The sequence below is a fragment of the Pangasianodon hypophthalmus genome, chromosome 8, assembly GCF_027358585.1.
Source record: "Pangasianodon hypophthalmus isolate fPanHyp1 chromosome 8, fPanHyp1.pri, whole genome shotgun sequence".
Taxonomy (NCBI): domain Eukaryota; kingdom Metazoa; phylum Chordata; class Actinopteri; order Siluriformes; family Pangasiidae; genus Pangasianodon; species Pangasianodon hypophthalmus.
Window position 1 is genome coordinate 19853260 of NC_069717.1, and position 144179 is coordinate 19997438.

The window sequence follows — 144179 nt, forward strand, 5'->3', positions numbered from 1 at the left end:
GCTTTTTTGTGCCTATTATTATTATTATTATTATTAGTAGTAGTAGTAGTAGTAGTATAAAAATAACATGTTCTGTTCTCCTTAATCTCATTATTCTATAGGAACATTTTAAACCTCACACACAGCTTTTCTTTTAACATAGAGCCACCAAACTATACAGAAATAGCAACATTTGTGTATCATCAATTGAAAGTACATTTTTTAACCATTATCAGTTAATGATGCGCATTAAGAACAAATCTAAATGGCTCAACATAGAATATTATATTACACACTCTACAGCCGTCCACCATCAGTTTAACCTAAATTCCCAGGACTTTGTCCAGACTTATGTTTTCTATTAGTAACATTATCGTTACCGGCTAATTTAAAGTTATCCAGATCCTCTTGCTTTTCCTTACTGTATGCATTCCTAATGATTATAGGATGTCTTTGCAAATTATCAATGCAAAATAATACAAAATTGTAAATTCAGCCAATTTGAGGGATACAATGCTGAATATTATGTAAATAACCTATTAAAGACTTTTTAAAGAGTTTTATACATTTTCATGTAAACCTTATTTGTAAATCAGGCCCCTGGTCCATAAAACTACAACATACTCAAGATTTGATTAGGTTCACAACATTTATTTCACATCCACATGCTGATGAGTGGTGGTCCTAAAGCTGAATATTATTCTGTCACGGATAATAACAAATAACATCAGTAACTGATCTGTTGCTGGAGGCTCATTGAGATGCACATGAAAATGCATTACAGCATCCTGGCAGGAGAAATGAGTACTCACTAAATCAGACTTAAAAAGACTTGAAAAATTCAGCTGAGTCTGATCAGCTACCAGCTGCCAGAAGGCTGAACCGGTCAAGCTGGTGCACCATCTTCACCAGCTATTTATTTTCCAACTTCCCTACTTGACTAAGACGATCAATAAAGGTTTGAGATTTTCTAGTTACCTTACGGTTATGTTATTTTCTTACAAACATCTTGCTTATGATGTATTATTATACATTATAATATAATAACGCATTAATAGAATTATTAGCAATTCAGAACCTACTTATACCAGCACTCACCAGCTCAGTCTGTGTTTTGGCAGCCTGTAGTTGGTCAGAAATATTCATAGGATTATGCAAAAGTTGTAATTACGAAATGTAAACAAAATATGCTAATGGACTGAAAGAAATATCCTTATCACCTCAAGCTCACTTCGAAGAATGTTTCTGTTTATGAAAGCCCATTTTCTACACAAGCCCAGATGGATAATGTAAACACAACATAGTGATTCTCTTTAAACACAGGTCTATCGTGAGAGGATCTTCATTGTGTAATGTTATCACATTGTGTGTCATTGAATTTGGCCAAGGTTTTATTGGAATCACACACAGTGTGACAAATAAAAATCTTAAAGGACTGCTGAAATTGCATAGTGTAAAAGTGGCTGAAGCTGGATTTATTATTATTATTATTTATTATTATAATAATAATATTTTAGCAAGGTAACTGTTAAAATTCAAAACTAAAAGTACAGATAATTAAATTGTGTAAATAATTGTTAAGATGCCTTTTTTTTAAATGTTACACTTCATTTTGTGTAGAAATGTTATACAGCCTCATTAAATAGCTTCTAAAATACAGTGTTTATTATTATTATTATTATTATTATTATTATTATTATTATTATCTCTTATGCTATAACAATTGCCTTCACCAGCATCTCTTTTCATCTTTCTCTTGAAGTTAATAAGAAAAGAAACAAACAAAACAAACAAACAAACAAAAAACCTGAAAGACTGTAAACTTTGTTCTGGTGGAAAACTGACTTCCATAAATGTTAAATAAATGGCTCTGTACCTTCACCATATCAGCAATTATTCATCTTTGTTAAATAGCACACTTAAAAACATTTATTATATTAGATTATGTGGAGCGCCTGCGTCATACAACTAACTGTGAATGAGCTGTTACTAAAGAAACTGTATTAGAACCAGCACTTTCATTGTTGTTGTTGTTATTGTTGTTGTGGTTGTTGTTGTGATTGTTGTGGTCGTTATTGTTGTTGTTGTTGTTGTAGTAGTGGTTGTTGTGGTGGTGGTTGTGATTGTTGTGGTCGTTATTGTTGTTGTTGTTGTTGTAGTAGTGGTTGTTGTGGTGGTGGTTGCTGTTGCTTTGCAAATCCATTTTACTGTGATCATTTCCAAAACCTGGGCGCCATTTTCTCGGAACGCTTGAGACGCTCCAGTTAAAACACTCGTGGATCGATTGCTCAGGACTGCCGCATCCTTTCCCCCAAAAAGGCTGGCATCTTCAATAGACTCTCTCCCCTCCTCGCTCTTAACAGGCAAAATGGATTACTGAGGAAGGTAAAAGAAGCTGAAGGCTCAGATAATATGATGTAAGTATATATTTTTGGTTATTGTCGTCTTCAGGTAGTCTTCTAGGCTATCTCTTTCTAGACCGGAATTCATGGGTGTTCTTTTCTCCTGTAGGAGCAGGTGCGTGTTGATGATGTGATTTTTTCCTCCGGTGATTGTTCATTAACAGTGTACTGCTGTAGCATAGAGTCCCACAGCCATGTTTATCCATCAAGTAAATACATTCATGTTTCTCATATTTATATCATATTTATTCCTAAACTCAACCCATTGCTCAAACAGACATTTGGGCCTTTATGCAGCAGCGGCCCTTTTTACTCAAACTTGACTTGGATTTGAAAATAACTGTTTTATTTAATATGTATATAATGTGTATGTGTGTGTAATATATTTTATATTTTTAACATATATATATATATATATAATTTTAGGTCTCAAATAATGTTTAGTTTTGTGTTGCTGGGACTAGAGCTGTTTACTGAGCTTTAGAAATTCATGATATTCAGGTAATGCTGTTTTGGCCTGAAGTTTAATTTTACAGTAAGGACACTGCATGTCCTGCTGCACTAATGATATTGCACCCTTCCTCTAATACAGCATTTCAGTACTTGTGTAATATTTATATTAATTATTATCTCTGGCTGAACACAAGTGTTCAGTTCCTGTATGTCTACATTTTGAGTTAATCCTCCTATACAGGCCTTTCAAGGGGTATAATACTGATTTTAAGCTCATGATCATATAGGTGATCACGTGACTAATCATCCTACCAGTTCATCTCAGCACTGAATCTCTGTAAGACCATATTTAATGATTAAACAGCAATCCTGTGACTAAACATATAACACCACAATTAGGTCTGAAGAACAGAAACGTGTTTCACATGCAAGAAAATGATTGCAAGGAATTCTTTATTATAATGATATGAGAGTCTGGATTTTTTAACAGATGCACATCTGTTTCTTCTGTCAAATTATACAGGATGTCAGGATGCTTATTGTAGACAGAACAACTGTAAAATATAGTATTTAATAAACTAAATTAACTCAATATTTTTATATGGTCAGGTAAGTAACTAACACCATTAACTTCATCTGAAATATCTATGGTTTGTTGGAATGCTTATTTTCTCAGAGTCACTGTTACGATTGCTGAACGCACCAGCCATGCTACTGATAATGGGAAATTATCGTTGTCTTTTAGGGAAGTCATATTGCAGAGTCCTACACTGCATAAACAGATATAAGTAAGAAATAAAACACAACAGGGCATGCTGTTATTAAAAAAAAAATCAGCGTCGGGGTGGAGAGGTGGAGATTGTGAAGCGGAAACAGTTATTAATTTATTAAAGAACAATACATCATACTTTTAACTGTTTATATATATATATATATATATATATATATATATATATATATATATATATATATAATCTTGTAGAATGTCCCCCGAGACAGGTTAGATCATGTTATCTCTTATGCTAGAACAGTTCCCTTCACCAGTGTCTCTTTTCTTTTCTTTCTTGAAGTTAATAAGAAAAGAAAAAAACAAAAAAAAAAAGGAAAGAATGTAAAATTTCCTCCGGTGGAAAACTGACTGTTAGAAACACTAAGACCAGATACTGCTTCCAAAAATGTTAAATAAATGGCTCTGTACAGAAACCTCCATCATATCAGCAATTATACGTCTTTGTTAAATAGCACACTTAAAAACGTTTATTATATAAGATTATGTGGAGCGCCTGCGTCATACAACTAACTGTGAATGAGCTGTTACTATAGAAACTGTATTAGAACCAGCACCTTTAATATAAAGGTGTTTTAAATTGCAGCTGGAACTATTGTTAGAGCTGCTGTTATAGAAAATTAATCAACACCTTCTGAGAAATTCAACAGCGCTGTGGTATATGGATTGTTAGAGGGGGAACACGTCTTGGACGGAAATCAAAGGAGATATTAATGAGGAAGAGAAAATCAGACACCAGTGCACAACAGGCATTTTCACACCTTGTGCAGTTAGATGCTGCTCTATCCATCACAACAATGTGATTAAGAAGTACCTAAAATGTTAAAAGTGATGTAAATAAACTCTGCAGCTTTTTTTTTTTTTTTTTTTTGGCCCTACAATAACAATTCAGTTGTTGTTGTTGATGCAACCCTTTCATTTTATCCGGGCTTGGGACCAGTACACTCCCAATGGCTGGGTTGTTTCCCCCCCTGGGTATCAAACCCGGGTCATAGCAGTTGTGAAAAAAACAGACAAATCCAGATGTAAATGTTTCAACTAAATAACTCAGTTAATTTTGTTTAGTAAGTGGAAAAAGTTAATCTGTTGTGCTGAAAAGGAAACGCTTAATGTTGTGGCTCTCCAGGATCAGAGATGAAAAAATGATCTTCAGTGAAGACCATGATATCTTCGATGACATGCCTTTCCTCTCATCTTCGCAGGATTCTATGCTCATGCAACATCAGGACCCCCTCATACTATGAGGACTGGATGAGGAATCAAGGACAGAGGAAAGAGAGCTGAGTTGATGGAAGGGAGACGGAACCGAGCCTTCCTTTAGCCTAAGTGCTAAAAGGGTCAAGAGGATGAGCCATCAGGTTTGCATAATGCAAAGTGTATGGGGGCTTCTACTGTTGTGTCCCATGTCGTGGGCATCAGAGCCGATAGTCATGGAACTGGAAGCCTCCATGCACTCCACTCTGCTCTCGGACATGCAGGCATCTGTATCCAGAGTGTCAACAGTGTCAGACTCTGTTGCAGTGGTGGGCCAGATGTTCAGGATGAGGATCCCACTGGTGTCAGAAGACTGCCGTGCCATAGACATTGTGAGTTTTTGATGGCAATATGGCAGGATGCAGCTCATTGAAAAGTTTATTATGATGTCTATGCAGTCCATTAACCATCAATGGCCCAAGGTCTATGAGAATACAGCTTTATCTTTTTTTTTTTCATAAGTGGGCAGGATTTTCTGTCCCTTTTAAAAATCATTTACAAAATTACCTTTTTCATTAAAGCTGTTGTGGCTGGTGGGTTTAAAAAATGTGGTCATATGTTTCACGGGTTTCAGTAGAAGGTGTGTACCTAAATCATTTAAAATGTAACATAGAGAATAACCTGGTAAAGAAAAAAAAGTAATAAAAAAAGGTAAGTTACATTTTTTTGTGACTCTAATACAAAATTTAGCATCAAGTAAACTGGCAAGGAAAATAAAATAAACAGGGAAAGCAATGATCATTGAGAGTCCAAGCACTAGTTCACAAATAGCTTCCAAGTTGCAGTTTATTATTTGTTTGTTTTATGTGGTGTTTCTATTATTTTGTCCACTCCATGTATTTTTATAGTATCCCTGTGTACTATTGTAGCCCCCAGGGACTGGTATTTATGGGCTATTTTACTTTACTGTGGACCCTAAGGGATTGCCACTTTGGTCCATATTTATTATTCAGTTTCTCTGCTAAAAGGAAGGACATCTAAGAGTAAATAAAGAAGAGGAGGGAGGTGTAAAAACACAAAATAATCTTACTCCTACTGTATGGAGACCTGCACTGGCATGGCGATGCCAATGGACAGCAGCATTTAATATTTAATATTAATATATCTCCTGAAACATTCACAATTTTAGAGTCAGTATTTCCAAATTATCCCCCACCCACCTCCTGCTTAAAATCTGCAAGTCTGCAAGAGAAATATAATGATGATCATGTCACTGCAGGGCACTGTGCACACTTACTTTTTTAAAAGTTATGAGAGGAATTGATTTGACTGGATACTGCCAAAGGCTGCCTAACCATAGGCAACCTCTTGAAGGTTTCTGAAAATACAGAGAATATATAATGCTCTATCTTTTGCTTTTTTTTAACTTGGGCAATGATCATGGAAAAAAGAGCCATATATCGGTTCATTGCTTCGACAAAAAAAAAAAACAGAAAATGTGGCAAATCACATAAAAAGTCAGAGTCACAAAAAGCATTATAGAAAAGTATGTGTTCATTTTAAAATCTTAATATGTTAAAAAAAAAAAAAAAAAAAAAAAAAAAAAATTGGGACTGCTAATAGGTCTTTAGTCTACTACCAAGTGGCTATGACTAAGTTTGGAAAAAAATCTGAGAAACAAAAATATGTATTTGAAGGACAACATACTGAATGTATATGAATTTATGCTTTTCTTTTTGTCCTCTTTTCTTTCTCTTAACAGTTGTCTGGGATTGGCAGTGCAGCATTCCCTGAGTGGCTTTATTGGGACAGTCAGCTATGTCTTCTTCAAGGTCTACCACTAGAGGGGGATAAAGGTCTGTATCGTTTCAGCTTGTCTTCTGAAGCCTTACAAAGTCATGACGGCAGTATACATAGTCACCTACTTCTCAGTGGAACCAAATTGAGTAGTAGCTCTTACACTAACGCCCGGCAGCCAGATGTCTTTGTTATCACAGTAAACCCAGAAGATCAACAGGACATAGAATCTGCTCCAGTGGCACTGCAGACACAGTCTAATGCAACAAATGCATGTATTTGTTCAAGTGGCCAATCAGCCACTGTGTTAACTATAATCCTGGATGCTGACCTCACAAAGATGAACTCCAGGGAGCGACTGGTGTTGCTGCAGAAAATGACTCACTTTGCTAATGAGCCACCAGAGTTAATGCGGGTCATGCCAGTTATTAACAACCGTTTTTTTGATATGACTGCTTTTATGGCTGGACCAGGTAATGCAAAGAAGGTGGTGGAGAATGGCGCACTGTTATCATGGAAACTGGGTTGTGCACTTGACCAAAGCAACCTGCCTGATATTAGCGGGGTCCAGGTGCCAGCAAAAGATGGTACTATGTCAACTCTACTGGGTTACCCAGTGGTCGGCTGGTACATTGTCAATAAGAAACCTCAGGTGGTTAAGCGAGTCAGAAGACAGATCCACAACACTCCAACACCTGTGCCTTCCCAGTTTCCTCCAACCACTCACTTAGTACCTGCAGAGCGTATTGTGCCTGCTCCAGCATCCCCTTTCATTGCTCCCTCTACAAATCTGATGGTAAATCCTGCTCGTGGCCCTTTGCCCTTACCAGTTAAACCTACTATCCGTGTGCGGGATCAGATAGCTTACACACCTGTCCTGAACCAGCCTCTACCCACTCAAGTCCTAGGCAGTACCAGCACTCTCCCCTTGCAACCGACACTGACTCGCCCTGGTTATGTGGAGCCTACTGCCTCTGTTGCTCCTCCAACCACTCGCAGACCCAAGACCTCCACCTCGAAAAAGGGTAAGAAATCAAAGATCACTCCAGTACCCAGAGAGCCAAAAACTACAGATACACCTTCCAGGAGTCCACTGACTAACCAAAAGCCTCAGTTACATAACTCTCTTGGTGAAGTGCATGTGTGGGTTGGGACGTACTTTGAGGTGAAAATTCCAGCCGATACATTCTTTGATCAGGAAGATGGAAACACAGAAAAGTTACGGCTATTATTGCAACAGAATCTCTACCAGGCACTGGATCAGGGCTCTTGGATACAATTTAACAGCAGCAGTCAGCTCCTGTATGGCCTTCCTGACCAGAGCCATGTTGGCAAACATGAATTTCTAATGATAGCAATAGATAAAGAAAATTCAAGCGCCATGGATGCTTTTGAGGTTCATGTAAATCAGTGGCCAACTGATGACCAATCACCAGTTGTGTTTACTGCTCGCTTTCAAGGAGAACCTGAAATGTTGATCAACGATATCCACAAGAAAATCCTATTTTGCAAGAAACTTGCCTTTGCACTGGGTGATCGCAACAGCAGTTCTGTCACTCTAAGAAATATCTCAAGGGGTTCTATTCTGGTGGAATGGACCAATACCAGCTTGCCTAAGGATCCTTGTCCAGCAGAACAGATTCAGGAGATGTGTCGCAGGATTTCAGATGCTCAAGGTCATCCCACATCCGTCTTTCACAGTGCAATGGAGCCAGAGTTCAAACCCATTAACGTTGGGGCTCGTGGTGCCAACAAATGCCAAAGGTTCTCATTTTTGCCACTAGCAGAGGTCCCCATTCCTGTATCACCAGAGAATATTTCTGTTCCTGTGCCATCCGCAGTCACACCTTCATCCAGCTCAGGCTGGCATAACAGCGATGATGTCTACTTACACACAGTTATCCCATCTGTGGTGGTGGCTGCCCTGCTGCTTACAGCTGGTTTCATTGCAATGGTTTGCTACCGAAAGAAACGGCGTGGAAAAATGACTACAGAGGAACAGGCCACCTTCATCAAAAAGGGTGTTCCCATCATTTTTGCAGATGAGTTAGATGATGCTAAATCCCCACCCTCTTCCAGCATGCCATTAATCTTGCGTGAAGAGAAGCCACCTATGCCTCCTCCCCATTACCCCAGTTCAGCCTGTGGAGAAATCCATCAAATCCTAGAGGAATACATCTCCTTCAATGATGATGATGACCCCAGTGCTCCTCCTTATCAACCTCCCCCTCCTTTTACAGTTCCTATAGAAGGCAGGGGTTCTAGACCGAAGAACATGTCAGCCTACAGGTGTCCACCACCCTATGTGCCCCCTTAATAGAAAAGTAGACATCTCTCAACTGGTTCATAGTAGACATTTTAATAAAAGACATCATAATCCAAATATGGAATAGATGAAGTGACTGGTTTTGTGTGTATGGACAAAGCCCTTGATGTCAAGGCATGCTGGATTATTGTTACTCTGAATGACTGAGCAGTGCACTCAAATCTACAAAACATGGTATTCTACAGGTCCAAACTTTACAAGACCTTACATCATTCTCTGAATCATTTGGAATATCTGACGCAGTTACTACAGAGCAGTAACTAGGGTCTACAGGTTCAGAAAGAAGTTAAATCCTATACTTGCTAACCGTATTTGAAAATGACAGACTGAAATGCTCTGAAACATCTACTGCCCTGGAATGTCACGCAATCAGACGGTAAGCTCCTGAGCAGAGATGAGGCACTGCCTAAATACATTTTGTGTCTGTATAGTTGATGTTTCTGATTTTTTATAATGATATTTTTTAATGTCTTTACTTGCCTGGAAGCAACATTTATATGGAGTATTATGTTTCTATGTTATGTAAAATAAAAGCAAATCCCCGGTTATATCAATTTGATCATGAGCAGCGTTATAAGCAGATAGAGACATTTGTGTAAATGATTATTTCAGCCTGATATAGTAGAATCTCTTTAACCTTTGTATCATTGCAGATCAAAACCTACCTTGTCATTAAATTTGTTTATCAAAGCACTGTATAAATTAATTTGCAGATTGAAGTGCCAGACTCTGTGAAATCCTATAACCACCAGAATCTTTAATCACAGGTTTTAGACAATAGGTGAGTAATTAACAAGCCTGCCGGCTCATTGTAGCTGATAAATTATCCAAACATTTTTATAACAGTGAATTCTTTTGTTGATCTATCACCACTGTTAAAGATGTTTCAGTTGCATCCCATTCTAGTATGACCCTTTATCTGCACTTAAGTTTTTTTTTTTTTTTTTTTTTTTTCCCCCCCTTCTTTGTTGTATTGTGGCACTGCATTTTGTGTTTGTATATAATTGTGTGCTGGCTCCACTTGTGGGCTAAAAATACTAGAACACTAGAAGTAGTAGAACAAAAAAGGGTTTTATGTTACAAGCATTTCTACGAAGTATGATTATTATATTGTGAAACCAAAAATGCAGTACTTTAGTGAATCTGATTTAACTGGAATGTGCATTAGCCTTGTGTTCTGGATGTTTTAGAAAGACTGACAGCAGAAGGTGATGTGTGTTAGCTAAAAATACAAGAATGACCACATCAAACAACTGAAATAATTCAGTCTAATGTTTTTGCTACTTTTTTAATACCACTGAAAAAATATATATACAAAGTTATAAATGTGTGAGAACTGATATTGTGGTGAAATAACAATCGTGGCAGGCAAGGCTCTCCAGTAACTTGATTTCTGCAGAATAACACTGCATCAACATTGTTCATGAACATAAATCACAATGAATATTCATTTAGTATTCTAAACAAGTTGCAGGTGGTGCCAAAAGCTTTGGTTTACAACAATGATACCAGATGCAGAGTACAACTCAGGATGAACATATGAACTATCAAACTACAAACAATAATCCTACCACGAGGATGTAGAGAGTGGGGGATTCCTTCAGCTGCAACTGCTAATATAATAGTAAAAAAAACAAAGTTTTAAGAATTGAGTCGAAGATATTATTCCTCTTATACCCCAGCGATTTGCCACCGATTATCATTTTAATTTATTAATGAAGGACGCATTGCATTTTTTAACAGTTACATTTAATGGGCCTCATTTATCGAGCTGGATACAAACTGTATCCAGGAAATTGTTCGGAAATTGGAAATTGTTCGTACGGGAAATTGTTCGTATGGGCATTTACACAAGAAATTTGGTATTCATGAAAATCCTGTAAATTTGTAAAAATGTTTATATCCTACTTGTGCTACTGAGTGTGTAAATTTATGCATAATAAGACTAACTAATGTAAACCTCAAATTGATCAACTTTAAATCATATAATGTGCATGGATTACTGCACTTTTATATATGGAATATACTACAAGATTTAATCGCTTATTTTTATTACATTTAAAGCATTTAGCTGACGCCCTTATGCAGAGCGACTTACAGAAGTGCTTTGTAGTCTTTATAAAAAACGTACCCTCATGCTAGTTCACTAGGGGACTAAGAATACCATTGTTTTATTTTATTGGCATTAATTAAAGAATATAAAAAAAAATTAAGAAAACGAGCCAACACAAACCCATGAGTTAAGACAAATAAAACTAATCATTCAATTACAAACAAATGCCACAGCTGAATGAAGATTTAGTGCTTGCATATTATTATTAATCTGATATAATATTAAATATTTTTATTGGCAAAGAAGTGAATCAAAATAATTTCCACTTCTTTTTTTTCCAGGCTTTACCCTGATCGATCGTTTCGTGCTCACAGCTGTCGTTGCACTTTTACAGAGTTTTGGGGTTGTCACTAAGTGCAAATCAGCTGTGCCCTGCATGCACTTGGTAATATACAGGTTATTGGCATTCCGCAACATACATACACACACGTGTACGGCGTTTCCAAAACTTAAATACGTAAATCCGGCGGAAATTTTTAGTTGGGTTTGGTTTATGCAAACATTTTCACACAACTTTACTAAACATCCATGAGACTTGAGATTCAGAGATTTTGCGGTTTCTGGTTTCTCGCAAACGTAACAAGCTGCATTCTTCTTTGTATTAACTTAAAGAGAGAGAAAAAATACAGGCTGGTAAATGATTGTACATAGCTGCTATAGTGTAACAGATAACAGGAACTAACTCCTGAGTCACGATGTTTACTGAGTGGTACAAAGCACTGACACTCGAGACTCCTACCATAAATGTTAAATAAACGTCTAAATAACAGAAAACCTCACCATATCAACCATGATAAGCTTTTCTTTGTTAAATAACACATTTTAAATAACACATATACACATTGTTTATTATTAGGCTTAGGTTATATGGAGAGTCTGCCATATAAGTCCCTGTGAATGAGCTGTTAGAACAGGAACGAGAGTGTATTAAGATGAGGGCATTAATATAAACCTGTCATTTATGTTGCAGTCGTAAATGCTATCAGAGCCGTGTTATTGAAAATTACACCTTCTGATTCAAGAATTTAGTCTCGCTGTGGTATGATTATTGTAATCAACATACATTCTCTGTTAAAAGACTTGACTATCATCCGGGTATGACATCATAGTGCACATCTCATAAAATTCCAGCACACCCCCCCCCCCCCCCCCCAATATAAAACACCTTCCTGCGTTCCTGTTCTACAACAATCAGCATGCCTTGTCTACACCAGTATCAAATCTTCCTAGCAATACCTGTTTCTCACAAATTAGCACAGGTCTACATTTTCAAATTATTTTACCCATAGAGCTGTTTTAAAATTAATATTGTTGAAATGGTCATTTGGTGAATGTAATCTTTTCATATTGCAGTTGGCTTCCTGCATTTTGTCTTTATAATCTGTGTGAAACAACGTATATGGGATGGCACAGAATAAGCAGTCTGTCATTACCTGTTATAAAAATGTTATGAAATATAATCAGATTATTATTATTATTATTATTATTATTATCTGACAGTATATGAATGAGACATTGAACATCATATTTCTACTAGAGAAAAATGCTGCAGATACATTGTGAGGTTACATAAACAGAAAGGACAAAACACAAACCATGACAACAGAAGCAAGAAAATGAATCAGGAAGGACAGAATGAAAAGATCCTCAATAGTCTAAACGCCACCTTAAAACAGTGGTGTTAAGAGACGGACTATAAGAAGATCTAAAATAAGCTATTGAAATGTCTTGTGGTGATGCATCTAGGTATGAATGAACACAGGAATGACTGATACACTCTTCAGTGAATAAGCAGTGTATTTGTTATGGGGTTCCTGGCATGAGGTACTCTAGAACAGTCAATTGTGCCTGTTTAAAGACAAAGAAAAATGTAAACTATTACTTTCTCAAGTTCTGTTTTTAAGTTTAATTTTTTTTTTCTGTTTTCCTTATTACAATAATTAGAATAATAGACAAATAAACATTTTATTCACACTACTCTGTGCTTTGCGTTTCTGCCAAATAAAGTAACAGCTTACTACATTCTACCATTGTCCATTAACCCATTTCCTGCAGTCCAGCTGATTAAGGGGCTTTCTATATTTAATCATAAGTTGTGGGAAAAAAAAAACATGGAAAGAGTTTTCACTTATCACACCATATGGTTCAACTGAGGTTAAAGGTTTTCCAACTGGTTCTTTTGTTAGAAATCATGTATTTTCAAAAGTAACAGTTTGTAAGTTAGTAGGAATATTTTTTTTATTTATAAAACACATTTAAAACAATGAAAGTTGACCAAAGTGCTGTGCACAGTTGTAATTATATAAAACATAGGTATAAAGAAAATTACCGAACATATAAACCACTGATAGGAGAAACATATTTGATACAGCTAACACAGATTAAAATGCTTATTTGTAAAAGTGTGTCTTTAGTCAATGGGGGGCTGTGGAGGTGTGGTCACTCTTAGCTAACAGCCAATAGTAACTGATCTGAAGACCTCAGAGTCCTGGAAGCAGAGTAGTGGCACCGTAAATCAGATACAGTCCCCTATGAAAGTACTGGAAGGGCAAGGCCAGTTCTTTTGTTTTGGCTATATGCTGAAGACATTTGGGTTTGAGGAAAAAAAGAATACGAGACGATAGGTCAGAATATCAGCTATCATTTCCTGATTTTTACATCTAGATGTATTAAACAACTTAGAGCATGGCACCTTTGTTGGCAGACCACCCAATTTTTGGTGAACAAAAATATTGGATCAGATAGTCTTAAAGTAAATAGCACTTAATATTTGCTTGCAATAACAACCCACTGACATCACCAAACTGTTGCATTCTTCTTGTGTGATGCTTGTCCGGGGTTGTACAGCACAGCTTATTTTAGTTGTTGCTTGTTTTGGAGGGTTTCTCCCTTCAGTCTGATCTTCAGGAGGTGAAATGCATGCTCAGTTATGTTAAGGTCAGGTGATTGACTTGGCCAGTCTAAAACCTTTCACTTTTTTCCCCTGATGAAGTTCTCTGTTGTGTTGGCAGTGTGTTTTGGGTCATTGTCTTTGCTGCATGATGAAGTTCCTCCCAATTTCAGAACTTTTGTGGCTCATCTCTGTATTTCTTTGTGAATTCCAATCTGGCTTTCCAGTTCTTACTGCTGATGAGTGGTTTGCATCTTGTGGTATGGCCTCTATATTTCTGCTCTCGAAGTCTTCTTCGAACGGTGGGTTGTGATCCCTTCTCCCTGCCCTGGGAAGGTTGTTCTAAGGTTGTTGGTCACTGACTGCTCTTTTTTAGGTTTTTCTTCACAGTTCTCACAATGTTTCTGTGATCAACTGCTGCTGTTTTTCTTGGCTGACCTGTTTGTGCAATGGCTCTGATCGATTTTCCCTCTTTTCTCAGCTTCAGAATAGCTTGCTTTTCTCCATAGACAGCTCTCTTGTCTTCATGTTGGTTTATCCTTTTTAACAAATGCAGTCTTCATAGGTGAAACCCAGGGCTCAAACCAGACATTCAGAGCTATTCATTGTTTAAACAGTCATTCTAAAAGGGCACACCTGGGCAACAAAAACACCTGTCAGTCACATATTCCAATATTTTTTGACCATTTGTAAAATGGGTGGATTCAAACAAAAGGTACCATGTTCTAATTTGTTTAACACATCTAGATGTAAATATCAGGAAATAAAAGCTGAAATTCTTATCTATCGTCTTTACATTCATCTTTCGATCTCAAACCCAAATGTCTTCAGTGTATAGCAAAACAAAAGAATTGTCCTTGCTGTTTCAATACTTTCAGAGGGGACTGTATGTAGGTGGGAGTTAAACCATTAAGAGCTTTAAAAACAAAAAGTAAAACTCCCATTAAAAACTGAATCCCATAATGGCTATGGTAAATTGCCCATAGGTGTCAATGAGTGTGTGAAAGTGTGCGTGCATGGTGTCCTGTGAGCCAGGATGTATTCTAATGCCTTGTACCCAGTATTCATGGGATTGTTTCCTTTTCATCTTGCTGAGATTTAAAAATACTGAAATACACTCCCTGTCCACTTTGTTGTTAATACCTGTACACGTGCACATTCATGCAGTCATCTAATCAATCATGAGGCAGCAGCGCAATGCAAAAAAATCATGTAGATTCAGGTCAAGAGCTTCAGAGTTTCGCACCATTCTGTGTAAAACCTAGAGACTGTTGCGTGTGAAATCCCCAGGACATCAGCAGTTTCTGAAATACTCAAACCACGCCACCAACATCCATGCCACGATCAAAGATCACACCTTTTCTTCATTCTGATGTTTGATGTGAACATGAACTGAAGCTCTTGACCTGTAGCTGCATGATCTTTTGCACTGTGCTGCTGCCACCTGATTGGCTGATTAGATAACTGCATGAATGTGCAGGTGTACAGGTGTTCATAAAAAAGTGGACAGTGAATCACCTTTATCTTTTGTTTTCTTACTAATAAGACAAATTTTGTCATTGATAATCTGCAATATCAGATGACTGCATTGATACGCACCTTAGGCAATGGTACTGCTAGTGTGTTTTTTTGCTACTGTCGTCATTTTTTCTGGTGTCATTAAAACAGACTTGTGCTCTATTGTGTGTGTCGCTGTGTAGCAGAAGTGGCACTGAGGCCTCGGTAAGATGCACGTAACTGATTTAATAATTTCGTAACACCCATATTCAGCTTTCTCAGCCTCTTGTACTTCAGGACAGCATTGCGAGCTGTTTGTTCTGCCAGCCCCTGATGGATGACATGATGAATTCTCAGATTGTTTGGTATTTTGACTGACACTTACAGAGCCTGGCCCTAAGTGCAGAATAATCTGAAGTGTAAACCATGCCTCACAGGCTATGGGAATACTGCTGATTCATTGATGCTGCTTTGTCACAACAACATAATGAAGAGCTGAACTTGATGGAGCTTTGTACAGCCACCTGATTCTGACAATCAGAACAACGCTGGAGTACAGCTTGACAGCAGACTAGAATTAACGCTGGCTTAACAAAGCTGAAGCTTTCGATTCAATTCAATTTTATTTTTATAGCGCTTTTAACAATGGACATTGTCACAAAGCAGCTTTACAGAAATAAATACATTGAGGATATAAATTGTACATGTATGAATTTATCCCTAATGAGTAAGCCAGAGGCAAGGGTGGCAAGGAAAAACTCCCTGAGACGATATGAGGAAGGTTAAGCTTTATCCTTTACCTGACACACCTGATCAAATGCCTGACACACTGTTCGACAATGTACCAATGTCATTAAAACGCTTTTAATATTATCAGACCTGATTAGGGGGCAGTTTTTTGTAGCTTGCTGGCTGTGGGTAGTGCAATTATTGCAACACTGGTTTCAAAATTATGAGCAGCCTTACAATTAAGTTTGTGTGATACCTGCGCTAGAGAGAATAACCGCACTCTTCCTAATAAGAGTCTCTATTAGTGGTGCTTGCATCTTCTATTCAGAGCACAGGTTTTCAGCAGAGACTGAAATGGTCATTCATAAACACTAATTGTGTTGATTCGGAAGTAACTTTGGTTCAAACTTTGGTTTGGTAACATCATCAAAGCATCAATGATCCACCACCATATTTTCCAGTGGGTATCAGGTGATTTTCCTTGTATGGAGTCCCCTTTTGTCTCCATGCTGATGGTGTGAATGACCAATAAGTTTGATTTTGGATTTTTCTGTGATACTTATATCTGTGACACCCAAAATGTCTTCCTTAGTGTTACTTAGTATCTGTGATACTTTTTATGGTTCTAAACACACTTAATATTATTCTTAACTGCTTTGTGTGTGTGTGTGTGTGTGTGATTATATATATACACACGTTCACTGATTTGAGCAGGTCAGCAACCATGTCATGTTTGTTTTGTTTTGAAAGTTCCTTTTGTTCCCATGGTAATGGATGACAGATTTTACGTGTGTGCAACCTCATATTTATACGTCAGGGAAACAGGACCTGGTTAAAAGCATCAACAGAATTCCTGGGGCCAGTGATAACATCCTTAAGAGTGTCAGTAAATTTGACCTATATTTTTGTGAGACAATATTATTATTTTTAAAAAGTAGTTCTAATGAGAATAATTTCAATGTAAACAGAAACGACTAAGATAAATAATTTCTTCTATTAGGAAATATGAATAACTGAGTAATGGTTATTTGACAAAATCATATTTGCTCATTTTTTAAACTTTGCCAAAAAGGGAACACACTGTATGTATAACTTTTTTCCTTTCATAATTTCCAGAGTACGCAAATGAACATAAAGGCTTTATTAATGATTCGTGAGATACAAACATCACAAAGCTGGGTAATTTTAATGGTGTTTATAGTAAAAATACTTTGATACATACTGTACAGTGGATCTATACATTTAGGAAGGTATCATCTAAAATAAAATTGCAGAAATTATGGCCAAAAGAAATAATGCAATGAAATGCTGGTAAAGGACCATTGGTGCAAATGGCACTTGGATTGATTCTGCTTCATCACAATTCAGTCCTCATTGATGTTTCAGATTGTACCCATACCGAAGTATGCAAATAGGGAGGTCTTTTTTTTTTTTATAATTTCTTCTAATCTGAGCAAATTTTAATGAAAACAATAAGGGAGATTACCAGAAAGGCATTTGTACCTGTGGGTGACTCTGAATAACAAATATACTGGGAGCAATATGCCTGGCAAAAAAAAAAAAAAAAAAAAAAATGTAATGTTGAAGATGAAATCAAGCAAACAAGATTTGCATCAAATTGACTGACACACACACACACACACACACACACACACACACACACACACGCATGCACTCAGACCATCCACACAGCACCCGGTAAGGGTTCGGCGGAACCTCAAAAGACATTGAGACGATTTTAACAAACACCACCAGCTCTTTTCTATGGTCAAACCCATTAAAAGAGACAAATGTCTAATACACATCATCTTAAAATGAGTGTCTACTTTTTGTTCTCTTAAAAAAAGGGATACTTTCAAAAATGGGGACTTTAGAAACAGCTTTTTCCATGAAAACTAATTTGTTTACATTTTTATTTATAAACTATAACACTTGATTCATCAAGCAACCCTCGAAACTATATGATCCTTTATCATCCAATTCCAGTAATATCAGCATTTTTAAAGAGCCCTTCAGTCTAGGACACAAGGAGAGCCTCCTCAGTACAGGAGTCCTTGATTTAACCAGTCGAGTGCTTTTCTTCCTGCTTTGACAACATAATTGAGATTTGTCATCTTTTCTCTCTCTCAGTGGTGTTCACCTCTGAGGTATGAATGAGATTGTGCTTCCTGTTTTCTCTGCATCCTCCATGGCTCACTCATTCAAGGAAAGGATGATGTCATCTTCCAGGTCTGAGTTATCGGAGCTATCTGCTGGAATACGAGAGCAGAGAAAGAAAGAGTAAGAGCATTAGAGAAAGGATGAAAGGAGCAAGCAGACATTCTACACTCCAGTGCCAAATTCATTAAAAAAGCCATTAACTCACTATTATCCATCACTAGCTCTACATCTCCCTCATTGTCCTCTGAATCATCCTCTTCATCATCGTCGTCGTCATCATCGTCGTCGTCGTCGTCGTCATCTTCGCCCTCTTCCTCCAGGAGACGAGCCACCTCTTCATCATCAGATGGGGAAAAATCCTGCTCACCATCTTCCTCCTCCTCCTCCTCCTCTCCATTATTTTCATTCTCCAGCTCAGCCATCAGGGGGTCTGTGTCAATATCATCCATGTCGTCGTCTGAGTCGTCATCATCCTCATCCTCCTGATCTTCATCCTCCTGAAAGAGCACAGACCAATCAAGCCAATCAGGTGGTTTTATCATTATATTGTTATTTTGCCATTACCTCAGTGTGATTAGTCAGTTCACTACCCCAAAAATTACTCTTTGAAACACTGAAGCAGAAGTCAGAGCAATAACATGGAATAGTCTTGCTATTGGACAAGACAGTAATTAGTTTAAGAATTAAGACTTTATTTTTAACAACTTCAAGATGGCTTTATGCAGCTAGGCAAAAAAAACATTATAATATTTGTTTTATTTTACATTTTTTTAAAGTCAAGTTTAAAAAAAAAGGTACAGCAATTAATTTTAAAAAGCAGTATCTAACTTTTGGGGATTTGCAGACCTCCAAGGTGGAAATGGTCACACAATATCAGCCGTGCTGCATATCTCCCTTTGTACAGAGAGACTGCAGCTTGCAACTATCAGGTGCAATATAGTATATGCAAAGGCCATTTCTGATGCTCTCACCATCTGCACTGATATACACTCCCCATGTAGCATATACCCAGCTTTGTATGATTATAGAATACTGTAGCTTAAGTGTAAAACAATTGGCACATGTATTAAGGAGGAGAAGATGGGAAATATCAAAACTCAAGCATGCACTAATGATACCAGCAGCATGAGACCCTTGTAGACTATAGGCAGTTTTCTAGACACTTATCAGCCCATGTATTCTTAATGCTATCATGCATGTTGAATAAACCAGTCATGTCAGGCTACCAGGCACCTGAAGCCAAGAAAATGCTGGTGCGTTTTCCAATAAACTTGCCCAACTAACAAGAGAAATATCCTGTTCATCTCACACAGACTTATTTGATTGCTCAAAGTGACATGTCAATAATCTACATAGGAGAATAGTGGCAAGGTGTTAAAAGGTATAAGATATTATAATGTATAATAACATAAGGTATTAATAATAATATTATTATTATTATCATTATTATTAGCATGTTCAGACTCCCCTGTGGATGCCTTTTCTCTAAATTGGTTTCTCAACATCAATAGTCAACTCATGTGGACCGGCTACTATCAAAAGTTCTACTTAATTTTAACAACAAAAATAAAAGTTGCGTATTGCATCTTTAAAGATTGTTTGGAACTGAAGCAACAAGGATAAAGATGTGCCTCTCAGCATATCCATGTGACATACAGACAGCAATAGTAGGTAACTCTTGTTCATAAAAATTAAAATAGCATGTGCCAGTTCAGCTGCAACTTCAACCAAAATGTCTTTGTTAGTGTTACCTACAATAAATTAAAAAAAAAAAAAAAAAGCTCAGCCTAGGAAAATTATGCCAAGATCTGTTCACCTGATCCTCCTCATCCTCTTCTTCTTCAGCCAGTCTCTGTCGGCCGACTTCATAAAGTCGACACACTGTGTCCATGTTTATAGAATCTTGATTCTGATGTGGAGAAATGCATTACAACAAAAAGCCTTAGTATTACAACAAAACACAAAATCCCCAAAATCGTTTCAACCAATCTTTGCAGAAATCCACCAATAATAACAGCACAACTTACTTCAATGACTGCCAGGTAACAGTCTTTTGTGTCAGTGCACAGGTCAAAAATGTTCCTCTTCACATCAATGGTCGCTAAGAGGAGGAAAAAAAAACAGCAAACAATATATATTTACTGATAGTGTACTGATATTCTTAAATGACTAAAATCTCTGTAAGGATCTACAGGATGTTTTGAATTAGAGCCTTGAAACCGGTAATCTACAGTACTGTTCAGAAGTCTTAGGCACCCTATTTTTTTTTATTTTATGACTTCTACATTTTAGATTTCCAAACAGTTTGTATGGCAGTAAAGAAAGCAGCAGATTACATAAGAGACACTTTTCGGACAAAAAAACGTAATGAAGGCTGCTGGGTTTTGCTGCAAAAATAAGAAGCAAGTGTGACAGTCAAAGTCTCCAGAAGAACTGTGGCTGCTTCTGCAAGATGCTCAGTAACACTTACAGCTCATTTCCTTATAAAACTGCACACACTGTACCTGAGACTACTATTTTTTTTAAGCGAAGGATCGTCACACCAAATATTGACTTTGTTTGTTTGACTCTGCTCTTTATATTTTTTTTTTTTATGTAGAAACATTTAGTTTCATTATTTTTGAAGGCATCTTTGCTCTACAGCATTTCTTTGCATGTGCCTAAAATATTTTTCATACTGGAAAGATTTTCAACAATGAAGAACCTCTTCCTCTTTCCCCACATCCCCCCCAACCCTCCTCACTTAACTCTAATTCCATGCATACACTTAACACTGATAAGAGTATCAGAAAAAAGGGAAGGAGAGGGCCAGGTGTTTATCCAGTGACTGGATGAAGGTTGTACCTATCGGTTTGTAGTCAGTAGCATCAAAGGTCCTGAAGGAGGAACCGAAGGGACTCTTCATCTGCTGCTCCATCATTTCATCCTCATCATCAGCCTGAAGCATGGCTAAGAGATAGCATTTGGCCATTAATATGACAAAACAACTAGCTTCATTGGTATTTAGAGAAAATAAACATGCTTCAAAAAGTGTTAAAGTGCCCCTTCAATCAAGATTACTGTTTCAGAAAAGAGTACTTCTTGTCCCTCTCCCTTAGCGTTATGGACACCAGTGTTTTGTTGATATTCTCATTTTAATTTTATTTAAAACATTTTGATGATACATAACTAACTATAACTTCATGACTGTCCAATTAAACACTAGAACCATACATGTCCCACTCCCAGAGGCAGGTCTTGCTCTAAGGAAGTAGCTTGTTAGCAGTAAACAGTGTGTTTTGGCTGTACATCTTCCTGCACATTATTTATATTTCTAACTATCGCTTGGTTGAAGAAAAATGGTTGGAGCTTGAGGTTGTGGTTATGTGGCAGCTCTTCTCAGAGGCGTTTTATCAATTTGGGGGTCTTCAATGCTGGAATATGTCACTTCCTCAGACACAGCAAGAACGTGATCCGATCTTTATACACCATCAGGGCTTCTCCATTAGTAAGTAAAAGGTTCTCACCAATTTCTTTGCTATTCTCTATATTCAGCTAGCTAAACATAATGTCAAGTTTGTTTACATTTGGCAGTGTGGCGTATCTCGAAAGCTATTCCCTTATTGTGTACCTCAGTCAAATATCACTTTGACTTCCTGTTTCAGAAGGAAGTACATCAACGTACAGAATGAAGTCACAGCTAAGAAGTTATTTCATGACTTTAAGGTGTGTTTACCTCCATAAATGACTGTTCCATTGTTGTTGAACACAATTCTGCACTGATCCAGTGCTGGTACAGTGTGCAGCAAATGGAAAGTCCGTAAGTCCCACTGATATTGTAGTTAAAGAATTGAACCTACAACTGTAAACTATGGAAAACATCTCAGCAAGAGTAAGTGTTCAAAATGTACAAACTGGCAATTTAATAACAACCTTCATAAGAACCTTTCATTTTGTATATAAACTCTGTGGAATAGGACCATGAAAGTTGGAAGGATACTATCTCTGTGTTGATGATCACTTCAAGGCCGTTGGGGTGGAAAACGCCGCTGATGTTCATGTTGAATTTATCAAACTTGTGGATGGCCTGTGCTGAACGCACGTCCCACATAACCCCATCATTCAACACAAGGTCATCAGTCGGATTGAAGGTGGCGCAGTTCCGCTTGTAGTTGTTGGCCAGGTCAGGGTTGTTTAAGGTCAGGGTCTTCTGCCCAGTTTGAATGTCATAAATCTGTCATTGAAGAAAAAAAAAAAAAGAAGTAAGAGAGTAACAAACAGAAAGAGAATAAAGAATGAAACCTGGTTTTCAGCATTTGAATCATGGAGCACACAAATCAACAGAAGTGCTGCTTTTTATGTCTATTGTAGCTTCCAATAAGTAGACAAATGCTGATGGCTTCTTTTCGTCTTCTATTTCAAAGATTAACTCTTCAGAGTTACATTTTCAAAATCTGCATATGGAGTATGTATGTTTCTTACATGGGCAATGTGTTCCTTTGTTCCTATTACTCTGTCCTGGGAGAGCTTACTGAATTCCACATAATGATCATCTAAAAAGGAATGTCTACAAAAACAGGGAAGAAGGAAAACCATGAGTGATAAGAGTGTCTTGAGTTGTGTGGTTACACACGATATGTGCAGTTGTGTTAGTTAGACTCACTTCATTATGAAGACAGATTTCATTCCCCAGAGGGCAGACAGAGGATAACTCCATGAAGCAGATGTCAACAGTAAAGACCCATCCTGCAAGAGACAAATTCTTAATCGGATAAATGTTGACGCATATAAGGACTGACAATTTTATTAGCAGATAGGACGAACTTGATAACTGAAAGAAAGAAAAAAAAATAATCACTTTTAATTTGAACTATTACAAACTAAACACCACCCAGCAGTGAATGCATTAATTAGTTGTTCACTTATGTCTCCTTTCAATGGTCATATTTTTTTGTAAATTCTGTTATGGACTTGCTCTGAAAAGTATGTGCATAATTTTAAAGTACCATTTTTTTCAAGCACTATGTTTTGGAGACTAGGAAAAGGCAGAGTGCTGGAAAAAAATGTAATCTGTAATAATACAGATTTCAATTTTGGGCACTAATTAAACTGAGAAGCTATCTGAAATTACATATAGGAAGAAAAAAAAAACTTGTAGGCTGCAATTTAAATTAAATTAAATTTGTTAAATATATTTGTTAGATATATTTAAAATTATATTCAAATTCTAACATTTTCTTTTGAATCATCATCTACTACAATCCGCTACAGTAACCTTTGGGTGCATGGCACAAAGGCATATCCTCCAAGCAAACCTGATGGCGTGTGTGTACATACCCTGGATGGCTCGAGGTGTGTGATGGCTGAACTATGGCAGCTGTAGCTGGCTTCCTCTTGTCCGCTGAACACGTTGTAAAGTTTGAGCTGCCCGGTGCATGTGCCCAACATGAGGAAACGCTCGCGTGCTGAGAACGCGCAACACATGAAGCCGCTCTCATCCTCCTCTGCTTCCCTGAACACTGAGATTGGCCTGAACCTTAATAAACACACAAACCAAATCATTAAAACCAAAATCATTAAATTATTTACAAGCACTACGCATGTTCTTAGTTACACTGTAAAACACTACACACACCACATTCCTTGAAATAACTGCCAGTAAAACTCCCTTACATGTAAAACATGCTCCAGTTATTAAAGTACCTGCTGAAGATGAGATGCCTGTCGAAGCAGCCTCCATCCACCCCCCCGTATTTCGGATAGGCGACCCTGCGTGTGTGACGTGCGGTAAAGTTTGTGGGCGCCTGGCACCTCTGCTTTGGCTCTGGACACTGGTGGGGCATGAAGAGACTGAACGGGGGGCACGTGGTGACCGGGTTCTTACAACGGGCATGCTGCTCTCGCAGGTACTCTGTTATGATACTACAAAGAGGATAATGTAAACACAACATATGCCTCATGGATGAGAATGCCAAGAGTGTGGAAAACCATCAGTTGAAGAATCTTATAATAGGATAGTTTTAATTTTGAACACTTTTTGATCACTGCATAATTATATACGCCATTTTACAATTCTGTGTTCTTCATTAGTATTCTAATAGCAGGTAAATCTTGATACGATTTTCAGACTATACATACAGTAAATGACCAACTCTTATATGTGGTGGAAGCTGTTAGTGGATTTTCCCAAACATAGCAATAACATCAAATTGTATTATTTTTATCAGCTTTAACAAAAATCTTAACAGGTTTCTGTTGGAAACTGTATAGAGAATGTGAATGATATAAAGTGGAGTGTATTACACTTAACTATTACTAAGGTACATTACTGTTACTAGGATGTTATGTTTTTGATCTTTTTTTAGTAAACTGTTAATAATAAAAAGTGTAGCATCAGACCTATCAAGAGCTGGAGGTGAAGGAAGATGGCGGTCCAACTGTTTCTTCATAGCTGGACTCTGGCTAAATGCGCCATGGTCCGATTTCTGCCTCAAAACACGTGGCTTCTTCAATCCTGCGGCATAGGTAGACGGCCGTTCCCTCGAGAACACGATTCGGCCAACGAGAGGAGAGCCGCTGCTGTGGTGAGATGACGCGGGAGGGGCTGGGGGTGGGGGCTGTGAGGTAGGTGGGCGGGGCTGTAGGTGAAGAGATGGAGCCGGCACGTGAGAGGCATGGCTTCCTAGCCGTGCTGCCACGCCATTGGCGAGGCGAGGAGTCCGTGGGATGGCAGTTGGTGTGGGGGGCGTGGACACAGATTGTGAAAATGGTGCTACACTGGTATGAGCGTGAGAATGAGAATGTATGCCCATAGGCAGGTCAGCCTCTTTGGTTAGTGCTGAAGCCGTATCGGAGAGACCTTTCGACAACAGATGATTCCGAATAAGCAGAAGCAACTCCTTCTCGGGGAACGTGATGCGTGTTTGCGCCACAACGTTGGCACGCTGCAACCGTGCTAATGAAACATCTGTGCCAATTAGCAGCGGCTTTCCCGATACTTGCTCTATTAGCTCGGCAGCATATTTGCAAAAGCGTACATGGTCGTTGCGTTTGTCTTGAAGCACAGGTTCTTTCATTAGCTGCTGGATCTGCCCACTGCTGAACAGCGGTAACTTGCTGATAATCTGTCGCACCGTGGTGCTTCGTGCTAAACCCACTAATGCTTTGCACGCTAACGCACGGATTTGGTCGGCGTCTGTTATGGGCATTTTGATTGTCAGCAGCGAGAGCAAGACCTTGATGCCATTATTGGACTGGACCACATTCCACATTTTGGCCAGGACACTTTCGCTGGTGCGGTGGCTCTGGGGAAGACGCCGTCGTGGTGCTCCTGAGATGAATTTACCGATGCTGGAAATACGCTTATCAGGGGCGCACACGCAGTTAATCACCACCTGCAGAGCTGACTTCTGGATCTCAGCATCATTCACAAACACCTCACCCTCGGCTACCACCAGGACGATGCTCATGCCTTAAACAGATTAGCAAGAAATTACAGCCAATATAATGGAAACATTTCAGTTTGTTACTAAGAAATAAGCGTTGTTGAACATTTGTTTTCTGTTCACCAAAATACACTGATGTCATCATCCTTTACTTCACCAAAATATTATATTAGAGAGAATATGTAAAGCAATAGCAGCTCAGTGCCTACCTGGAACTTGAAAAACATCAATCTCATCATTATTCAACAATCCCTTACCTACTGTGGAGATGGTAGACCCGCCTTCATCCAGCACAGCTACGTTTTCAGCCAACAGGAGCTGCGTTTTTGGGATAACAGTCAGAATGCTGAGGATGTCCAGTGCATACCGAACTGTGTCACTCCTGTGAGATAAAATATCTACAGTTAAATTCAAAGATATCAAAATATAAAAATAACAATATGTCAATATTACACAGGGTGGGCAAATAGTAGTAGGTAAGTTACTGAAGCAGTAGCAGCAGCAGACACTACAATTTAATTAGTATTTAAACTGCCATTAAAAAAAGTAATTGTTTGATGTTATTACTCAATAACTGTTTTAATTAAATTTAGCAAACGGTAGAAACTAATTACTAACTATAATAGGCAAAGCCGTTAAAATGTAAAAGGTGTTTAAAAATGTTGCATTTGTAAAAAGCAAGGAGCCGTTATTGTACACTTTGTGTAAATGTAATGTTTTGACACACAAATGTAATGCATTTGTTCTATGTATTATACATACATGTATTAACTCCTTCGTCGCTCACTAAAACAAAGCTAATTGGATATTAAAATTTGACCTCGTAGCACTTATTACATTTTGCCTCCTATTCTTGTTAAAACCTAAGTGTATGTATCACAACCTATAATACTGAAGAGGGAAAAAAAAAAATCAATATTAGTTTGCAAAATTATTTATAAATAAAAAACAGAAATGCTGTGATCACATAAATATGTCCCCCTCTACACCCCCGGTTTAGAGCCCCCTCCTGTCTGCAAGGTGAATTGCAACAAAAGCCTTCAGCCTTTCCATCCCCCTGTCTGTTAAAATAAAAATAGTATTTCCTCCAATCAATTTCCCCCTAGGAATAATTAAATACTCACTGCAGTATTACACCATTTAATGTCAACCTTTTCAAGCCTGTAAACCTGTCACACAAATCCAGCCCTAATTCATAACACTGTTTCTAAATTCCCTATCCTTCGTCTCACCTGCCGTAGTACGTCCTCCAGTCGCAGGCGATGGAGATGAGCTGCAGAAGGAGCTGCACGCAGGACAGTTTGTGGAAGACCTCGGCAGGCTCCCAGTACAGGCGCACTGGCCCGTGCTCGATGAGGAATTCCACCATTTCAACCACCTGATCATGAGTGTAGGAGCAAGGCTGAAACACACACACACACACAAAACTACAGTATACTGTTGTCTACATACAGTTTAGCGCGTGTTTGTGTTAACAAAAAAGTTTTTAGAAGGGGTAACAGTCTATGGCAAAGTATACTTTTCCAGATACTTTTATATATTACTTTGTTTGAGAATGTGAACATGAGATTCCTGTCGTTTCAGATTAAATTAAGCCAATGGGTATGACCACCTTATAAAACATAAACCAGACATGGCAGTGTATGTTTGCAGGTATGCATGTAAATCAGGCACAGGTTTCAAAAGGGCTTGCATGTTAGAATGTACCTTGTGAAAAGACTGCTGGTGTATAGTTACTGTAGACTGTACCTTGTAGTACGGCTGGGGATGGATGGGTGCTCCTCCCTCTGTGCGCTGCAGACTCTGCTTTACTTGTTCCACTTTAATGGCCAAGTGGGCTTCAAAGTACCGGCGCAGAGCCATGCACGTGTGTTTGGCTGTCTGCCTGCTGGAGAAGATCTCATCATCGCTCAGCAGTGCCCCCTGATCCTCTGGATTCAAGATTTCCAGTGTACTTATCTGCATGTACACATAACACAACTTTCCATAAGAACCAGAACTAGGCATATGACAATAACCAGCTGCAAGAACAATATCATCACGTAAGCTTTCAAAGACTATCACAATGAATGTGTTCCATTCAGGCAGTGATTTGAAAATACTTTAACAGCAGGGATGTAACATGCTTAGGTTGTAGAGAACAATGAGACTATCACTGTGCGCAAAATGGTCCCTATTAACTACACCCTACACTGGAAACAGTCTTAGTGACTGAACTAAGCAATTTCATACACTACGTTACACTTGTTTGCTCATCACTCTGTGACACTAGTCATGTTCTATCGCATAAACACACACATTAGCTAACTCGATATCCACACAATTATTGTCATTTATCAAGTTAAAGACAATAAAATAATAAATTGAACATGTGTGACTATGAAAATGACTTCCCAAAATTCTAATCAATACATTTGTAAGAAGTCTGTGCAGAAATCTGAAAAGGTGTTGCCTTATTAGCTCACTATATTCCTCAAACCAAAAAACATGGCATATTATGGGTACTTTGTGGCCACTAGGGCGCACAGCACCAGATATTCTCTCCACTGTATTTTCAGACAATGGCAAACCCTTAAAAAAAAAAAACAAACAAAAAAAAAAAAACAGAGAGCTATAAAAGTGAATAGGGATATAGCTTCGGACAGTCTATGTTCTTGTTCAATCGCTTTCTGTGTTTGTCTGGATACGTACCAGGTTGACAAGTCGTCTCAGGCCATCCTGGTTGTCGAAGAGCTCGAGCACAGCTCGGAACGAGAAGCAAATGGAAAAGAACATGGTGGCATGACAGCAGCCGGAGGCATGAGAACACTCCAACAGCCACAGAGTGTAACTCACCACCTCCGCTAAGAGGGAGTGGGGTAGCATACACACCTGTAAGAGTAATTATGACTATAGCAAATTAAATCAGTTTATGCAAAAATTACAACAACTGATTATGGTAAGGTAATGTCTGGATTTTGTATCATTTCTTCACAGAGTTAAACAAATGGAATTAATGTCGCTCCAAAAGCATTAATCAAAATTCTATTAACGATCAACATGCAAAAATCAGACTTAAAACCTAAAAAGTGATGAAATAGAAACAAGAAAAGTACAATAATACAAATAAGAATTAAAGTTTCAAAAAGAAATTAAGCACGTTTTGCCTTTCTATGCTTCTTACTATTGGCAATTTTTCACAGAAAAGTTCATGGAAGAAAGTGTACAACTTGAATATCCATTGCTTAATTGGTATTGGAGATGACGAGCTCTGATTATATTCCACATCCTCTTAATGAAGTGCAGCATTTTTATTCAACATGGCAGAAGAAGCAGGACAGCGTGTTCAGGCAGCAGTGCTTGCTATCCTGGAATTGTAGCTACCTATGTGGTAAGTACTGTTACACAAATATGGCTATACAAGTGTTTTAACCCGTTCCAGCTGGTAAACAATTAAAAACAACAACGGGCTTTATTGTCACATAGTACACTACAATGAAATTCACTGTCTCTGATTTGAAATGTCACTTACCCTCTCCATAGCATCTTGGTTGTAGGCAAGGTAATAGAGACACAGAGAGACTCCTGTGGCAGCCATGGATGGCCGCGGGATCTCCAAAAGCTTCTGCACCCCACCGTGAGCCACAAATTCTGCCGCAAACTTCTTATGCAGCAGGAGAGAGGCCAGATACTGTAACAAAAGAGATGATTGCATACTAAGAAAACAAGTTTAAAAAGTTCCCATAACCACTAGACAAAGTCACTGTATCGTTTCAATACAATACATTTTTGATAACCAAAGTGTTTTGTGTCTGTGCATTCTAAGAGTTTAGTATATGATTAGGTGGAGAAAGAGTGTTACCTTGAGGGCCTCAAAGGTTAATTGGACATCGTTGGTCTGTTTTAGATCCATGTAATGCATGAGGAGCTCTCGAGCGCCAAGCTGCATGAACACAGCCAACAGCTGCCCACAAAACAACACACCAGTGTGAGAAGCATGAACAACATCCCCATTGTATAGGTGCAGCACACAGCTGTCATGTCATGTTTAAAAAGAACATGACAGAATGGTGCACTCCTAACCAACTAAACCCCTCAAAGAGTCAGGAAAAGTTACATGCAAATGATTCTTACAGCTCTTTATTTAGCTGCCAACTACCATTCAATTCAGTTGGATAAATCAGTTTTGCTATTACATACTGGAGATTTTTACATTGCTATAAATAATAGGAATATAAGAATATATTACGTAATCTTAAAGAATGTGTTAATCATTAATAAATAAACGTAATCATAATCGTGGTATAAGTGGAATAAAACACTTCAGGACATGCTGTTATAGGACAAGAATTAACTGGTGATGGCATTATTATTTTCTTATAACAGTTTAATTCCTTACTTACATTAATTTTGCATTCCATTATATTCATTTCACAGTGGTTTTGCAGCATGGGGTCAGCTGACTATAGTGCTACATGTTAAGGTAACATTAACTTACTTCACAACAGATACAAAAAAAAACACAACCTCACCTCCTGGTATTCCCCCAATGGTGTGAGGTACTGAAGAATGAGACGCTGCTCGATGCCTGCTGTAAGTGGGTACAAGTGGTAGCTGTTCCCAATCACCCATGGGCTCATCTCTGACCAGCTGCTGTTGGACAACTCGCTGAAGCTGCGCTCTGGTTCTGGCAATGAGAAGTTCAGCTTCTGTTTGGCCTTCCTGCCATTCTCTCGCTCCATCCTCTTCTTGAAATCTTTTGCTCCCTCGCCAGGGTTCTCCGACTCCGACTGGTGTGGCACCGCCAATTTCATGACCCCTCTGACACCAGAGTGGACTCGGCTGCTGCATTTCTGGGTTAGACTGGGCTCAGGGGAGACCGCTCCATCCGATTCGTGTCCGAAGCTGTTATTTTCCGAGTGAATATGTGAAGGGCTGGGCGAAAACTTGCCATCTACTGCTTCCTCGTCCAGAGGGAGCAGGGGCTCCATGCTCTTGCGGAGACTGGGCCGTTTGAAGTCCTTTCTGCTTTCTGCATCTTTCTCCTGGAGTTCTCTGAGCCTCTGTAGCATTAAGGGAACCTGGAGTAAAAGTGCATCAATAAATCAGCATTAATCAGTTGAAAAAAAAAGGCTTTTTAGAGCTCTTTAATTCTCTAATTTAGTTTCTCTTTGATTATAAACATTTACCTTTAAATAGTGTTATTGTCATATTATAATACTCTATCAGCACATGTTCAGTTTAGATCACTCAATCATATATTCAGTGTATTAGAACAGCAGTACTAAGACCAGAGCAGCAGCTTAACAGAGCTATATTTCACACTAAAACATCATACCCAGTAACTAGAGCTTCCAGACAAAAAAAAAATAAAAATAAAAAAAATAATAATAAATTAATTCTGGTAAGGAAAGTGAGAGATAAATGGGGTATTTATGGATGGATGGAAGGAACAAATCTCACAAGCGTACAGTGGCTCAAAGATAGCAATGAAAGATATCACCATCATTTGTAATTTCTGTCTAGAGCTATAGTTAGTTTACCAGATTTTTTTTAATAGTGAAATATAGAAAATAAAGCTATTTCTGAATAGAACTAAGTAGATGAGATTTATGTATAATTGCATAATATTTACATATGAACCAATACATATTCTTTTCTCTTCTGTGTATTAAAGCTCTGTAATAAAACTGCATATTAATGAACATAAATGTACAATTTCTTAGCAACAGGAAGTGTGTTAGGAGTGATGAAAAAGTGCCAGGCTGAAGATGGCACAGACCAGAACAGAGTTCTCCTCACGGTAGTTGGCAGCAATGTCCTGGTTCTCCATGGCTCCTGCAAGCAAACCTGTAGCATAGATTCTCAGGGGCTCCTCAGCCTCCCGGGCCCATTTAAACAGGCGCTCTACAATGCCCTCCTACAAAACACACACACAAACTTACACTGTTACAAGAAAAGTCGTGTAAACCAGGGCCCCACTTCCTACTTCGCTTAACAAGTCCGAGTTAAAATGATGTATGGCAGGTTTACTAACCAAGAAAATTCAAAAATTGGTCAATTTGGTTCTTTCTAATCAATCTGAGAATCTGAGCTGTCTGAAGATTGAGTGTTTGCTCCTGGTTTGCCCTAGAAAGGGCAAAAAACAGCAAGACTCGAAACCATGATCAGTCAGACAACAATTGCTAATGCTACAGTCTCATATATAATGTAATAAATAATGCATAGTATGTACATAATGTATGTAATGTACATAAGACATGTAGTTTAGTTTAATGTGACTACTGAATTCTAAATTGGAGTCAGGAAATCATAATGCTTAATCATAAAGATTAGTTTTCACATGCTGAATTTGTTCTCCATTGAATAAAATTGAATATGAAGAACAGGTCTTACTTGACTGTAAATTTATCACAAAGGGACAGCGCACATAACGTCATGTATAAAGTCCAAGATGCTGTGATAGTGCTAGTGAGAGGCTCAAGATCAGGTCAAAGCTTCGATACCCAGGGCCAGCTAGGAAGTCAATTTTGGGCTTTTAACCTCAACCACTCAGCCGTGTGCTTGGATTGTCTTCTGCTTTCAGTAAAACAATATCTTGAGAACCTGAAAAGCCTATGCTTCTTTACCTTCTCTTGAAAGACCACTGCAGTCTCCAGGCCTGGCATGATGTTCAGCAACAGCCGACACGCTGCAGTGTTCAGTGGAACTTCTCTGCTTGTCATGACATACGAGTTCACCAGCTGTAATACACGACACCAACGCGATAATCATATAAACCTCTCGTCTTCACAGTCACGTTTCCACAGTCAATGTGTAATCTTCATTTCTCAAATTAACACACATCAAATCCTGTCATAAACCTGTACTGTAGATTAGCGAACAGCCTCAATGTCTTCAGTTTAATGGGCTTGACTGCTGTACATGTAATACCAATCCATTGCCAATTACAAACCAGTGCGAATGTCACAATACCAGTATTAATAATAAACAAGTGTAACACAAAAACAGACAGGCAAACTAGCACAATGTAACAAATATTCTGTAGGAACTTATGGTTGTCGAAATGGGGTCTGTGATTTTTAATTGTTTAATTTAACTCACAACCTACCATTTAAATAAATTATATATTTTCACACACACTGGTGAAAATGCTCGAACACAAGCCAGCTTGAATCTAGTGACAATTTTTAATAATAATAAAAAAAAAAAAAGTGTTGTAAGGGTTGAATATTCAAAATTTTATTGTACACATTTAAAGAATGTGCTGAATATTTAAGCTGAGGTCTCTGGCTGCAAAAAATTGAGAACCCCTGATCTAGAACCACGAGAAATGGTCATGTATGTCTCTTACCGCATTCATAAAGTCGTCATTCTTAAATAGGATCTTCAGCAGGTGTCCCAGCATGCACTCTGGGTTTGCCCGTCCTGACAGTCGAAATAAACAAAACAAAGTTAGGCGTGAAACCTCCTAGAGAACCCAGAATGCAACATTCAGAATCATGTAATGTATAGTGGCAAAGGACCAGGAAGGAGTATGAAAACCCAATAAGAGCAATGCACTACCTGGATGGCGGTCATCAAACGGGTCAGGATCAGCCTTGTGGTACTCCTCAGTCTCCCTCTCCACAAGTTCTGATATCCTGGAGAATAAATAAAAACAAACCATGGAATTCTGAGTCTCCCACTGAGATCACTGAGCAGTTGCTTACGGCGCATGTACAAGTTCTCTCACTTGGTCAGTATGTTGACCAGGTCCTGAGTGTTGCCTTGTTGTTCTCTCTCCCATTGCTCCAGCAGTGCTGTGAGCTCCGCTTTTGAGTCCACACTGCCTTCGACGGCAGACGCCATCACACGGCCTGCAAGAGACACATGTTATATAGGCAAACAGAGCTGTTTGAATAAAGTACAAAGAAATAAGACAGTGAGGGGAATAAAGTAACAGTGCAGCAGCCTGAAAAGAGATACGAGTATTCTGGCAGGAAACTTCAACTGACTTGAGGCAAAAAATAAAATGCAGCACTTTCCGACCACGGTGGCTGGATGGGGGAATTTATAATATCTGACAGCCATAAAAACACTCCAGATTCTCTCCAGGGAGGCCAACTAACCACAACTGAGTAACAGGCTAACGCTTGATTTATACTTCTGAAATCGTGTATTTTTGAGAGCAGGTCTGGGCATTGTGTGCAGATGAACACACATACACTCACCGGCCACTTTAACAGGAACAACCGTACACCTGCTTTTTTTTTTTTTTTTTTTTTTACCCCCCACACCATTCTGTGTAAACTCTAGAGACTGTTGTTTGTGAAATTCCCAGGAGATTAACATTTTCTGAAATACTCAAACCAACCCATCTGGCACCAACAACCACGCCACACTTCAAGGCACAGAGATCACACCCATTTTTTCTGATGTTAGGTGTGAACATAACTGAAGCTCTTGACCTGACTTTATGCATTGTGCTGCTGCTGCTGCTGCCTCATGACTGGCTGACTGAATAACTGCATAAATGAGCAGGTGTACATGTGTTCCTATTAAAGTGGACGGGGACTGTAGGTGCCCATGTTCACAACTGGACACTAGGGGGCAGTGTTATATGACCCAAACCAGAGTTTACAGAAAAGGGAACATGAAAAATAGAAGTCTAAGCCAAAAACTAAGAAACGTTCCACTGTAGGAATAATAAAATAGAAAACAGCAGAGGTGTAAAGCTGTTTTGGACAGTGGAGGAGGAAAAAAGAAATACTGATCAACTCCAAACCAAGTCAGTCTGCACCGAAAGCATTACTGAAGCATTTTCACTTAAGCAGTATTAAACGTTTTGAATATTGAAGCACTTTAATTTAAGTAGCATGGCCTAATGGATGGTATGATGGATGCTTCTGATTTGAGCCGCTATGGTTTAAAGCCCCTCTCCATCCAGTTCTGTCACAAGCTATTATGTGCATTATGTAAGATTTTTAACAGACTACACTCGGACTACATCCTCCCCAGCCTGTGAAAGATGTACCGGAGAAAATGTACTGTTTACACTTGAGGAGTTTTTGGGCCAAAATTACTCTGAAACCCTTGATAGAAGATCACGTCTCGTCACAAGGTTTTCAGGATCGTAACCACACATACCTCCTCAACCAATCAGCTTTCGGGATTCATAAATCTGCATGTCCCGCTGTTAGATTTTGAGAGGACAGCATGCGAGTCCATCCGTGGGCCCTGTGCGACACACTTACCCATAAACCCCCTCTCTGTTCTGAAGCGTGTTAAATATAATTTCCATGACGAAAAAAAAATCTAAAATACTAAAAAAAAAAGAAAAAGAAAGAAAGAACACCACCCGACTTTTACATGAACTTGAAAGGCTGAAGCCTAGCAATCAACTTACAAAACTTATCGTGCCGTCAAAAGGGAAATTTGTTGATATAGATACATAACATAGATATGTAATTATAATTAGTGGATACAATGATGTATATGAAGGCACTTTTCTGGAAATTTTCATTTTCAGTATATAAAATATCATCAGCTATCAAATTCCTCAGGGTTAAATAAAGGTTTGTCAAAGATCAAAAAAAATGTAAAATGTAGTGTCACTGAAGAGAAATTTCTTTTACCAAGGCTCCTTCCCACGGCTAGAAAGAAATCAACCCAGAAAGAATACGCAAACGCGCAACAGAACAAAAAGAAATGTTTTATAGCGTCTGTCTGCCATTCATGCATCGCTCATCAAAAATGTAGCTACAGTATGACTAACATGCTAGTATTTTTTTTTAAATCAGCTCTTTTAATTTCTAATAGAAATATACTTATATGCCAGTGTCCAAACTGAGTGCCAGATCTTACTTTTTGAACTTACAATTTAAATGTTGCTATAGGAGGCTTTAATGATTAGATTTAATCGTTGCCATATAAAATTATTATTGCATTTCTTATCTAATATGTTGACTCATAAACACTCAGTCAATTTCAGAAACACTTATACTGCTCAGGAGCTGGAACACCAGCCCAGTGCAGAGCAATATGCGTGCATGCGCGCGCACACACGCACGCGCACACACACACACACACACACACACACACACACACAAACACACACACAAACACACCCCTTCACACATGCCAGGGGCAATGTATCTGGCATGTTTTTTTTAATCATGCTTTAATCATGATGGATAGTGATTTCCACCACAAATAACATAAAAAAATAAATAAAAAATTGCGTATTTTCGGGCTAGCACTTTAAGCACCACTGCTGCACTGGGTAACAGGAACTCAATTTAGCAATTATTTAATGGACATGAAAGTGGCAAACATACTGACTTTCCAGTTTCCCCAAAAGTAGGAACACTGGGGAGACACTCTGGCCGGAACGCCAGCCCAATGCAGAGCAACATGTGCTCACACACACGCCAGAGGCAATTTATCTGGCATGTTTTTTTGGGTTTTTTTGGGAGGTGGGAGGAAACCAGAAACCAGAGACCCACATGGACACGGGGATGACATGCACAGAAATTCCACAGACAGTAACCTGAGCCGGTCGAGCCGGTCGAACCCGGGACCCTGGAGCTGTGAGGCAGCAATGCTACCCTCTGCACCACCATACCACCACAAACCCCAGTAACAAGAACTGCAGAATTATTTAAGTAGACGTTCTCTGTAATTGTGCGATTAGTCTTGGTTAAAAGAAGAAAAATATCCAGGAGAGAGACGGTTCTCTCTTAAATTCACTTTTCAGACATACTTTCCTAATTTGCTGCATGAATACAAAATAAGAATCATATCTAATAACTGGTGAAGTGATAAAATATTATTACTGAACCATGCAATTGGAAATAGTGACTCTCTTGTACGTAGATAATGTGCTCATTGGTCGACTCAAGTCTGAGTATGACTCAGTGAGGTAAAAGAAAAAAAAAAGTGTTAGTAACCAACATAACCACGCTTATCTGTGAAAAGGCTGATAATTGTATGGGTGGCTTATTATCAGTGAAGGGGCATGAAAGCAAAACATGTAACCCACCAAGTCTGCTGAAAAGAAGCCATAATAGTCGACTAAACAAGCTGTAAGAACAATGTGAGAATTGAACTGATAATATTCACAGATCTAGAAAAGGTGGCCAAACCCTACTGAAGTAAATCTGCCAGTTCCATGGAATTATCACTTCTATATCTTTCCAGCCGGATAGAGTGACTTTGCTTTTCTTTCTTTCTTAATATAAACAAACAGTCACACTGTTTAGCTAGTCAGTAGGATTTGGTTTGCAGGAGAAAAAAAACAACAAAAAAAACATTGTACTGACTGTACATCTGACTATAGCAAGTTGTTCAAAATGTTCAGGCTTTTCTCCCAGAACAAACAATTACAAACTATATATATAAAACATGTATTTACACACGCTCTTATCTAAACAAGAGTTAGCAAACTAGCACCACAGGATTTGAAGTGACTAACCTAACCACTTAAAACGATACCAAATGAGCTAAGGAGCAAGTTCCATGTGCTCCGCGTTTTGAAGGGAACACCAACACTGCTACAGACACATGCCTGTCACTACAGCGAGTTAGCTCAATGCTAACAGTATGCAACGTATGTTAGCATGTGTTACCTCACAGGTGTACCACCCAGTCCCTATCCCGTTTCTCAGCCCACTCCACTTCCGGAATAAGGACAAGACGAGTAACCTGTAAAGAAATCTCTTGAAAAGCCCCTTGCTATTTGCCTTTGTAATATTTAATTCCAATCTGCCGTGCGCATGAAGTTTATCATGGCGACCACAGTCTAAACGTCACGGTAGTGCGACCACGGTCCCTTTTTAATGACGTAGTCGATGTTTTTAAAATACGAGCTATTGATTGGTCGAGATTTTCACCAGCTTTTACTGTGTCTTGGGCCACATTCATATTGAATGTTTTTTTTTTTTGTTTGTTTGTTTGTTTGTTTGTTCTATGTCTGTTATTTGCACGTGAATTATTATTGAGTTGCCTAAGTTGGGTTGTGCACAATATTTTGGCAAATGTATGCTGTCGTCAAAAGAAAACGTGCCCACGAGTTAACGGATAAGCGGAACTAACAGGCTGTCACGACACGATCCGCCCGGAACAAATCGGACAGCGGACAAGAATCAGGTAGCGGTGTTGAAAATAAAACCTCAAACAGGTCTTTATGTGTAACGATGTCTAATGTGTACTGAGTTGTAGGGGTTCTCAAACTTTTAGTAGCCAGGCACTTTAGCTGTAAAAATAAAAAATAATTTAAAAAAAATCCCCGTATTTTCCCAACCCACATTTATTTTATGAATTATTAAAATATTAGGCTCATTATTCAAATATATAATAATATTATGGCTGTTTATTGGAGCTTTTTATTCCTGAACAAGTCAAACACGACCATATTTATTTACTTGGTTTTAAAATATTAAAGAAAGTTTTTGCATTAAACCCATGTAAACAGTCAAACAGATTAATAGCTATACTTAAGTATTACATACAACTTTAATAATGATGGGTTGTGATTTCCACCACTGTAACAAAGGTATAAAAAATCACGGATTTATTCAATTCAGCAATTATTTAATGTATATGAAAGTGGCAGACATACTGACTTTCCAGTTTCCCCCAAAGTAAAAGGAAAACTTTTAAAATATATTTTTTCAACGTTTGGCTCACGGTTGTATGCTTGTTTACGGAAGTGTGACGCATGCGCGGTACAAGTAGCAAATTAAAAAAATATATATATATATTTTATTTTATTTTATTTATTTTTTTGAGGCTATCATGGGCGCAGGCTCGCTCAAACTGATTAGGAAAAAGGATTATGAAAAAAAAATCACCTGGACTTTTCCCAGTTTTCAACTGTCCAGTTTGAGACTGTGCCCATGATAGCCTCAGATTCCTGTTCTTGGCTGACAGGAGTGGAACCTGATGTGGTCTTCTGCTGTCGTAGCCCATCCACCTCAAGTTTTGATATGTTGTCCATTCAAATGCTTTTCTGCTCACCACGGTCGTAAAGAGTGATTATTTGAGCTACTGGAGACTTCCTGTCAGCTCAGACCAGTCTGGTCATTCTCCTCTGATCTCTCTCATCAACAAGGTGTTTCAGCCTGCAGACCCTCTGCACACAGGGTGTTTTTTTGTTTTTCACACCATTCTGTGTAAACTCTAGAGACTGTTGTGTGTGAAATTCCCAGCAAAGCAGCAGTTTCTGAAATACTCAAACCAAGCTGTCTGACACCAACAACCATGCAACGATTAAAGGCACATATGGCTGATTGGATAAGCGCATAAATGAGCAGATGTACAGGTGTTCCTATTAAAGTGAACAGTGGGTGTATATGTTGACTTTTAGTTTTATTCTACTTTCTATGAAGGTAACTGTGTCCGTGATGCTATATAGCTTTATTGAAGGCTTGATCAAACTATCAGCGTTTGCTTTGTTAATGATACTGGCACATCTTCTGTTAAGGCTCTTAATTTGCACAACCAGACAAAGACAACGAGATGTGCTCTCTCATGATCGACCAGAATTAATACAACATTGAAGGTCTTGTGTGTACATCCCTGACTCTTTGTGTTGTGTAACTTTGCTTGTGTTTCACTCACATATATAGATAGAGCACCATTCAGACATGACTCAGATTTATATTATCAGAAACAGACACTACTGTGAATAAGTTTACAACACAAAAAAGACATTTTAAAGGCACTATAATGAAATTTATTTAATGTGCACATGAATTTGTTCCAAAGCATGCTTTACATTAAAAGAAATCCTGAATTGTTTTTATTTCTTGGTATCAGAGAGACTTACAAGGACAACTGCTCCTTTTAAAAGCCAAGGACATCTCAAGACTTCTGAATCCAGCATTATCTATTTATGATAATAATAATAATACGTTTGGCCGTGAACTCAGTGCTGTTCAATTTTACATGCAAAGAGAAAAGTATGTTAAAAGGAAAATGTTGATTAAAGTGTATTCAGAGGGTGGATTTAACACATTAGACATTGGTTAGGCTTATCCAGATTATTAAAATTAATTGGATCAGACATTGTTCACCTGGCAGCAAGGTGCTTTCAAATGTAAAATGTAGTTTTTTTTAAAAAAAAAAAGTGGGTTAAGATTTTTACTTTCTTGTGATTACAAATGCAGCAAACTCCCTCTCAAATTTGCTAATTGTCACAATATTAGTTCTTCTGGGTAAAGTTCATATATATAAATTCAGGCCTTAACTAAAGCTTCTTTTGTATTGACTCAAAGCATTTATATGACTGTCAATTAAGGAGAAAAAAATCCTCTCATTAAAACATCTCATCTGAGCATTTATACCTGATAGATAACCATCTTTGATACTCTATTATTATATTTGTTTTTTATGTACTTCTTGGCACTCCATGCTTTATACACTCCATAGCTTCTCAACTGAATGTTAATTGCATGCTTGTGTACATAAGATGTTTTATCCCCCTGTACAACTTTATTTGTGCAACAAGAAAAAGTGCAACAATGGTGCACATATTGTCATGTGTGAAACAAATATCTGGGTGAGTTTTATCACAGAAGAGACATGAAAATATTTTATTACAGACTACTTGGGAAAATTACAGTTGTTTATAGGTTTTTTTTTTTATTATTTTGCTAAAGGAATTATTTAAAAAAATGTTTTGGATCACAGGCCAAAAACATGTGACTCATGGACATTTCACTGTTCTGTATGAAAAGGCATTAAAGATTATGAGGTGTATCTAAAATGTATCTAAATAGGCTACACTCAGGAATGATATATAATTTATTATATTATTATGTATTATATTATTAAATATATCATTTATTAAATAAAAATTGTAAAAAAAAAATAAAAATTAGAGAGCATCCATAGTATTGAAGCCTTTTGTAAATACAATTTACAAAAATTTGCCTTTTCACAAAAATGCTTCATAATTTGACAAGTTGTAATTGTTGTTGATTAAATAAACTTTTTATGGCAAGGAACAAACTTATTTATATTTCTTATTATGGTTATCTTTTTTTCTAGAATATCTTGCACCAAGTATGTGCCGGTAGTTTAATATGCTGAATATTCTTATTTTCAGCACTTCTGTGAACACTTAAAAATAAAAATTTATGTTAGAGTTATATTTTATCAACTTTCTCTTACTAGAACTATTCACATTTATATAAGGAACCAGTGAGAGCAGAGATGCCCAAAAATATAGATTTCAAAGTAAAGTTCAATGCAAAATCTGAGAAAGTGGACATCAGCTGATCAGTGAAGACAATATTTAAATATTTCTCTGTATTGTTACAGGTGTTACTGAAGGCTATGCTGAGAAGGAAACTAAATTTGGCTCTATGCCAAACAGTGTCCTAAGTCCTGCAGGCCTCCTCTAAAGGGAGCATACACTGTACATACTGTTCATATATTTGAGCTGACATATGAACACACTTGTGCATGGGGACAGTACACGCATGTGTCCTCTCACTGCCAAATGTTCAGTTTGGAAAGTTTTAAATATGGCCATGGTTATGATGATCAACAATAATCTGACATTTTTGTGTTGAAAGCTCTGTGAATTCCCCATGATGTCCATCATTTTGGTCAAAGAATTTCTGGAAATTGAGAATTAAAAAAAAAAAAAAATCAAGGATGACAATTTGTTAGCATTTATTTTAAATATTCCCCAATATAATATATACATGTAAGGGTGTCAGTAATTTTGTCACATATGCTCAAAAAAATTAAAGGAACACATTGAAAACACATCCGTCTCAATGGGGAAAAATATCATGCTGGATATCTATACTGATATGGACTGGGTAATGTGTTAGGAATGAAAGGATGCCACATCGTTTGATGGAAATGAAAATGATCAACCTACAGAGGGCTGAATTCAAAGACACCCCGAAAATCAAAGTGAAAAAATGATGCAGCAGGCTAGTCCATTTTGCTGAAATTTCATTGCAGCAACTCAAAATGGTGCTCAGTAGTTTGTATGGCCCCCACGTGCTTGTATGCATGCCTGACAACGTCGGGGCATGCTCCTAATGAGACAACAGATGGTGTCCTGGGGTATTTCCTCCCAGATCTGGACCAGGGCATCACTGAGCTCCTGGACAGTCTGAGGTGCACTCTGGCGGCGTCAGATGGACCGAAACATAATGTCCCAGAGGTGTTCTATTGGATTTAGGTCAGGCGAGAGTGGGGGCCATTCAATGTTATCAATTCCTTCATCCTCCAGGAACTGCCTGCATACTCTCGCCACATGAGGCCAGGCATTGTCGTGCACCAGGAGGAACCCAGGACCCACTGCACCAGCGTAGGGTCTGACAATGGGTCCAAGGATTTCATCCCGATACCTAACGGCAGTCAGGGTGCCATTGTCTAGCCTGTAGAGGTCTGTGCGTCCCTCCATGGATATGCCTCCCCAGACCATCCCTGACTCACCACCAAACCGGTCATGCTGAACGATGTTACAGGCAGCATAACGTTCTCCACAGCTTCTCCAGACCCTTTCACGTCTGTCACATGTGCTCAGGGGGAACCTGCTCTCATCTGTGAAAAGCACAGGGTGCCAGTGGCAACTCTGGTGTTCAACGGCAAATGCCAATCGAGCTCCACGGTGCCGGGCAGTGAGCACAGGGCCCACTAGAGGACGTCGGGCCCTCAGGCCACCCTCATGAAGTCTGTTTCTGATTGTTTGGTCAGAGACATTCACACCAGTGGCCTGCTGGAGGTCATTTTGTAGGGCTCTGGCAGTGCTCATCCTGTTCCTCCTTGCACAAAGGAGCAGATACCGGTCCTGCTGATGGGTTAAGGACCTTCTACGGCCCTGTCCAGCTCTCCTAGAGTAACCGCCTGTCTCCTGGAATCACCTCCATGCTCTTGAGACTATGCTGGGAGACACAGCAAACCTTCTGGCAATGGCACGTATTGATGTGCCATCCTGGAGGAGTTGGACTGCCTGTGCAACCTCTGTAGGGTCCAGGTATCGCCTCATGATACCAGTAGTGACACTGACCCTAGCCAAATGCAAAACTAGTGAAAAACAGTCAGAAAAGATGAGTAGGGGAAAAAATGTCAGTGGCCTCCACCTGTAAAACCATTCCTGTTTTGGGGGTCGTCTCATTGTTGCCCATCTAGTGCACCTGTTGTTAATTTCATTAACACCAAAGCAGCTGAAACTGATTAACAACCGCCTCTGCTACCTAACTGACCAGATCAATATCCCAGGAGTTTAACTGACTTGATGCTATACTCTGCTTAAAAAGTGTTCCTTTAATATATATATTAGAAGTTTTATGTGAATGTTTGAGGAAATGGAGTTGACAGTAATTCTATAGCAATTATGTTCTAATTTATGTCCCCTTATTAATACTCTGTGGTTAGGTATTTATTTAATATAATGAACTTCATTCATGCTTTTTTTTCTTTTTCTAGCATTCATTGCTTTTTGATGCTTTTACAGCAAACCTCAAACAACAAGATCAAAATACTTTAATATTTAACGTGCTGTTCTCTCTTAATAAACTAGGAGCTAGTACTACTGTTTTGCATAAGTACACAATCATGTAGTACCATACTTAAAGCATGATCCTTTTTTATTTACAATTCTAAAAAAAAAAAAACTACACAGAGCAAATTGAACAACCAGTTTCAGTTTGATTTCTTTTCAGCGCTTTCACTGAGTTATACATCTAACCAGAAGTTTTATTCCTTATTAAACAAACATGTGTCCCTACACTAAATTCATTCTATAATTAAAATACCTCAAGTCAAAAGTAGTATGCAAAGAAAGTGGAACGCTGGGACATTCGAAAAACGCTTATCAATGATTTACGCTAATTTAAGCTAAACCAATCATAACAAACCTTGGATCAATGGCGAGTAAGTTTCACATGCTTCAGCCAAGTGGCAAACACATTTAAACTTACACACACATACACACACACACACACACACACCTCTTCAATCATTTGACTATGAGAACATAAACCCACATAAAAAAAACCTTCCAGAATAAAAATAGAATGAATAAATATGTATCAATATAATAAATTAATTTGATAAATTTTTGAACAAGGAAAAGAACATGTAAAGTGTAATAATTAGCACAAATGAACAGATTGACATCAAATGTCTAGATCAGAAGAACAATGTCACATAATAAGATACAATTTCCTGAACAGTTGTCTGATTAGCAAAAGCAAAAAGAACGTGAATATTTATGCCGAAAGGGAGCGATGTGGGAAACAGGTGAGCCTGTAAACACAACAGGAAATGCCACATACAAGTATAAAAATGAGGTAAGATGGTGTTAGCATTACTCATTATACTATACCACTTTTGCAGTATTCTTATTTGGTGTAAAAGTTTAGGCCTTGAGTTTGTTAAAATTCAAACTCGAACAAAAATCTTGATATTTTTAGAAATGGAAACAAAAGTTATTAACCAATCAAATCATTTCAGTTTCCCCCAGGTAATAAACGATGGGATGGAATCTATCAGATCTGGTTAAGTGAAAAAGGTTTGGCAGAGGAAAACCAAATTTTGGTTCTTTTATTTGTCATTTACACAAAGCAATTGATTTTCTTTGCTAATTTAATAACATTAGTGCATCATTACAGAAAAAAGACGATGAATGGTTGAGCAGACAGGCAGTGCAAAAGGTATTTAAAAAAAAAGTGTCCCACATGTAGTAGCCTAGGCAACGTTAGCATGTTTAAACTTGAGCTATTCACTCTACAGGCTGAAATTTGGAGCACACATGCTCCTGAACTATTCACTCTCACCAATACATTCAGTGAGACAGCAGCACAAGGCATCAGAGTTTCAGCACACACATGTTCATTCATTCATGTGAGCTCAGTGTCATGCGATTTTAATACAAGCCATTTAGGAAATACAAATAACTCCTCCCTGTATACTGGATCACATGTAGCAAGAGCTCATCTACTTGTGACCGGTCTAAAAAAGGTTTAAAATGTCCACAAAAGCAGTTGACATCACTGGACGTTTTTTAAAAAGGGAGTGTGTTAGTATTTCATGTAGTCAACAACGAACATGGTCTTCAGTCTAATGTCTGTCTCTAAGGCCTGTGCAAGACTGAGACAAAGGCAGGAGTAAAGATACATTCTTATGTTTAAGATCACTGCATTTTTAATGGAATTTCCATTCAGTCATGGCTATAGACACGTCTCATATCACATCATGTTTTTAATTCGTCAAGGCCAAGGGTGGAAAAAGTACTGAGAAATTACGTTTAAATGAAAATATAGAAAAGGTGTCGAAATCTTACTCAATAAAAGTAGACGTATCCAGCCAAAAATGTACTCAAGTGAAAGTAAAATAGTTGTACTCAAAAATTTAAAAAATAAAAAGTAAATTTAACTGATGAAATTAAGTTAATGTCATGTTTTTATGTGAAATGTAACTTTTATTATGTATCTAAAACAGTTCAAAGATGACTTTCATTTCAAGCAACTATGCTATTTTGCCTGAAACATCATTCAATCTCTGTAAGTTTGCTAGTCATATGCTTGAATAACACTATGTAGTTTGCTAATGAATTATTCAGTAATTATTTGGTAAATAACCAATATTTTATATTTAAGAATTTTACTTGCTGTCTAGTCAATTTATGTATGTTAACCTACTGAAATTGATGCTAGTCTCACTTGACATTAGCAAAGAAAACATACTAACTTATTTAAATATAACGAGTTAATGTTAGCAAATTAGAGATAATTTCAAATAAGATGGAGTTCATATCTTCTATGGAGGCAAAGGAGACACCTCATTTTTTTTATACAAGTCTTTGCTCCCTCTAGCATATGGAAATATTTCACTGAGGTAGGTCTCGGGTGCTCATCCAAGTCAAGTTAGACACTGCAGTCTTGTGGCTTATCCATATTGAGATGCAGAAGGATAGCTATAGCGCAAACTACATTGTGTAGCATGAGAAGATAATGGGAAATGAAGAACTGGCATTTCTTAATAGTTTTTCTCCATTGATGAACTTGATTGGATGCTAAACGGTGCCCATTCGATTGATGTATAGGATAGTCATTAGCTGATTTGTAACAAGTACTTTGTATGTCTAAATGAAAATGTACAGCATAAACTATGTTTTTTTTCCTGGGAATGTAAAATATAAATATGCCAAAAATAATACTTAGTATAGTAAGGAAGTACAATTACTCAAGTATTTTCCACCCCTGCTCAAGGCTGTATCTTACTCTCTTGTTGGTTGATGGTCATATTTCATAACCTGTCTTTGGGTCATAACTATAACAGCCACTTTCACGGCACAAATAAATGACATTTATCAAACAATCACTTATATTTGAACATTTGTTTGAGTCTGACTTACTAACTTACTCACCAGGTTAATTATCTGTACCATCGCTTGATAAATAACATCTAAACTCCTTCAGATGAAAGCTCTCAGATTCCCACACGGTGCAGGTTTTGGTAAACCTCAACATGTACAGTAGCTTGAAGAAAGTCCGTAGTTCACTTTCCTCAGAGACCTGTTTGAACACTCTTTCACATTTCTGTTTTTAAATAAAATATTCAGCATAAGGATTTTTTTTCACTTCGTCCACATTTGTAGTTAGAATCCCCCACACTCTCCACAGGCAGCCTCAAACTTGCAGCAAGTTACAGCCAATATTTGCAGATGTCCCATCTTGTCCAATCAAAGTCTTAGTTCTTATAATCAAAAAATTTTTCCACATCTGCAACATGGGTCTTCTCTCACTGGTCCATCATTGCAATTACATCATCATGATTGTCACAAATATGTTCATTGTCCTCAGGTCTTGGTGCTCCATTTTCTGCGACACGACAAGACTCATTAGCGCCACCTTGTGGGCCAGAGGACGCATACTGAGGCAGGAAGCTAGATCCTGCCTGCCCTGGAATCCCTTGAGGCATTAGCGTGGATGAGTACATACCCAGTGGTTGCCCATATCGGGACAGGAACGTTGGAGCCAACATCCCAGGTACTTCATGCCTCACCAGGCACGATGAAGGAACTGAAGTAGAGGAGGAGGATGTTGCTGCGGTACTAGAGGTGATGCTGGAGGATGTTGGGGAGGAGCTGGGCAAAGCCCTGTCTCTAAGGTTGTAGGTATCTGGAGAGATCTGGAACATGAGTTGGTGCTCAGCTATAGGAACTTGAGGTTGGAAGTAGGGTGACCACACAGAGTTGAGGGAGCTCAGAAGTGCACGGTTTACACCTGGGTTGACGGTGGAATTTAAGCCGTAAGTGCCTGTGAATGGATAATTATGTCCAGAAGGTGGAACAGAACCTCTTTGCTCTGGAGTTGGCTGCTTGGAAGAATATTCATTGGTAGAAGGTGATGTGGATTTGCGCTTTGTGCCCCTCAGGTCCAGGGGCACCTCCATGCCTGGTGAGGCAGTGCTGTTTTGAGGCAGAATCATAACTCCCTTTTCTGAGGCTGTCTCTGGATTGGCCACTCCTGAGGGAGGCAGAGATGGCACTTTGGTGTAACACTGAAGCTCACTTAGGATTTCTGGTGTATCTGGGGAGAGAGGTCGAGTCATGGCTTTGGGAGTTAAGACTTTTGGCATGTCATCAGGGGACACACTACAACTGGTGCTCTTACTGATGGAGTTCTCCAGTGAGGGGGGCACGTCTATGAGAGAATGAGAAAATATTTGATTAATATTGTGACAGGGATCAAAGATGAAGGCGCTATTTATAAGTGAATACTCTTGACTGTCTTTTAATAATATAAGGGAATCAACAGAGATACAGCTATAGACAGGAATTAAGATTACATGATACCTTTCTTTGTGTTTGTACTCTCTTCACTTTGTCTGGATTTTCTCACAGCACGGATGGCAAAGATTCTTCCATCCGATGTCCGAATGTAGGTTCCTGGAAACAAGGCATATAAAGACACATTTTAATATAAGGTCAGTCAAATATGTAAGATAAAAACAATAACAAGGGACAAATATACAGAAAGAAAATCTATTCTCTTACTGCTGAGAGAGGGTGTAGTGAGGAGTTGTTACCTTTAGTTCCTCTGATGATGTGGATGCTTTCGCCCGCACTTATCTTGGTCTGTGTTTCTGACGAATTGTTTGCACCAGGAATCACAATATCTGAGCATGAGAGAGAAGATAAATTGATAAAATGGTATTTTGTTTTCAATAACCTTCTTTCTGGCTTAGGTCACTGTGATTGTAGAAAACATAATACTGCACTCTGTCCACCATAATAAAAAAAAACAACAGTAAAGTTGTACCTTTCAGAGACAATCTAAAAAAATCGTTCAATATATGAATTAATTTATGAACATACACACCTGTAGTGGTGACAGTCTTCTGTACAAAGACTCCTGCTTTCTGCAGGTAGGTGACTGGAAAGTTGAGAGCTGATTTGGAACCTAATCTCATGGAGGGGGCAGAACCCTGGCTTTCCTTCTGGTCTTCCTTCTGGCCTTCCTTCTGGTGCATTATGGGTGTTAGGTTTGTCTGTGCCAGGTGAATACTGGCTGCTGGTTTAGCCTCTGGCTGTGAGGGAGGCCGCCTAATGTAATGGGGGTGTGGAGGGGTGGGGGGTGGGAGTGTTAAGAAGGGTTGAATATCTTGCTAAACAAACTGATTTAATTAATAATGCCATATTAGCTCCTACTTGGGTTGTGATCAAATCATAACTGGTGGTTATTGATTATAACAGGAAGTGTTGTTGATGTTTCCCTATTGTTATAAAGATCTGAATTAATGATCAGCAGTCTTCATTTTATTTTGCTAGTGTGGGGTTAGGTTGTTAAGTTCAGGGAATTGTGAAAAAGTGGCAACATTTCTCTCAATTCATAAATGTTGTATAGAAACAAGTGCATCAACTAACACAGTTTCAGAAAAAAAGGCTAGATTTCATATTAACCTTTCAAAAGGCTAGATTTCATATAGACAACTGGCCATCCTGGGTTTATCCCTCCAAAACTTTGAAAGAAACTGTCTGTTTAGATCATTGCGTACTGTTTCAAAAACCCTCAAATGGGAATATTGTGATTATCTCTGCTCAATGCTAGGCATAGACTAGAGTTAAATAAATATTAATTCATTAGAGAAAATATTACTAGGCAGTAAGAGAAATGCATTAACCCTCACCAGTTTCTCTGGCTGAAGGCAGGGATGTTGGTAAGGCTTTGGTCACTAGCTGGGTAGTAGTGTGCATATGATGGACGTGTGTAGGGCACTGATGCCCTCTTCTCATTCTCATAACTCTTCTTGGCCGCTTGCTTCTCCTCCTTTGTGAGTTTGAGGTCTTGTCGGTCCATCAGTAAGGACTCATGGTGAAAGGGTTGCTAAAGGAAAGTACAAAATAAACTTCTGGCATTCCTAAACATAAGCTGAAGTGAGCATCTGTGTTCTCACTGAAGTGCATAAGCTGAAGTGAGCTGAAGTGAGGTTCTGTTCCAATTCCAGATTTCTTGAAATCAGTTTTGCCTGAATGGTTCCTGTCTTTGTATGTAACTGTATGTACTTTTACTTCTTTAAACAGCCATATTTGTATTTATGAGTATGGAAATGTGTGTGAAGCTGTGGTAGTGTTACCTTGGTGATAAGGTGGGGGTATCTCATACAGGCTTTCCTGAGGACTGTCTCCATGTCTTCCTGAGGGTGGAGTAGGTGGGCAGAGTCTAACGGATCAGGCTCCTCTTCCACAAAGTGCAGCAGAGACTCCACCTCCCGGCGTGTGAATGTCAGAACCGGATTCAAGTCATCTATCACACGATCTGAGTAAGGAAGAGAAAGGTGAGCAGTTGGGTGAAAATTGTCCATTTTTAATGGATTTTTATAATAGGGAGCAAAAAGGTGATTGTAGTCCCTGTCACATGACCACATGACATGCTTCTTTACACTTATAACTGGACACGCACGCCGGTGATTAGGAAAATCCCCAAGCATATACAGGGGTTTTGTTTATTTTGCTAATCACAGAGTTAGGTTTATATTGTAATCAAAAGAAATGGCTTGCATTAATAGTCATCCATATCTAAATAGTAAACAGAACATGAGGTTTAATTTACATGCTGTTTTAAGACTGCACCATCAAGGTCCTTAAATTGTCTCATAATAATTTATTGTCATGATTAACAAAATACCTAGGAGAATGAGCAAACCAATTCACTAATGAACAAAAAGCACATTTATACAATAAAATACTCCATGGTGTTTACTTCATATGCATTTACCATTTCATCTGTCAGTTCACTATAAATGTAATCATAACCACAGCCCACATACATACAATAATATATACAATAATAACGTCAGAAATCATGCATATACAGTTTGCATTACCTATTTGGCTTCCAGAACACAGATAATGTATAACAAACATCCAATCACCAGCCCTTGGACAAAATATTCAGTGTTGCTGATGCTGATTTTCATCATAGCTATCATATTTTCTCACTTATCACTGTTTACAAACAAATCCTGTAAACCAATTACACTATAGCTTCCTCACAATTATTCATTCATTCATTCATCCATTCAGGGTCACAGTGGGTCCTGAGCCAATCATGGCAAATGCAGGAGAATTCACACCAGATAGAATGCCATTCCATTGCAGGGCACCATGCATACACACACATTCACATAGTCATTCATACCTATGGGCAATTTGGTGTATTCCATGTGCCAGCCTGCCTGATTTTTGACAGTGAGAGGAACCCAGAGAACCCAGAAGAGGCCCAAGAAAGCACAGGGAGAACATGCAAAACTCCACACAGACAGTAACTCGAGCTCAGGCTCAAACTGGGGACCCTGGGGCTGTGAGGCAGCAATGCTACCCATTGCACCACACATTATGATTATATCATATACCAAGCTTGTTCTAAAATCTTACCAGACATTCCCTGTTTGGAGATCTGCCTGTCATAGATTTTCTTTTCCAAGGTGAAGTCAGACACAAGTCTGTAGATGTGGCATGGCTTGCGCTGCCCATAGCGATACACACGGCACACAGCTTGAGCATCATGGCATGGATTCCAAGAGGCATCGAACACCACCACACGATTGGCACCAATCAAGTTCACGCCAAGACAGCCAGCCCTAGTGAAACATGCACACATATACACAACAATAAGTGGAGGTTCTATTTCAATCTGTGCCAGTGGTGATGAGAATCACCTGGCTACTGTGTATGCATGCCAAGACCTTTCAAAATAGTCATGAAGTGATATATGATGTAGTATTGGCAATAAATGCAGCTGTCATAGAGCCATATATCCCTTTCTTCTTCGTTCCTTGTTCACATCGGAATACATGTACACCATATAAAGCTATCCTCTTAGCAGCTTGTGACTGCGGTTGGAGCTACAGGTTTCCTGTTCTCCAAAGCTGGGGATAGCCTCCTCTTATCTCATCGGTGACTTCTTTTCTGCTTTGGTGAGTGTATTTTTATGCATTCCCAGTGACATTTTCGTAAAATGCTGTGGAAAGTTCTACACTTTGGTTTCTCTATAACGTCATGTGTTTGTTTTTAAGATGTATGCAAGTGGCCTTGCTTCTGACAGTGGCATCAGGATATTGCTATACTTGGACAACTGGCTCCTATGTGCCACTACAAGGAGCAGGCCATGTGGGGCATGTCCACTCACACACATTACAGCACTCAACTACACAGAGAATTCAAAAAAGAGCTCTGTAACACAGGAGCAGGCCATATAATGCATAGGCATGAAACTAGATTCACCAAGAACGGCATCAACCCTGTCACCCCAACATGTGGCAGATGTTATCTTTAGCTTGCTGGAGACACAAAGCTTTTCTAATGGAAGGGGTCCTCTTGGGAGAGATATGTTCACCACAGATGTTTCCCATACAGGCTGTGTGTGGCTGTGTGTGGCTGTGTGTGGGTGTGTGCACAGCAGTGAGGCACCACAGGGAGCGTGTGGCCCCCCGGTGTAAAAATAGAAAACATCAAACAGCTGGAATTGAGGGCAGTCCATCTGGCACTCAAGTTCTTCTTACTCGTTCTGAGACAATGGCATGTATTGCTTCACGCAGATGTGTCATGACTGTCTGCTACATCAGCTGTCAGGGTGGCAGATGTTTGAACAGACATGTTCAGCTTGAATGGAATTTCTATGTGTCGGCCCATCCACAGTTCACCTCGCTGATGCTAATTCATCTCTCGGGGCTGTACAATGGTGAAGTGGACGATCTCTTGAGATGGTATGATAAGGGAAATGGAGTCTGCACTTAGAAGTGGTAGCGCAGATCTGGGAAAAATTTTGGTGAGGTGCATGTGTGTACAAACTCAACACATTACCGACACACTGGATGTTTCTCCCTTGCAGAGGCAAACAGCCCACTGGCACAGGATGCACTAGCCTACGACTGGCCTCACCATCAAGCATAGGCTTTTCTTCCTGTTCTGCTGATTCTTCCTACATTGCACAGAATTTGCCTGTGGCCCTGAGATGGCTAGCAAGACCTTGGGTTTGTGCTTTAGTTGGTGGTAACATCCTGGCGGCTTCGTCTCCAAGCAGATCTGCTGTTCCAAATGGATATAAAAATTTGGCACCTTCGAGCCTGTTCATCTGGCATAAAAAGTGGGAGAACTGTATGTTCTGGTGCTGCCTTGTACACGTTGGTGGCCAAATGACTCTAGGATTTGGAATTTCTGCCCAATTTTTTGAATCTTTCAATTGACCTTGTAGCATTCGGTGATCTTCAGAGCAACTGTTCTTCTGAAACAAGCGGCTATCTTGTGTAAAGAGAGTCTTGCCATTCAACCAGGAACATTTTGTCCTCTTGGGCCTTATTATGATGCTCCAAGAAATCTGTGCTGATGCTACTTAGGTGGCACTATGCACTTTCTCCAGGTTCTAAAATGTTAACATTGCTCCTGCTAGTGGTGTGTGTGTGTGTGTGTGTGTGTGTGTGTGGCAGTCATCTCTGATCACCTTTCTTTGAGTCCAGCTCCCCACACATTGTTGGCATACGTGAATCCATGTGATTCTCACTGCCCCTGGCAGTTGAGAGAAATGAACTACAACATTAGTTACTTATATAACTATGGTTCTATGAACCCCCAGATGTCCACTAGGGTTCCTTGTCATTCAAAATTTATGCCAACTTGGTAAGAACGATCCAGGGAAGTATGGCTGTAAGACAGGGGTATTTATTGCATATATCGAGTCATACATCACTTCATGTTTAAAGGTGTTGGCATGCATGCCTACATGCCTAAGAAGGTATCAAGGTGATTCTCACTGTACCTGGTGCTTATTATATGTGTGAAATAAGATGCAAAAGTTGTTGGAGACGAGGGGGAACAGAAAAAGCTGAGGATCATAGAGAGTGGTAGTGAGGTGAGCGTATGTGTGCATCATACCTGGTGGACAGCAGAAAAAGCCAAGCAGAGTTGTTTGTCACGTCATTAAACTGGTTGATAAGCCTTTCTCGCTCTGAAACTGAGGTGCTTCCATCTAGCCCTGAAAAAGATTTTAAACAATCATTATCTCTCTCTCATACACAACATATTTGTGTTATTGTACTTAGGACGACCTTATCTGTGTCACATTTGGGATGACAATATCTATGTTTTCCATTTTCACAGACTTCTTCTAAATCCAGAATTCTTTGGAAACTGAAAACCTTTATAAATAAATTTGCAATTTTGCAAAATTAAACTCAACACAGAGGTGAAATGCAGTTTTTTCCCCAAATACAGTACATCTTTCAGTACACTCACTAAATCCACTTGATACAGAGGACCAGCAGATGGCAATAGAGAGGATCAGACAATGCAATTAAAGTGAATTTATAGTAGTTTTTTATTTCATGATTTCTGTTTTATTTTATTTATATTTTTTTATTTACTAAAATACTAAAATAAACTAAACAAAGACGATATTTGGTGTGACAGCCCGTTTTTAAAAATGCATCAGCAATCTCAGGTACATTTTGTGCAGTTTTATCATGAAATTGGCTGGTAGGTTTTACGAAGCAACTTGGAGAATCTGCCACAATTCTTCTGGAGAATCTGACAGTCACAATTACGTCTGTTTTGGAAGGTAAAACCTGACAGACTTCGTTATTTTTATTTTTTTGTTTGAAAAGTGGTCTATTATGTATTATGAAACATTATTCTGTAACAATTTTTTTTTTGTTGAAAAAGTAAAGTTTGGAAATCTAAAATGTTTTTGTATTGACTCAGTAATGCAGAATTCATAAAATAAACATCTATAACAAAATTTGTATAAAAAAATGTATATGCCTAAAACCTTTGTACGGTAATGTATATAACAACAAAACCTTCACCACCACCACTAACAACTACAACAACAACATAATAACAATAAGAAGAAGAAGAAGAAGAAGAAGAAAAAGAAACACAACAATTATTATTATTATTATTATTAATAATTTTTACTACAGAAGCTTACTATAGTAGTTGACATTGCGGACCCAGGTCTGCTTCACACCACTTCCACTATAGTCAGGCATCGTTCTCTTGACCAGGAATTCTTCAATGACTGTAAGCGTGGATAGACTCTGACTGCAGAGAGTTAGTGTGTGTGAGTGAGAGAAGAGAGGGAAGCACAGAGAGATGAAGCAAAGGATCACCACTATTTGTAGTATACATGTGTGTGCATAAGTGTGTGTACCTGAAAACCAAGACCTTGTCTCCACTCTTGATGCTTTCCTCAATAATGTGAAAAAATAGCACCATCTTAGCTGAATTTTCTAAGATGCCTTTCTTATAGCCTGCCATGATGTCTTTTGCCTGAGAAAAGCATTAGAATGAGTTAGCTCTCCATTCATTATGAATGCCATTATATACATATATATATATATATATATATATATATATATATATATATATATATATATATATATATATATATATATATATATATGATATTTCACAATCATCACTATAAGCTTAACACTGTATATTAAAAAAAGGATAGAGGAGATTGTGGTAACACTAGATACAGTTTGTGCATTACTGCATAGACAGGTGACGAAGGGGTAATAACAAGTGATGATCCACCAGGAGCCACCAGAACAGCTTCAGTGAGCCTTGGCATAGATTCTGCAAGTTGCTGGAACTGTACTGGAGGGATTAAACAACATTCTCCTAAAAGATATTCCCTTAATTGCTGTGTGTTAATGTGTCTCACTTGGCAGTTCAAAATCTCCCATAGGTGATTAATTAGGTTAAGATCTTGTGATTGTGAAGGCCATAGCATATGATTTATGTTATTTTCATACTCATCAAGCCATTCAATAAGCCTTCGTACCTTGTGAATGGAGACAATGTCATTCTGGAAGAGACCACTCTCATCTCATTAGATAAAGGTGATTAGTCAGAAGAACTTTGTATTGATTCGCATTGCCCTTTCCCTGTAATGGAACAAGTGGACCCAAATCAAGGCAGCAAAATACCCTCTACAACATAAAATGACCACAGGTTTTTCCTTTAATTTGTCACCTGTCTGTATGTAGAGAGAAGTGTACAGCATGATACAATTAGGTAATTAACATCCTACCATACTTTGTGGAATGTATACATGATAAGCAGGCCCAGTTGACCTTGATTTTGCACCAAGATGGCAAGAAGAAAAGATCTAAATGACTTAGGTGAAAGATGGTTTCATTACTGGGACACAAATGGCAGGAGCTTAAGTCAGTATGAAAGTCTAAAGACATCAGTAAATAGAATTGGAAATAGTGGTGGAAAGCATACATTCAATGACCATGCTACACATGCGTTAATGCAATATGTAAGGAAATACAGATGATGACTGAGATGATCAGTCAATGCACAACTACACAGAGAGGGATATTATAGTGCATGAACCCTTCTATAGAAAGACGAATGCTTTGAGAGGTTAAGCACTGGTTTATAGAGATGTAAAAAATGGTCAGATGAATCATCCTTCACCATATTCTCGACAAGTGGGTGAGTGCATGTGTGGCACACACCAAGAGAACAGTACAGGCCATAATACTCGACCCCTACACTGACGGGATCCAGCATGGTTGCTGGCATGGTTTGGGATCACTTGTGCCCCTAGAAAGAAGCGTCACTGCAAATCAATACAAAAATATTCTGACTGATCACCTTTATCCTGTGTTGAAACTCTTCTATCATTATGGGGTAGTCTCTTCCAGGATGACATCCACAGGGCACAAGGGCCATTGAATGGCTCGATGAGTATGAAAATAATGTAAATCATATGCTACAGTTATGGTTTTGCAGTCACCAGAAAAATATCTTTTGGAAGAATGGTGTTCACCCCTCCAGTATAGTTGCAATGATTTGTAGAACCTCTGGAAGCTGTTCTGGTGGCTCGTGTTGGCCAACGTTGATGTGTTGGAAGCAGGAAAAATGGGCAAGCGTAAGGATCTGAGTGACTTTGACCAGGGCCAGATTTTAATGGCTAGACGACTGGGTCAGAGCATTTTTTTAAGATTAAAAGAAAAGAAAAACAATACAAAGAAATACAAACCTACGACAAAAAAGTTTACTGTTTGAGAAATGCATGTGTTATATTTTGGGATGTATTGTTTTCACATTTATTGTCTGATACCACATATATTTTATACAAATAATATCATGTCTGCTAATGAATTTATTGTCTGAATTACTGTCATCTCTTATCAACTAGTGACTGATGGTGATTCAAATAGTACAGAACTTTAAGAGTTATACATCATCATCCATATGACTTTTTGACCATTAGTAATAAAGAATGGTTTAATCTTGTTTAAGAAATACAAGTTGCCAAACTTGTTATTACTTTTTGTAACTCAGAGTGGCCCCAGACTTTCAGACTCTACTGTATGATGTAGAAAACTTACCCATTCATATGTAATAACCTGACTGGTTTTCTCCTGCAGTCGACTTAGAGTCAGTTCTCCTTGACTGCTGCCTGATTCACAGGATTTAGCCCTCTGATTGGCTGAGCAGTGAGCATTGCTGGCAGTGATGTCATCCAGATCCAGATCCTGATCACTGGCCATATTCTCCCTTTGAAGGGCCTCAAACAGAATGTCTGGGTGGTTCCAGATCTATCCACACACAAACACACAGACGAGATTAAAAAATAAACATTATTCTTAAAAAATTCTTCGTTCTTAAAAAAAATGACCTTTTTCTTATACATACGGATATATACATATATATGCTCACCTTGCAGCAGACACAGAAGGCTTTAAGTGGGTTAAGGCTAAGCCAGCCAGTATTTCCAGCCTCTCTAAAGCGATTCATGAATTCAACGTAGAGTGCGCGCTGCAATGCCGTCAGACGCACCAAAATCACATGCTCCTGCTTCTGCGGCAGCTGGGAGCAGAGCACATCATGTCCACGTCTTTAAAACACACACAGACACACATCACAGAATTAGCATCACCAACATGGTGGTCTTCATCATAGGAACTCATATTTATTTGACCGGTTTATTAGGAGCATCTCTCCTGTAGTTGTTTCCTTGGTCTTTATAACAGCATGCATTCATAGTAATGTATGATGCAATGTTACTGTCTAGGCAAATAATTAATTCACCTTTGCACAAAGCCTTCAAGCAGGCTGTGTAGCACATGGCTACGGTAGCGCATGAGCTGCACATCTTCAGGCGTGCTGTCCATACACTGGCCATTCAGGATGGGCCGCACAAACATGTTGCTGAACTCGGGCCGTGTGCCCAGGAAGCCGGGACGTACAAAGTCCACCATGCACCAGTACTCGTACAAGTTGTTTTGCAGTGGGTAGCCAGTCAGCACTAGCCGCCGCCGTGTCCCAATGGCCTTCAGAGCCCGTGAGGTGCTGGCATGCCAGTTCTTAATGCGATGACCCTCATCACAGACCACCACATCTGGACCAGGCTGAGCAAGAGCCCTCTCGATGCCTAGAGATAAAAACAAGAGAGTTTGAATTAAATTTCTGTTAAAATAACTAATAATTAATAATGGTTAGGAAGGTAGAAAGATAAAAAAATTGTATAGATAACAAAAGAAATACTCCTCTATAGGTATGAAATAAATGAATAGACACATTTTCTGAACTTCTGTACTTCTGTAAAGTTTGAGAAAACCACGGCTAATAAATAATGAAAGTTTTAGGCAACTAATTGACATCATGCGGACTACTGTACATGCCTATATCTTTTTAATTTAATTGTTGTAATAAAGTCACATCTACATGCTTTAGCAGGTTCTGGCACTATAGGACAAATTATTAACTATAATTCATTTAAACAACAAAACAGTACCAGTGCATAATTAAAGTATAATTGAATTTTTTGGGGGCAACCAAATGCAATGATTTCTGCATGATTATAATAGAAAATGAAAGTGAGAATTCATAAGTTTGCATAGCTATATTAGCCTCTACTGCAGAACTAAAGCGTGTAATGATTACCATTTAACACTGACCTTTCATTAGCACCTGCTGGTGGTCCTCCTTATCTACATCAATAATAACTGGCTCATGTGGCTTTGTGTTCTTCTTCTTTCGCCCAGTGACAAAGCTTTTCTTGAGTGAGAGTAGGCGGTACATCTCATAGCCCATTAGCAGCACACCACCGTCTCTGTACCAGTCTTCGACTACCTTCGCACGGCTGCTTGTGGTCCTGTAGTGGTCCACACGCACATATTCACAAACATAGAATGAGTTCAGCCTTGTACTAGAACACATTGTAATTTATGGAAATACTGTAACATATTCTGCAAATTCTAGCTCATGCACAAATATCTTTGAGCTCACATTTGGTATGGTTATGGTTGGTAACTGGTTACAGAAAAACCTCAATGAAGCACAAATAAATGATTATCCTTCAGTGGGTGGCCATGTAATGTCGCTGTTCCTCACCATGCTGTGTGAATGAATATGTATGTGTGTATTAGCAAATGAAGTGATGTAGAGCGCACAAAATGCTAAAAGAAACAAAGCAAAGTAAAAAGTAGTCTTTTTGAGAGATACCATAGAGGAAAGATAGATAGAAAGAGAAAGAGAGTGTGTGTGTGTGTGTGTGTGTGTGTGTGTGTGTGTGTGTGTGTGTGTGTGAGAGAGAGAGAGAGAGAGAGAGAGAGAAGTGGGCCATGGAGCAGATGTGAGTGGGCAGAATAACTCGCTCAGAGATATCAAACTGTGAAAAGTGAATCATCAAACATTAATCAACCCAGTGAGGGTCCTTATGCTCCATGCTGCAGACGTTTATGGAGGTGGAGCGAGCCATCTCCACTCTGTTTTTCAAAACTGAACCCAAGTTTTTGGCTTTTTTAAGGCACAGAATTAGTCATCGCTCATCTCCTTGAGGGAGGCCCATATGTTAGCCAAAAATCCACTGGGAGCACATTAGAGCATGCAAATTCATCAAGTTCTAAGCTACAGCCTCATGAGAACAGTTATAAGCCCAAAAGGAGAGACACAAAGCATAGCACAGGCAGTGGGAAGTCACACATAAATGTTTTAGGTGTTACTTTGTTGAGATGAGATTCTGAACTTAATATTATGGTGTTAGTTTATTGAGATGAGTTTCGATTATGGTTCAGTGCAATGGATATCTTTCCTGCAGTTTCAGCTGACCAACAATCATAGACAAACAGGAGTATATAGATATACTATCCTTAAAATACAGGGTTAAATATAGGTTGATTAATATGTATCTATTAACTTTGAAGTAAAAACATTTAACGTTTTCTCTCTTTTTCTGTTTTCTAATTGAAATTTTCTATTTCGCATTTTTGGAAGGGGACTCCAGTGTCAGTGCTTTGTAACACTCAGAGGTAAAGCTGTAGCTTTTTCTTTTTCCCATTTTCTCCCAAATTTGGCCTACCATGTCCCATACACCACCCTGCTCTCCCCTATGATATGGTAGCTACCAATCATGGAAGGTGAATTTTAACGTGCTTTCTCCAAGAAGTGAAAAAGCCAACCACTGTGCTGCATCACAGGGCAACATAAGAAAGTGCTATCCGCCCTCTTCAGCATACATGAACTCACAGATGCCCACAATTTGTCAAGATTGTAAAGCCATAACTAAGTTTTCCAACATGGGAGTGTGATCAGAATGGAGGGATTGTACTTTCTCAGTAATATGCCAAGCTGCATTTTTTTTTTTTTTACCTTATTAACCTTTTTAACCTTTTACCTTAGGGAAAAAAGTAATTCTGTTGAGGGTACAACTGTAGTCTTTAAAAGGTAAGTGATAAACTAACTAGTTTCATGGCTGTTCCACATCATTAAATGCTTTTGCTCTTTACTTAGATAAAGAATTGTTCACAAATTGCAAATGATTGTAATTGTTCACAAATTGCTGTGGTATAAGAGGAATAAATCACTTTAGGATGTGGTGTTATTTGAAAATAATCAACTTTGGGGTGGTAGCATCACACCACCACTTCACTATGAGTGAAATACGTTAATGGTGTTAATAAGACTGTTATGTGTTCAAGAAAATGGGCATGTGTAATCAGGAATGTCATTTTCACTTACTTGTGCTCGTCATTGAGGATGTGCACCTTAAAAGTGCGTGGCGTAATGTGGCCAGGGTCATTGTCGGGTGGCAGAGCTTCAGCAGGCGGGACCCAGAGATTAAACTCCGCCAACCAGTTATGTAGTGTGTTCACCTGAAGCAATTAATGGGAGGCAAGAATAAGGGGGAAAATGGGTAAAAAAAATATGCAAAAGAGGAATGACAGAGTGTCAGATAGAGAAATAGAGGTGAGAGACAGGGATGGACAGAGATCAGGTTATGTACATGTGCGATTATGTAAAATGCTGCATATACACTCAGTTGCCAGTTTAGGTACACCTATCTAGTACTGTTGCACTTCATTTGGCCTTTAGAACAGAATAATCTTGAGCATAGATAGATACTGGCTGCACTGAGTAGGAGTACTATGGTATACTATGTGGAAATGCACTTTAGCTACAAATTTGATATCTGCATAGTCTTACTCATAGTCATCCCAGTGATGCTCACAGTGTTTAGATTCTACAGGCCTAGAACCATTTGGGGATGATACTTGCCTTGTGAAATGGTGTATTATCATGCCAGAAGTGTCGACAAACTGTAGCTATTTGGTCAATGGCAATGTTGACGAAGCTCTTGCATCATTCAGAAACTCTTTAGTAGGTATCAAGACCTATTATATGTGCCAGGAGAACATTCCCCACACCATCATGCTGTTCCCACCAGCCTATACATGTTGCACAAATCTGGAAAATCCATGTAGCTTGTACCAGATGCTGATTGTTGGGAGGCACTTTCTTTATCTTCGCTCACAACAAAGGTGGTTTCTCGACGTTGTGGCACATTCAAGACAAAGTGTTGCATTACTGACCTTCTGCATACCAATTTTAATGCAATTCCCCCTCTGCCCAGTTGTTTTCTTGCACAATTCTCATCATTCTCCTTTGACCACTCTGATCCACAAGCTGTTTTTGTCCACAGGATCAACACATAATGTTTTTAATGTGCATCATCAGTGTTCATTCAAGTGCTTACTAAGGAGATGGTTCTTTAATCCGTGTTTGAAAACAGCAAGAGATCCTGATGGGCACCAGTACACCAGTCTTGGTGTGGATCTTCCTTTGTCTTAAAAGGTTGCGTTACAAGTTGCTCTTGTGGCTTAAAGAGCTGAAAGATACTCTGCAGGAGCTGAGCATTGCCTTTAGGTTTGGAGGTTCATCCATTTTAAGGTGGCTTAATCAGTGGCTCATTCAAAGCTCAACTGAATACTAACACTTCCATAATGTATGATTTGTTGTGTGGAATGTACAATTTATATGAATGTGGGTGGTATACCTCAGAAACTGGCAACATAGTGTACACACGTGATTAAATAGACCCTCATGCACACACCCACACACATACACAGAAACAGACATAGACACACAAACAGACACTCACAGGGACGATGGCGAGCACGGTGTGAGCTCCGGTGTGGCGCAGCAGGATGTCGATGAAAGAGATGACCTGTAGAGTTTTACCCAGGCCCATGCTGTGAGCCAGGATACAGCCGAAACCAGGGGTGCTTTTAAAACGCTTCTGTGACTCAACCAGGTTATTGTACAGAAACCGGATTCCCCCAATCTGAATGACAGAGATTGAATGACAGAATGGGAGGGAGGGCAAAAAAGAGGGGAGAGCATGAGAGCAAAAGGAGTAGAGGGGAGAGTGATAATGTGAGAAAGCGGGAAAAGTCAGTGAGAATACACAGGAAGAAAATGGGGAAGAGAGAAAACGAGGAAAGATAAAAGACAGAGAGAGAGAATAGAAAAAGTGTGATTTTTCTGCTCATATTACTGACTGTTGTAATTAGCTGATTACTAACTTCCTGTATATTGTATATTCTGTTTTGTTGATGATTGTTTGGTCGTAACTAACTGTTTGACAGATCACCTGATGAGGTTTGACGATACGGGCAAGTTGAGGGGAGAGGTAGATGTCAGTTTCATCCTCTGGGTGATTGACGTTGATGAGGACTCGCCCCTGAGCATCTGGTTGGTTGACAGCATCGTTTAGATGCACACCACTGCTCTCACCATAATCCTCATTGGCTGATTTGCTGATGAAGCATGAGGTGGTGTTCTCAACAGAACTTTGGTCTATGGAAACACACACACACACGCACACACATACACACACCCTCTTTATACACAGTAAAAAATGACAACTTAGCAAGTGAAAATATCTTGAATATAGTCAAATATCTAGTATTTCCTATTATAAGATTACCATAAACCAAACATGAGGTCGTTAAACCTATTTCTAGACTTTTTAAAAAATAATAATTTCAAGCTTGAAATAGTCAGATAATTTTGCTCATTTTAAGCATTAATTTCTAGAAAGGAGCAAAATTTTCAGCCAATAGAATAAGAAACTGTAAAGCTTAAAATTAGTAAAATGTCTTCAAATAGGTTTAATAATCTTATATTTGGTCACCTTTCTCTATTAAATCTATGTTTTCATTACATACATGCTCCCCACACACCTTTCTCACCCCAGAAGATACAGTTACACAATTCTGCATTTGTTAAGATGATGATGATGATGATGGTGTGTGTGTGTGTGTGTGTGTGTGTGTGTTTGTATGCATGCATGTTTTATATAAGTTGGTTAATGGCGCTTACACAAGCTTGACTAAACCATTAAAAGAGGCTTATGTAACCTAGGCAGAGATGACACCTGGCACACAACCATTAACAAACACAACTATTACACAGGTCCAGTTTCAAACACACACAGACACACACACACACACACACACAAATAGAATCTGGTGTACCTTGCCAAGTGTGTCACTATGAGTGTTTGGGGAACAGAACATTTTGTACATCTTCCAGCTTAGTCACCTTCTCTCCACCTTCTGTGTGTGTGTGTGTCTTCCTGAATACACCATATGTGTATAGCTATACATTTGTCCACTATATATATATATATATATATATATATATATATATATATATATATATATATATATATATATATACACACACATACACAGTACTGTGAAAAGTCTTAGGCACCCTATTTGTTTAGTACAAACTTTGTTATAGATTTTTATTTTATGATTTCTACATTATCGAGTCAGTAGAAAAATATTATAGATTTCCAAACATTAGTTTTCCAGCACAAAATTAAATGTTACAGAAAAATGTTTGTATGTCAGTAAAGAAAGCAGCATATTACATAAGAGACACTTTTCAGACAAAAAGCATAATGAAGGCTGCTGGGTTTTGCTGCAAAAATAAGAAGCAAGAACTGTCTGCAAGATGCTCAGTAAAACTTACAGCTCATTTCCTTATAAAACTGCACAAATTGTACCTGAGACAACTTTTTTTTTAAAGCAAAGGATCGTCACACCAAATATTGACTGTTTCATTTATTACTGTTTACTGCTCTTTATAGTATTTTTTTTAATGTAGAAACATTTAATTTTCATAATATGTATATACAGTATATATATGTGTGTGTGTGTGAGCATGTGTGTGTGTGCATATGTATGTCTTCCTGAATACACCGTAGGTATAAAGTGTTACTGAACACTTACATTTAGCTTATCCGCATAGTAAAAATGAATGAAAAATAGAATGAAGGTGTGTGTGTTTCTCACCTCTTGTAGGGGCAGTTGTTTGGAGCACTGACACTTCGGTGCTGTGTGCGTTACTGCTGTTGCTTGTTTGCACACATGCTGCACTTTCCTTGGAGCCATAAGTCACACTTACACGTAGATCCCCTGAAGAAACAGAAACATTCATTACCATGACTAACACCATCTAAACACTCACAGGTACAAATATCAGATGTCTTTACAGGCGGTGAATTATGAGAAATTAATATTGGCATTCGCTACCATGATTATTTGCATGTGTGACACTGTGTGTAAGTGTTTATTACCTAGTGTGTGTGTGTACACAAGCTCGGGAGCTACAGTAAAGTTGTTCCTCTGTTGATCCAGGCGCTTGCGTCTCTCAGTCTCTTCAAGTTGGGCCACTTTAGTTACCGCATCCAAGTGGTGCTCTTTCAACAGCTTCCTACAGGTAGAAAGATAAAAATAGATAGATAGAGCGATAGATGGGGGAGGGAGTATAACCAGCAGTCAAATTGTAACCAAAAAAGACTTCAAGGTGGTACATTTAAATGATAATGGACACACCTAACCCTGGAGAATTACAAAAGTTTAGCTGCCCAAAGAAAACACATGAACCAGTTATTTAGGCAGCTTTAGATTGCTAATGTAATAGTCTAATGAATCCAATTCAATTTCGTCTATATAGTGCTTTTAACAATAGACATTGTCACAAAGCAGATTTACAGGAGTCTGGATATAGATGTAGATCCCTAATGAGCAAGTCAAAGGTGACAGTTCCAAGGAAAAACTCCTTGAGATGACATCAGGAAGAAACCTTGAGAGGAACACTGGGTGTCACTATAAATTATAAATCATTACTCTTCTTCAACACTGTAAAGTTAAACAATACTAAGTGTGTTCAAGGGATGTTCAGTATGAGCTTCATACTCTATCATTACAGCTGCAGTTCTTAGGTACAAATCTATAATATCCAGGTTAGACTATCAACTGAAACAAAGGTGAGACTTGGGCATAAAGTTTTTGGGAGGAGCAAGTCTTTAGTATTGTTTAATATTTAATCTGTAATAGTACTCAGTACTCCCATCACTCAATGTTTGATAGATAGATAGATAGGTAGATAGATAGATACCCTGAATTTACTTAATTCAAATGCATATATCAGTTCCACATTGATTGAATTGAGTTACATGAACACAATTTTTTTCATATTATATCCAACATGATTTGATCATGTATTTTCAAAGCCATGAATAAACTCAAACTTCACACTCTCACCCAAACCCAGATTGCTGGCATTCTGAAACAGCCACATTACCGCTGCGGTATTCTACCACACGTATGTTAATTGTGTTAATTTAATACTATAGTTATAATTCCCATCAGTGCCAGCAGCCTAGCGAAATTTCATAATGTAATTGGTTTATATTGATACTAGGTGAAGTAATTAGAAACTTATTTAAATTAAGCTTAGTATAAGCAATGAAATCATGTTTTGATGAGAAACTTAATGCTTTTATGTAACCTATACATAATATATTCTCTTAAATCTGACCGACCGCATATTCCCTTTTTTCAGTGCAGACAGACAGATAGATAGATAGATAGATAGATAGATAGATAGATGGATGTACTTTAATAATATCTGAGGGGAAATCAGGGTTTTGTGAGATGAAGGTACAGTATGAGGGTGTGAAAGCTAAGGGAATGTCAAATTTAGAGGTCGAATGGTGTTTTTGTTTTTTTGTTTTTTTCTTTTGAGGATTCCTTGGCATCCCTCTCAAATCCAGCCCTGGTTCTAACCTATTTATCAGCCAGTCAGCTGCATCATCTTCATCATTTGTTGTGTGCTGTGAGCTAGTGGCCAGTGGAGGTCCATCTAGCACATAAGCATGACTATCTGCCACTCGGTATTAGCTATCTTTGGGGCTAGGTTTCTTTTAAAAAGTGTAAACAGACCTGATGTTCCTCCGCATGTGAGCAGGTTTTGAGATTCTCTTCTTGCTGTTGTCCAGGCCAAGATTCGGACTGCGGCCCTCCAGGTGAGGCAGAGGGCAAGATGGCATCCGTGCTGGTGTCTCACCCGAGGGAGAGGAAGAGGGAAGACCACAGTGCCATCGCAAAGGATCACTGCCCTGAGATTCATTTTCACAGCTGTAGCCTACACTCTGATCCTGATCTGCAGAATTAAGAAAAGAGAAGATGAAAGAGAGAGGCAGATTAATATTTATATAATATATCTATAATAAAAAAATCTTATTAAGATGTTAATTCATGTTTAACATTTATGCAGATATGCAGATGTCACTACTTCCCTCTAGCTTTTATTCATTGCTAAATTATTACTAATTTATTATTAGTACTAATTGCTAATTTATTATTTTAATTAATAACATCATTGTCTGATGTTAGCATTTTTATACAGGATGTCAGAGAGTAAAGAAAAAAGTAATTTAGAAATTATAAACCTTAAGAAGGATTGAATTGTTCTAACATGTCAAATGTCTAACATTATCTTAGATTTTAAGCTTTTTCAGCTCATTTTAATCTGTGTCATGACTTTTTTTAAGTATAAAAAAACTTTTGGTGCCAAAAGATGTTAGCGTTGCCGCCTCACCGCTCCAAATGTTTCAATTCTGAGCTCGGATTACTGTCTGTGTGGAGTTTCACATGTTCTCCCAGTGTCCTCATGGGTTTCCTCCGAATTCTCTGGTTTTCTTACACCTCCCAAATACATGCTAGTAGGTGGACTGGCTAAGATAAATTGGCTCTAGGTATGAATGAGTGTGTGAAGGTGTGTGTGTGTGCGCATGGTGCCCTGTATCCCATCCAGGATGTATTCCTGTTTTGCACCCAGTGTTCCCTGGATATGATCTACAGTACTGTGCAAAAGTCTTAGGCACATGCAAAGAAATGCTGTAGAGCAAAGATGCCTTCAAAAATAATGAAACTAAATGTTTCTACATTAAAAAATACTATAAAGAGCAGTAAACAGTAATAAATGATACAAAGTCAATATTTGGTGTGACGATCCTTCGCTTAAAAAAAAATAGCAGTCTCAGGTAGAGTGTGTGCAGTTTTATAAGGAAATGAGCTGTAAGTGTTACTGAGCATCTTGCAGAACCAGCCACGGTTCTTCTGGAGACTTTGACTGTCACACTTGCTTCTCATTTTTGCAGCAAAACCCAGCAGCCTTCATTATGTTTTTTGTCTGAAAAGTGTCTCTTATGTAATATGCTGCTTTTCTGTAACATTTAATTTTGTGCTGGAAAACTAATGTTTGGAAATCTAAAATGTTTTTGTAATGAATCAATAATGTAGAAGTCATAAAATAAAAATCTATAACAAAGTTTGCACTAAAAAAAATAGGGTGCCTAAAACTTTTGCACAGAACTGTAGATGCACCGCAACCCTGAAACTGACTGAGGAGAATGTATGATGAATGAAAAAAAAAAAACGTTTTACTAAGTTGTACTTGAGGATACATGTAGACTCCCTGTTGGTTTAGTAATCATTTTCAGCATGTTATGTAACCTCTCATACATAAGCAGCACTTATGAAAATGACCACCGCACACACTCAGACACGACCAGATTTACACCGAGGTCAAACTGCGTACGCAGAGAGAAACAGTGGAACAGCATCAAATGAAATATTTGACCCTTGCCTGTCTCCTGCCTTTCACTTCAATCCCTGTTTCCTTTTTATTCTCATATCCCTTTGTCTTCTTTCCTCTTTTTACTCCCTAACATGTTCTAAACATATTAAAAACTGTATTAACTGAACTTTAGGTTCATGCACCACGCATACATGCATGTATACAAACAGCAGGTGTGGGAAGATGAATTATTTATATAATGCACGGGGGCTGATATTCTACAAGTCTGAAAACAAGTTACATAAACCGCCCCTCTGAAAGCAATCTGCCAATGTCTGCCCTACTGTCCCTGACACGACTTCCAAGTTGTCAGGGTGTGTGCGTGTGTGTGTGTGTGTGTGTGTGTGAAAAAGAGAGACAAACAGAGATAGAGAGAGTATATACTGCAAAGATGTTTACAGCTGAAAAGTTCAGACTTCAGACTAAAAGATATTTCTAGATTACAATGTGAGGGAGAGGAGGAGGAGCTAAATAAAGCTTGAGAAAGAAATCATTTTTATCCATCTTATTCCACTTTAGGCATAATATGGGGTAAGATAGGTGAAGATTATACTTTGATTTGTTCAGTTCTTCCCCTCTTTGTCTAATCTACTTCTAAGGAATCTGCGTTTTTAGAATTTATGAAGACATGACAACTATGCAACTATATATCTCTCTCCATCTCTTGTTCTTCTGTCTTATCTGCTAATCACTCCGTTCTCTACCACTCAGAATTGCTTTCGCTATCTGTCCATCTAGCTGTTTCCTTACTTATGGATGTGGTATGCTATCTTGCTCTTTCATACACCACTTTAGAATACAAGCACTATGCTACAGAAATCATCCACAATAGTCAACATTCAACAGCCATGGAATGATTAATCACAAAAGGAATTCGCATTCATTTATTAACTCGTTTTATTTATTAATGTCATTGAGGAGTGAAAAACTGTTGGATAACCTTAAAAATATCTCCTTGTAATTAATAGTAAAAGTTTATACAAAAGCTTGAAGGACGTATGCTTTTCCAGAACTGTTGCTTTCACGATGACTTGTTCAGAAACACACATATCAGTGAGTGTGGGTGTTGCTGAAATATGATGTGTTCCCTTCAAAACTTGAAAAAAAAAGACTGATGACCAAAGATGAACGCATAAAAACATACACACTTCCCAACAAAGTGAGAGCATACCTAGTTGCACAATGATAATAAGCAAATAGTTACTCATTCCTGCTCTGCTTGAAACTGAAACCTTCTATCTTTCCATTTTCAAACTCTGTGGTTTTGTGGCAAAGGCACACCGACGTAGCAACACTACTCAAACAAAAGCATGGAAACCACCCAATGGTAATCCAAGGGAGATGAACGAGGAGGTGACGACTGTGTGATGCCATGGTGACCGAGACAATGGCATACAGAGATGTTATATAAAGGCTGATAAACAACATTTGAACTCAAGAAAAGGCTACACACACAACAAGAAGGCAAATACATATGACAGGCTGCTAAATACACAGAATGGTGAATTAGTGATTGTGTCACTATATCAAGGAGTTAGATGGACTCAGTACGAGTCAGTGTTGCTCAGTAAATCTCTTACATACAATCTGCTTTTAAGTCCAGGTCATATCATGGGATTGAATTAAATCAGTATTGTCATGCTCAACACAGCATAAATGGTTGTGATTGCTTTGGTCACAACTTTATGCTCAAGCTAACACTAAGCACTACTCATGATAGTCATGCTAAACCATTACTAGCAAGATAGATAAGGAATAGAAAGTTTATTTTTGGTAGCTTTCTAACCCAATTAATAATTAATAAATATTAGCTAGATGTCTCTTTTTCAAAGCCAAATCCAAATCAATCTGTATTAACTGTTTAATTAACATAGTTATACGGTCCCTGGAGGACTAGTGGCTAGGTCATAGCGTTCTCACCGCTGTGGCCTGGGTTTGATTCCCGGCCTGGGAACCGACCCCAGCCACTGGGGTTGCATGCAACAGTGTGCTTTCAGTGCCAGTCCCAAGCCTGGATAAATCAAATATACGGACCAGTGATCTGCGACCCCTTAAACGGAACAGGTGAAAGAGGAATGTTGCTAATTAGCTATAGTAGCTCTCTAATCTAAATTAATCTGATTTACCCTAATTAAAAAAAAAAAAAACACTTAGCGAGCTACATCTCACTTGTTGTTAGGTTTGCCTAATAAACATTAAAATTCTATAAATTTGTCATTGATTTCTATGGCTATAATGATGCACTGTACCCATGATCAACTTGTTATATGTAATTATAATAGACATTTTTGTCAGTGCTAGAATATGTCAGTGTTGATATTTTACTTTGAGACAACATTTGCAACTTTTCTAGGACCAGTGCTTACTGCTGAAAGAACATACAGCCCTGGACTACAAGAAAGTCTCATATTGCCTCTAGTACCCCAAACACACATACACACACACACACACACACAAAATTGTGCTGAATTACTGACTTACACTGATTGGATTCTGATAAGTTTAAGTAAAAATGTTCAGCTTTGATTATTCATATGTACCACTTTTAATAACATACTGTACCACTTACATCTCCTTAATAAAAAAAATTTGTCAATTCGGAGAGAGAGAGAGAGAGAGAGAGAGAGAGAGAGAGAGGTGAGTGTACATTCAGAAGCCAGAGGGTTATGTAACCATGGTGCACTGTTTATGTAACTGCAGCCTACAGCACTTTTACTGTCACAGCCTGCTGGGGACATGGAAGACCATGTGACTGTGTGAGAATATTAGGTAAGTAAGTGTGTGTAAGATACAATATTATATATATATATATATATATATATATATATATATATATATATATATATATATATATATATGTATTGTATCTTACACACACTGTGTAAAAGTCTTAGGCACCTTTGTTATAGATTGTATTTTATGACTTCTACATTATTGATTCAGTACAAAAACATTTTAGATCCAAACATTAGTTTTCCAGCACAAAATTAAATGTTACAGAAAAAAGTTTGTATGTCAGTAAAGAAAGCAGCATATTACATAAGAGACACTTTTCAGACAAAAAACATAATGAAGGCTGCTGGGTTTTGCTGCAAAAATGAGAAGCAAGTGTGACAGTCAAAGTCTCCAGAAGAACCGTGGCTGCTTCTGCAAGATGCTCAGTAACACTTACAGCTCATTTCCTTATAAAACTGCACTAATTGTACCTGAGACTACTATTTTTTTTTAAAGCGAAGGATCATCACACCAAATATTGGCTTTGTTTCATTTTTTACTGTTTATTGCTCTTTATAGTATTTTTTATGTAGAAACATTTAATTTCATTATTTTTGAAGGCATCTTTGCTCTACAGCAATATATATATATATATATATATATATATATATATATATATATATATATATATATATACATATAGTGTAGTGTAAGAGTGTGATGTGGTAGTGCAGTTGGGTGTGAACAGTGTGATAACAGAAAAATGAATGGAAATAATGTGGCAGTACATATGGATATGAATAGTGGATGGTGGTAGTTCAATTACTCAAGCTCAACTATTGTCCAGTGAGCTTATCCTAAATTCTGTAATCATGTATTCACATGCATGTGTGCACACACATATACACACACAATCTTACATACACTCACCAGTCACTTTAACAGGAACAGCTGTACACCTGCTCATTCATGCAATTATCCAATCAGTCAATCTTGTGGCTTCAGTGCAATGCATAATGCATAATGCTGACACAGGTCAAGAGCTGCAGTTAATGTTCACATCAAGCATCAGAATAGGGAAAAATTTGATCTCAGTGACTTTGACCATGGTGTGGCTTGAGAATTTTAGAAACAGCTGATCTCCTGTGATTTTCATGCACCATGATGAGTAGAAAAGCATCTCAGGACACATAGCACATCAAACTTTGAGGTGGATGGGCTGCAATAGCAGAAGACCACATCGGTTTGTAATTCTGCTAGGCAAGAACAAGAATATGAGGACACAGTGCAGACAGGCTCAGTGAAACTGAACAGAAAAAGACCAGACGATATTTTTCCAATCTTCATCTGTCTAATTTCGGTCCAATCTGGCCATTCCCCTCTGACCTGTCTCTCATGTTGCTGTACTAGCTCACTGCACTAATTTCTCTCTAACAAGGTTTCAGATTGATAATATTCTTAGACCTATTAAAGTGGTGTCCCATCAAGGGTGTATTCCTGCCTTGCACCCAGTGTTCCGGGATTGGCTCAGGATCCGCTGCAACCCTGATCAGTATAAAGCAGCTACTTTTAAACACAAAAGGGCACTAAGCATGTGCAGGCATAACTAAAATCTTTTCTCCTTATTTCAGACTCACCTTTTAACTCTCTTTTCCCAGAAAAAAAGCACCATCAAACCAATGAACACATACATTCACATGGATACATACACACACCCACTCACAATGTCAGTATTCCATGTGTTTATTACTTCTTGCATCTAAAATGTGTTTAGATTATATAAGCTGTTGGTTTTATATAGAACCTATCACAAACTTTATCCATTATAGATTGCTGTGAGGCATAATTACTTATTTAAATAAATATGCAAACCCTTGAATAAATGGCTGTGGAGTGTTCTGGAAAACAAAAAATTCACTTTTGCAACACTCCGCTGAGTCATGTAGCAATTTTCATGAACTGTGTGTGAGAGAGAGCCATGTCTTACTCTAGCATTTTTATGCCACAGAGCTTTTTAATATAGCATGGGGCCAACTTAGCTAAGGTCTCACTAATGTTAGCCAAGTGAGATTAAAAATTATAGACAGTGAAACCCAGAGTAGTAAATTTAACAAAGCCAAGTTTGGTTTTTATGTTATAGATACACTGTGTCGGTTCCTTGGCATTGTCTACTGAGATGAAGAGCAGTTACTACGAATACTCAGAATCTCATCGATCTTATTCATTGTGTTATCATTGGAAGAAAGGTTGCGTTTGCCACAGATTACTATTTATTTTTTTTTTTTTTACAAAAGAAAGGATACAGGCATTTACCAAGCATTCATCATATGAGGTCAAGAGATTTTTATGGAAGGTTTGTCAAGGTGAAGGAAAATTCATGCTCTGTAGGTATCCATTTTTGGTGCATTAGTTATTTTGTACCTACTAGCTTACAATAAGTAGACTAGATAAAATTACCGTCTTATTGTTTTGCATGCATTTTCTTTCTGGTCATCCTACACACAGAGTTCAACCCTTAATGTCTGAGAAGCTGGAAGCCAGAGGCAGTTGGCGTGTTACATAAGTTACACTCGGACGCGTTATGCAACACAGGATAATCGCTGCTCTGTTCATCCACTTATGAAATTTTTAATATCCCATACTAAAAATTAAAATTTAAAACTAAAATTTGTGTTGTTGATCTACCTGAGGTTATATGTTGATCTTCTTCTTCTGTGGCCATTCCTCTGTTGAATTGGATTTGTGTTTTGGGTCGTTGTTGATAATGGCCTTCACAGTGTTCCATGCTACATCTAATGTTTTGGAAATTCTTTTGTACCCCTCTCCTGTACATTTTGACAGTGAGATCCCATAATGTTTTGTAAGCTATAAAATCACAAGTACTTATGTCTACGAAAAAACTTAAGGTCATCTTATCAAATACATTTATTAGCATAAGCTAGATTATCAGTTATCATGATCAACTGACTCCTTTGGAAACACTGGAACTGTCTAGAAACTTCTCAGAAGCTCCATTAAAATCAAAACTGAAGTGAACTGAAGTAAATAAAGCTAAAACCTGAAACTATAAAGACTGTTGATCGAAACCACTAAAATTACTTAAAATACTATAGTGACATATTATAAATCTGACTTTCAGGTTCTAAGCTTAAAAAGGTGTATCTCCTCAGGGTTAGATGGTAAAGTATGATCATTGCAGTAGTAATTATGGTGAGGAAATGTATGACAATTCAAAAGAGAAAAAGCGATTATGTTTCTCCCTTTTTCCAAAATAAGTGTCCCATAATAAGATGGACTACTTTTGAGCTTGTTCCGAAACCCTGCTGGCAAGCACATGCACGCACACACTCACACACACACACACACACACGCTGACATGGGGCTAGGTTTGAGAAGCAGGGACGCTTATGTAACTGAACCAATAGCTGTTACACAACATTTGTGTTCATAGGTACAGCACGTACCACTTCCTCATTATTACCAGAACCTATCACACTTTTCTAAGAAGGGATGCACCAAAACTCAAAACACTGGATTATGCACACCAGCATTGACCAAATCTACAGATGTTTCTACAGAATTTCTGTTTCTATGACTATGTTGTCTTTCAAAGGGTGTGTCCCAAAGGCAATTAACATGTGGGAATGTTTGTGTTTTTCCTGTTTGCTTCTGTGTAGTGTGAGATGTGTACTTACTGAGGAAATGATCACAAATCACTTCTCTGTTTTTGAACAAATAAATCTCATCTTTCTTTTCAGCCGCCTACTGACATGCATACGTAATAGCTTATTACTTTTATAGATCTCAGCTTTGGTCATTAATTCATTTATGTCCATTAGTGTCCAGTGTTTCCACTTTGGAACCGAGTACAGAAAGTGAGAGGATGAAAGTATGCTGTGCCAGGGCCAGGAATTGGGCCAGTGTGTCACACAGGTCAGAATGGATACAAGTGCTCTGCTGACACTTTCATAACCCGACACTACCGTTGTGTAACCCGGTTCCTAAGCAATATTATACAACTATTTCTTGAGATTCTTTAATGGCACCTCCAGCATGCTGCACAGCCATAAATCGATGCTGCACAAAGCCTATGAGACATTTCAGGTTCTCTAGCATAGTTTGGCATAAATACAATTTCAAATCTATATGAAAAAGTATAAATCTATATGAATAGGTTATGTGCACAAGCAGTTGTAGCATGCCAAGTTGAAGCAGGTAAACAAAATTAACTGCATGTGCTCTAAATCTGAACTGGTAATTATAAATTATAAATAAATATATAATCAATAGAAAGTGTCAATCTATTTGACAAATGTCTTATAAATAAATTCCCAACTGTGAAATGCCAGAGTTCATCTCTATAACTGAACAAACAGCATATGATAATTCACCACATGAAGACGAGTAAATAACTGGAACAAATCAGGTATTAACCCATCAACAGGTCATCTAGCTAACCTTATCAATAATTCAATTCTAAGGCAATGGGAAGGACTGAAATTACTTAATTTGCTAAAATTAAAAATACATGCAACAAACCAATAATAGATATGTCATAATGCAATATGTCATAAGTGAATAGTCTAGTGATTTTCAAACTAGGGTTTGGAGACTTTTTAAAATTTTAGTTACAGCTGTGGAAACCACAACCCACCATTAACAAAGTTAGATTTATGATTGAGTTCTTATAATGATTAGCCTGTTTGTCTGGTCCTTTGAAATGAATGGATTTAATCCAAACTTCAATAACTCGAAAACTAATAGGTTTACAAATAATGTCAACTTGGACCTTATGTGTTTTGTCAGTGGAATGTTCAGGAATAAAAAGCTCTATAGCTCTAATAAATAGACAAGATGTTATCATGCATTTAAATACATTTAAATAAAAGAAAAATTTACTGATGGGGTCTGGGGAATTTATATTGCAATTAAAGAGATTCCTGGCTACAAAAAGTTTCATCTAGGCAGAAATGCACTTTCCATTTGATTCTGTTCAGGTTCTGTTTCCTCAAACACTGCAACTATCAAAACACTGTTTGGATCAAATATAGTACACTAATGCAGACTAACACTAGAGCATAAGGACAAACATTTGACACCAAATTTACCTAAATCTAAAAGTATAAAAGTCTCAAAGCAGTGCTCTTTTTTGTTCTCCTATGCACCTGTTTCAGGATTTCTCTCATCAGCAGCATACCACAGGCTCCTAACTCTGGTCTTGGAGAACCCGCTGCCCTTGTGTTGGGAGCAGGGAAATCACTAAAATGTGTATGACAAAGGGGTCACTCCAGAACCAGAGTCAGGGAACCCGTGGTTTATAAATCTACAGAACTAGCCAAAACTCCAAGAGGGTTATTTGGCAAGTGTAAAAGCAGGTCATGAAGAGTCATGAGGTCACGCACCTGTTAGAGAGTCTGACTCATCCAGCAGCAGCATGATGTCCAGCTCCTGATAAATACCTCTTTCTCTCTTTCTGCCCTCTAAATGAATCTCCTGTAGATGCTGACTATGTTCAGCTTCTGGTTCTGTCACAGTTTCCTACCTTTGTCTGTCCTGATAATTGTCCCTACACTTGCTTCCTATATTTTTCTCTAAGGCATCTCGTTTGAAGAGAGTGCTCTCTGTGTGTGTGTGTGTGTGTGTATATATGTGTGTGTGTGTGTGTTCTTGTGTTCTGAGCCAGTCAGTGTGAATTACAGCCTCACAAACCAGGAAACAGGACTACAGCCGCCTTACATAATCCCGCACGCTGGTGCCGGGGCCTGTCTAGGGGGATTAACGACTAAAACGCCATCACCCCACACTTCCCCTCGCCCTTTCGTAACACTTCCCACAGCAGAGGGAGGAGGGAGGAGGGTAAGACGAGAAAAAGGAGTAATTGTGTCTTGTATGTGTGTCAGTCACAGTATTAAAGTAGTATTAGCTAAGTGTCCTCTGGAGTTTTAAATTTGGAGATTGTATCAGGGTGGCAGTAGTACGTCTTCTTACATTCTTTATTCTACATTTTCAACCAAATTACTCACAGCAGAGTTCCATAAGATAGGAAACTTTGCTTTATGTTGACTCAGTGACCTCACATGACCCTTACAACACAGTTTGATAAAAGTATAACATGAATAATTATACTACAGCACTGTTGAATTCTCACATCAGAAGGAGTGCATTAATTTTATGTAACTTCAGGGCTCAGACAGTAGTTCCAGCTGTAATATAAATGACACTATCATTCTAATATGTGATTGTTTCTTAGTCTAATAATAAACAGCTCAAAAATATGTTGTTATTTAACAAAGAAAAATGTTTAATCATCGATGTGGTGGCCTGTTAGTTCAACAAATTAATGGCCGAATGTTTCTCAGGACATTGTTAGTTACAAGATCCCTAAGCAAAGTTTGATTTTAGATGTACCATTTATAGCTGGAGTACCAGTAACCAGTAACGTTTGCCATAATGTTCCTCTTTCGGCTGTTCCCGTTAGGGGTCGCCACCGCAGATCATTGGTCCATGTATTTGATTTGGCACAGTTTTTATGCCGGATGCCCTTCCTAATGCAACCTTGCCCAGTTTTATCTGGGCTTGGGACCGGCATTGAGAGCACACTGTTGCATGCAACCCCAGTGGCTGGGGTTAGTTCCCTGGCAGGGAACCGAACATGTGGCCTAACCACTAGTCCTCCAGGGACCCTAACATTTGTCATAATAAGGCTGATAAATTTAAATAAATCAATCAGCACACAAATATATATATATTTTTTTAAATTTGAGCTGGTGTGTCAAATTCAATTAGTTTGGGGCATTGTTAAGAATAAAAAAATGCACTGATGACCTTAGCAGTAAATAATTACATGGTAAACTGTTGAAAAGTTAAAGAAAACTAGTGATCATGTAGGCAAGGATATGTGAATGACTACAAAAAGAGAGCAATACACTAGCATAACCTCAGGGATAAACAAATCATCAGCAAGTCTCAAGAACATAAAGGTCAGCTTAGGTTAATGGAAAGATGAGGGGAAGACTATGTATAGAAGGGCTGCGATTCTTATGGCTTGATGACAAATTAAAGGAAAAACCTGACTCTGATACCTGTGGGAGATGTTGGACCTACTACATCAAACATCTTTTTTGTGCATTTCCAGACACTTGTAGAATGTAGACACTTTTTCCTGTAATTTCTTGCCCATCTGTATGTGGTTCTTCCAATATAAATGGAAATAAACTCAAATTGTGGATAACATTCTCCCCTTTATCTAGTATCACTGAATCCAAGTACAGAGCCAAAAACATTAATTAATAAAATTACTGTCTAAATATTTGTCAGCAGCATGGCATCAAAAGGTGGACTTTCTGATATATTTATAACAATTATACATTTTAATATTAATGATAAATATGAACGTTTGTTAGTGTGTAACTGAACTAACAATTATTAACTTCATCAGAACCAAGAGATGTAAAAGTCGCATGCTTACCCTCTCTTTTCCCCACAGAAAAAAAATTTCTTCACAACTAAGTCAAAGAGGATTCTGATTAACACTGTACTGACCACATTTTTCATGGTACTATTCCATCAGCTCATCTATTTTATTCAGGCATACAGGTTTAGTTCCCACTTTTTCTTGACCCACTTCCACAGAGTTCTAACAACCACCCGCTCCCTGAAGGCATGCCCTATTTTCATGTAATGTATCATGTTTAAATGTCTTCATATCTTTTTGAAGTTATTGTTGAAGGTTATATATTTGACATGTTTCTCTCCTACACTTCCATGTCACTAGACACAACCAGAAATATAAAAGTGAAGCCATGTGGAATCATGGTTTATTACAGGTTACCAAAATACACCAGTCACTTATTTTTATGCCTAACCTGATCAAATTATTATAGAATTCTGTATCAGCCAGCTCTGTAACAACTGTTTTAAAATAATCTTTAGACAAAGCCAATTATTGCTTTCTACTTCTTATTTAAGTCAGGGAGCCAAGAGTGGCACAACCAGTCTGAGCAGGAAAGTTTTAAAGATTTGCACACTTTTAAGAACTTACCCTTTACTCATTCTTTTAACTTCCTCACTCCCTTTCCCACTCTCCCTTGTTCCATAATACTAGCCTAGTCATTCATTCATTCTGACTCAGCAAGGAAGAAGCATGCATTGCTGTACTCACTCATGATGTTATACCAGGACAGGACACAGCACACTCGTCTGCAGAATCTTCTCTTCCTTATAATAGACAACACACATCCTAACCCACACACACACACACACACACACAAAGACCAGGCAGACTGTGCTTACAGCTCCAAGGCAGACTGTGTAATGAAGGTGAATGGCCCAGACGGCCCAAAGCCTCGTTGAATGCTTACAAAACAATGTGGCGCTGCAAAAGTGCCTTTGTGCCCTGTTAGTCAGGAACCCCCCACAATGCCCTATTCACTTGATCCAGTAGTCGTTAAAGCCAGCGTCACACACACACACACACACACACACACCTCTACCTCTACGTCACTGATCCCGCCCCCTCTGATGGGGCTGTCTTAGGTAACAGAGTTCACAGGGTTACAAGAAGAATCAGAGAGCAGGAAAGACTGTATGTTAGAAAAAAGGGAGAAGGTAGGGCTAGGAAATCTTTACAGAACAATGCTCAAGAATTACAGTGTGTATTATATAACCTTGCTATAGAAAGTCAAAGGTACAAGTTCCATTCACAAACATACAACGGAATCAAAAAACAAACCAACATTTAACAGAGAAACAGCAAACAGCAAAATGTGGCACAATCAAAAATATACACTCACCAGCCACTTTAATAGGAACATTCATTAATAGGAACATGTACATTCATGCAATTTTCCAATCAGCTAATCATGTGGCAGCAGGGCAATGCATAAAATCACGCACATACAGATCAAGAACTTCAATTGTTGTTCACATTAGCGGGCACTACAGTCTGTAGAGTTTACACAGAGTGGTGGAAAAAACATCCAGTGAGCAGCAGTTCTGTGGGCAGAAACACCTTGCTGATAAAAGGAGAATAACCAGACTGGTTCAAGCTGACAAGAAGTCCACAGTAACTCAACTAACCACACTGTACAGCCATGGTGAGCAGAAAAGCAACTCATGATGCAAAACCTTGAGGTGATGGGCTACAGGAACGGAAGACCACATCCACACTCCTATGACTTCTTCCACAGAATAGGAATCTAAGTCTACATTATGCACAGGTTCACCAAAACGGACAGTTGAAGATGGGAAAAAAAAAGTTTTTTGGTCCTTTTCCAGACTGCCACTTACTGGATGTTTTTTTCCCCCTACCATTCTGTGTAAATGCTAGAGACTGTTGTGCATGAAAATCCCAGGAAATCAGCAATTTCTGAAATGCTCAAACCATCAAAGTCTCCCCATACTGATGTTTCATCTGAACATTAGCCATATGATTTTATGCATTGCACTCCTATCACTTGGTTGGCTGTTTGGATAATTGCTTGAAGAGACAGGGGACAGGTGTTCCTATTAAAGTGGCTGGTGAGTGTATATAAACACTATTAAATGCTATCTCACTATAGGAAGAGTCAGCATAAGCAAGAAATATTCAATACATTCAGTACATTCAGTAAAGTCTGGCTGTAGAAACAGACACATGTTCAAAAATCTGTCTCCTGTAAGGGGAAAATAATGTTAGCAATCATTTGCCCCCTACATATACCAGATAAAATGGGCACAAACATTTTATAGTACTGTGTATATTATTTTCTATAAAGTATCATCATGTAAACATCTGACTATCTGACAGACTACTCTCACATGAACACTGTGTGGGGCTAAGAACATGGGGCTGTATTCATTATTTAAGTCTAAAAGGTACATCAATATTTATGTGGGATCCTCATATTCAGAATCCAGTTATGCTGCTGTTAATCTGCAGTTTTCTGGGCTCCCCATTCAGAAAGTAGAGCAAGACTTAATAACCTTCCTTCAACTGATATCACACAAGAAAAATATGCTTAAGCCCAAGGTCAGAACTGTGCATAACTGATACATGGTTTAGGCAAACTCCAACCAGCATGCGCAATTCTCTAAACAGAGCTTTTGTCTGTAGTTATGCCTGATGTTTGAATACCAATGTGCACAATTTATGCCTTAAATTCACATTATGTATGAAAATCAGCCTGTAACTCTGAAATCAGCCTGTAATGCTTATATGGCATGTGTGAGTGTATTTAGGGGTAATAGTTATCAAAAATCTTTATTAATACAAGCCAATAATCTTCTTTGTATAGTTTCTGTTACTAACACAATGCCCAATTTCCCTGTTTAGGAATGAAATTTAATTAACACAAGAATGTATCAATTAATGGGGATAAATAGCATGTAGATGACCCCATTAGGGGCACTTATATGAACATACAACATACAACTAACAACCCTGAAGCTCAAGACAAACATTCCCTAATCACCACAATATAAATTCAGTTTCTTAAGATCATGACCTTTAACCTTCCTTCCTTTTCTTTTGTTGTTTCTACTACAGTTGAGTGCAAACAGTAACAAGACATTTAGTTCCCCTTCAGGAACTCGAGCTGCGTCGAAATGCTATGGGAACGCCTTCAGCGTGACCGCGCTCTGAATCACATGTGTAATCAGTCCAATGGATGGGCGAGACGACACGGGTGGGGTGACGTAGCGACCCGGAAGCATAAAAGCCTGAGCGGCAAATGCCGCGCCACCTTTCTGTCATTCGGCAAGCGATCTGTGTGATATTGTCTGTCTATTGTTTGTCTTTCTGTGTTGTCTGCGGCATGCCTAAGGCCAAGGACAAAACGAAACATAAACGGGGCTAGAGCGGACAGTGTTTTAGGCTGTGTGTTCCTCCCTGCCCGCGTTATAATACCAGCGGGGATACACACAGTCTTTGCGTTGTCTGCTTGGGAGCGGAGCACGCAGAGTTGGCTCTCGAGGGAGCTGGCTGCTCGCATTGTGAGCGTTTGCCACTGTGCACGCTTCGATCCCGGAAGGCTCTCTTCGATGAGGGAGCCTTCACTCGTGTGCCTTGCGGTGCCGGCCCCGCATCTGCCAAGGCAGAGCGGCGGTTGCGCTCATGGGGCTCGCAGATGGATCTGGCGGAGGGAATGGAGACGGGCGAGTCCTTTTCTCCTTCCTCATCCTCCAGATCCACTGTCCGCTCTCTGGATTCGGAAGCCCGCTCTGCAGATTCTTCCCCCCGGGGAGCGGGCCCGGCGCTCCGCCTGTCTTCCTCCAAGGAGGTTGACGTGGAGGGCGCCGACTCTGATCTGCCGCAGTCTCCTCAATATGAGGTGCTGCTGGAGGGGGTTTTGTGGGCCGTTGCTAAACTTAGCATCGACTGGCCCGCTGAAACTCGGGTTGAACCGCAGGGTTCGAAGCTAGGTGAGCGCTTCCTGCACAGTAATCCGCCGCCTCCACGCCGGAGCCTGCCTTTTTTTCCCCGACCTCCACACTGAGGTGTCGAGGTCATGGAGAAGGCCTTTTTCAGCCCATTTATTCAGTCCCGCCTCCTCTTACTATGCTAACGTGGCGGGGCTGGACCATACTGGCTACGGGGCGATGCCCAGGGTTGAACAGACACTAGCTAGCTATCTGTCCCCTGGTGCGGCATTGTCCCTGAAGGCTCCGACGCTGCCCACCAAGCCGCTGCGGACCACCTCAGTGCTGGTGGGCAAGGCGTACACGGCAGCGGGTCAGGCTGGTGCGTGTCTGCACACCATGGCGGTGTTACAGGCGTACCAGGGCGACCTGCTCAAAGAGCTGGATGAGCACGGGGAGATGCAGTCTGAGCACGTGACGGAGCTCAGGCGGGCCGCTGATCTTTCTCTCCGTGCCACCAAGGAGACCGCCCGTGCTATCGGCTGGTCTATGGCAGTCCTGGTGGCGGCGGAGAGACACCTCTGGCTGACCCTGTCCGACATGAAAGAGAGGGACAGGGTCGTTCTTATGGACGCCCCGCTGGCGCCCTCTGGTCTGTTCGGTGACGCTGTTAGCGCCGTCGTCGACAGGTACCAGCAGGCTCGTACGCAGGCGGCGGCATTCCAGCGGTTTCTCCCTCGCCGCTCTCTGGCTCGTGGGGCTGCTGGGCGGGGGCAGCCCCCTCCGTGTACTGCCTCCTCTCACAGGGAGGCACAGAAACAGAGCTCCGCCGCGGCGGGACCGGGAGTCTCGGCAGCGCTCTGGGCCCGGTCCCTCTGACACGAAGACGGATCCGAGGACCATTCTTTTGTCGAGGAGGGCCGCGGCTAAGAAGCCCTGACGCCTTGGGCCCAGGGCTTCCGAGGGCAGGCCCCTCTGGGGAGGGACGGTGTACACCTCATTATATGGTGCCCGTCTCGCCTCAGTGCCCTCGGGAGGTCGGTCTGCCAACCCTGCCACCTATGGTGCTTCAGGGCGCAGCGGTCTCCGGCGAGCGTTTCTCCCAGTTCTCGCCCGGGAACGTAGCGGGTCTGGGAGGCTCGTGGCCTCTTTGGAGGCCTTCGGAGCAGCTAGTTCAGTCGTTCTCTGTCGGTTCACCACTCCAGGGCACCACGCTAGCTGCTCTTGCCGTACCAGAGGTCAGTCTTGAGAGGCTGATCCCCTTAGTGATCTATTTGGCAGCGTGGAAACTTCTGCCGAATGTGTCTCAATGGGTCCTGCGTACTGTAGAGAGAGGCTATCTAATTCAGTTCGGCTCTCCTCCGCCTCGCTTTTCTGGGGTTCTTCCCACTCTGGTGGGTCCCAAGCAGGCTCTGGTAATGGAACAGGAAGTACACACTCTCCTGAGGAAGGAGGCCATCGAGGTGGTCCCTCCTCAAGACAGAGAGTCCGGGCTCTACAGCCGGTACTTCATTGTTCCCAAGAAGGGTGGAGGGCTGTGTCCCATTTTGGACTTGCGGCAGTTGAACCTCTCAGTCGCACGACTGAAGTTCAGGATGCTCACGGTCACACAGGTCATGTCTCAGATCAGCTCCGAGGACTGGTTTGTCACGATCGACCTAAGAGATGCTTACTTCCATATCTCCATCCTTCCTCAACACAGGAAGTTCCTGAGGTTCGCTTTTGGGGGCGAAGCTTACCAATATCTGGGTTCTTCCGTTCAGCCTAGCACTCTCACCCCGCACCTTCACGAAGTGTGTGGATGCTGCTCTGGCTCCTATGTGGCTCCGGGGCATCTGCATACTGAATTATATCGACAACTGGTTGATATTAGCTCGATCGGAGCAGATGGCGGTTCGGCATTGAGATGTTGTTCTCGCCCATATGAAAGAGCTGGGGTTAAGACTAAATGCCGAGAAAAGTGTGCTTTCTCCAGTACAGAGAATCACTTATCTGGGCGCGGTGTGGGATTCGACCACGATGCAGGCACATCTGTCTCCTGCTCGGATCGAGTCGATCCTCACAGCAGTCGTGAGAGTGAGAGAAGGTCAGTCACTCACTGTGAAGCAGTTTCAGAGACTGCTGGGTCTGATGGCAGCTGCGTCCAACGTAATACCTTTTGGCCTGCTGTACATGAGACTCCTACAGTGGTGGCTCAAGACCAGGGGGTTCTCCCTGAGGGGAAACCCGCTGAGCATGATCAAGGTCACGCGGCGGTGCCTACGTGCCTTAGACATGTGGAGGGAACCTGGGTTCTTGTCTCAGGGCCCGGTGTTGGGAGCTCCTTTTCACCGCGTAACGCTAGTGATGGATGCATCTCTCGCCGGATGGGGAGCGGTCATGAGTGGCCGCTCTGCCCGTGGTCTGTGGAGCGGCCGCCATCTCGCTTGGCACATCACAGATGCTGGCTGTGTTTCTAGCACTGAAACACTTTCTCCCGGACCTAAGAGGTCGCCACATGTTGGTGCGCACCGACAGCACGGCAGTGGTCTCTTATATCAACCACCAGGGAGGTTTGCGCTCGCGCCCCCTTTACAGGCTGGCGCTCCAGATCCTTGTGTGGTCCCAGGGGAAACTCCTCTCGCTGAGAGCAGTTTATATCACTGGCCGTCTCAATATGGGAGCAGACGCCCTGTCGAGGCAGGGGCCGATGCCCGGGGAATGGAGGCTCCACCCCGAGGTGGTGGAGCAGATATGGCGTATGTTCGGCCGAGCTCAGGTGGATCTGTTTGCGACTCAGGAGACGTCGCACTGTCCCCTCTGGTTCTCTCTGACTCATCCAGTTCCCCTAGGAGTGGATGCTATGGTACAGACGTGGCTGGGGCCGCGTCTGTACGCCTTTCCGGAGAGTTCTGCAGAGAGTTCTAGAGAGAGTGCGCCGGGACGGGGTCCGCTTGCTGCTAGTAGCCCCGTTCTGGCCGGGCCGAGTATGGTTCTCGGACCTGATTTCCCTTCTCGACGGCTCTCCATGGCAGGGGGCGACATTATTCACCCCCGCCCGGAGTTGTGGAAGCTTTGGGTGTGGCCTCTGAGGGGGCACAACTCAGAGCTTCCGGTCTCTCAGCCGAGGTTGTTGAGACCATCCTCCAGTCCTGACCTCCCTCAACGAGGAAACTGTACGCCCTGAAGTGGAAACTTTTCACTTCCTGGTGCGGAGACCGCCGGCTCAACCCTGTTCACTGCCCAGTTGGTACATTGCTGGAGTTCCTGCAGGCTCGTCTCTCCGCAGGGCTGATCCACTCCACCCTGAAGGTCTACGTGGCGGCTATTGTGGCCTGCCACGCCCCCCTCGGTGGTCAGTCAGTGGGCAGGCACCCCCTGGTTACACGTTTCCTCCGTGGTGCGCTGAGGCTCAGACCTCCAGTGCGATCTCGGGTCCCTCCTTGGGACCTGGCCGTGGTTTTAGAGGCTCTCTGTAAACCCCCCTTTGAGCCCATAGAGGAGATTTCGGACCGTCTTTTGACGTTGAAAACTGCCTTTCTCTTGGCGATTTCCTCTCTTAGGAGAGTGGGGGATCTGCAGGCCCTCTCTGTGGCCCCTTCTTACTTAGACTTTGCGCCCGGTCTGGCCAAAGCGTTCTTGTACCCCCGAGCGGGGTACGTACCGAAAGTTCCCTCCTCGGCACCACGGCCGGTCGTGCTGCAGGCCTTCTGTCCTCCTCCCTTTCGGGAGCCCGACCATCAGAAGCTTAACTGTATGTGTCCAGTGCGAGCACTGGATGCGTACGTCCACAGAGCTGCCCTGTGGAGGAGGGCAGACCAATTGCTTGTATGCTTTGGTCCCCCGAAGAGGGGTCTTCCTGCTACCAAGCAGACCCTCAGCCGGTGGATTGTGGAGGCCATTTCTTATGAGTCCTCTGGTCTCCCCTCACCCTTGGGGGTCAAGGCTCACTCTACCCAAGGTGTGGCGGCCTCGAAGGCCTTTCTCGCAGGTGTGTCCATGCAGGACATCTGCAACGTGGCAGGTTGGTCCACGCCCCTGACGTTTGCCAGGTTCTACGGCCTGGATATGCGAGCCACTCCCGGCTCTTCTGTCCTTTTGCCGTGAGCTGTGCCCTTTCCACACTAGGCATGGATTTGTAAGTCTGGTGGCGTGGGCATACTCGTTCCCATAGCGTTTCGACGCAGCTCGAGTTCCTGAAGGGGAACGTCTCCAGGTTACACATGTAACCACGGTTCCCCGAGGGAACGAGACGCTGTGTCTCAGTGTCACACTTCCGGCATCCCTGCCGCGCTTGCCTCATTTCTCAGAAGCTAGCGCGGCGTTTGCCGCTCGGGCTTTTATGCTTCCGGGTCGCTTCGTCACCCCGCCCGTGACGTCTCGCTCATCCATTGGACTGATTACACATGTGATTCAGAGCGCGGTCACGCTGAAGGCGTTCCCATAGCGTTTCGACGCAGCGTCTCGTTCCCTTGGGGAACCATGGTTACATGCGTAACCTGGAGACGTTTTTTTAGGATTCACAGATGTTTCTTCATTATCACAACTAAGATATAGTTAACATTTCCCTCTCTCTCCATGCATTTAAACAAGAGTGTTTGTGTGTGATATAAATATAATAGCTTGTACTGTATGCCCCATCTATTGCCTCTAACTAGAGATGGCACTGATCCAATACCCAGGATCGATATTAGGCTGATATCAACAAAAAATTGTGGATCAGATATCGAAGAAAAAAAAGAACAAATTTAATCCGATCTTGTAACAAACCCAGCCTGTGATATTAAAGAATTGCTTGTAGCACAACAATGTAAAGCAGGCTAAACCAAGGTCAAAAGATGAAAACAGTAGCCACATTAGCCCCAATATTATTTTGTTGTACATATTTATACTTCATACTTTAAGCAAATTTCTTTGATGGTTTGAGTGAATAAAAAAAACTGTGTTTTTGTGTAGGTCATGCTTTAGTTTTCTATTTTTTTCTCTTGAATTTTAAGTGAAGAAGTTCAGTTTTTGTTTTAAAGCTTAGTATTTTTTTTAAGAACAAAAAAGTATATTCATACATATTGATATTGGCTGATACTCAAGGTTTCAGAATCAGTAACTGAAAAGAAAAAGTGTTATCTTTCCCTTCTACTGCCAGCCTTTTTTGGATAATTTTTGAGCTGACTTTTTCTTCTTCTTCTTCTTCTTCTTCTTCTTCTTCCTTTCTTTCATTTCTTTTCAAAGTGTTTTTCTATTGAACTGTCTTTTGTTTCATTTGTAACCGCTTGGAAGTATTTGTAGATATAATGTACAATACAGGTACATTTTTCTTTTTCACCCAGAAATCATATGCAATTTTTGCACTCAGTTGTATATCCCAAATATTCTCTTTATGGAAATCTCATCCTCATTTCAGTTTTGCATTTCTCTGCATTGCACTTAAAATTCAAATAGATTACATATTATTTGCATATTTTACTAGTTATTATATTAATTATATTAAAATTATTATAATAATATATTTTATATATTATTCTCACATGCATACTTAACCTACTCTATGTGATAATAAAATAGTGTGTGTGTGTGTGTGTGTGTATGCATGTGTGTGTGTGTGTGAGATGTCATTGCAGGCAGAATGACTTTCTGTCAGTGGATGAAAAATAATTTTAAAATAGATTTTCTGGTCCTCCTTTTGTTATCCTCTATCTTTATTTCTCCTCATATGCCTCTTATTCTACATACACACAAACACATATACACACAGGTTCTATGTCATAATATTGACAAGCTATTGCTGGTTGTGTAAGCACACTTGACCCGACCCATTCCTTTCAGTCAGCCAAATAGGCTAAGGTCACATAGCAGGCAAAAGTGGCCAAAATCTGATTTAATGACTGAATCTGATTTTTTGTTATGCTGTTTACATTATGTTTTCAGTGTGGCATACATCTGACATTAGTCTGAACAGATTCCACTCCTAAACTGACCTGCAGGTACGTGTGTTAATGTGTCATGTGATGCATTCACACTTGCTGTAAAAAGGACACGTTATTCAGCCACGGCCACTTCTTTGGTTCGCGTCCTTGGTTTCTTTAAATTTTGCTTTTAAACTTTTAACTTTCCTTTGACACTGCCGCCACGTTCTCCTAGGGCCGTGTTTGGCCATTTCTTTTGAGAACTCTTCAAACACGGAGTGGTTGAGACATGTGCCTTCTAATTTTTCTTATACAGCAATATCACCCCAAATGTTTATAAGGTCTGTTACCTCATTACCCCACCACTGAAATTCTCATTCAACGTTGTCCTCCATCTTTCCTTCCTGGTAGCGTGAAATTATGATGAATGTCAAGTTGGATTGCCGTAAAAGTCACTTGAATTCTGATCTGCCTGTTCAGACAGAGGTCGCACTACCTCGAATCGGATACGTATCGGATTTCAGTAACACATATCGGAATCAGAATTGAAAATTGAATCTGAGGCTATCATGGGCACAGGCTCATCAAAACTGGACAGTTGAAGACTGGAAAAAGAAGGCGATTTTTTTTCTTCAACTGTCCAGTTTGGGTGAGTCTGTGCCCATGATAGCCTCAGATTCCTGTTCTTCCCTGACAGGAGTGGAACCCAATGTGGAGTTCTGCTGTTGTAGCCCATCCACCTCAAGGTTTCATGTTTTGTGCATGCTGAGATGCTTTTCTGCTCACCATGGTTGTAAAGAGTGATGATTTGAGTTACTATATCTTTTCTGGCAGCTGGAACCAATCTGGCCCTTTTCCTCTGACCCTCTCTTATCAACAAGACGTTTCCATCCACAACACTGTCGCTTACTCAATGTTTTTGTTTTTCGCACCATTCTGTGTAAACTCTAGAGACTGTTGTGTGTGAAACTCCCAGGAGATCAGCAGGTTCTGAAATACTCAAAACAGCTCAAAACAACATCGGGCACCAATAACCATGCCACAGTTAAAATGACTGAGATTACATGACCTTTATCTGCATGACTGTATGCATTGTGCTGCTGCCAAATGACTGGCTGAATGGATAACTGCATAAATGAGCAGAGGTGTACAAGTGTTCCTGTTAAAGTGACCAGTGAGTGTGTGTATGTGTGTATATAGATAGATAGTTAAATACGCATATACATACACATATTATTCATATGGGTGCGACTGTGATGATTTATATATATATATATATATATATATATATATATATATATATATATATATATATATATACATAGCTGAAAGGGAAACAGGAGGAGAGAGGCAATGTGGAAGAGGAAGAAGGAGTGAAGAGATAAACACATGTTCCCTGTGTGTGTTCAGGCAGCCAGGTGTTGTTATGGCGACAGCGGAACAAAGAAGCAAAAGGTGGCCCAATGACGGCGAACTGGGATTTTGCCATTGTAGGGGGAAAAAAGGATGGACAGATATAGAAAGACCAGATGTGATTTTAGCCACTGTATTTTCATACTTTTCCAGTTTCATAAGGATGCACACAAGGACACACACGCACACTGTCATGGATATGCCGGAACTGACTAGAGACTATGATTCCCATCAGCCACTCCACCAAGTCACATGTCTGGTTTCATCTGTTTCATGTTTTTGATTAACTAGCACTAGTATACATGCCACGTTTTGCACTGCACTCTTTGTCTTGCGTTTGTCTTTTGTTGCCGCATTATGCTTTCTAGTCTCATGTTTATTGTTTCATGTTTTCACGGGGGCAGTCGTGGCCTAATGGATAGAGAGTCGGACTTGCAACCCGAAGGTGAACCTGAAGATTGTGAGTACGAGTCTCAGGTCTGGCAGGGATTGTAGGTGGGGGGAGTGAATGACCCGTGCTCTCTCCCACCCTCAATACCATGACTGAGGTGAGACCCTTGAGCAAGGCACCGAACCACCAACTGCTCCCCGGGCGCTGCAGCAAAAAAGGCTGCCCACTGCTCCGGGTGTGTGTTCACTACTGTGTGTGTGCACTTGGATGGGTTAAATGCAGAGCACAAATTTCGAGTATGGGTTACCATACTTGGCCACAAGTCACTTCACTTCACTTCACTTTTGTTTCCTAGTCCTTGTATCTTGCCAAGAGTTCTATAAATCCTGTTTTATGTTTTGTTTTTTATTAAACTTTTTTTTATCTTTATTAAACTTTAAACTTGAGTTTGCATTTGCATCCACCTCAACCTGCTTTATGTGACACACACACATACACACACACACACACACATATACAGTCAGGTCCATAAGTATTTGGACAGTGACACAAGTTTCATAACTTTGCCTCTGTACACCACCACAATGGATTTGAAATGAAGCAATCAAGATGTGATTGAAGTGTATACTTTTAGCTTTAATTCAAGGGGGTGAACAAAAATATTGCATTAACAATTTAGGAATTACAGCCATTTTTTACAGAATCCCTCCATTTTCTCAGGCTCAAAAGTAATTGGACAATTGACTGATAAGCAGTTTCATGGCCAGGTGTGGCCTGTTTCTGTTTCATGACAAATTAAGCAGATAAAAGGTCTGGAGATGTTTCCACTTGTTGAATTATCATTTGGTAGCTGTTCATGGGAACTCTTACTATGGGAGTTGATGCAAGTGAAGGAGGGCATCATTAGGCTGAAAAAACAAAACAGACCTATCAGAGAGATAGCAGAAACTTCCAGTGGTCAAATCAACAATTTGGTACATTCTTTAAAAGAAGGAATGCACTGGCGAGCTCAGCAACATCGAAAGGCCTGGAAGACCACAGAAGACAACTAATGTGGATGATCACAGAATTCTTTCCTTGTTGAAGAAAAACCCCTTCACAACATCTAGTCAAGTCAAGAACACTCTGGAGGTAGGGATATCATTCTCAAAGTCTACACTCAAGAGACACCTTCATGAATGTAAATACAGATGGTTAACCTCAACATGCAAACCACTGGTAACACTCAAGAATAGAAAGGCCTCTAAAAAAAAGCCTGACCAGTTCTGATGCAAGATTAACTTGTTGCAGAATGATGGGCAGAGAAGAGTATGGAGAAGGAAAGGAAGGGCTAATATTCCAAAGCATACCACATCATCTGTCAAACATGTGGAGGCATTGTTATGGCACGGGTATGTATGGTTGCCAATGGAACTGGATCACTGGTGTTTATTGATGATGTGACTGCTGATAGAAGTAGCAGGATGAATTCTGACGTGTACAGAGCTATACTTTCTGCTCAGATTCAGTCAAATGCTGCAAAACTTAACAGTACAGATGGATAATGACCCAAAACATACCGCAAAAGCAAAAAAGTATTAAAAAGTATTAAAAATAATCCTTTTATTTGTGATTTTGTTAGTTTGTCCAATTACTTTTGAGCCTGTGAAAATGGAGGGATTATGTAAAAAAATGGCTGTACTTCCTAAACGGTTAATGCATATTTTTGTGGTGTAATAAAATCAAAAGGTGCTTCAACAGAGTATTAGTTTAGGGGTGTTCACACTTATGCAACTAGGTTATTGCAAGTTTTTCATTTTTTCTATTTTTCCCTAAAATATTTCTGATTGTTTTTCATTAAATTTTTATATGTTGTAATTTAACATTGAAAGTGGAAAAAGTTCAGACATGATTTATCTGGGTTTCATTTTTTCTACATCACAAAAATCATTTTAACAGGGGTGTGTAGACATTTTATATGCATTGTACACACATATATATATATATATATATATATATATATATATATATATATATATATATATATACATATGTGTGTGTGTGTGTGTGTGTGTGTGTGTGTGTGTGTGTAGATGTGTTAAACAACTTGGCACCTTTTGTTTGAACCCACCCATTTTTCAAGTGATCAAAAATATTGGAACATGTGACTGACAGGTGTTTGCTGTTGCCCAGGTTAGATTGAATGTTTCAACAATTAATAGTTCTGAATGTCTACTCTTGCTTTGAGCCCTGGCTGTTTCCTGTGAAGACAACATTTGTTTTCAAAAAGGACAAGCCGACATCAAAATCAGAGAGCTGTCTATGGGAGAAAAGCAAGCCATTTTGATGCTGAGAAAAGAAGAAGAATTGTTGATGTAAGGTCTACATTTAATGCAGTTGTAAGGTGCAAAAATGAGCCAGTAAAAAAACTAAAGAGCATTCCTTTATATGGATAGAAAGTAAAGCTCAAGCTCCAAGACACAGACAGTCCTTTCATCACAACCATGTCCTGGAGTACAGTTTAGGGCTGTGACTTGACAGTGGGTGCATTTCATTGTGGAACTACTGTAATGGTAGAAGTGAAATACAAAGCAGCAGGAATTGCGTTCACTTCTGATGCGACGTCACCGTTGTTAATCATTGTTAATAAAGCAATACCTTGCTGATAGTTTTTCACTAAAGAGACCAAGTGACACAGACTACAGTCAGTGATTGTGCTGCTTTTCGGTGAGGGATGTTATCCAAATGTTGCTAATGAAAAGCTATAAATTTTGTGTACAGTATTTCATGCTAGTTCACTGCTGTGGCATGGAATCGCCTCCATAAATCTCAGGTCGTAATAGGCTTCTCACAGAGTGGTAGGACAATGTGTGTTTGTGTGAATGAGAGACCATGTATAATAGAGGAAGATCCCTTTTATCTTCATATTAAGCCTGTTACTAATAAGTATTTTATGTTGCTTTGGAATTCTAACCATTTTGCTTGGATGGGAAAAAATCTGGTTTATTTATAAATAAAATAAAATGTATGTATACAAATAAATGTATGACACATATTGACGTATGGAGAAGATTCCGTGTCAAGATTCCGTGTCAGATTGAAAAGCAAGCACAACCGTACAACAATCTCTCTCTCTCTCTCTCTCTCTCTCTCTCTTTCTGAGTTATTTACTGTTTATAGGGTTATCTGAGGTGTGTGAGAGATGGCGTTTTTCAAAGAGGTTTCGGGTGTATACCTATAGAGGGTGTTATGGTGGAGGATGAACTCCTGAAAGTTGGAGAAAAAGTCAGATTTGAACATATTGCATCTACTTGTAGATTCATTCACAAATATTTCTTTATCATGCAAGTGTCTTCATTCCATCCAGTTAAATAGCAGTTTAAAAAGATAACTAGGTGACGAGGCAGAATACTGATGTTTGTGCCATCCAGTACACCGTAAACCTGTGTCACAAGATGTGCCAAGGAATTACAGTATGCAATTTCACTGGCCTCCACTACATTCGGCAGACTGACATAAAGCCACATTAATTTTTCTTTAATAGCTGTGTACACAGCATATACACATCGATGGGTGGTTGTTTTACTAACTCCGAAAGTTTCCCCCACTACTCTGGACTCAGGTTGCCATCTTGAACAGGGCGATAGCAATCTGCTTTCAGGTCGGAACCGGTGGTCTGTGGCAACCTGAGACCACAACCTCCCAGACCCATGGGCATCATCGCATAAGTGCGGTTATGGAGCAACCGATGTCGTCTTCTGATATTTCGTACAATTGAAAGTAATTTCATTTAAATGTGTCAATGCTCTTTCCATTTTAAAATGATTTGAAGACAAAAGGTACACAATTTGTGCTATACATAAAATTATGTATGGAAACGGCTCAAGGGCCAATTTCTTTTGTGATACACCAAAAGTTACACAACAATTTGTTTTTTTTAAGGATGACATCATCACACACACCATTTTATTGGTAAAAGGCCAATTGGATGGAAACAGGCGGAGACAGCAAATTTTGCAAACTTTTTTTTTTACACACTTTTGCTTTGTCAATAACAGAAAAGCACAAAAAGTGTATGTAAACTTGGCTAATGTTGTAGGATATTTTATGTGATATTAGTGCGCGTCATGGTGCCATCTACAGGCGCAAGCTCTTAAGACCTGGTGGAACAGAAAATTCGAATAAGAAGCCAACTTCACTCGCACTTAGCAAAATTTAGCTGTTTAAACTGCTACGTAACTGGATGGAATGTAACTGGATGGAATGAAGAAACTTATATGATAAGGAAATACGTGTGAATGCTTCTACAAACAATTCAGTAGCTACCCATATCATTTTTGTCAGCTCTTTAAGGCAATTTCAATACAGTTTCCTTTCTGCTGAACATTAGCTTTGGTTCATTCCCCCATGTCAGAGGCAGCTCCACCTTTAATGAGGTGGGCGTGGCTAACTTTCAGACTACCTTCCACTCCAAAATCAGTTGACCAATAGAGTTTTAAGGTGAGCACCTTCTAAGATACACCATCACTTTCCCTAACCTGTAAAAATGTGCCAAAAGTCACAAGCAAAAGAAAGATTGCAGAAGCAGAAGAAAGATTCTAGCTGGACTCTGAATCTGGTGCTGCTCTGGACTCAGAGGAACTCACAATGGCAATCGGCAGCTCTGCTTAGGACATCACCAAGCATTGATGGCCTGCCATCAGACTTCTATAAACATTTCTGAAGTCATGTAGAGAGTAATCTCTATGAAGTCTTTTCTGAAGCATCAGAGATGGCTTTCTACCTGTATCATGTCAACATGCAATGCTGTCTTTACACAGAAAGGGGGATCTCTCATTGTTAAAGAATTGGAGACCAGTCACTCTTTTGACCACTGACTATAAGATCATTTCAAAATGTCTAGCAAGCAGAAAAAAATAAGACCAGACTTACTGTATTACTGAGAGGTCAATAATGGACAATTTTCTTTTTAGTATGTGATGCCCTGGATCTCTGTTATGTGATATGGCTGTAGGTTTGATTTCACTTGACCAGGAGATGGCTTATGATCATATTGATCATAATTATCTTTTTAATGCTATGAAAGCGTTTGGCTTTGGTAATAGCTTTTTAAGTTGAGTGCAGCGGTTGTACAGTTTTTCTACATGCATTATCAAAATTGGGGGAGGCCTGAGCCAGAAGGGCTTTGTCTTTTTTTCTTTCCTTTTTGAAATGGAATTCATTCTCTTTTAATTATTGTTTTTTTTTTCTTTTAGTGGTGTTAGAATCTAAGAATCAATCATTTATCTTTCTCAGTGATATTTGACTGACCCAGTAAAATTCAAATTCTCTCTCTCTCTCTCTCTCTCTCTCACTCACACACACAGATAGAGAGAGTGTACTAGAGCTCTGTGAGAAGCGCATCATGACCTGAGAGGTGGGGATCTTTTGCATAACATAATTATGTAGCTGATGTCAGGCTGACACACTGGGTACATCAGGACCTGAGCAACAGAACAAAGCAAAAAAAAAAATACACTCACAACTCTTATCTAGCCCCTCGTCTTCTGCTCTCTTTCTGACTCTTGTCTCTCAGTGCTGCATTACTTCTATTTCTTTGGTCCTATTTTTTATATAATAACTTTTAATCTGTCAATTTAGGCTCACTAGTGCTATTATGGTTCGTTGTGAACCTTGATGCGGCAAGTGGTGCCCAGCGTGCCTTCACAGAACACATTGCGGGAATTTCCGAATATTACACATACGGTCTCTATAATATCAAAAAGATCAGACTGCATGTACAGTATATGACAAAACTCCTCATCCAGGCACTAGTCATTTCATGGCTTTGCAACTCTCTGCTGCTGGTCTTCAGTTAACCAAAAATGCACACACTGCACCCCCTTTATCTCACTCCACTTCTTCTCTGTAGTTGAACCAATGACTGTATATAGGAATGGACAACATGGTGCCATTTACTCCCATTTTATGGTGAAGAAGACTTTTTTTGGACGAACTGGGAGTCGCCATTTTGTGAAAATTGGAGCCAGAGTCTGCGCAGAAGAGACCTTGGAGCCAGAGCATGGCCAGTAGATATGGCCAGTCAGACAGTGTGTCTACCTCTGACCCACCCTTATTGGTGATGGACATGGTAATTGCTTGTGTGAGGAGCACACATGCTGTGAAATACATGGAGTGCAACTTAAATTGGCACATCAGCTAACGCAAGGTGGTAAGTACAGCATTATAAATGATTATGTAAAATACTAAATTTTAGTAGTATAATATTTGCTGGTGTATTGATTTTACCATTGTCAGGAAAAGATGTCAGAGCTTGAGCCATGACTGACTGATCTACCATTTGCTAGCTAGCTGACATTACCCATCAAGTTAATCAGAGTAATGTACATATAAGTAGCTAATGTAAGTTACCAACTGAAAATATACTGATAAACAGCAGTCAACATTTACACTCAACACAACCTATTTTTTGAGGACATAAATTATTGCTCTCCATGATTTTCATCTAGTGCTGAAACCTGCAGTAACTTACCCATCTGAATGGAGAAGTACACTGGTTTATTCTATTATCACTCTGTCAATGGAGTTCATTTAAAAAGGAGTGACTGACTAACCTTAACAAGCTACTTTGAGTGTTTGTAAAGGTCATACTGTCAATAAATTCTGAAATTTAGCTGGTATTAACTGGTTTATGCCATCATTTCATTCACATTGATTTGCTAGTTATAATATCAGTACAATGAGCTAGCTTAGGCATCAAAATGAGAAACTTACTGGAAAACAGCAAATAACTTCCCATTGAGGGTCTAAAACAGTTTACAGGAGCTTTATGTCGGGGCTGTCATGTCCAAACCTGTCGATCACCTCTTCAATCACGCCCTTTCATTCATTTACATTTATATTTACATTTATGGCATTTGGCAGACACCCTTATCCAGACCGACTTACAGAAGTGCTTTGAAGTCTCTACCAATAAATACATTCTGATACTGGTATGCTAGGTCACACACTAAGAATACCATCAGTCCAAAAACTCTGTTGGGGAGGTAATATAGTAAAAAGCACTCAGACATTACAAAGTGCTAATTTAAGTACTTTAGGAAGAGGTAAGTCTTTAGATGTCGTAGGAAGACTGCCAGTGACTCAGCTGTTCGGAGTGTGGTGCAGTGCGGAATGTGATAATTGATTTGAGGTAAATGGGTGCTGGTCCATTTTTGGCTTTGTAGGCAAGCATCAGTGTTTTAAATCGGATGCAAGCAGCTACAGGAAGCCAGTGGAGGGAGCGTAGTAATGGGGCGGTGTGGGAGAAATTAGGAAGGTTGAAAACCAGTTGTGCAGCTGCATTCTGGGACAGTTGCAAAGGCTGAATGGCTCCAAGAGGCAGACCTGCCGGGAGTGAGTTGCAATAGTTCAGTCTCGAAATGACAAGGGACTGAACAAGCACCTGAGTGGCCTGTGTGGATAGAAATGGATGAATCCTTCTGATGTTATAAAGGAGAAATTGATATGAGTGTGTCAGATTAGGAATGTGAGAGGAAAAAGACAGTTGATTGTCCATGGATACCCCAAGGTTGCATTCAGTAACCGAAGGTGAGATCAGAGAGTTGTCCAGGGAGACTGCAAGATCCTGATATGGGGCTGAATCACCTGGGATGAACAGCAGTTCAGGTTTGCTGGGATTAATTTTCAGCTGATGAGCTGTCATCCATGATGAGATGTCTGCCAGACATGCTGAGATCTGAGCAGAAACATGAGTGTCTGAGGGAGGGAAGGAGAGGACGGGTTTAGTGTCATCCACATAGCAGTGGTATGAAAACCCATGTGAGGACATGACCACACCAAGAGATCGAGTATAGAGTTAGAACATAAGAGGACCAAGTGCTGAGCCTTGTGGGACACCAGTAGAGAGTCTACAGGGAGCAGATGTGGATCCCCTCCATGTCACCTGATATGACCGACCTTCCAGGTAGGAAGCAAACCATTGCCATGCTGCACCACGATTTCCAAGACAGTATTCCCGAAAATAAGTTGTGGAGATGTAACTTAAAATGTAAGTTTTGGTCTTATTCCATTCACTAATATGGGAATGGGTGAGATTAAAAATTGTACTACAGCCAGCCACTAGAGGGCCTCAAAAATATTTTGGAATAACATTGATTATCTTGTTACAGTGGCACCTGTCAAGGGGTGGGATATACAGTATTAGGCAGCATGTGAACAGTCAGTTCTCGAAGTTGATGTGTTAGAAGCAGAAAAAATGGGCGAACCAGACTCATGATGTGGGTGGGGAGCGAAGGCTAGCTTGTCTGGTCCGATTCCACAGAAGAGCTACTGTAGCACAAATTGCTGAAAAAGTTAATGCTGGATATGATAGAAAGGTGTCAGAACACACAGTGCATCACAGCTTGCTGTGTATGGGGCTGTGTAGCCACAGGTCGGTCAGAGTGCTCATGCTGACCCCTGTTCACCGCCGAAAATGCCTACAAAGGGAACATGAGCATCAGAACTGGACCATGGAGCAGTGGAAGAAGTTGGCCTGGTGTGATGATTCACATTTCACATTTTTTTAACTCATGTGGATGGCCGGGTGCATGTGTATCGCTTACGTGGGGAAGAGATGGCACTATGGGAAGAGGGCAAGCTGGCAGAAGCAGTGTGATGCTCTGGGCGACGTTCTGCTGGGAAACCTTGTGTCCTGTCATTCATGTGGATGTTACTTGACATGTATCACCTACCTAAACATTGTTGCAGAAGAAGTTCACCCCTCAAGTTCAAGGTGTTGACTTGGCCTCCAAATTCCAGAGATCTAAATCTGATCAAGCATCTGTGAGATGTGCTGGACAAACAAGTCTGAGGGGGTTTTAATGTTATGGCTGATCAGTGTATATACAGTCATGGAGCTGAACACAATAAGTCCCTTGAAACCTGACTAGTAAGGGAACTTTTCCCTTCTATATTGAGTCACTTGCCAGGGTCTGTGTTTAAACTGTAGTGATTCTACAGTCTGAGGGTGACACTGCCACTGCGTTAGTACTAAGTCCATCACTTGTGGTTCTACTCTGTAGATTCTGTGAAGCCTGAAGGAATGCCTGGTAATGAAGCTCTTCTGATAGCACTTGAATGTAAATGAGTATCTTTAGGCAGTTTGGTTAGGTTGAATACAGTATCTTCCTTCAGACTGAGAGGGCTTTGATGGAGATCAAAGTTTTTGTTGGAGAGCAGTTAACCAATAGTCCCTGTCTTGGAGGAGCTTTAATAGACGCCAGATTAATACACGTTTATTTATACATATTTATAAATAACTCTGCCCATGTCAAATTATCATATGTCAAAATGATTGTTGTATTATTATTATTATTATTATTAGTTGTAACAGTAGTATCAGTAGTATCAGTAGTATTCGGGGGCCAAGAACCGAAGGTGTGTAGGCACCCTATTGTTGTTATTCTACCTTTTCTCATTAGGGTACCAAGCACCGAAGGCATGTAGGCACCCTATTATTAGCCTACCTTTTAGGGGGCCAAGTTTCGAAGGTGCATAGGCACATTTTCCACTTATTCTTATTCTTCTTCTTCTGGCTAGGGTGTCTAAGGCAGCCCATAGCACTGTATGGTAAAAAGTTGTGAAATTTGCCACACTGATTGGGGAGGGTCTAAGGAGCATTCTAATCAAAATTGGGCCAGGTGCTACCAATGCTCTAGCACCACCATCAGATCAAATTTGGACCTAATTTGGAAGTACGTTTATGGTAATATCTTTTGATTCGTGTGTCCAAAATTTAAAAGCCGGGCATCCCTGGATTTCCTGGGTCGAGACAAGTTCAACGAACATTATTTCCTAATTAGATTTTCCGCCATCTGGAATTGTGTCAAAATTTTTTTTTTCACTAATCCTCCTATCAATTTTGTCCAATCGTCACCAAATTTGGCGTACATCATCTTCAGAGTAAGCCTCATAAAACATAGCAACAGAATTTGATACTCCAAACGGTTTGCCTGTAATGGGCCAACGAATTTGACAGTGAGGCTGCCAAACAGGAAGTGAGGCTGTATCTCAGCAAAGACTTCATGCACTGACACAAAACTTGGTAGGCGTCTTCAGGACCATGACCTGAGGCTACGCGACAAATTTTGCGCCAGCACCACCTACTGGTCAAATGTTACAATAACATGCTAAAATGCTTGCGTCTAACTGCCATTTTTACTACTACTCCTCTATATTTTGGGCAGTGCCGCCCTGCTGCATATTTGTTCATCTAGACCTTTCCTCCTACAGTCAGAGAATTCCACCACTGTCCACCACTGTCCGTAACTAAAGTTACGGTTCTGCTTTCCTTTGATTGCTTAGGCAACAATTGTAGCGCGTCTGTGAATGTGCGGCTCACCGAGTCTGGTGTTTGGCCCCTGAAAATGCTGCTTGCAGCTTTAAATATTATTATTATTATTATTATTATTATTATTATTATTATTATTATTTCTGTGATGTACATGCCATAGAACTTGTGCCTAGGGCACTAGAGACATGTGTCTAATAATGCAGTGAGATGCATATTTCGCCAGCCAATATATTACAAACCTGTGTCAAAATGTTACATATAAATTTGCTAATTCTCTGCATCACAATTTGTTCACTTACCAGTAGAGTCATTCTCACATCGCCCCATTTTCTCAAAGAAATTAATGTCCAGATCTTGCCCTGGGTCCTGTTCCAATGTCACATTGAAGCATGTGATTCTTTGCACACACACTGAGACCACTTCATTCATTCATTCATTCATTCATTCATTCATTCATGGGGGGTGGGGGGGGGGGGTCTTTGAAACAATATGTCCTATATATGCCTTAAATCAATAAAATTTACAGTATTTACTCTCACTTTTATCTAAGTATCTTTATAATATGTAATTTATGTCTTTATAATATGTGTGTGCTTCTCGTTCTACTTTTTTTTGTTGTTCACACTTATAAAAATTGTTATTGGATATTTAAAGTCTTCTAGATTTTTAAAGAGGTTCTATGTGGAGTGTTAATTCCATAAAGCACTCTGATGCTGTGAATCCCATCAAGAATTATTCATTTATTGTTATAGATGCAAAGTTGCCAAATCAATAAATGTCCAATGGGAGTATTTTTTGTATATACTTAAACATATAACATAGAACATTTATTCAACCCTTACTTCCCTTTGGTTTGCTATAGCTTTTTAATTATATAATAGTAAAATACTACAGGGCATGCTGTTATAGGAAAATAACCAACAACGTGGTGTTTGACTATTTTCCTATAACAGCACATCCCTGTTTTTAATTATAATTCTATTAAATGGGGCACCAGACCAATGGACAATATAATCTCAGAATGAGATAAAATGTGGTGATGGCTGCATCACCAAGTTACAGTATATTACAATGTAAAATATCAACAAATGTAGTGGATCTATTGGATAACAACTGGATATCTGAATGAAGCTGAATGGCAAATATACAAAGAGAGTGTACTGGATAATATTATGAAAAATGCATCTACATAATGAATGAATTAAAGCTACCCTACTATGCCAATATGGAAGTAGTAGGTTGCACAGTGTTGCACAGTTCAGCAGGGATCTTGCTGAACATCTAGCCATGGAATGAAGTCTGCCTCTCTTGAGATTGTGTATGAAGTCCTCTCAATCTATGTGGACAGATTTGAATGGGAATCACACGGTCCAGCCATAGCCTTAGTTGAGTCAACTTGTCCAGGGATCATGAACAAGGCCTTATGTCTCATTATGCACAATTCATTGCACTGAAGGTCCAAGGTTTCCTTGAGAGACAGTCTTATCATCTATGACTTTGCACCCCCATGGAACACAGTGGCCTGGAGTCTTGTGTGTTGTAGAATGATGGCCATTGCTCTTGTTGGGCATCTTCCAGATAATCTCAAGTGAGCTATAAAGGGCAGTTTATGATTGCATATCTTAGGCAGGCAGAGTTTATATAAACAAGTAGTGTCTTTTAGTACTCTAATACCTGGGTCCTGCTGATCCTGTGTCAAGATTTACAATATTTACAATATGATATACCATTTTCTGAAGTTTGCTTTCATATTTCTTGAAAATGACAAAGTGGACTGACTTCATTATCCAATCAGCCAATGATGTGGCAGCAGCACAATGCATAACAGCAGCACAGGTCAGGAGCATCAGTTAATATTCACATTGAACATCAGAAAGGAGAAAAATGTGATCTCAGAGACTTTGACCTTGGCATGGTTGTTGTCTATGATAACTCTAATAAGCACTCTTTACAAACGTGGTGAGCAGAAAAGCATCTCAAAAAGCAAATACAACAAACTGTGAGGTGGTGAGCTATAGCAGCAGAAGACCACATCAGGTTAAATTCATGTCAGCAAAGATGAGGAATCTCAGGCTACAGTGGGCACTGGCTAACAGAAACTGGACAGTTGAAGACTAGACAAAGATTGGAAAACCATCATCTGGTGTATATTGTTATTAGGGGGCTTCTTCTTCTTCTTTGCTAAAATTGATCTAATGGTAGCATTATACCAAAGCATTATATTTTTTGGCTCATATCTTGAATACCAGGTCAACAGTGAACATTCTTTTTGTTACTTATTCCTTGGGTTCTCACAAACAAGAAAAGGCCTCAAGAACCATTTAATGCCACCCACTTTGATTTTTAGCTAATTTGCATCATATGCAAAACATACTTTTGAGAACTTGTCCTAGGACTTTGTCTTCTTAATTTTACTACTTAAACTACTCAGCAGACTGTCACACTCAATAATTATCAAAAAAATGTTGACATTTGTAAACAATATGGCCACCAGATGTCAATCAATTCTAATGAGGTAGAGCCTAATTTATTCAAACAGGGTAAACATTGAGTTATTGTCATGAAACTTGAAAGTATGGTCCCTCTAAGCACCCCCTAATAATTTATACAGTCTCACTTAACTTGGCCTCTGGAGGGCACTATTCATGTATTTGCACTTAAAAACAAGCATATCTTTCATGAAATAAGGGGTACAGTGAAACTTCTTTTTTCCCATTCTTTGTCTCCTTACCACAGAAAATCAGTCTTTTTGATCATTTGCCCACTCAAATTTTTTTGATATTTGCTTAATATGCAAAACCACATGTAAATCAATTCTAAAGAGGTGGAGCCTAAGTTACTTGTATAAGTTACAGGTATAAGACGGGGTTATCACTGACATATTGCCACCAGATTTGGTAGTTAGGTCCCATATCCAATTCCTTCTCAGGCACATGAAATGACCCATACCCACCAGAAGGGGGGGCACTATAATAAATGAATTTACCTTTTGGTTGTAATCTTCACAACTTTGAGGAATAATACTTATTATATAAGCAGAATTCATAAGTCCTTCATGTTTTTGTCATATGGTTTAATTACCTTCGGTTGACATCCTTTCTGCTATTTTTAATTTACTGAAAAACTTTCTTTTTCAAACTAGTCCTAGGCTGGTCATCGGATCAGCATTAAATATGATTAAATATGACATGTAGCAAGTAGAGAGTTGGTGACAAAAGCATACTAAAACAATTTGGATTGACCAAACCCTTTGGCCACCGTAAGTATAAGCAGTTGCATGTATGTACTAAAAGAGCTGTATCTTCTGAATGCAAAGCCATTTCATACATATATATATATAGTATGACACTGAAATCACTTGTCCGTACATAATACAGTCCTGAGAGCTGGCTGTGCAGGTGGTCAGTAAGAATGACAGAGCAAAGCACAGGTACGTTGTCATCAAAGGATAATGAATTTGGATTGGAAAATGGTCAGTTTAGTTCTAAGAAGCCAACTTCAGGCAAGTCAGATGTATGGGTATCATTTTCACACATCATAGACGCAGGTGGAAATAAACTACCCTTTGTGTGATGTGATAAAAGTTGTAAAAGTTGTCCCGTTTATCAGCCAAGAGACTGGAACCTCTGGTTTAAGGCAAGAGTAAACGTGTTCAAATAATACTGTATGTTGATAAGACAAATAAAAACAACAAAAATCGTGTATACACTTGTATATTTGTTCCCCCCATCTCTCAGTCCATGGACATGTTTGTTCTTAGCAGGACAGAATTTGTGTTTTACACCCTGGTTTACAGTATATCCCAGTGAGCAAAGGTATGTCTTTTGAACATCTTTGTTGCATGTTGAACAGACGTCCCCTGAGGAGCCAGAATGAAAGTTTTTATCACGTCTTTTTATGACGTCTTCAGAAGGTCCATTGTTGACGTCCACAGGACCTATGTACAAGGTTAAAAATTAGTTCAAATGTGGTCATTGTGGACGTCTTTTCAACTTCTTATAAAGTCAACTGCAGACTCATTTTAAACATCATTTGTACTGTTTTCGGATCAAATAAACAGTCTCACACTGCATTCAATTAAAACTCACTTTCATTTCAATGTAATTTTCATTTGTAGTGGGTATTTGAAATGCCCGGCTGACCGTCACTGTCTGAATCTTGCAGAAGATGATCCAGTCCTCCTTTTCGCCATATTTTCAAGTAAGCCATCTGTAAAACACAGACATCTACATAGATTTGTGAATATTTTCTTATGCTATGGCAGATTTCAAAAGTAATGGTTATCTCCTAAGGCTAACTAAGACTGAAACCAACATTCAGCTAACGTTAGCTAGTTACCACGAGGGGGCAATTAAGCTAGCATAGATGGTAACGCTAACTACAGGTTGAAGTTGGTTTGCAAAAACAGACAAAAAAGTTAACGCTAAGCAAATTCATGAACATAACATTAACTTAGCTAATCTTACCTTAGGTGTGTTCAACTAGCTCGATGAGTTCACACTTTTGCCTTGTTGCAACACGGTCCTTGTAAGAGCAGTACATCACATGTATTGCAAGCAGCGAGGCTCATGGATGTAGCAGATCTGGGTAGCAGATCCGGGCAACACCACTTGGAAAAAAGCAGAACTGCAGTAAAAGTTCGTTATAGTTATGATTATGATTACATTTGCTAATGATTATTTCGGACGGTGTTGCGATAGCATTTTGTTTTCAATTCAATTCAAAGAGGATTTATTGTCGTGAAGGTTTCAGGAACAACTGCCAAAGCATCAAACAATTTGTCTAAATATTGGGACAGTACACAATAACAGCAACATGAACATTATGCTATGACAGGCAACCACGCACTGCAACCGACAGTGACAACTTTTGAATTGAACTGACAATTCATGTAACGTTTCTGCTATCCCTCTGATAGATCATTTGTTTTTTCAGCCTAATGATGGCCTCTTATACTTGCATCAGCACTTCTTTGGACCATATATTGAGAGTTCCCATGAACAGCTACCAAATGCAAATTCAACACTTGGAATGAACCCCAGACCTATTATCTCATTGATTTGTCATGAAATAATGAAGAAACAGGCCAGACCTGGCCATGAAACTGCTTATCAGTCAATTGTCCAATTACTTCTGAGGCTGTGAAAATGGAGTGACTCTGTAAAAAATGGCTGTAATTCCTAAATGGTTAATGCAATATTTTTGTTCAATCCCTTGAATTAAAGCTGAATTACATCTTGATTGCTTCATTTCAAATCCATTGTGGTGGTGTACAGGGGCAAAATTATGAAAACTGTGTCACTGTCCAAATACTTATTGACCCGACTGTATGTAGTTAATAATTTGACACAGTATGTGTAATGCAGCTTGCATATCAATTTTGGTCTTGAGACACAGTATCCTTTGATAAACACAAATAAAATATTACAGTTGCTGGTTTATATGGCACACCCCTCTTGTAACAAAACTCACTGGCACTCACCTTTCATCAGGTCCACCTAGCATATAAGCCATATAAATATTCACTAGCTATTTACTGAATATTTACTAGATTATTGAGTAATATTTACTAAATTATTGTCCAATTTGTTGCACTGCACTGTTTATCTGCCAGCCCTGCCTAACCTATCCATCAATGGAAAGAATTTGAGCAGATATTATTTAGGTGGTGGTTCCTTCTCAGCACAGTGGTACTGCCATCTAGTGGATTTTATATTTACTACATAGTAATGTGACAATTAATTAATATGGCATTTTCAGTGTTAAAATTACAAACTCTCTTGCAACTTTAAAGCAAGAAAGTTTGATTGGACTTTAAACTGCATTATTAAATAGTCATAGCATCAATACCACTGAATAATAATAATAATAATAATAATAATAATAATAATAATAATAGTTTGATATTATTTGCAAATTTCCATTAAGAACTTAACTCACTCTAACTCATGTAACCTGGTCAGGGTCATAGTGGGGGAACCCAGTCCATCACAGGGCACCACTCAAATACTTTCACACACACTCATTCACATCTAGGGGCAACTTATCATAGCCAGTCCACCGACCAGCATGTTTTTGGGAGGTGGGAGGAAAGCAGAGCACCCGGAGGAAACCCACATGGACACAGGGAGGACATGTGAAACTCCACACAGGCAGCCACTCTGCTGCCATTAGTATCTTAAACAATTTATTAAATTCAATTAACTGTCTTATAACACAAAGGAAGAAAAAGGCCAACAGGAAGATTTGAATGTCTAACCACAGAGACAAATACCACTACCATTGCACCATTGTCAATTATTACCCTTCTCATTGTGAACTACGCTTCTCAGTACGCGTTGCAGCTCTCAGCGCATATTGCAGCTGTCAGTGCTATGGTGCTACTTCTGGGTTTTCTGCATGTTTCTATGGCCATGTGTGTTTTGGTTTGGTTCATGTCTTGTGTGTCAGGATTGCTCTCACCTGTTTTCAGTTCTTCCCTTGATTGGTCTGTGTATTTAATCCCTTTTTTCTTTGCTCTGGTGCGAAGTCTTGTCAAGTGTATTGTGCATTTCTGAGGCTTGTTTCTCATTCTCTAGTTCTTGTTCATAGTTTTCTGATCAGTGCTTGTGTATCTGGTTTATGATTATGGATTTTCCTTGGATGATGATGCCTGCCGGTATTTTGACCCCTGATATGAACTTTGACAATGATTCCTGGTTTGCCCTAATTAATAAAGAGCACGCTGAGTTTAAGTGATTGCGCCCTACATCTTCATCTCATCACATTTTACAGAAGAATTCGCTTATGAACCCAGTCCGGCCGAACATAGCCAAAGCTAGTCCAGCCAAACATGAGCTGCTGCATGGAAGGGAAGGCTGGAGATGAAGTAGAAATGAAGGCTCCTGCCAGGCTCAAGCCAGAGGCCGACGGTGTGGCCTCGCCAGCCAAACTCACACCAGGGGCCGACGGGACAGCCTCCCATGCCACGCTCAAGCGTATTTCAGTCCAAGGATGGTGTCTTTTTGACCACCAGTTTTAGTCCATTAATTTCACTTTAGTTATTTTCAAAGTGAATACTGTTGCTAAAATACACTAAAATACACTGCTCAAAAAATTTAAAGGAACACTTTTTAATCAGAGTATAGCATCAAGTCAATTAAACTCCTGGGATATTGATCTGGTCAGTTAAGTAGCAGAGGCGGTTGTTAATCAGTTTCAGCTGCTTTGGTGTTAATGAAATTAACAACAGGTGCACTAGATGGCCAACAATGAGACGGCCCCCAAAACAGGAATGCATTTGGCTAGGGTCAGTGTCACTACTGGTATCATGAGGCGATAATTGGACCCTACAGTGGTTGCACAGGCAGTCCAACTCCTCCAGGATGGCACATCAATACGTGCCATTGCCAGAGGGTTTGCTGTGTCTCCCAGCACAGTCTCAAGAGCATGGAGGAGATTCCAGGAGACAGGCAGTTACTCTAGGAGAGCTGGACAGGGCCGTAGAAGGTCCTTAACCCATCAGCAGGACCGGTATCTGCTCCTTTGTGCAAGGAGGAACAGGATGAGTACTGCCAGAGCCCTACAAAATGACCTCCAGCAGGCCACTGGTGTGAATGTCTCTGACCAAACAATCAGAAACAGACTTCATGAGGGTGGCCTGAGGGCCCGACATCCTCTAGTGGGCCCTGTGCTCACTGCCCGGCACCGTGGAGCTCGATTGGCATTTGCCGTTGAACACCAGAATTGGCAGGTCTGCCACTGGCACCCTGTGCTTTTCACAGATGAGAGCAGGTTCACCCTGAGCACATGTGACAGACGTGAAAGGGTCTGGAGAAGCCGTGGAGAATGTTATGCTGCCTGTAACATTGTTCAGCATGACCGGTTTGGTGGTGGGTCAGTGATGGTCTGGGGAGGCATATCCATGGAGGGACACACAGACCTCTACAGGCTAGACAATGGCACCTTGGACCCATTGTCAGACCCTACGCTGGTGCAGTGGGTCCTGGGTTCCTCCTGGTGCACAACAATGCCCAGCCTCATGTGGCGAGAGTATGCAGGCAGTTCCTGGAGGATGAAGGAATTGATACCATTGAACGGCCCCCACACTCGCCTGACCTAAATCCAATAGAACACCTCTTGGACATTATGTTTTGGTCCATCCAATGCCGCCAGGTTGCCCCTCAGACTGTCCAGGTGCTCAATGATGCCCTAGTCCAGATCTGGGAGGAAATACCCCAAAACACCATCTGTCGTCTCAGTAGGAGCATGCCCCGACGTTGTCAGGCATGCATACAAGCACGTGGGGGCTATACAAACTACTGAGTACCATTTTGAGTTGCTGCAATGAAATTTCAGCAAAATGGACTAGCCTGCTGCATCATTTTTTCACTTTGATTTCTGGGGCAAAAAGACCAGGTGACTTTTTTTTTTAATCTTAAACTGTCCAATTTGAATGAGCCTGTGCCCATTATGGCCTCAGATACTTGTGCTTGGCTGACAGGATTGGACCATAATGTGGTCTTCTGCTGTTGTAGCCCATCCACCTTTAGGTTTGATGTTTTGTGCATGCTGAGATGCTTTTCTTATCACCACAGATGGAAAGAGTGATTATTTGAATTGCTAAATCCTTCCTGGCAGCTTGAAGCATTCTGGCCATTTTCCTCTGACCTCTCTTATCATCAAGGTGTTTCTGTTATTTTTTCTCTTATTTTTTCACAATCTTAGCATAGTTTTCATAGTCTGTGCATGTTAATTCTGTTCCAAGATTGTGAGAAAGTTAGCTTGTTCACTGAAACTTTCAATTAATAAATCTCTAATAGACTTTAACTTCCGTGTCCTCTTCAGAAACACCACTATATCATCCCCATACAGAAGAGAAATGAGGTGGAATGCCTTAATGACTATCGCCGGGTTGTACTGAAGTACTTCGAAAGGCAGGCACTTGGGCAAATTGAAAGCATCATCCCAGATACAACTCACCTTCTCCAGTTTGCATACAGCTTCAATGGGTCTACTGAAAATGCTACATCCCTCAATCTTCACAACACTTCATAACATAAAGGAATTTATGATCAAACTAAAAATTTCATCTGAAACAGCCATGAAGATAACATTCCACTAAATCTACCACCTAGGAAGAAAAACAAAAGCACAATGAATACCCACAACTGACCATTGCAGAAGTAGAATATTATAAACACAAGGAAATTATAACAAGCTAAGAGATGAAAATGAATGAGTTCAACATTAATGATCATTTTCCATGGAAAATACTGAACGCAAGGGAAAAAACTGCTTACCATCAGAAAAAAAAGTGATAAACAAAGGAAAGAGAGCATTTATATCTGTATATAAACTGCTTACTGATGAACAGATAGACTGGGTTAAAAATGTGACCCCTTGATTATATTAGAATAACTCTACATGTGTCCCACTGCCTCTCTATTAGACCTGAAGAACCCAGATTCAGAATATATCAGCATCTTCCTCAGCAATGTCAATATACCAAAATTAACTAAGGAACAAGCCACAAAAGCATTAGTGACGTTGCCCACTCATATTGGTTGATAAGGCTTGTTGCAGACAGCATTCCAATTCATTCCAAAGGTGTTCAGTGGGGTTGAGGTGAGTGATCTGTGCATTTCACAGCAATGTCAACACCAAACATTAGCTCCAGTGAAGGGAAATCTTGATGCTACAACATGCAAAGACATTCTAGACAATTATTTGCTTCCAATTTTGTGTCAACAATTTGAAGAAGACTCATACAGGCGTGATGGTCAGGTATCAACATACTGTTGGCCATATAGTGTATTGCACACACTATGCCTTACTACCATGAAAACTAATTAATATGATGTTGAATTTGGGCATCATACAAACATTTTAGTATTTATACAGTATTCCCTGGGACAAAGTGAGACAGAGTTATTACTAGGTTTGTGCAATATCTATTTTTGCCAGATTGCGATTTTTTTATTTTAAAATATTATATGAAACGATTTAATTGTCCAGAACTGTTAGCCTAAAAAAAGACAGGAAAATGAGCATTTCCACCATCTCAGCTTTAAAGAGAGGAGGAAAGTTGTCAAGAAACAGTCATGAACAACAAACAAATATGATAAGGCAGTGACAGTGTGCACAGAAGAGTGTTGACACTGCTGAGACATGCTCAGAACCATAAGACACCACTATGAGCCAAAGCAAATAGCTAAAATACCTGGTGCTAGACTATTGCTCAAAGAGCTAGGCTAAGGTATTTATCATGACTGGGGCTTATGTACATCCTGCTGGTACATGTCATAGCACTGGCCTTTTGTACACACAATTCTTCTGCTGCATGATGGACAGAAGTTATCTGAACATATACACTATATTACCAAAAGTATTCGGTCACCCATCCAAATGATCAGAATCAGGTGTCCTAATCACTTGGCCTGGCCACAGGTGTATAAAATCAAGCACTTAGGCATGCAGACTGTTTTTATAAACATTTGTGAAAGAATGGGCCGCTCTCAGGAGCTCAGTGAATTCCAGCGTGGAACTGTCATAGGATGCCACCTGTGCAACAAATCAGTCGTGAAATTTCCTCGCTCCTAAATATTCCACAGTCAACTGTCAGCTTTATCATAACAAAATGGAAGAGTTTGGGAACAACAGCAACTCAGCCATGAAGTGGTAGGCCACGTAAACTGACGGAGAGGGGTCAGCAGATGCTGAAGCGCATAGTGCAAAGAGGTCGTCGACTTTCTTCACAGTCAATTGCTACAGAGCTCCAAACTTCATGTGACCTTCAGATTAGCCCAAGTACAGTACACAGAGAGCTTCATGGAATGGGTTTCCATGGCCGAGCAGCTGCATCCAAGCCACACATCACCAAGTGCAATGCAAAGCGTCGGATGCAGTGGTGTAAAGCACTCCGCCACTGGACTCTAGAGCAGTGGAGACGCGTTCTCTGGAGTCATGAATCACGCTTTTCCATCTGCCAATCTGATGGACGAGTCTGGGTTTGGAGGTTGCCAGGAGAACGGTACATTTCGGACTGCATTGTGCCGAGTGTGAAATTTGGTGGAGGAGGAATTATGGTGTGGGGTTGTTTTTCAGGAGTTGGGCTTGGCCCCTTAGTTCCAGTGAAAGGAACATTGAATGCTTCAGGATACCAAAACATTTTGGACAATTCCATGCTCCCAACCTTGTGGGAACAGTTTGGAGCGTGCCCCTTCCTCTTCCAACATGACTGTGCACCAGTGCACAAAGCAAGGTCCATAAAGACATGGATGACAGAGTCTGGTGTGGATGAACTTGACTGGCCTGCACAGAGTCCTGACCTGAACCCGATAGAACACCTTTGGGATGAATTAGAGCGGAGACTGAGAGCCAGGCCTTCTCGACCAACATCAGTGTGTGACCTCACCAATGCGCTTTTGGAAGAATGGTCAAAAATTCCTATAAACACACTCCTCAACCTTGTGGACAGCCTTCCCAGAAGAGTTGAAGCTGTAATAGCTGCAAAAGGTGAACCGACATCATATTGAACCCTATGGGTTAGGAATGGGATGGCACTTAAGTTCATATGTGAGTCAAGGCAGGTGACCGAATACTTTTGGTAATATAGTGTACTTCTGGTTTATAAGCCCTGTTCAACATCTGATCCAAAGGTATCAGCAGTGGCACATCACAGCACGGCAACGTTTTCAAAGTTCATATCATGCAGGGCAGGAGTGAAAGAAGTTATTTTGTGCCTAACAGATATTATTTATCCTGGATGGGGATATTGCAGCAAGAACATTGGGGACATGGCATGAACGGGGATTGAACCCGTGATCTCCGGTTTACGAGACCGACGCCTTTCCACTTGGCCATCATGCCTGCATGGAAGTTTGCTGGGTGACATAAAAAGTTAACAGCAAGATGTCATTTATTGCCCTATGGGGAAAATGAGAACATCAGAGCATGAATGCAGGGTGACCCCTTGAAATTTGGTTTCCAAGACTGACTCCTTCACACTTGGCCGTCGTGCCTGAGCAGGGGTCCTTTGCAGACAAAATTCTTCGGCTGCATGATGGGATGCACATTGGAACACTGCATTTGCTCTGATGGTTTCCAATTGAAAGGCACCAAATGCAATAAGGGCATAACAAAACTACTTCAACAGTAGCAGCAGAGACTGCTTTGCTTTGCTTACAGTGTATTTAAATGCTGTAAAGGCCTTATTTGGAGATGCACGTTGGAACACTGCATTTGCTCTGTTGGTCTCAAATTGAAAGGCTCCAAATGCAATAAGGGCATAAGAAAACTATTTCAACAATAGCAGCAGAGACTGCTTTGCTTTGCTTACATTGTATTTAAATGCTATAAAGGCCTTATTTGGAGATGCACGTTGGAACACTGCATTTGCTCTGTTGGTCTCAAATTGAAAGGCACCAAATGCAATAAGGGCATAAGAAAACTACTTCAACAATAGCAGCAGAGACTGCTTGGCTTTGCTTACATTGTATTTAAATGCTATAAAGGCCTTATTTGGAGATGCACATTGGAACAATGCATTTGCTCTGTTGGTCTCAAATTGAAAGGCACCAAACGCAATGAGGGCATAAGAAAACTACCTCACCAATAGCAGCTACTGGGACCTTGCTTGCACTTTTTCAGTGCTATAAAGATCTCCACTGGTGATGCTAGGGTTTGATCCCAGAACCTCATACATGCAAAGCACACACTCTACCACTGATCAACATCCCCTTTGCTGGACAGCCTGGCAGGGATGAACAAAGTTAACAGCAGTCATACAGGATGACAACCAAATAGATCAACAAACAACTAATACATGGCAGTAACAGTGTACCCAGAACCATAAGACACCACTATGACCCTAAGCAAGCAGTGAAAATCAAAGAGCTAGGCTAAGACATGCCTTGGTCTTATGTGCTTCCTGCTGGTACATGCCATATCACTGGCCTTTTGCACACAAAATTCTTCAGCTGCATGATAGACAGACATTTTCTGAGCATTAATTTCTGGTTCATGACCCCTCTTCAACACAACTGACTTACCTGATCCCATCTGATCCAAAAGCATCAGCACTGACACATCCCACCACAGCAAGAAGGTTTTAAAAATCTGGTGATTGTCCAATGAGATAACTTGAAACAATGATCAGTATGCTGATGAGGAACAGCTAAACAGCGGGCATCAATGTAACATAAGGAAGCTTAGATATGGACTCTCTCCAGAGCACATGGCTGTTGAGTTTGCATCAGCGGTCCGCTGCAATGCTGCACATTGAAACACTGCATTTGTTCTGTTGGTCTCAACTTGAAAGGCGCCAAAAGCAGTAAAGGTGTAACAGAAGTACTTTATCAGTAGCACCAGCCCCACTACTGGGAGTTACACTATTTTTCAATGCTATAAAGGCCTCCTTTGGAGATGCTGGGGTTTGAATCCAGGAAACAAGGCTACCTACCGCAGATGAACAAAGTTAACAAGAAGTTATTTTGTGTTGAACTAGTGTTATTTACTGCCCCATGAGGAAAATGAGAACATGAGAGCAACTGGCTTCTGCAAGGCATGAATGCAGAGTGACCCTTGAAATTTGGTTTCCAAGACTGACTCCTTCGGACTTGGCCATCATGCCTGAGCAGGGGTCCACTGGATGACATACAGTCTAACAGAACAACAAACAAATTCAGCTGCATGATGGACAGACATTGTCTGAGCATTTACTTCTGGTCCATGGCCCCTGTTCGACACAACTGATTTACCTGTTCCAATCTGATCCAAAGGCATTGGCACTGACACATCCCTGCACAGCAAGAAGGTTTTCTTTCTGAAACTGGTGAGATAACTTGAAACAATGGTCAGTATGCTGACAAGGAACAGCTAAACAGCGGGCGTCGATGTAACATAAGGCAGCTTAGACATTGATGTTTTCAACAGCACTTGGCTGTTGAGTTTCCAGCAGTGCTCTGCTGCAGTGGTGCACATTGAAACACTGCGTTTGCTGGTCTCAAATTGAAAGGCGCCAAAAGCAATAAGGGCGTAAGAGAACTACTTCACCACTAGCAGAGGAGAATGCTGGGTGCTTGCTTACGCAGATTTTCAATACTATAAAGTCTTCCTTTGGAGATGCACATTGGAACACTGCATTTGCTCTGCTTGTCTCAAATTGAAAGGTGCCAAATGCAAGAAATGCATAACAAAACTACTTCACCACTAGCTGCAGACACTGCCTGGCCTTTCGTACACTGTTTTTCAATGCTATAAAGGCCTCCTTTGGAGATACACATTGGAACACTGCATTTGCTATGTTGGTCTCAAATTGAAAGGCTCCAAATGCAAGAAGTGCATAACAGAACTACTTGCCCTACACTGTTTTTTAACACTATTGAGGCCTCCTTTGAAGATGCTGGGGGTTTGAACCCAGAATCTCATACATGAAAAAGCATGTACTATACCACAGAGCTACAGCCCCAAGACACAGACCAGCTAACATAGATGAACAAAGTAAATGGCAAGAAGTTATTTTGTGTCAAACAACTGTTATTTAACAGGTTGTTGTCTTTCTTGTACTAGTTTCTAGTGTACTATTTCTCTTGCTTTTCTAGTAGCGCCTGCACGTCTGCAATTAGTATAGCCAATTGGTTTGGGTCATGTAGCTGTGGGGTTTGGTAGTGATCAACAGTGAAACTGTAAAAAATATCCTGCAGAGAATGTGGTCAATGTAGCTACTGGTCCATTATCAAGCTTCAATGCTCTAGTTGCTGAGGGGATAACCATCCCTGTAACACTGTCACAGCCTACTGATTTCAGAGATGACACTGGGCTCCCACAGCAAAATTTTGCTTTAGAGGCTTGATCACACCCTGTTCTGATACCTTCTTTGTGTTTTGGGGATGGTACAACAGCACCAAAGTGTCTCCAATGAATCCTGTGTATCTACTTCAATCCACTATTGCAGTCTTTGAAATAATATGCTTGTGCATACGAGTGCTTAATGGCAATATGTTGTGTCATGTGTTTTACTCTCATCTCAGAGAGAAGGAGGCAATCACTGAAAGTTTCCTAGGTCTGTACACCAAAGATCTGTCCATGTACCAAGCAGCTGATGCGGCATGTTCATACCAGGTTTAGTTAATGGCATTTGAGATATTTTAGGTGATGTGACATGTTGTCACCATGTTGCCATGGCTCCCATACCTTCACATGCTGTCTGTAAGATCTCTGTATCCATTGCATCTTGTATGCTGTGGCATTATTTCCATAAGCGCAAATAACAAGTATGCTGTTGTACTGGTGATACACCTTACACTCACCAGTGTATTATATATGTGTTACAAACCAGCATATCAGCTCTTTTATATACAGCAGAGTTTTATGCACAAACATTAATCAGAATGTACTATTAATGAGGCAACTGGTCTCTCCACCAGAAGCATTAGTCTCATGCCTAGGGTTTCTGCATGCTCTTACAGCCTGTATGACTGCTCTGTCATTTCTTGAATGAGTATAAGAGCATAATCGGTTGATTATGATTACGGATTATGGAATAGCCCAGGCACTTGCATGGGCAGATATACTACAAAATGCATTAGGCACTTGTCGAGTTGTCTTGGGTTGAGGATCCAACTTTAATTTTTACCAAGGTGGCTTTAACACTAGTCTACAGAGCATTCAATGGAGCTGCTGTGCTTTACACTCCTGCTTTATACTCCATTCTATAGTCTGCTTCGATGACAAGCTACCAGCACTCTATGCCAAAGACTGCCTCAAGTACAGAACAAGATGCTGCCACTGAAACATATCAGGGTTTGGACATCATAGTTCTGTCTGTAGTCAGTAATGACATGTATTAGAACTATCATTCTGTAGATGTTGGCTAACAATAATAAGACTAGCAAAGAATCAAAGAATTAGAACGCTATACACATTGACTAAAACATGACAGATAGAGATATGCCCTATGTTGTAAATGTCATGTATTTATAATTTTAGGACTTTAGAACCTTTGATTTTTGTAAGTAAGGCCCAAACACTGTCTGTCTGTCTTATAACAAGCTAAATACTTGTTAGTAGTTAGTTGTTATTTTCAAGTACGCATGTGTATTACCTTAGTGCACTTCAAGCATTCATCTGTATCTGTTTGGCATGTGCACAGTGTAGAAAGACAGATCGCTAAATTGACACCTGTCAGAAAAAAGACCTAAAACAAATAACATACAATCACTGATATTTTGAGCTTATACACATTTCTGGAACTGTAGCTGAAGAATGATCTAAAATGATATAAAACATGCATACACACAAGTGGGTAAGGGAAATATTTTACAGTTACTAACTAATTCAGAAACACAAGATGAAGACATGACAAAAGATATTAGATCTGTTAATTAATAAAAACTAAATTAAATTAAAATAAAGTTCAATTGAAATGGCTGATGGCCCCAGTATAATTTTGGATTATTTGAATTTCGAGTGTTGATATGCCTATTTAATATTTAGGCTTATTTGTCAGCTGGCAGCTCTCTGTGTTGACTTGGAATGATTAGGTTGTTATCTGGCAAGAATACAATACGTGAACTATTTGACAGTGTGCGTCATCATCTCTTTCTCATCCAATTCATATTTGGATTTCCTTGACAAAAAGCCTATTAGTGCTCTCTTGTGTCAACTTTCGTGACAGATGTTATGCAGGGGCTGGATTCTAAAAGCACTAAACAAAACCCACTTGAACCTTTACATTTTGCCAGGAGCAACCTGAGCCAGTGGCAATGAGCTGCTGTTGTTTCTGCTGTGACACTTTACTGCACTTTTACCTATGTGCAACACCACATTTAATCATAGGCAACTGTAGAGTTCAATTTCCCATCTCATCCAGAAGAGTCCTGGGAAATTTTGCAATGTAAAGTTTCTTACATTCTTACAAAAAGTTAAAAAGTGACAGTGTATTGTAATGCAACAATTTCAATCCATGACTATCAACAAACCAAAGGTTACATGGTTCACACTCACATTAAATAGATCAAATCACTGGTTACAGGTGTACCTGATTCATAAGGATTATATAATTAAAAGTCACATGATACATAGGATGAAACAAAATCTAAAACAAAATAAAAGATCTAGAGTGTCACTAAGACCAATAAGAGGTTTTCAAAACTACTGTAGATAGACAAGGCTTCAGCTTGAAGGAGATACTTTTCAGTGTTGTTACATCTGTGATTAGGAAATATACAGTAGATTCCACAAAAACCTTTGTTCAAAGACACTCACTTCATGTCAACATTACACATAGGGCAGGTCTTTAAAGGACTCTGTCACAAGAGGGAAGTCCCACACAAGGTCCTATGTTGGGTGCGGGTGTCTCACCCCATTTACAACAGCCATGGAACCTGTGGAACCTTAGAGAGATGCCATTCATAGTGCTATCGTGTACTATGCTGGCTGCCACACCTTAAGGATGGATAGGGAATTGCTGCTATTTAGAAGTCCTTGGTGATAGGTGAAAATTCAAGAAACTGAACAATGCACAGCATCCAGCTGATAAGGTAAACACTATTTGTAGAACAACGTCCATTTTTAGGCAAGACCTGTGTGCTAGTGGGTCTTGCATAAGGTGATCTATCCTGGACTGCTAGATCACCATGCCAAACCTGGGATAGCAGATCTATTGTTGGCACAGAACAAACAAAAATTATTCAGAGTAGCATTTAAGTAAGGAAGCCTAAATCTTTGTGGAACGTAACTGGTTGTGCTCAAATACTAATAGAACTGTTATTAAAGGCAGGCACACATCAGGCTTACAGACAGTGCTAGTATTAAATGCAAAGCATAAATATGTGGTGTTCTACAAGTGTGTAGTAAGAGTGAAAAGGTTTTTAGCCTTTTCCGATTAGATTAGATCTAGATTGTTGAAATAAAAAATTATTTCTAACAATTCACTAAACATTTAATAATAAACAATACTTGATTCACTTGTACCTGTTTCTTAGTTGGATTTTAAAATTTTAAAATTAGGTTATTTACACTAATTGTTGGCAAATTTTAACATACGATGTTTGGCAGTGTATGGATTTTCTTGTTAATGTATCTGCTGCACCATTGCCCAGCCCTAGTGGATGCGTTACTCTCAGTTAGACCAGCCATAGGCTGCCCAAGTGGGTAATACAATTGACTGTCACAATGAGGCCTGAGCAGAACCACAAATTGTGGTACGTGAGAACTGGCAAGAAGAATTCAGGGGCAAATGGACCACCCTCAATTACAGCTGATTGATGTGTTCTACCTTACACCACAGGCCACAGGCCCCCTGCCTGTCAGGGAGGTGTCCCATATCCTCAGCATGCCAGTGATCAGGCTCCATTCACAGAGAAAAGGACAGGAATGCCTGCCATTCTAGTAAGCCTTGGGGGATTCTCTGATTTGCCTGCTGTCTGCACATAGCAGCCTGGCTGATTCTTACTAGCATGCATAATACTATCCACCACACACAGGAGTGATGGGGTGGCTAGCATTCTCAGTGAATCTAGCTTCAGGCCAAACAACTGTGAGTTCATTGTTAGTCAGGGCACCATTGTGTGAAAGAGAAGAGTGGATGTGTTCTGGATGACTTTCTCCCTAGACGGGGCTCATAGAAGACAGTCATCCAAGTCTGGCAGTCTCCTGATGCCAGTGACCTTCAGAGGAGTCAAGGCCACCTGAATACATCTTGAAAACATTTGTGGTGTGAGAGAGAGGTCAACAGATAGCTTTTGTGATTGGGATGTCTGTCCTTGAACTCAAACCTTAAGAAGCATTTTTGTTGCAGGCCAACAGGAACATGAAAATGGACATGACGTGTGGCTGCACGACGTCACCCTTGGCATATGAAAAATTAGTATCTTTAGGAACTGGGCCAAGCCTTTATGATCTAAAATTTGACAGAAACTTCCATACATTTTCCACCCAACAAGAAAATATGTTGAATAGAACTGCAGGGTCTACCTTTGCTATCACAATTACCTCTGGGCAAGAGGGAACAAACTTCTTATCTGTGGCCTTAAATCCAAAAAAAAAGCTGTGGGCCAGTGGCAGAAATGTAGTTGTGTCACTGTTATCATGACTCATATGGTCTGTTTTAGTCACTGTCCACTGAGCAATGTTTTTGGCAGTAAAACACTCTATTGCAGGCAGACACTATTTAGAGTCCTCCCCACAGGTAATTGAGGGGCACTCTTGCCAGAGGTCTGAGGGTGTGACTCCCCCTGCCACAGGGCTGACTGGTCTCTTGTAAGAATTGGAAAACAGAGCAAATTTGTGGTGTCCTAAAGGAGGAGGAGGATCAGTGGACAGGACAGTTAATGATAGGGTTGACAAGGTCACAGTGTTTACCCTTAGTTAGTTTTAAGTATTTTAAAATACTGCTATTGCTACCAAGATCTTCTTTCATAGCAAATTTTTGGGATTAAATCTCATGAAAACATTTCTGCAAACAAAGGTAAAGTGGAAGTGCATACAGTGTGTCTATGATGTAAAGAACCATTTCTATTGTACGATATATACACAAGTCAAAGGATTTTTTTAAGACAATGACTCAGCTCTTTGGACAGCCAGGGGAAGTTCATTCCACTACCTGGGTGTCAGAACAGAGCAGAGTCTTAAAGCAGGTCTTCCTTGTACCTTGAGGGATGTTGGGTCAAATTGAGCCCTGCTAGAGGCTCAAAGAGAACTTGGTGCAGAGTGGGTGTCATAAGTTCCTAATGGTAGGCACTGGTCCATTTTTGGCTTTGTAGGCAAGCATCAGCTTTTTAAAGTTGATGTGGGCAACTACAGGGAGCCAGTGGAGGGAACGCTGCAATAGGGTGAACTTGGGGAAATTGAAAACAAGTCTTCCAGCTGCATTGTGAATCAGCTGCAAGGGTTGGATGGCACTACTACAGTACAGGTACTACTCAGCAATTATTACATTCACTATATTACCATATTGCCTGGTACAATGAGATCCTGAGTTGTAGCAATCCCCCAAGCCCTCATCAGTCACCCCCTGGGCACTTCTTCTTTTTCTGTGATGAAATAGAGTAGTTTGTTGGCAGATGCCTAATTTTAATCTTCTTGAATGCACAGTAGTATCTGCCCTAACTGTATCCAGCTTAGAGAACAAGTGTGTTAAGCCAATGTTGAAAGTGCCTAGTCCAGCAAAATGTACACTCTAGTAGTAAAATACACAAATGCTTGATCTTCTAGAGCCAGAAAAATGTTCATCTTAAATATAAGGACTGAGACAGCTCATGTTTTATTCAACAAAAATACTAAACCCTCTCAATACACTTTTTCAGTCTGAAGACTTTGCAGCTCTATATATAGAGGTGTTTTCTCATCTCAAGCTTTAGCCTTGGGGAGTGCAGTTTGTTGCAGTAAAGAGAGCTGTGCAATGGTCTGTGCATGTGTGAAATAACGTCCACATGACTGCTGATGAAAATCTGCCTAGAGGGAAAAGCCTTGTTTCATTAGAGGGTAAAGCCTGAATGACTTGACTAGAAAACATTCCTCTGTTTCCTATATCTCACCTTTCATTGTCAATGCAGCCTTGTGGTTATGGACATGGTTGTGGTCTCTGCAAAACTGGAATGCCTTCCTTTAACTGATTGCTCTTCACTGGGAGTTTCAACATAAAGTAATAGATTCTTATAAACAAAAACAAAATGATTAATTCATAAGCTCATGCTAAACTAATCCCTTTGCTAGGGACCTGACTGTAATGTAGCATGGGCTAGACATTTTCTACATTGGCTGATATAGGTTTAAAATATTAACCCTCTGGCACAGAGAAAGGGAAAAGAAGAAAACAAGCACAAAACAGAGGCAGTGCTATATTGAGCATGACATTCTTAATTCTGTTATTAATAATTATTCAATGCACCAATTAATGTTTTATGCAAATGAATATTAGCAATTACATGACCTGAAGATACAGTGCTAGAATTTAAGTATTTTTGCCCATATCACAGTAATGTTAAAGTCTACTAGTACTTAGTTTGGTGCTGGCTAGCTTGCTGTTGTCTTATAAAGTAGTTATGTTGTTTCACCCATGGCCTCCATAGCTTACACAGAATCGTTCAAAAAAAAAAAAAATTAAAAACACATCCAGTGAGTGGAAGTTTTGCGGCTGGAAACATTTTGTTGATGAAAGAGGTCAGAGGAGAATGGCCAGAGTGTTTCAAGCTGTCAGGAAGGCCACAGTAACTCAAATAACCGCTCTTTACAACTCTGGTGAGCATAAAAGCATCTCAGAACACACAACATGTCGAACATTGAGGTGGATTTGGTTTTGCACCGTTCTGTGAAAACTCTAAAGACTGCTGTGTGTGAAAATACAAGGAGAGTAGTTCAGCAGTTTCTGAAATACTCAAACCAGCCCATCTGGCACCAACAACCATGCAACGGTCAAAGTCACTGAGATCAAATTTTCTCCCGTTTCGATGTTTGACGTGAATATTAACTGAAACTCTTGACCTGAATCTGTATGGTTTTATGCATTGCACTCCTGCCACATTGCATGAATGATCAGGTGTCCAGGTGTTCCTCTTAAAGTGGTCGGTAATTGTACATTCTTTAAATCTTTATATTAGATGAATATTTACATTTGTAATTGTACAATGCAAAATTGCATTTTTTTTGCGATAATGTAGCCAAAATAATATGGAAAATTGTAATAATTCATGCAAAATTAATCTGTATGTATTTGGACCATTATCCTCTCTCTAATCAGTAATCATACAATTCTGATTGTATGATACATCATTTGTTTGTTATTGATTGTTATTGATACATCATTTACGATGCTTCGCGTGTTCATATTATATTTATGTAGTTATGTAGTCATCTAACGCATGTCTACATCCTCTTCCTCCATCTCACGGGCAAAAGCGTGTGCATGAAGCGCGCGCGTGTGTAGTGGCGGATGCGCGTCAGCTGCGCGTGCTCATCTCTCGCTCCCGCCTCCTCCAGCTCACGCGCTCAGCACCAGCTCAGTCTCAGAACGAGAGGATGATGGCGGAAGACGAGCATCCTATTTGAGTCCGCGATTTGTTTATTATTATTGTTTTTTTTTTTATTTTGACGTATACTACGCAGAACCGTAAAAACTCGAGCTCTTTGGTCGGTTTAAGTAATTTAAAAAAAAAAAAAAAGGCAATGGGGAACGAAGCCAGCCTCGAAGGCGGGGAAGGAGGCTCTGTGCTCGGGGTGGCGGGAGCTCCAGGTTCCGTTTCAGCATCACCGGGCTCTGGACAGCATATCAAGCCTGTGAATGGCGCTGCGGCTGGTGGTGGAGCTGCTATGGGAACTGGGACGGGGATGAACAGGTAAAGTGTGAAACATACACTGCTGACGTTATAACCCGTTATAACAGCCGAGGTAAGCCTGGCAGATCTGCAAAAAAAAAAAAAAAAAAGAATAAAATAAAAAAATCTTCGCACATTTGTGTATGATGCTGCTGTTGATTAAAAAGGCCTTGCTATGGTCGGAAGGCACAGGCAGTTCATAATATTCGTGTGGAGGTTTAGGTTAATCGAAGTGCCTCGTCCTTGTCTTCCGCTCTCTCCAGTGAATTACGCTCGCGCAACGCCCTCAGTCGTCGTGTATATGTGCGCGTGTGTGTGTGCGTGCGTGCGTGCGTGTGTCTGTGTGCATGTGTATGTATATATGTATATGTGTATATGTGTGTTCGTGTGCGCGCGCGCACGCGCACGTGCGTATGCTTTGCATGCCATTCATATTCTCTCTGCACGCTGCGGTGTACGGTATTGCTGTGTACGCTTTCTCGTAACGGTTTCGCTCCTTGTGAAAGATGCGAAAACCGTTTTTAGGATGAAAGGAATGACACACACAGTCCAAATGCGGTGACACATTTCCCGCAGGAGGATATATGTGATGCTGACGCGCTGGTTGTAGTGTGCATTGGTGTGTGTGTGCGTGTGTGTGTGTGTGTGTGTGTGTGTGTGTGCGTGAATGAGAAGTGCTTGGTGTGTCGCCGTGCGTAGCATCAGCGTTATTCCACTGGGCATCCTCATTTCGTTGTCAAAACCGTACATCCTTCTGATGTATGCAATAATACATCCGAAATGTACATCAGTGGTTTATTGAAATGCTTTTGTCATTCACTGCTGTGAGCACAGTAGCTCATTTCCCATGTGGATGAATGCAATGTAGGCCTAATTAAAACATTTACAATTTCTCACTAAAATGTTGACCCTTTGTGTTTGCTCCCATAATTGATCAGGGATGTTTTCGAGACTCCACATGCATTACATAAGAGCCTTTGCAGAGCCCTGAGTGCATAGCTGCACAAACAGCTATACGCGAATGAACGTAGTTATCATCAACATCTAGGCGTGGATCGGAGAGGAACAGCTGAAAAGCCTCTTCTGTTAAATGGTAACAACCCCTGAAAAAATGATGCGTGTGAACGAGCAAGATTTTGTGCAGCGTGTTTGCTCGCGCTCCTCCTCTTTCTGTGTGCGAGCCCGCGCGTCATCTGCCCATCCTCCCATTCAGGTGCGACTTGAACATTTGTTTCAACACCTGGCCTGTTCCGGTAATGAGAACAAGTCGCTGCACATGGAGGGGTTCAAAGGTTGCGTTTAAAATAATAAATCTGCATATTGTACACTGTATACGGCACCAGCATGTCATACTGTACGCTGCAAATACATCATAGTAGTATATAGGAAAGTATGAAGCAAGAGAAAAGTATTTTTTGGTATTCTGCATCTGACTGCCAGTACACTTGTGGATGCTGTTGCCCCAGAATTATCTTATGTGTTTAGTTACTGTTACCCAGAATACATTTAGTGGTTAAAACAAAAAATGAGGCGAGGAGGTTATGGAGATGGCAGTCAAAAAGCTACTGCACACCCATAGCCTTGTTTATTTATTTACTGTATACACACACACACACACACACACACACACACACACACACAGACCAATCAGCCATAACATTAATACCACCTGCCTAATATAGTGTAGGTCCCCCTTGTGCCACCAAAACAGCTCTGACTTGTCGAGGCATTGAGTCCACAAGACCACTTTGTTAACTTTGCACAATGCTGCTATTTGCATTTCTTAATTTAGATGCTAAACTGCACTTCGTTGTTGAGTACAAAGCCAAACAGTTAAAATGACTAAAAAAAGAGTTACGCAATCAATAAAAAGTGAATAATATAATAGATGAAAATATTCGTATTAAATGTAGATTATGTCTACATTAATAGAACAATTAGCTTTTTTTTTTTTTTTTGAAAATTTGTGATTTGACATTGCTGGGCAGATTGAGAGAAAAGGATACTGGACACAATTTGCAGTTCATGTGCATTTTCCTCTCAATCCTGACCACATGTAAGTAATGGCTCCTGACTGCCCCTAGTAATCAGACCATGATTGTGTTGAGAAGAGGATCATGGCTGTTCATCATTCTAGCCCAGGGTGTGTGTGACAGAGCGAGGAAGAGTGAGTGTGGAAAGTGTAGAATGTGTTATAGTGTACACATTAGATTGATAGAGAAATGCCTGGTTCCATCCTGACAGCAACTGAATTAAGCGACAGTTATTATTTCTGACAAAAAAGCATTTGATTAATTCAGCTCTCACAAATGGGCTTGGCATTTGATAATGATGCACTCCCCCTTCACTAATATACCATGTAGCCTGCAGCACCACAAACCAAGTGAGCCATGAAAAGGAGCAGAGCTTTATTTCTTTACTCCCTGAATAAGATTCATCTTTCCTCAGCAGTTGCTGAAACTGCCTGGGCTGCTTCCAGCATAGCTTTGCATCTACTAACAGTGCACAAGGAAAATGCACCTATTGTGTGTTTTTGAGTGTAGTCGTGTAATGCTGACCTTCTGACAGCAGAGATTCTGGGTTTGGGCAGTGAAGCATGTAATGCGACATGAAAAAGCTGAGAGGTTCTTTAAATGTGACTGATGACGGCATTTGTTATATTACTAGCCCCACTGGTTGTACTATATGAAAGCACAGTATACTGTGCACTGTGCTTTTTTTTGGTCATTTGCCAAGTCCGTCCCACTAGCTAGCTGTCCTCTACCATAAGACAGCTCCCGACCGGGAAGGGTGATGATTATCACATGCTTCTTCCAAGATATGCGAAGCCAACCACTGCGTCTTTCCGAACTGCTGTTGATGTTACATTGCAGGCCAGCTGAACACAGAGGGAAGTGCTAACTGCCCTCTTCAGCCTACATGAGCTTACAGTTGCCCACGATTGGTTAGTGTTACTCTAACTTTGACAGTGAAGCTCGTAATGCCCCCCTCCCGCCCACATAGCATGGCCAATTGTGTTCTCTTGGACTCCAAACGAGAGATGTCTGTAGCATCGTCAGGATTCGACCTGGCCATGTCCTGGAGATAGGGTGGATACTTTTTTTGGGGTGCGCCTAACCACTGTGCGTCTAGTATAGTGGAATTCATTAGTGGCCCTCTGATTATTTTGCCATGCATTCATAACCTGATATTAATATGCTTATTTTACTTGCACTGTGTGATATGCTGTATCAACTTAATTTTTACCCTTGTTGTCTGATTGAAAATATATATACAAGAAACAAAAATAAAAATCTGAAATAACAGAATTTAGAATTTCAGCTTAGAAATAAAAAAAATGCGCGTTTTAAGGTCAACAGTGTACATGTTCATATTTTAATAGACTTGTAGAAAGCAAACATGGACAATTTCTTATGATTGATTCCAATGAGTCATGGTTAATTCACAAGTATTTCTTTATATTCCTAAAACTATGTACATGTTTTGACATTAGCAGAGACCAGTATTACTGCATTCTATCAAAACCAGCATATGTACTGCATGTATATTGGTACTTGACATGTGCATATCAGTAGGTTTCAGTACAATCACATACCTGTGAGTTAAAAAACTGTATACTGGGAAAACATTTATCTAAAAAATTGCATTATACTTTGCATGCCTGTACCTCACAACTGTTTTACATGTTTGCAACTATTTAAGTTTGAGGACAGTTAACATTGGAGTAGATTGCTATTTTTTGGGTTTTAAAGTCCAAGGGAGTGAATCCAGTAGGGTAAAATAAGGAAAATCATGTGGTAAAAACTAAGCATGTTAGTCTATGATGGAAATTCACTGCCCTTATATCTCTGTAAGGATTACATTACATAATCTTGCATCTGTTTTAAAGTAGTCTATAGCATCAGTACATCTTCCTCAGTATATACTTTAGTAGTGATCTAATTTTCAAAGGCATTATTTGACACAGTACTTGACCATAAGTACTAATGGCTTTCAGATGAAGAAGCAGGGGTCCATTTATAGAATATTTTTATTTTTTGAATAATGCATTAAATATTTATCTTAATAATGTACACTATATGGCCAAAAGGTTGTGGACACCTGACTATCACACCCACTTTTCTGAGAAGGCTTTCCACTAGATTTTATAATGTGGCTATAGGGATTTGTGCCCATTCAGCCACAAGAACATTAATGAGGTCAGGCAGTGATTTTGAGTGAGAAGGCCTGGGCCACACTTGGCATTCCAGTTCATTCCAAAGGTGTTTAGTGGGTTTGATGTCAGGGTTTATGCAGGCCACTCAAGTTCTTCCACACCACCCTTGGCAAACCATGTCTTCATGGACCTTGCTTTGTGCACAGGGGCATTGTCATGCTGGAACATGTTTGGTCTAGGCCTGTTAGTTCCAGTGAAGGAAAATTGTAATGCTACAACATACAAAAACATCCTACACAATTGTGTGCTGCCAACTTTGTGGCAGCAGTTTGGGGAAGGCCCACATATGGGTGTGACGATCAAATGTCTACTAACTTTTGTCCGTATATTGTATTGAATATTATCTTATCTGAAGTGTAACCTTGCTTAATCCAAATTGACAGGATGAAAATGTTTTAGGAAAAATACAAGCTCAACAAGTTAAACATATTACCAAATTACTCGAGTTTTAGAGTTCTACCTGAGCATATGCTAAATGCTGCAGTATTGGTGTTAACTATACACCCCCTTTATAATGGCATCACATAGCTGCATCTGTTGGAGCTACCAGAGGAAATTGATATCGTCCATGTTGAAGTTTGGTAAATGTGTCTGGTCCAAGTCTGTACTTTGTCTAATTGAAAGGATTAGAGCTCATGATCTATAACCATGCTGTTCTAGCTGATTAGCCTTAAAAGGAGTATCTTGTCTTAACATTTTTCATTAGTATTCCTATTTTTTAGGGGTGGAGGGATGGGAACATGACTTCCAATTATATGTTTTCTGGCACCTGGCCTTGTGTTTTATATTATTACAGATGTAACCAAATGTAACTATGTGGCCAGTGAATTGAAAAACTACAGTTTCAGCACCATGGCCAGCACCCCCAGTGAGCGCCAGGGAGGCTTGCAGGGCTTCTTTAAAGCTATACTCAGTGATTTGCAAGTTAGAAAACTTTCTGTAATATCTGGCAAAGTTCTCATACTCTGGTAGCTGATGCTGGTGGACCACCTACATCCAACAAGTCAGGACAAGGAGTTGTCTTTATTTGCCTGTTAATCATGTTGCCTGTCAGTTCAGAAAGCTTATGTTTCAAAACAGCTGGCTTCCACTCACTTTCACAAAATCACTGACTGTACCTTTAAAGGATTCACTAAGGACTTTATCTCTGTAATAAGAAAAACAACAACAACAACAACAACAACAACAACAATAATAATAATAATTATTATTATTATTATTGTTATTATTATTAATAATAATTTCTTTTACCACTTGGTATTGCACTGAGTTTGCAAGCAATAGATTACCATAATATTTAGGCCTACTAATTTAGCTGTGTCTACAAATATGTTTTTGTTACACTACTGGCATATTGAACAAATGGTCAAAGATGCTCATCACATATTCACATGCCATATGTTCAATATGTAAGTTGTTAAATCAACAACAGGTTGTTGGTCTGTTTGTTTGTTAGAATTACTGGTAGGATAATTAGGTAGGAATATCATTAAGGTTTAACATATGCTTAAATTCTCTGTGTGCCTGGATACTTTTGTAAAACAGATTTCCTTTAAATCTAGAATTTCATAGAATTAAACCAAATATAAGTTCAAATTTAGATATAGGCACTAATATGTACGTGTTACATTTGAATGTGTTATTTTTTGTTATTGTTTTCCAGAACATGCCTTAGCATTTTTTACAGCATTTTTAATTGTCCTCAATCATTATCTTTAACTCTTTAAAGTCTTTAAATTTGAGACTCATTTTTACAGTCGTGAAAGAATAACATAATCTTCAGATATATGTTTTCTAAATTTAAATGATTCATTTATTATTTCATCCTCAGTAACCATTTTATCCTGGTCAGGGTTGCAGTGGACCTGGAGCTAGTCCCTGTAACACTGGGCACAAGGTGGGACAATTCACACCGGATGGGATGCCAGTCCATCACAGGGCACCATGCACACACACACACACACACACACACACACAAACACCCATGGGCAATTTAGCACAAACAATCCACCTACCTGCATGTTTTTGGACAGTGCAAGGAAACTGGAGAACCTGGAGGAAACCCATGTAAACAGGGGGAGAACATTCAATACACCAGACAGACAGTAATCCAAGCTCACAATTGAACCTAGGACCCTGGAGCTATGAGGTGGCCACCCTGTGTAATAAGATAATGGTGATGTCTAAGCAGTCAGTGGAGGTGAGTCCATCACCCAACTTCTAGCTAGTATCTTGTAGTGGGTCCAGTGCCATCAATCTGGCCAAGGACCAAATGTGCACAAACATGGACTAGGAAACTTGCACATGTCCCCAGCACCAGGCTGAAAGAAACCCTCACAGCCTTGCTGTGCTTACCTGCCAGCAATTATTCAGGCTGTGTTCAGTTAACAGTGGACTTAGGAATGGATCGATTCTGGCAAGTAAAGCAGTGTGATGTTTGCTCCCTTGCCAAAAGATGCAATTTCACATGTCAGAGTGACCAAGATGGGGCAAGTAATGGGGTGGCAAGACCTCTGGTAGACACAAAGATACTTTGCGGAATGCTTTTCACCAGCTCACTGTGATCGATGGTTGAATTGCAGATGATATCAGTGAAGTGTGTGGCTCAGACACCATTTGGTATAAGGAGACCCTAACATATCAGGGTATATTGTCAAGAACACTACACAGACTTTACGAATTGTACAAAATAAAGGAAATCCAAACCAGCTTATACTGCCCTGAAACCAATGAGTTGGTGATATGCTTAAAAATTTGAGAGATTTGGACATGATGCAGAAATTGGGAGAAATAGTTGGGTCAAAAGTACTCTCCAAAATAAAAAGATTTACCACCTCCTAAAACAAATCTGGTAAAACGGTGCTGAGGCAGTCCCTGTTGCTTTGGTGATGGTGTTGGCATAGAGAAATGAGCCTGGACCAGAGTGTTCAAAAACATCTAGATGGAGATGGAGACCATCTGTCACTGTCCTGGAAAGCAGAGGTTGCTAAGCTGCAAGCTGAATTTTCAGACATGGTTTCTACCCTGCCTTGGCACACTGACCTTATAGGACCCTATGTAGAGACTCACCCAGCCTGGTTTACACAACCAGCTGCATTGCTTGCCTTAACACAAAGAAAAGTGGCTCAGGCCGAATTAGGCCGAAAATAATAGAGAGGTGTCAGACAGTGACTGGAACAGGCACATAGGCTTGTGCTCAAGACTTTTTGAAGGTGAATGCAGTTTTAAAATTTGATGCCAATCCAATGCCTCTTATTGACAGCCTCCTGGATCAGTTAGGTGTGGCTGGTTCTTATTCAACCTTGGATTTGAGACCTGCAGAAGAGTCCCTCATAGCTAAAATCAAAGGAAAAATGACTTTTTCCATCCCATTAGTTGACCCCAATTTATCACTCCTCAGTTTGGGATTTTTGGAGCACCAGCTACAAATAGCTAATCGACTGGGTACTACAGCTCAACACTGCATAGGCTGCTGCTCATTTAGATGACATAATCTATAATAATGAAAGACAGGGGCATATGTATCATGGGCAGGTGTATCCCCAAATTGATACGACTGCTATGATTGTGGCCTGCCAGTGACCCAAGACCAAAAAAAAGAGGTGAGACATTTTCTGGGGCTGGCGGTATATTATCATAGGTTTGTACTTAATTATTCAAACCTCACCAGACCACTGACTGATCTCAGTGGGAGTGCCAGTTGAATGATCCACTGGTTAGAGCAGTGCTAGCAGGCCTTTGTGACTGTTCTCTCCTTTTTATGTTGGAGACAGATGTGTAGTACAGAGGGCTGGGGGCTATTTTCTCTCAGGTGGTGGAGAGGGAAAACTGCCTGGTGCTATATATCAGCAGGAAATTGTCTGTGCCAGAGTCAAGGTGCAGCATCACCAAAAAGGAATGTCTGTCCATCAAAAAATAGACAGTCTTCACTCTCTGCTACTATTCATTGGGGCACACATACATTATAAAGTCATTTATTTTGAGGGACATAGCTATAACAGAATGTATGACTAACTTGTTCTAAGTCTATCTAAACATAATCACTTTTAATTATTGATGAAGAAAATATGACAAAATATTTAGCCATGTCCTTGTTAGCTTCTTCTATGCTTTCTGCTTAGTCCTGGTTTTTCCTCAAATAATGAGTGATCTCAGAACCCCCTGTAACTGAGAACACTGTGGGAAAAATAGGAAACCAGAGTTTACAATGACCACCACGCTATAAACTGTCTTACACATGGGGTGGGGGTGGGGTGTGTATGGAGCCTGGGCAATGGAATAAGGAATTTTTTTAACAAATGGGAATTGGGATCATTTTAATATTATATTGTATGGTAATATCTAATTTGATCCCAGATCCGTTATAAATATATAGAATCCAGGAAGTAACTGCAGTGTACTTTAGTACTGATCGTGAATGTAGTGAAAGCATAGTATACAAAGTTTCCAGAGCAACGGGACTTTTCTCACAAATGTCATGATGGACAATCTTCGAAAGCATTAGTATTCAAATGTGGCAGGAAAAAGACAGGTTCTATGTTAAAAAGCAAAACGTCTGTTCCCTTTAGTTCCAATGGCAATTCTCTGCATTACAATTAATTAATTAATTAATTAATTAATTAATTAATTATGTAAAGATTGACAAAACTACTACATATCTCCCAATAAACAGAATAATCACCCTGTGCACACTGTGTTTGGCAGAATGCTAAGTATTTCGTGAAGTCCACACTTTGACCCATGAACAGAATCCATATAAATTTAATTTAATTCATAACACAAGACTCTCCATTGAGTAATAGGCAGAAGTGAAATATTAAGGCTTCTCTGCAGTTATTTATCTCTCTCTCTCTCTGTCTTTTTCTGTCCTAAAAGTCTCCATACATAGGACACTATGTATGCCATCACCACGTCGGTTGTGACTTTGTCAGTGGATATTCATGGACGTCCACTTCTTGGTTGGTCCGCAACACTTCCAGTCTTTTTGAATTTGTCAATAAGTTTGGCAACAGTGTCGTGTGTATTGTGCTTGCCGTTTTTCCTGTTAAAGTCCATCGCAACCTTGCGACAGCTTCCCGATCCAGCCATGAGTACAATTTCAGTACGTTCTTCTTTTGTCAAAGGTATTCTTCATAGCTATCTGAAAAAAAATATATACATATAATATAAACTAAGTATGAAAAATTTTGGAAGACATTTTGCTAAAAAGTGTTCATTTCTCCTATTATTATAATATCTCCTGTTATTTGCATTTGTATATTTCTCATCGCTTCTTACTCGACATTCAGCTGCTTTGCACAGACTTTGTCAGTGAAAATGAAATGGCTGCGGAATGGGTCTTTTAGGGGATTTTCATCTCAGATATTTCCAAGTGAGAGTCAAAGACTCTCAGGGCTGTTAGAGTTTCAAATGAAGGAGCCATTATGATTATAATTTCTAATTGGCCCTGATTTATGCAATCAGTAGACCAGGCACAACAGAAAAGCATTTGCCATAACATCCAGAGATCATGAGTTCAAAATCCCAACAATGCCTCAGCCATCCATGGCCAGAAGTCCAAGAGAGCAGAATTGGCCATAGTCTCAAAGCATACTCTCTCTCCCCAGTCAGTCACAGCCACACTAGCCAGTCATGGGCAGCTATTACCTCATGCATGCAGAAGTGTCCGGATAGCGCTTTCCTCTGAGTGTGTTACGCCACCCCCTGACTGTTTGAAAAGATGTATTTGGCTGGCTTCACGTAGCATGTTCAAAACTGCATGATCACATTATTTTATTATGTCAGTGGAAAACACAAAGCAGAGTGTTAGATAAACCCATGTACACTTGACTGAGGATGCTAAGACAAAGCAGTGATATAATTAACCATGAAAATATGCCACTCCCCTCAGTCTGCTAATGTAAGTGAAACTAATGCTAAATATTTTTTATTGGGGACATCAAAATATTACAAATGAGGCTCTTCAGTAATGGCATAACTAGAAACTATACCCATTCTCTAGTTTTCAAAGCAGACAAGGGAAGCAGCAATTTGGATCATTCAGCTGTCACTCAACTGTGGAACATTTCAACAAAGTCTTATTATTTTGCCCCTGACAGACACATACATACACACACATGCACACACACACAGACACGCACAAGCAAATATACAGTTACATGCAGTGAAATTGAACCTTGAACTTTATTGTGACCTGTAAGCGACTTTCTTTCATGACTAACAAATTCTTGTTAATGAACACTGAACAAATAAAAATGGTCTTTGAATGTATATGTTTGTTTACTGGTTTAAGCAGGTGTATAAGCAATTTCCACATACTGTATCACAGTATATGGAAATTTAAGAACCCCTTAAAATTGGGTAATCTATTTTGTTAAGGGGTGAAAATGAGGGAATACCAGTTGGCTATGTTAAGTGTACAACATTTTGCTAGCATAACAGAATTCTGATCTTAACTCTAGCTCAGAATAGTCTAGCAGATGGCCTAATAAACTAATTTAATACTATTACCATTAATGAATTAATACTAATTAATAGTAATTTATGAAGACTAATACTATTACTTTAATAAAATGAATAATTAAACTGCCTGTACAGTGATTGTCAGTTAATGTCATCCTGTTCGCAAAGCTGAATAATCATATAGATACCAGAATATTCTGAAGACTGTACTTTTCCTCTTTTACCTTTACATTTAAAAAGGCTATGGAAATTAATTGAAATAGAGCAGATTGTTAGAATCCCAAAAACCTATTAATATTTGCTTAAAGTAGTTGCCAACTGTTTCCTGCCAGCAAAGAGAAAGCATAGATAAAAATGTCAGCAGAGAACCCCTCTTTTTCCCCTTTACTCCTTGCCGTCCCCTTTACTAATCTGTTTAGTACTCAGAGAGACTACAGAATCTGCTCAGCTGGTTGATAACATTGAAATTTAAGCCATATTCATCCATCACATAGATAAGGAACAGACGATTGGAGGAGACTTTCTTATGTTAGGTTAAGTTTTCCTATTTCATGAATATCAAACATTGGCACATTGTTGGTCAAATGGTCAATATTAGTGATATTTGTGTGCGTTGTGCATTTTCAGGTATCAGTTCATTGTGTATTGAAATTGTACATATAGGTTTTTACAGAGACTGCAGCAATTGTGTGTATGTTTGTATGTAAGTGTGTGTGTGTCAGCTTGAATGCGATAGACAATTATGTTCATCACTGAAACACTAATGGTATCTGCAGTGGGAACTGTGAAACACATCGTTTTATAGCTGCCAAAGAAAATCAATTTCGGACGGAAGATCATGCTGAGAGAGCATGTGAATGTCAGCATGTATGATATCAATTTCAACATAGCAACACTTTCTGCCTGAATTCAGATAATACTACATTATACAGGATTTTACTATATTATTACTGCGTTTGTGTGTGTTTTCGGTTGGCAAGGACAAACTTCAGTTGTGGAGTAGTATTCATATTTGAATTAATTTTTCATATCTTCAAAAATGAAAACCCGAATTTGGAATTTAAGATTCTATGTCTGAAACATACCCACCTTTTGTCCAAATGACTCTTGTCACTTAATGCAGTAAAATATTATAATAAAATGATTTCCTTCTATTGACTTTTCTTTGCTTAGGAAAAAAATGGCACAATTTTCATCTTCTGTGGTTGGTAGCACAATGGCTAATGTTCATTCTGACATTTTTTGAATGCAATATTTTGGATGAACGATTTTGACTGATTTGCCTGATCCAGCATGTTTGATCATTCAAATTTTGCCATTATGCACAGAAGATGACTTAATGCTGCTTAAAGCAGACTGAAGATCATGGTGTTTCAATATGTATAGGTCTGTGCAAGCATGAATTCAGTATTGCTTGCCCATATTGCTCTTATACGCAATATGTTAAGGTTGCTGTTTTGTAGTACTGGATAGAACAACAGTGTAACACAGGTCATTCTTAAAAATGTGTTCAGAGCCCAACTTACTGTAAAAACCAGTGACTGTATATATGGGTCACCATCCAAACAGGGATTCAAAAGTGAAGCCAAAATGTCTCTGTGGCCCTCTAGTGGCTGGCTGCAGTTCAATTTTTAACCCCGGCCCATTCCCATGTTAATAAAGGGGATAGGACACAAGCTTACATTTTAAGATACATCTTCACAATTTTAATTTTGGGAATAGTGTCCTGTAGTTTTTCAAGTTCAGGTGACCTCAATATCTCCCCCAATATTTTTCTTATCATAAATGTGTTTTATAGGAATTATTTGATGACAAATAAAAGGGTGTGATTTACAGTTGACAGATTGACAGTTTATAGTTGCGATAGAATTGAACATGCTTGCACTTTCCTGAAGCTCTTAATGAGATTACAGCCCAGCTAACTCTATTTAACATCTTTAAAGCTTTGTAGATTTACAGTGTTTCAGCTTTGACAATCCTAGAGCAAAGCCATGTCTTGTTCTTCCGTTAACTGTTCTAACAGATACTCAGCAGAGAGTTCATTATTTTCAGTATGTTGCTCATTTTGATGTTTATCCTAGCTCCTGAGTGAAGTGATGGCATAAACCAAGGCAGCTAACATGAGCTAAATCTCATAACAATTTACAATTTTACAATTTAGCTACACTCAAAGTAGCTTGGTAAGATTAGCCAGTCACTCCTTTTTAAACGAACTCCACTGAGAGCAGAGCATAAAAGAGCGCACTTCTAAAATCTTTTCCCGATAACAGTAAAATCAGTATACGTGCAAAAATGATACAACTACAATTTAGCATTTTACATAATAATTAATAATGCTGTACTTGCCACTTTGAGTTAGCCAATGTGCTCCCTTGCGTGCATGCTTCCAACATGAACAAGTGTCATGTCCATCACTGATATGGGCGGGTGAGAGGCGGACTCACTTTCCACCTGGCCATATTTACTGCCCATGCTCTGGCTCCAATTTTTGCAAGATGGCGATTCCCTTTTCAATTGAAAAGGCTTAAAAATCCACACCATGGGAATGAATGGTGCCATGGTGTCCACTCATATATACAGTCATTGGTAAAAACATACAAACTTGACAACAACTGCAAAAAATGTGCAAGCTGATTTGCTAACAGGGTCTACTGAGGTTTTGTTTTGTTTGTCTTGAATGAATATGCAATCCGGGGCATTTCTAACTTGAAGTGCAAAATATAGTGCAGAGTTAATACAAATCAATTAATTTAGCACCCACAATTTACTAAAGCTGAAAGTCAGTTCAGGGATGGTAATTGTATACGCAGAATAATAGGTCTGGAGTCCATGTATTAAATCTTTGTCAAGATTATGCCTCAGTGTATGAGAATGATAGAAGACAAAAACGGACTGTAATATAATTGACTTAAATCTGTAACCACAGAAATGTTCTCACCTTACATGCCAACAGCATTTAAATAGAGACTGTTTCATTCACACATAGCCTAGTCTATGAGCAGTCTTATTCTCTTACTTCTCTTACATTCGTATTTTGCAGTCATACTGTAATTTGTACAGTTTTTCAACGTACACTATATGGCCAAATGTATGTAGACACCTGAGTATTGAACATCCCATTCCAAAACCATGGGCATTAACATTGAGTTGGTCCCCTTGCTGTTATAATAGCCACACACTTCTGGGAAGACTTTCTTATAAATTTTGGAACATGGCTGTGGGAATTTGTGTCCATTCAGCCACAAGAGCACAAGAGGTTGTGCACTGGTCTCATGCAAGGAAGGCCTGGCATGAAGCTGGTGTGCCAGTTCACCCCAGAGGTGTTCAGTGGGGTTGAGGTCAGGGCTCTGTGCAGGCCACTTGAGTTCTTCCACACCAACCTTGGTAAACCATGTCTTCATGGACCTCACTTTGTGCACAGGGACATTGTCATGCTGGAACAGGTTTGGGCCCCTTTGTTCCAGTGAAAAGAAATCTTAATGCTACAGCATACAAAGACATTCTATACAATTCTGTGTTTCCAACTTTGTGGCAACAGTTTGGGGAAGGCCGTCATATTGGTGTGATGGTTTGGTGTTTCATGTGATGTAACACTGTATAATCATGGCCATTTTGAGGACCGAATAGGAGACTGACTGCATCAGTGTTATTGAATCTGTACTATACTGATAATTAACAGCCATAATATACTTCACTATAGGCAATACATCTTCAACAAGCTGCAGTGCAGCATATCCTACCTGTCATGCTGCCTCATAGCTATGTTTTCTAGCTAGCTACATTATGGTACAACTACATTACGGTTTATCTCAGCAGCAAGTCTTGCTCACATTAGCAAAAGTTAGTTAGATATCGATTTACCCTCCCTGTAATGATAAAGATAATACTGCACGAGGGGATAAATTCTAATATAACACAGATTAAAGGTTGTGAGACTATATGGCCTGCCATAAAAGGAGTAAAAAAACCTCTTTAGCTGGGTAACATTGCTATGAGGCAGCATGACAGGTAGGATCTGCTACATTGCTGCTAATTGAAGATGTATTGCATGTACTGAAGTGTATTATGGCTGTTAATTATTAGTATAAATGAAAAATATAATATAGCACAGACACAATAACGTTGATGCAGTCAGTCTCCTATTCAGTCCTCAAAATGGCCGTGATTATACAGTGTTACGTCACATGAAACACAATGATTCCACAATGAGTCCTGCAAGGAACTTGATCTTATTTAAAAAAATGGGTGATGTGATTGGATTTTGTTGAATTTCACATAATCTTTTTATCTATCAGTTATGCACACGACAATAAACTTTAAACTTGAAACACAAATAAAATTAGGAGCTCTAAGACCGCCCCAGGCCCTACACTTCCTCTTTGTAACTTTTCACACAAATTCAGTTGAATAGTTGCTAATGTGCAGGTGTGAGCTCATGTTGCTGGTGCAGCACGGGTGAATACCCTGCAGATATGATAGGGTAAACACCTACCTAACTTTGTTCTCAAAAGTTAGAATTCATACCTTATTATTAGAGCTTATTATAGTGTAAACTCTTAAGAATAATGTCAAACTTTGGAAAGCGTAGATTCTGGTCCAACAGTTTCATGATAGTTATTATTTGTGGCTGAGTGTGCTTTTTCTCATAATGTAGTACATGTATGTATCATTTTAAACACCTAAAAATAAGCAATTTGTTCACATGTATAACATTCAAGTGTTTAATGAGATGTGTATGTGTTGTTTTTTTTCCTCTAACAGCAATACGTGTTAGAATGAATTCTACTAAGAACACCAAACACCAGCATGGGACACACTATAAGACACAGAAAATTGTCCAGACTAATTATTTCATTCACATCATGCAAAAATGTCAAGAGATAACAATTTGTTTTGTGGATAAATGTATAGCAGTATAGCAAATAAAAAGACCTAAGTTAAAAAAAAACACCATAAAGCAATAGAATAGTTGAATGTGTGCATGTGGAAAGTTGCTCTTTTGACCTGATTACAGTGCCCACGCTGAACATCACCAAAAGCCTACTGAATGCATTAAACACAGAATAGAAGCATGTCCCTATTTTTCTGCTCTTATCTATTCTCTCAGGGAGATGTAAATGATAAAAAGGTGCGGCAAGGTTCCTGAGTGGCTGATAGATGTCTCATGGTAAGGGCTTTTGTTGCGGATGAATCAGAGATGCAGGATGAGGGCTGTTTTCTGTTGAGTCACTCTCTGACTCGCACACTGGAGATGTGTTAGCGTTATAGACTAACAGCTGCTTGCAATGAGCTCTCAATAAAGCATTCATTTGCCTTATTTGGGACAGTGTGTTATAGTAAGTAATTTATGACCCAGAACAAACACATTTTAATATTAGATGATTGTATTGATTATGTAACAGTGTCCCAAATAGTTGTCCATGTCACTTTAGGAAGGTGACATTGTAGCACACTGATGTAATATCATTACTAGCATAGAAACCTGTATACCGCATTAGCTACTGTTGCAAACTGAGTTCGTGTGTAAGCTCATAATAACAAGATAATAACGAGTAATAACAAGATTACATAAAATGAAGTTTATAAAAGTATAAACTTCATGTAAAAATTCCTTTACAACGTTATTAATTACAACATTATCACATTATAAATTGATTTGCTAATATAATGCTAGATAAATCTAACAAAACAGATAAACTGTGACAAACACAGACAATAAACACAAACTACTTGAATAAATAAACAACACTCAATTGCAAATCTAACTACAAATCCATTTACAATACTATGCTTGACATGACCTACCAAATATTAAGAACATTAGGTAGGAAATGAAGTCAAGTTAAAGAACAGCTAAACAGTTATAAACACTAAACTCATGGTGCCAGCCTGCCTTAAATCCTGCATATATCATAAAATTAAAACATACATACTGTCTAAGCTTTCTCCTGAAGAAAGTATTTCCCTGTTCTCTTCATTTTTTCAATGATTTTTGCATCTAAATGCTGCAAGGTGTGCCAGCATTTTCACAAAAATTGTGGATGCTCTAAACCCAGTTTAACGTAATGGAGACATCTGTCTCTCACTGAAAAGGCAGCACCTTTGTCTGGGTTTCTTATACTTTCTTATATCTATGATTACTAGTGCTAGCTTGTTACTGAAAAAAGCAACTGCTGCACAGTGCTGCACAGTGACAGTATCAGCCCCAGTGCACACAAAATCTGGGGGCATTTCACTCTATGTAATCATATTACATGTTTGTCACTGACAGACTGCATGAATCTACAGTCTGGGCTAGAAATATATCAGCTCCAGTGTCACTTTTGCAAACCATTTTTCTTTTTATCATTTGTGGTACTCTTGTGTTGTTTCCACAAAAATAAAAAATAATACACCTTAACATTTGTTACCAGCATATAATCTGATGTGGATGCCAAAAATGAAACCTTACGCTGATGTCTTTTGATCATTGAAAGACATGGGGAGCTTAACCCAGCTAGCCCATTTATACAAGCCGTCCTGCTGCTGCTGTCAGTAGTGTGCCTATAGTGATGTCCTTTGTTTTTACAGTAAGTCTATATATAAAAAAACAGTTACAGACACATGTGGGCATTAAAAATACTCAGACAACCTCCCAGATAAGTGGGGGAGAAAAATGCTTACTTTTAATTGCAACCTCAAGAACTGAACTTAAGACTTCTTTGTTGACTTAAACTAAATTAAGACATAAAAAGCAGAAAATAAAAAGAGATTTCATTGAAATGGACTGGTACTTATGTGGATTTGGTTTCATTTAAAGAAGTGACTGCTGCTTCAGGAGAATGACTGCCAAAACCTGTAGTTATTTATATCATGGTAGCTTGGATACACAGTGTGGTCCTTTGAGATACACACAAACACACTGTCACACACATGGAACACACAAACAGGTAAATATGACGTATTTGTATATTCTAGAACATAAGATATCAAAGTGAATCAAATACCATTAATATTTCAGTGTACTTTTATATTAACAAGGTAACAGATCCATGGGGGAAAATATAGTCTATATATTCTCTTCTTGGAGCTGGCATGAAGAGATGGAATGAATTAACAACTGTATATCAGTGATTCATGTGTAGCAACTGGAATACTTACATTAATTTCTTTCTCTCTCACTCTTGCTGTCTCTCTCTCTCCCCCCTTTTATTTCAGGCTGGCTGGAGCTCCTACTTCACCGAAAACAGGCTATGGCTCTAGTGGTGGCGTAGGGGTGGGTGGTGGCGGCTTGGGCATGGGTAGCATGGGAGGAATGCCAGGACGAGGAGACACCTACAGACTGGCCACCCATGAGAGCCCAAGACCGTCTCCAACCCCTCAATCTCAGAATCAGGCAACATCCCAGGGCATGGGGACTGACCATGGTCCTGGACAGCATGCCTCCAGACGGAACCTCCAGGTGGACTTCAGCAGTGGCGGCAGTGTAGGGCGATCAGGTCGATCTCCATCGGTGTCTCCTGATCGGGGCAGTGCTCCCAGCTCACCCTACTCAGTGCCCCAGATAGCACCCATGCCCAGCAGTAAACTGTGCCCAATCTGCAACACCACAGAGCTGACCAATGCTGACAGAGCACCCAACTTCAACAAGTGCACCCAGTGTCGCACCACTGTGTGCAACCAGTGTGGCTTCAACCCCAACCCACACCTCACAGAGGTAAACATAATTATTCCCCAACTAACAGTAGAAGACAGTGATCTAAAACTCTCTAGAACTTGTTTACACTTGGTTGTTTTTATGTGTCTTGTATCTGGATTGTATGTTGATAATAACCACATGTATTTACACTTCTATTTATATAAGTCCATTTAGCTGATATACCTGATTATTTGATTTCTTTTTACATCAGAAGAGAGACCAATAGTTAACAGAAACATTACATATAATTATCTGTTTAGGTACAATGCTGATTAAAGGCAGTAAAACATGCTACTGGCATCAGAGGTGTGAACATGCAGTGAATATTTAATATGCAACAACATGCATATTACTGTTATGATAGCGAACTACATTACCCATCAGCCCCAGCACATCACATGTTTTCTATCACTTGCACTTGTGTCTCGTTTCAACTTCAGCATCTGATGTCAAGCTTGTGTTGTTGTCATATTCGTGTGTTGTCATAAGTTCCACAGCCCTGTTTATTGTTTGAATGTTTTCGCCTAGTATTCTTTGGTTCTTGTTTTCACTGTTTTGGTTTTCTGAAGACACTTTACATAAATAAAATCTGCACTTGCATCCGCCACCTCTACAATATCATGACAAATCTTGACCTACCATGGATTCAGCAAATATGCTTAGGTACATGTGGGCCCAGGGTGAGCAAATCCAGGCAAACCAGAGGCAATTTGACAGGATCAAGGCCCTTCTGGACCAACTCATGGCTGGGCACGATGCCATGTGCCTCCTCAGGGAATTCTTTGGGAAAGGGGCTCCTGACCTGGCTGGAGCTGCCTCCCACCCTCCCTGCCCCACTTCAGATGTCGCTGTGTCTCCTTGCTCCGCTGAGGATGTCCCCCTACCCCTCCATGCAGAGGACGCCATTACAGCTCACGTGGGCATCACTCTGTCTCCCTGTTCTACCTCAGACATCACTACGCCACCTGGGTCCACTTTGGACGTTGCTCCACCTTCTAACTCTGCTGAGGATATCGCTCTGCCTCCTTGCTCCACTGAGGATGTCGCTCCATGTCCTGGCTCAGCTGAGGATGTCGCTCTACCTCTTTGCTCCGCTGAGGACGCTGCACTGCCTCCTTGCTTCACTGAGGATATCGCTCCTCCCCTCTTCTTTGCGGTGTACGTCACTCCCCCCTCTTGCTACACGGAGGACATTACTCGCCCCTCTTGCTTCATGGAGAACGACACTCCCCCCTCCCCCTCTGGCCTCCCGGAGGACAATGTTCTCTCCTCGGGCTCCACGGAGGACATCGCTCCCTCCTCTGGCTTCGTGGAGAACGTCGCTCCCCCTCTGGGTCCACCTTGGACTTTGCTCCCCCCTCTGGCTTCGTGGTGGCCATCACTCCATTCTTGTTCTCTGCCTTGGATGTCAGGCAAACTCTTATCCATGCGGAAGAGATTGCTCCGCCTCACCGCCTTGTGGAAGATGTCATGCTTCCTTCCCGCTACACTAAGGGTATCGCTCCTGAGAAATTTGTTTGCCTAAGGGCCCCTATCATTGTAGAAATTTCTTGCATGACTGTCCAGGACCATCCACCTCTTGACGTCTTGCACTGGGGGCCCTGTCATGAGAGCGCCAAAGGGGTGCTGAACTACATTACCCATCAGCCCCAGCACGTCTCGTCTTATATCACTTGCACCTGTGTCTCGTTTCACCCTGAAGAACACCACTATATAAGTTCCTGTGTTTCAGCTCCTTATTGTCAAGCTTCTGTTGTCATATTTGTCGTGTGTTCCACAGTCTCATTTATTGATTGAATGTTTTCTCCTAGTATTCTCTGTTCTCATTCTGGTTCTTGTTTTCACTGTTTTGGTTTTCTGATGGCACTTTACTTAAATAAAATCTGCACTTGCATCCACCTCTACTTGCATCCACCTCTATGGTATCATGACAATTACCATGGTAATTTTGAGATCGAGACATAATTTCAATATTTAAAATAATGATTTTATCTTGTCTTCAAGTGACAGCCTTATGCAAATTAAATACTGAATTATATTAACTTGTACATGCAATTGTCAATCCTGAAGTGACTTTCAGGCTGCAGTAAATTACACTGTGGGTGTTATTTGCATTCATACTGTCCTGACACTGCATTAGTAGGTAAAAATGCCGTAGATTGCATATTCAGTAAGGCAAACGGGCAAAGTAGACAAGCCGTATTGTTTTGCTAATTTGCAATATGCACCCCCTGCCCTTTTTTTTCCACAGGTATCATGTTTTTACACATACACCAACAAGTCAACACCTTGAACTCTTTGTCATGTTCCTCAAACCATTCCCGAACAATTTTTGCAGTATGACAGGGCGCATTATCCTGCTGAAAGAGGCCACTGCCATTAGGGAATACCTTTGCCATGAAGGGGGTTACTTGGTCTGCAGCAATGCTTAGGTAGGTGGTACATGTCAAAGTAACATCCACATGAATGCCAGGACCCAAGGTTTCTCAGCAGAACATTACAAAGAGCATCACACTGCCTCCACTGGCTTGCCTTCTTACCATAGTGCATCCTGGTGAAATCTCTTCCCCAGGTAAGTGACGCACATGCACCAGACTGTCCACTTGATGTAAAAGAAAACATGATTCATCAGACCAGGCCACATTCTTCCGTTGCTCCGTGGTCCAGTTCTGATGCTCATGTGCCCTTTGTAGGCGCTTTTGGTGGTGGACGGGGGTCGGCATGGGCAGCCTGACCAGTCTGTGGCTACGCAGCCCCGTACACAGCAAGCTGTGATGCACTTGTGTTCTGACACCTTTCTATCATATCCAGCATTAACTTTTTCAGCAATTTGTGCTACAGAAACTCTTCTGTGGGATCAGACCAGACGGGCTAGCCTTCGCTCCCCACATGCATCAGTGAGCCTTGGGTACCCATGAGCCTGTTGCCAGGTCATCGGTTGTCCTTCCTTGGACCACAGTTTTGACAATTCACCTCTCAACTCTGACTGCCCCACCTCTCTGAAGCCATTTATTTTTATTAAGCCCTTAAAAACTTACAGTAGTGAGGTGTTTCACTTGGAACCCATTATGTTATAGTCAGGTATGTGAATGTGTGTGAATGTGCGTGCAATTGTGCCCTGGGATGGTTTGGCACCCCGTCCAGGGTGTTTCTGCCTTGTGCCCTGAGTTTCCTGGGATAGGCTCCAGGCGCCCCCACGACCCTATGTAGGATAAGCGGTATGGAAAATGGATGGATGGATGTTATAGTCCGGTACTTTGGCAGTTTAACCAGTGAGTCTTAAACATTGCTTAGAAGTTGCATATAAAGTTGTACATATTAGTATTCAGAGGTGTTTGTACTTGTAAAATTTATAAAGGTTTGTAACAGTAACAGTTGCAGATTTTAGATTTGATTATGTATTTTTAATTAATAAAATTATAATTTCATCATTGCATTTACATTCAGCTACTTTTGATGGGAAGAACTCTATAGGAAGGAACCAGTAATACTCCAGCATGTGGTTTCATGATTACAAATTCATAAGAATTAAGATGAGCCTACATTTCTCAGTCATTAATGGTTAAGGTAAGGATTAACCGTTGGGGTGATATATTAAAAATGTATTTGTCTCAAATGCAACAAAATTGCTGTTGCTTGTTACACTTTCCACAAATTGAGAAGTATGACCACGTTTTCAAGATAAGAACAGAGGACAGTTCCATGTAAAGGATGCCACCAAAGGCCATGAAGTTTTTCCAAGAAGTTCCTATCAGCAAATCTCAGTTAAATGGATGGGCTTAAAATTTAGTAAAAATGTTTTCTCCAATCAACTCTAGAACCCTACAGTCTGGAAGACAACAATATCCTTTTCAAGTTTCCGTTCCAAGTTAGAATGTGCTGGATTTAAGGCAAGAGGCAAAGCAATGTCTAATTAATTTTCTTATTAAGAAGGGGTTCTCTACCAAATTTGGTATTTTACTTTCTTGCAATATTTAAGGCCGT

The 144179-nt window shown here is 39.8% G+C and overlaps 4 protein-coding genes and 1 non-coding gene across 17 annotated transcripts in view; 2 read left to right on the top strand and 3 right to left on the bottom strand.

The window, feature by feature from the left end:
• The first annotated feature begins 2234 nt into the window (after positions 1–2234).
• Positions 2235–13025, top strand: LOC113533168 (dystroglycan 1-like). The gene is made up of 3 exons (XM_026925094.3): positions 2235–2396; positions 4824–5207; positions 6578–13025. Exons 2-3 carry the CDS (start codon positions 4968–4970, stop codon positions 8927–8929), a joined length of 2592 nt encoding a protein of 863 aa, XP_026780895.1. The 5' UTR covers positions 2235–2396; positions 4824–4967; the 3' UTR covers positions 8930–13025.
• A 4268-nt stretch (positions 13026–17293) lies between these two features.
• Positions 17294–37546, bottom strand: LOC113533330 (DDB1- and CUL4-associated factor 1). Of its 2 annotated transcripts, none has more exons than XM_026925396.3 (25): positions 37340–37546; positions 33466–33589; positions 33297–33373; positions 33085–33158; positions 32360–32473; positions 31513–31650; positions 30263–30811; positions 29593–29694; positions 29263–29421; positions 28443–28622; positions 27501–27710; positions 26984–27153; positions 26009–26133; positions 24706–25777; positions 24010–24228; positions 23644–23842; positions 22970–23052; positions 22789–22873; positions 22307–22540; positions 22043–22136; positions 21172–21276; positions 20355–20428; positions 20144–20236; positions 18533–18824; positions 17294–18416 (listed from the first exon to the last, which is right to left on the bottom strand). In XM_026925396.3, exons 2-25 carry the CDS (start codon positions 33579–33581, stop codon positions 18361–18363), a joined length of 4620 nt encoding a protein of 1539 aa, XP_026781197.3. In that variant the 5' UTR covers positions 33582–33589; positions 37340–37546; the 3' UTR covers positions 17294–18360. The 2 variants fall into 2 exon arrangements, with proteins under 2 accessions (XP_026781197.3, XP_026781196.3); XM_026925395.3 differs by having other exon boundaries at positions 17294–18419; positions 37340–37545.
• A 5763-nt stretch (positions 37547–43309) lies between these two features.
• LOC113533329 (helicase ARIP4-like) lies at positions 43310–78523 on the bottom strand. 9 transcript variants are annotated; one of them, XM_053236528.1, is made up of 22 exons: positions 72892–75337; positions 65793–66012; positions 64142–64278; positions 63858–63980; positions 62144–62349; positions 61652–61834; positions 60232–60365; positions 58170–58366; positions 57301–57643; positions 56929–57106; positions 56598–56807; positions 54395–54513; positions 54173–54285; positions 53119–53218; positions 50623–50828; positions 49323–49504; positions 48876–49072; positions 48068–48291; positions 47775–47864; positions 47542–47634; positions 47360–47389; positions 43310–47275 (listed from the first exon to the last, which is right to left on the bottom strand). In XM_053236528.1, the coding sequence occupies exons 1-22, from the start codon at positions 73139–73141 to the stop codon at positions 46485–46487; spliced, it is 4326 nt and encodes a 1441-aa protein (XP_053092503.1). In that variant the 5' UTR covers positions 73142–75337; the 3' UTR covers positions 43310–46484. The 9 variants fall into 9 exon arrangements, with proteins under 9 accessions (XP_053092503.1, XP_053092505.1, XP_053092508.1 ...); XM_053236530.1 differs by lacking the exon at positions 72892–75337 and adding an exon at positions 78368–78523 and having other exon boundaries at positions 43310–47389; XM_053236533.1 differs by lacking the exon at positions 72892–75337 and adding an exon at positions 78248–78264 and having other exon boundaries at positions 43310–47389.
• Positions 78524–111322: 32799 nt separating this feature from the next.
• Positions 111323–111394, bottom strand: trnat-cgu (transfer RNA threonine (anticodon CGU)). Its single transcript has one exon. It is a non-coding gene; the product is annotated as a tRNA-Thr (tRNA).
• Positions 111395–121487: 10093 nt separating this feature from the next.
• bsna (bassoon presynaptic cytomatrix protein a) overlaps positions 121488–144179 on the top strand; it is a 117803-nt gene continuing 95111 nt past the window's right edge. For all 4 annotated transcript variants that reach the window (XM_026925086.3, XM_053236464.1, XM_053236465.1 and 1 more), the window contains exons 1-2: positions 121488–121860; positions 139715–140213. In XM_026925086.3, coding sequence (XP_026780887.3) covers positions 121691–121860; positions 139715–140213 — 669 coding nt within the window. In that variant the 5' untranslated portion in view covers positions 121488–121690. The remainder of the gene's footprint in view (positions 121861–139714; positions 140214–144179) is intronic.

What these genes read in the sequence shown, in the direction of transcription:
- LOC113533168 (XM_026925094.3), top strand. Translation starts at nt 4,968, where the DNA reads ATGAGCCATCAGGTTTGCATAATGCAAAGTGTATGGGGGCTTCTACTG. An exon ending in ACTGCCGTGCCATAGACATT is followed by an intron (nt 5,208 to 6,577) that starts GTGAGTTTTTGA and finishes TTCTCTTAACAG; the next exon opens with TTGTCTGGGATTGGCAGTGC.
- LOC113533330 (XM_026925395.3), bottom strand. Translation starts at nt 33,581, where the DNA reads ATGGCGTCTGCCGTCGAAGGCAGTGTGGACTCAAAAGCGGAGCTCACA. An exon ending in GTGAGGAGAACTCTGTTCTG is followed by an intron (nt 30,812 to 31,512) that starts GTCTGTGCCATC and finishes CTTTTACTCCAG; the next exon opens with GTTCCCTTAATGCTACAGAG. An exon ending in CACACCTCGAGCCATCCAGG is followed by an intron (nt 23,053 to 23,643) that starts GTATGTACACAC and finishes TGTCTCTTGCAG; the next exon opens with GATGGGTCTTTACTGTTGAC.
- LOC113533329 (XM_053236527.1), bottom strand. Translation starts at nt 73,141, where the DNA reads ATGCTAATAAATGTATTTGATAAGATGACCTTAAGTTTTTTCGTAGAC. An exon ending in GTATCGTCAAACCTCATCAG is followed by an intron (nt 61,835 to 62,143) that starts GTGATCTGTCAA and finishes TCTGTCATTCAG; the next exon opens with ATTGGGGGAATCCGGTTTCT. An exon ending in GACAAGGTCTTGGTTTTCAG is followed by an intron (nt 54,286 to 54,394) that starts GTACACACACTT and finishes AACTCTCTGCAG; the next exon opens with TCAGAGTCTATCCACGCTTA.